The sequence below is a fragment of the Hyperolius riggenbachi genome, chromosome 8 (genome assembly GCF_040937935.1).
Source record: "Hyperolius riggenbachi isolate aHypRig1 chromosome 8, aHypRig1.pri, whole genome shotgun sequence".
NCBI lineage: Eukaryota > Metazoa > Chordata > Amphibia > Anura > Hyperoliidae > Hyperolius > Hyperolius riggenbachi.
In genome coordinates, this window is record NC_090653.1 from 21,166,893 (window position 1) to 21,311,071 (window position 144,179).

General features: G+C 46.7%; 2 protein-coding genes across 2 annotated transcripts; one reads left to right on the forward strand and one right to left on the reverse strand.

The window, feature by feature from the left end:
* The first annotated feature begins 14,620 nt into the window (after positions 1-14,620).
* Positions 14,621-33,057, forward strand: LOC137527203 (diamine acetyltransferase 1-like). The gene is made up of 8 exons (XM_068247707.1): positions 14,621-14,644; positions 19,792-19,962; positions 21,478-21,702; positions 23,709-23,760; positions 26,805-26,885; positions 27,448-27,552; positions 27,640-27,680; positions 32,760-33,057. Exons 1-8 carry the CDS (start codon positions 14,621-14,623, stop codon positions 32,976-32,978), a joined length of 918 nt encoding a protein of 305 aa, XP_068103808.1. The 3' UTR covers positions 32,979-33,057.
* Positions 33,058-35,489: 2,432 nt separating this feature from the next.
* APOOL (apolipoprotein O like) lies at positions 35,490-93,431 on the reverse strand. Its single transcript, XM_068249258.1, has 9 exons — positions 93,344-93,431; positions 73,446-73,550; positions 70,546-70,665; positions 58,884-58,938; positions 58,003-58,101; positions 53,038-53,129; positions 50,113-50,229; positions 43,518-43,761; positions 35,490-35,769 (listed from the first exon to the last, which is right to left on the reverse strand). Exons 1-9 carry the CDS (start codon positions 93,353-93,355, stop codon positions 35,672-35,674), a joined length of 942 nt encoding a protein of 313 aa, XP_068105359.1. The 5' UTR covers positions 93,356-93,431; the 3' UTR covers positions 35,490-35,671.
* Between the last annotated feature and the right edge of the window lie 50,748 nt (positions 93,432-144,179).

Below are 144,179 nucleotides of genomic sequence, written 5' to 3' on the forward strand. Positions count from 1 at the left end.
GATGCTCGGAAAATTCCGCGGAATTATGAATTCCGTGATTCCGGCCGGAATTAGGTTAATTCCGATTCCGGTAGTCGAAACGGAATTCCTATACCTCTCAAACGGAATTCCGCGGAAATTTTATAATTCCGATGGAATTTTCCGGAATAGCACAAATCTCTCTCTCTCTCTCTCTCTCTCTCTCTCTCTCTCTCTCCTCCATCCATCCATCCTCTTATATCATGCAGTAGGGAATTGCAGACTTTCAAAACAGCTTATATACCATAGCTGAGATTTGAACCCAGGCCTCAGTGTGTAGTAGGTATCTGTCTTAACCTCTAGACCATGATCCACACAGTGTGTAGTAGGTATCTGTCTTAACCTCTAGACCATGACCCACACTGCATGGTAGTAGGTATCTGTCTTACCCACTAGACCATCAACCACACTCAGGGCCAGGCTTTAGCATGTAGTGTGGTCAGAGGTGGGACAAGGTCTTTCAGCACCCAAGGCTGAGACAGCAAAGTGTGCCCCCCCATCCCTCCCACCCCAGCTGTCACACACTGATTGCTATTACACTAAGAGGTGCCCCAGGGCCCCCACCCCCCACCCCCCCCAACACCTTAATCTCTACTTATCTGGCTTGCAGTCGCTGCCATGTATCACCTTTTCTTATTTCTTTCTGCTTCAAACACAATTGGGAATGACAGCTGAATGAATTGTGCACCCCCTCCTACACTGCGCCCTGAGGCTGCAGCCTCTCCAGCCTCTGCCTCAGCCTGGCCCTGAGTGTGGTTGATGGTCTAGTGGGTAAGACAGATACCTACTACCATGCAGTGTGGTTCATGGTCTAGAGGGTAAGACAGATACCTACTACACACTGTGTCCTGGGTTCAAATCCCAGTTATGGTATATAAGCTGTTTTGAAAATCTGCAATTCCCTACTGCATGATATAAGAAGATGGATGGATAGGAGGATGGATAGGAGAGAGAGAGAGAGAGAGAGAGAGATTACTGAGCATGTGCAACATTACTGAGCATGTGCAAACAGTCTAACGTGGCTTAGCCGAGTATAACGTACAGCATGCAGCACTTTGTTTAAACGTGCTGCGTTATTATGTAACGCAACGTGGGCACTGTGAACAGCACATTGATTTTACAGTGCTGTGAGTTAGGCTGCGTTACTGGCTGCTGTAACGTGAGACTTTAACGTCCCACTGTGAAACCAGCCTCAAAGTAAATTAACTGAACTTTAGGAAGTTATAATATCCAAATGAATATTAATACTTGTGCACAAAAGCAAATATGATAATTGTATAGGTTATAAAAAGTAGGAAAACACATTTTTGTTGAAAATTTTGTTAGAGTTTTAAACCGCTTTAAGTCAGACAGTAACGTACGTTACACAAGCAACTCAGATGTTGCGTTTCTAACGAGAGTCACGCTATTTGCGTACATGAGTTACATAGCATGCGTGAATGGCAGTACATGTTACATGTCCTACCTGTACACATAAAATTCACCAGTATTTCGTGAATATACCCAATAGCGACACTAAACTTTCTGATCAGTGTTCAAATTAGCTATTCTCCCTGACCAAGTATTGTACTTTAGCTTAATTCATTTCCACATGGTCAGCACCAGGATTTTTCATAGACCTCTTCAGATGGGTGCAGGAATACCTAACAAGAAGAGAGGAACGAAGGTTTTACACATTGGAAGCTGTCTTTATATTTGAGGTAATGCTGCATGTCTGTGGGGGCTGACCAGCTGCCTGCTGGATCATACGACTCTCTGCCTTAGCCTAAAGGATACCAGAGCTGAAACAAATAGGAGAAAGGGGGGAAGCAGGCATGTAAGGGGAGCTGTCCTGATGATGGCCACCGCTCCCCCTGTTCTTCTCTGTCTCTGTCTTTCTAACGTAAATGCCCCCCCTCACCCCGGCAGCCTCTTCCGGGTAGCCGGAGTTGGGCATCAGTGCGCAGGTGCTGGCCCGGTGGCAAGCTTCCTATAGCATGGTTGGTCACTGCATAAAAAAACCAAAGGAATCTTATTAACAAATACTAGTATTCAAACCCACCCCCCAAATAAAAAAACACTTGGACCCATATCTTACTGAGTGCCGACTTTAGCAGTTAATAGCAAAGTCTCATGCGTGCCATAGTCGCCAAAATTGATACATATGTTAAGAAGAACAGCGGGAACAAGACAAAAAAATGCAAAGGATAAACGGTTTTTAAACTCAGAAATATTGCAGTTTTAAAAACATTTTTCCATTACATTTTTAAAATGTCTCACAAACTACAAGAAATCTAATCCAGATCAGGCACCACTGTTTTAGTATCAAAAAATGTATCGGTCACATGTGGTTAGAAAGCAGTTGTGTTACTGCTGTTTAACCACATGTGACCATTTGACCAATACATTTTTTAATACAACAACGGTGGTGCCTGATCTACTGTAGATTGGATTTCTGATACTACCGTTCCAGTGGCGTGGAACGCTTACTGTAGATCGTGGACACACCTCTGCTTAGCATTTTTGCTGTCCTTTACCTCACTGATGTTGTCAAAAACTGCACAGTCTTTTTGAAAAAAAAAAAGAAAAGAAAAATGTTCTCACTATTCCCCTGAACATAAGTAGCAATTTTGATACCGATAGCATGTATGGGGGCACAAAATTATGCAAACATTATGCAAAATAACGAGTGGATTACACAAAATGAATTGAATTTCCAAATCATAATTTTGTATGGCCGTAATTGTACAATTTGTGTAAAATTTTATGAATCGTAATTAGCAAATGACTATCATCACTAGCCGTGAAACGCAAGTTTGTAAACTTGCCAGGCAAGTGGTAAGGAGGTAAGTCAACACTAAACTTCCTTTTAAACTGTTTTTAATTCTTTTATGATTAATCTGGCACCTCCAGGAGTGGTTTCTTCTCAGTTATGTATTTGCTCCAGCCTATGCTAAATTAAAATGCTCGCTGTGGGGAACATAGGGTGATATTTGCATATCTAGCTATGTTGCCCTCTGAGTACACTTCATAGATAATGTAATCATTAGTGAAACCCATGGAACTGATCCCATGGTGGGATCACTGTGGCAAGATTTCTATAGAAGACTCCCTTTAAAATTGGGTGGCTCCACATTCTGCTAATAACACAGGTGTCACCACCAATAAAAATTTAGGAAGTTCTCAAGCGATTTTTACACTCTACCTCCCCCAGCCCCATGGGCTGTTATTCCGCAAGGAGTTCCCTACTAAGGACCCCTGTTCTGCTCTTATTTCCTGTTCTACTCTTTTTTTTATTTTTTTTGCTAAACATGTTCATGGTAATCAGCCAATGGTTTACTGAAGGCCAGCCTCTAGGACCTCTGGTCTTCAACAAGTTGACCACCAAGATGGAGGCTGGATAAAAGTTGTGCTGAGTCATACCATGAAACATCGATAGTAAACATTATTATATGGTCTTTCAGTCATGGATTGATGTTTGATACAGCTATATTTTTATTTAAAAAAATTACTGGAGCTGTGAGCGGCACCGATGACCATGTGTTGGGGAAAACACTGCTGGAGGACCTGTCATTTCATCTGCCGCACATTACATAATGTTTCCACTGACCGCTTGTAGATATCTGAAGCAATATCTAATTTTTTTTATGAAATAGTTACAATTTCTACATTTCAACAAGGACTTCATAATGTAATCGGATTACTTTATTATGGCTGAAGAAAAACATAAAATCCATGCGGTAAGTTTATCAATCGATGCATTGCCATTCACATTTCATTATTGAAGTGCCCCTTTCAGAAATATAAAGGTTACTACAACTGACTACTTTCTTAAAGTGGACCTGAACTGTTGCACAGGACAGAAGGGAAACATAAAGAAATGCACCCTGTGTGTATTTAGAGAGATTAGCCTGTCAAATTCCCCCTCACCTGTGGCTAATCACAAGTTGTAATTTGATCTCTTCCTATGTCTTCTGACTGCCATGGCAGATAAGCTCATTTGAAAGCACAGTATGTTAACAATATGTGTGCTTCCATAAAAGCAGGAAGTAGAAACACTGGAGATTCATTTTAGGATTTGTTTTTCCTTAAAGAGACTCTGTACAAAAAGGAACATCCCCTGGGGGGACTTACCTCCGGAGGGGGAAGCCTCAGGGTCCCAGAGGCTTTCCCCTCCCCTGTAGCTGCAGGCAATCCAGCGCTGGCTCCCCCGAAGTCACCCGCAATCCTCCCTCGACAAGCCTGACAAGGCTTAATATACTTACCTTCCCTGGTTCCAGCGGGGGTGCTGTTGCGGCTCTCAGCACGGAAATAGTTACCCCTGCGCAGTAGAGCGGACCCAAATGGAATCGGCAACTTCTGCCTATCTCCGAGACCAGAGCGGCAACTGTGCCGGCGCTGGAGCCGAAAGGTAAATATTTACATGCTCGCTGTTCCTGGACCCTCAGTGAGACCACCGTGGGACACAGGATGTAACGGGGAAAGCCTCGATAGGATCCAGAGGCTTCCCTCTCCGGAGGTGAGTACCCCCAGGGGCATATTTTTTTTTTTTTAATACAGATTCTCTTTAAAGGTTTTCATGATGTTGCATATCTTTTAGAGCAGAGAGGACATTCTGAGTTCAGGTTGGATTCAAAACTGATCATCCAACTATAAAACTTCTTATTTTAGGGTAATGTGATTTTTTTTTTGTTTTATGTTTTTATGTCAAATAATGTTTTTGTTATACTTCACCCTTTGTTCTAGATAGGTAGGGGGACAAAAATAGCCCCCTTTATCTATTTACCTAAAGAGAACAACCTTACTGATAAAGATGGGCTCCCAGATTCCACCCTAAGTGATCCCCCAGCACCTACCAGCACATGGCTGTGTAATAGTTACCCCAACCTCAGGAAAGCATTGAGGTGGGAATTAGTCCCGTCTCCTTTACATGGACAATATAGCTGTGCAGGAGAGAGGAAAGATTTCTGTCCTGCAGAGCCCCTCCCATATCATGGGCCATGCAGGATGGTATTGTTCCGGTGATGGAGACTAGTGTTGGGCGAACACCTGGATGTTCGGGTTCGGGCCGAACAGGCCGAACATGGGCCAGATGTTCGGCCCGAACCCCGAACTCAATGGAAGTCAATGGGACCCCCGAACATGCCCATTTTGGGGGCCCTATGGGGTCGCAGGCATAAGGGGGGAGCATGCCCCGATCGCGGGGGGGTCGGAAATTCCCCCCACCCCCTCCGCTAGCGCTCCCCCCTCTGCCCGCTTCCCTATAAAAAAAGTTTAATGCAAGTTAAATAGTACCGGTGGCTGGCAGTGAAGTGAGGAGGAGGAGTCCGAGTAGGAGAGTGACGCGTTGAGGCCGGGCAGCGGGCGGTTCAGCGGTAGTACCCTTGTGGTACTTCCACCCTTTCTCTGACCTCTCATCCTCTGCATCCGAGGGTACGCATCACGCGTACCCTCGTATGCGTCATCACGTAGAGGACGTGAGGTCAGAGAAAGGGCGGAAGCAGTGCTGGGCGTAATGGAAAAAGCTACGCTTACGGATCATTACGCATAATTTTACGCTATTACGCATTACGGAATTACGCTAACGGCGTAGACATTCAATTTCGGTACATGTCTGTTATTACGCATAGCCCTTACGCAATTACGCGTAAGAATACCGTAATTCGGGTTGTTACGTTATTGGCTTACGCGTAAAATCCTACTAGCAATGAATGCGTAAGGTCATGCTGCCAAGCGGAAAAGTTGATGCATGGATCAATGTTAGGTAGCCGCCGACTTTAAGGGTTAATAGCAAAGCCCCCTTAAGTGCTAAGAGCCTCAAATTTGGAGAATATATTAAGGATATCAGAAGGAATAAGAGGAAAAATTTTTTTTTCAAAAAGACCTTATAGTTTTTGAGAAAATCGATGTTAAAGTTTCAAAGGAAAAATATATACATTTAAAAACCCGCCGACTTTAACGGTTAATAGCAAAGCCTGCTTAAAATTTAGGAACACCAAATTCACAGGGTATATTAAGGGGATCAGTGGGAATAAGAGGAAATTTTTTTTTTCAAAAAGACCTTATAGTTTTTGAGAAAATCGATTTTTAAGTTTCAAGGGCAAAAATGTCTTTTAAATGCGGAAAATGTCAGGTTTTTTTGCACAGGTAACAATAGTGTTTTATTTTCATAGATTCCCCCAAGTGGGAAGAGTTTTACTTACTTCGTTCTGAGTGTGGGAAATATAAAAAAAAACGACGTGGGGTCCCCCCTCCCAGACCTCTTTAACCCCTTGTCCCCCATGCAGACTGGGATAGCCAGAATGCGGAGCACCGGCCGCGTGGGGCTCCGCACCCTGACTATACCAGCCCGCATGGTCCATGGATTGGGGGGTCTCAGAAGGGGAGGGGCAGCCAAGCTTTCCCCTCCCCCTCCGAGCCCTTGTCCAATCCAAGGACAAGGGGCTCTTCTCCACCTCCGATGGGCGGTGGAGGTGGAGGCCGCAATTTCCTTGGGGGGGAGGGGTTCATGGTGGCATCTGGGAGTCCCCTTTAAAAAGGGGTCCCCCAGATGCCCACCCCCCCTCCCAGGAGAAATGAGTATAGAGGTACTTGTACCCCTTACCCATTTCCTACCACGAAAAAAGTCCTTTAATATTCTTAATTAACCATTAATACTTACCTGTCCCTTTAAAAGCCAGTTCCCACGCAATATCCTCGGAAATATACTAATCAGTTACAATGTAACAAAGTTGTTACAATGTAACAACTTTGTTACTTTGTAACTCCACCGCACCCGACGTCACTCGCCGCTCACCCGCCGGTCGCCGCATACACTCTAAGTCCCCGCCGGCTCCCGCCGTCCACTCCGCCCACACCTGTCACCCATATACATGCTGGCACCCATGGGTGCCAGCATGTATATAGGTGACATGTGGGAGAGGCGGGGAGGGCAGCGAGAGCCGGCGGGACTTAGCGTCCTGAACCCGACAGAGCTCTGAGCTATATAGCTCAGAGCTCTCTAAAGCATCTTTGTATTTGGGCTCCAAGGAGCCCCATTGGTCCTTAGCAGACCAATGGGGTTCCTTCTGATTTGAAGGAACCCCATTGGTCTGATAAGGACCAATTGGGCTCCTTGGAGCCCAAATTCAAAGATGCTTAGAGAGCTCTGAGCTATATAGCTCAGAGCACTGTCGGGTCTGTGCAGCGCAGACGCGTATGCGGCGGCTGAGCGGCGAGTGAGGTCGGGTGCGGCGTAGTTACAATGTAACAAAGTTGTTACATTGTAATAACTTTGTTACATTGTAACTGATAGAACATTTCCGAGGTTATTTCGAGGGATCATTTATTTAAAGGGACAGGTAAGTATTAATGGTTAATTAAGAATTAATTTAGGACTTTTTTCGTGGTTATGTTTTTTGTTCAATTAAAATACTTTTTCTATGTGTTTGTGTGTTTATTTACTCTTAACTCTTAAAGGAAATGTGTAAGGGGTACAAGTACCTCTATACTCATTTCTCCTGGGGGGGGGGGAAGGGCATCTGGGGGATCCCTTTTTAAAGGGGACTCCCAGATGCCACCATGAACCCCCCCCCCCCCCCCGGAAATCGCGGCCTCCACCTCCACCGCCCATCGGAGGTGGAGAAGAGCCCCTTGTCCTTGGACTGGACAAGGGCTCGGAGGGGGAGGGGAAAGCTTGGCTGCCCCTCCCCTTCCGAGACCCCCCAATCCATGGACCATGCGGGCTGGTATAGTCAGGGTGCGGAGCCCCACGCGGCCGGTGCTCCGCATTCTGGCTATCCCAGTCTGCATGGGGGACAAGGGGTTAAAGAGGTCTGGGAGGGGGGACCTCACGTCGTTTTTTTTTTATATTTCCCACACTCAGAACGAAGTAAGTAAAACTCTTCCCACTTGGGGGAATCTATGAAAATAAAACACTATTGTTACCTGTGCAAAAAAAACTGACATTTTCCGCATTTAAAAGACATTTTTGCCCTTGAAACTTAAAAATCGATTTTCTCAAAAACTATAAGGTCTTTTTGAAAAAAAAATGTTTCCTCTTATTCCCACTGATCCCCTTAATATACCCTGTGAATTTGGTGTTCCTAAATTTTAAGCAGGCTTTGCTATTAACCGTTAAAGTCGGCGGGTTTTTAAATGTATATATTTTTCCTTTGAAACTTTAACATCGATTTTCTCAAAAACTATAAGGTCTTTTTGAAAAAAAAAATTTTTCCTCTTATTCCTTCTGATCTCCTTAATATATTCTCCAAATTTGAGGCTCTTAGCACTTAAGGGGGCTTTGCTATTAACCCTTAAAATCGGCGGCTTTTTTATATTATACGGGAGCGTAATATTACGCGATTACGGCAGACTGTGTAATTTCAATGAGAGTTTACTGTCTTACGCGTAATTTGTTACGCGTAATAACGTAACCTACGGTCTACGCGTAATTAATTACGCGTAAGACAGTAACCTTACACGTAACGCTTACGGTGCATTTGTAGTGAATTACGATGCGTAATTACGCTAATGCGTAATTTCGGCCCAGCACTGGGCGGAAGTACCACAAGGGTACTACCGCTGAACCGCCCGCTGCCCGGCCTCAACGCGTCACTCTCCTACTCGGACTCCTCCTCCTCACTTCACTGCCAGCCACTGGTACTATTTAACTTGCATTAAACTTTTTTTTATGGGAAAGCGGGCAGAGGGGGGAGTGCTAGCGGAGGGGGTGGGGGGAATTTCCGACACCCCCCCCCCCCCGCGATCGGGGCATGCTCCCCCCTTATGCCTGCGACCCCATAGGGGCCCTGTTCGGCCGGCCATTGAGCAGTTCGGGCGAACCCGAACAGTTTGGCCGAACACCGTTAGGTGTTCGGCCGAACTCGAACATCACCCGAACAGGGTGATGTTCTGCAGAACCCGAACAGTGGCAAACACTGTTCGCCCAACACTAATGGAGACCAATGATCTCAGGTTCAGCTTTTCCGACAATACTAGCTGACATGAAAATAGTTTAAAAAGAAGTCAGAAGAGACCCCCTCACAAGGCTTTTTAAGTTTAATATTAAAAACTTCACTTTAAATATTTCAAAAATGAAAAAATGGTGCAACAAGAACCATTATGACAGCGCTCACCTGCCCTCATTTCTGATGTTAAATATTGTCTCCCCACCAGGGCTGGATTTACCATATGGCACTGTAGGCATGTGCCTATAGGCGACTGATGATGGAATGGTGGTTTACTCCCCTGCCCTAGTGCCTCCTTCCCTAGACCGAAGCAGAGTGTAAATGAGAGGTTACTCACCCGGCTCTCTGCATTCTACTGACATGATCTCCCTTTAGTGTGGGGCACCACTAGCTACTTAAAGTTAACATCCAGACTAATAATCTACTCAGCAGAACTGAAAAGGCTTGGTGTATATTTAACAGTTTCACAGCATCATAACTTTGTTTTTCTTATCCTAGTCTCATTTTTGGCTGCACAAAAGCTAAGCTCCACCCCATCAAAGAAAACTGCCTGGGCATTTTTCCCCTGATGCTGTGCAAAGCATGATGGGATTTCCTAGGTTGTTATTCACATTGCCTAGCAACTGGGAGAGGTGATCAGCACACAGGACAGTTGGAACTGTGTCTCATGCTCCCTGTCACCTCCTTTCAACCAAAAACATGGCTGCTCTTATGAAATCAAACATTTGCCCGTTCTGTTAAAACAGTGTGGGTAAGAGATTATATTACCTATCTATTTTAATTAACATAACTAATGTAACTTAATGACAGTATGTTTGTTTAGGCTGAAGTTCCTCTTTAAAGAGACTCTGTAACAACAAAAACCTCCCCTGGGGGGTACTCACCTCGGGTGGGGGAAGCCTCCGGATCCTAATGAGACTTCCCACGCCGTCCTCTGTCCCACGGGGGTCTCGCTGCAGCCCTCCGAACAGCCGGCGACAGAGCCGACTGTAGCTTCAATATTTACCTTTGCTGGCTCCAACGGGGGCGCTGTGGCTGCTTTCGGCACGGAAATAGACGGAAATACCCGATCTCCGTCGGGTCCGCTCTACTGCGCACGCGACGGAAACTTGCACCTGCGCAGTAGAGCAGACCCGACGGCGATCGGGCATTTCCGCCTACTTCGGAGGCGACAGCCGTCAGAGCGCCTGCGCAGGAGCCAGGAAGGTAAATATTACGTCACCGCTGCACGGAGGGCTGCAGCGAGACCCCTGACGGATGGAGGACGGCGTGGGAAGCCTCATTAGGATCCGGAGGCTTCCCCCACCCGAGGTGAGTACCCCCCAGGGGACGTTTTGTCATTACAGTTCCTCTTTAATACTAAGGTTCCTCTAGCTACCCAATACTTGTGGGCACCTCTAGCTACTTAATATTGAGGGTACCTTTGGCTCTCTAATACCAAGGGGCTCTTGTAGCTACCTATGACAGGCTGGAGAAGTAAGGGAGAAGTGACAGCTGGGCCAGCCTGCACACATGAGATGCGGTTCAGCAGGTGTATGTAGAATCATGAAGACTGAAGTCTAGTGTGCCAGGACATCTGTGCCTATAGGCTCCTGGGAAGTAAATCCAGGCTTGCTCGACACATATCTGAACTTACAAATTAAAGCAGATGAAACTTTGAACCGGGACAAAAACATGAGGCAGGTGCTTTCGGCGCCTGGGTGCCAAGTAAATTATGGGAGAGATTTGCGAAGGAGGGAAAAGCATTTTGCGAAATCTTTTATACACAGTTGAAAAGAGGTGACTAGAGAGAATGTGAGGAGAGTGTTATTAGCGGAGTGGAGGTTGCATTTAAAATAGTGTCTGGGGATAAGTGCAGTTACTGTATGTAAGGTGGAGCCAGAGTATGCATGAAATAGGGGCGCGAGGAAAAATGTCTGTCCAGTGAAGCCGATACAAGTCTCTAAATTATAAATATTGTTGTGCATTGGGCGCCAGATGAATATATATATATATATATATATATATATATATATATATATATATATATATATATATATATATATATACAGTGGTAATGACTAAGGTAAAACATTGGTAAATTTTACAGACATTACACTACAACTAATCCAAAACTTGTTCTCACACAGAACGCCTATCTGATGCCTGACCTTAAAACGGCCCTTCCTGATGCTTAACCCTAAACCCACCCTCCTGACACCTAACCCTAAGACCCCCCTTCTTAGCGCCTAACCCTAAAACCCCCCTTCTTGACACCTATTCCAAAAATTTCAATATCTATAACTTTCTAATTAAATTTGAAAACAATCATTTTCAAAAAAAAGAGAAACTGTTAAATACAAAAGACTAAAAATTGCAATAACTATGATTTTCTACTTTTTAAAAGGACAAAACAAAAAAGTAAAAAACGCCTATGTTCTAATTTTCTCAAAATTATATATATATATATTATTATTATTATTATTATTTTCGTTAAAGCTATAATGTTCTAATTTGCAAAACGATATTTATTGGGTGCCCAAATTTCTGCTTTTGGCTCCCAATAGCTGATATTTGCATTAACGCCTATGTCAGTGCCCAAATCATCCAGTAGGAGCGGGGCACCCAAATTTCCTGCTTCTGGAGCCAGATTGTACAAGGGCTTGATAATTGCGGGATAGATTCTAGAATTGTATCCTGTGTATTATATGTAGCCAGCAATGGGACTAAAGATGACCATACACTTATGGATTTTTACTGCCGATATCCAGCTGATTAGATCATTCTGGTCAAATCTGCTGGAAATTAATGATGCAAATGATGCCCAGCTGATTGATTTTTGGATGAACTTGAACAAACCAAATGATGGTTTGATTCCTTGTGGTTTTGGGTCACCCTGAGCTGCTTGGTTACTGTTTATATGTGATACATGAAGCTAAAAAAGATGGCAATCTTGCCAAAATCACAGATATGCAGACAAGGCTAGAGAGGGTCCTTAGTCAAGACCATGTGGTACCCTGCCTAAAAGGTAGTGTTGGAACATGTTACACCGAAGGTCCTATTTTTGGGGAAAGAGGAATGCCAGGAGAATGATAGGCCTTGAATCATAGGAGGCGTCAAAAAGTGAGAAGAGCACTGATCATAATATGTAGACAGAATGTTTTATATTAAGAGGATGACATGGTGGGAGTGCATAAAAATTGTATAAAAAAACTAGGAAGACATTATTATTTCAGGTATCAAATTAATATAAGTGGGTTACTGGTTAAACTCGAATGTTTTTTTTTTCCTGGTGAATTCCAGTTATTTCCTCTTTAATGCACTGTAATTTTTTTGTTCTTTGTTAAAGGGACACTTAAGTCAAACAAAAAAAATGAGTTTTACTCACCTAGGGCTTCCAATAGCCCCCTGCAGCTGTCCGGTGCCCTCGCCGTCTCCCTCCGATTCTCCTGACCCCGCCGGCAGCCACTTCCTGTTTCGGTGACAGGAGCTGACAGGCTGGGGACGCGAGTGATTCTTCGCGTTCCCAGACACATTAGCACCCTCTATGCTGCTATATGGTATATGATATATGCTATAGCAGCATAGATGGCGCTATTGTGGCCAGGAACGCGAAGAATCACTCACGTCCTCAGCCTGTCAGCTCCTGTCACCGAAACAGGAAGTGGCTGCCGGTGGGGCCAGGAGGACCGGACGGAGATGGCGAGGGCACCGCACAGCTGCAGGGGGCTATTGGAAGCCCCAGGTGAGTAAAACTCATTTTTTTTTACTTACGTGTCCCTTTAAGTGTATAATTAGAGTGTATTTCTATTTGTCTAAATTGTATTTATATGACTCATTAATAATATTCTCTCTGCTTTTATTTTCCACAGGAGCTGAAGACTTACAGTAGAATATAGTACTGAACGTAAATCATTAGTTTTCCTTCTAATCATCCCTCCAGATGAATCAGTTTCCCTTAAAATGCCCCACATAGGTTTCCCTTATAATCCCTAAACAATGATTTACTCTCTGAATGATTTCTTCTTTATACAATAAATTTCTTGTACCACACATTACATGTCTCTGGTCTCATTTATGTGGCTTACAGGATTATATTAAAGAGGAGCTGTCAGCCATACTATCTCAGAAAAAAACACACATATAAGTAGATCAATTCTTGCTCTGTTTACATTGCACTGTCCACATTTTGATTTTAATTTTCTATATTAAAAAAAGAGAAAATCCTTCTTAGTATTCTCCATTTTAACTGTGTCTATCTTGAAGCCAATCCTGATGTAGAGATGGCTCGAACCTCAGATTTTGGGTTCGCGGACTGCAGACGTGAACTTCCGCAAAAGTCCGCGAACTCAAGTGAAATTAGACTTCAATGGGCAGGCAAACTTTAAAAACTACAAACACTGTGTCTGGCCTCAAAAGTGATGGAAAAGATGTTTCAAGGGGTGTAACACCTGGAGGGGGCATGGCGGAGTGGGATACACGCCAAAAGTTCCGGGGAAAATTACGTATTTGACGCAGAGTAGGGTTATAATCCCTAAAGAGCAGAAAGCACATTGCATTCCTAAATTGGAGGCATAAAGTGCTTTAAAACATCTTGCATGTGTATACATGGATCAGGTAGTGTAAGTAGTGCACTGCTTCACACTGACAGACCAAACTCACTGTTTAACGCACCACCGGAAACAGCCACAAAGGGTTGTCATTAGTTGACGCTCCTAGGACGCGTACGTTAAAAAGGGGAGCTGGGAAAAAAGGGCGCGGGGGTTTTAACGATAAACATGGATAACGTTTAAAAATATAATGTACTATATTTCGTTTAAAAATAATGTTTTATAAAGTTATAAATTATTAAATAATGTTCATGATATTGTCAATTGTGAAAACGTTAATCTTCCGTTTAAAAAGTGAAACGTATAATAACGTTTAAAAAAAAATTAGTAAGTAACCCTCCCTGTACCTACCCCTAACCCCTAGACCCCCCTGGTGTTGCCTAAACCTAAGACCCCCCTGGTGGTGCCTAAACCTAAGACCCCCCTGGTGGTGCCTAAACCTAAGACCCCCCTGGTGGTGCCTAAACCTAAGACCCCCTGGTGGTGCCTAAACCTAAGACCCCCCTGGTGGTGCCTAAACCTAAGACCCCCTGGTGGTGCCTAAACCTAAGACCCCCCTGGTGGTGCCTAAACCTAAGACCCCCTGGTGGTGCCTAAACCTAAGACCCCCCTGGTGGTGCCTAATTCTAAGACCCCCCTGGTGGTGCCTAAACCTAAGACCCCCCTGTTGGTGCCTAAACCTAAGACCCCCCTGTGATAAGCATTAATAACGTTTCAAAAAAATATTGTGCGGTTTTTCGTTTAAAAATAATGTAAAAAAAAAAATTGTACTGTTTTTCGTTTAAAAATAATGTTTGAAAAAATATTGTACTGTTTTTCGTTTAAAAATAATATTAAAAAATGTATAAATCATTAAATAAAGTGTAATCATGAGAAGCAGTTATAAAACATTAAGTCTCCGGGCGCCGCTTTTAAAACGTTATTTTTCTCCGGCGCCCTTTTTTCCTGTCGGGCGCCCATTAAACGATATTTATTATGGGAGTGAATGGCGGCGCCCGATTTGTCCACTAGCCTCCTGCGCCCTTTTTTACTGTTACCCCTAGGACATACACTGTCAGTCCTCTCGGCAGCAATGTTTGTGTAGTGATGGCCGTCCAGAAGTACTACAAGGTAAATCATGCGCTGTTCCCGGTCAGACAGTAACAGGCTTAAATAGTGGCCAGCATAAATTCATTCTGATGACGCGCTGCTACTTAGTAGCATTTCAACTTCCACACCAGGATTGTATAGATGGATGGAAGCTGTACCTTATGGCATCTCTCTCCACTAGTTCCACTAGGTACCCACTGCTACTTAGTAGCGCTGCCAGAGAAGATTGTAGTGTACAAAGATCATGGAGTGTCAGATGGACAGATCAGAACAGTTCAGAATTATGAGTTCATGCAGTTACAGACCTGCTTTGGTACTTTTGAAAATGATTCCCCTTGCATAATAGTCATTGTAGTGCAGAAAAGGATCAGCACCAATCTGTACTGCTCTGCGTCCGGAGCATTTGTCACAGGGCAGAAATGGCGTTGCAATCCTAAACTGGAGGCATAAAGTGCTTTAAAACATCTCGTGTGTTTATACATGGATCATGTAGTGTAAGTAGTGTACTGCTTCATACTGACCGACCAAACTCACTGTTTAACACACCACCGGAAACAGCTGTTTGTGTAGTGATGGTCGTGCCGGTGCGCACATTGGCAAGAGTGCAGGCGATGGCGGTTTTCCAGCCCATATGGTGGATCAAGAAGGTGAATTGACACATGTACATGCCTTTTTGTTTTGTTGTTGCAGCTGCAGTGCAGCCAGAAAAATTAGGCATGTACACGCACCAGAAAAAATATTATTCTTTTTGTTAGCGGCCTCTGCTAGCAGCAGCCTTAAAAATTCAGGGCTCCACCTGGAGTCCTGGACCCTGTTGGTGGTGGAGGAGAAGGCAGTCTAGCGACCTGCAGGCAGAGATGCTGTGTGTGGACAATGTCATTTACAAAAAATAATAAATTAAGTTAGTGCGTTATGCTCAAGTAAACCCCCTAAAATTGGCCCTAGACTAAGATACACTCCAGTATTGGAGTAGGAAACAGTGAGAGCAAATCCAAAAATGTGCTAGGCCCTTGATACCCAGTGATGAGAGTGTCTGGAGAACCAGAGAATGGTCAAAAGCAAAAGGAAAATTTGAGGAGTATTAGTAATTAGAAAAATGGTCTGTGAATTTTCTAATCAGGAGGTCATTTGCAACTTTAGTAAGGACCATTTTTGTGGAATGGTGAGAGCAAAAGCAAGAATGGCAGTTAGTAGAGAGAAAGTCAGATAGTTCTGAATAGATGTGTCATTTTCCGAAGTTTGGAAGCAAAGGGGAGAAGTGACACTGGAGAATAGTTAAGAGAGGCCTGTAGTTTTTTTTTTTTTTTTAATTTATTAGTGGTGTTATGATGTGTATGTATGGCAACGTAAAATACTATTTCCTCTCCAAGTCATGAGTATGGGCCGCGCACTATAACACTAGTGCTAAAACGGTGCCCAAGTCAGGTGCTAGGCGGCCGGTACCGTGCGTTGAAAGCAACTGCTTTGGTTATGATTGCCTGTCTAAATGAAGAATGGAAAATGTTAGTGAACATGAAGAGGTTAAAAACAGTTGTTAAAGCAGGAATGACTAGGTGGTAAAGCAGGAATGAATGTGAGGGAATGAGATAGGCGGGAATAGAGTCCAAATGCACGTAGTGAGGTATACTTCAGGGATTAATGAGAAGAGGTGCTATCTGTTGGAGAGGAAGAGGATAGAGTGAGTGACTGGCTATGTAGAGAGGGTGGATGAACAAACAGGCAGAGAGAAGGAAGATGGAGGAGGTGGTTGGACACATGTGGTTGCAGATGGTGGTGGTGTGTGTGTGTGTGTGTGTGTGGGGGGGGGGGGGGCAGAGCAGGGAGGTAAAGGTGATAAACAGTTGAACAGTTGTTTAGCGTAATAAATAAATGAGTAAGAAGCAGCATGACTGCTGGGCAAAGCAAAATGTGTCCATGAGCTTCTACAACTTTTTTGTAATGCTGGAAGTCTTCTACAGGAGTACTTTTCCTCCAGCGCCGTACTGCCACCCTGGAAAGTTTTCTCAGTTGTTTAATCGGTTCAGTCAGCCAGGGCTTTGGGTTGAAGTGGCGGAGCAAGGGTTGGTGATGGGGGCAACTGAAGTCATGACAGCAGAGGCTATTTGGGGGTAGTGGAGTGGAAGCCATCTTAGGGTCAGTGTAGGATGACAGGGTGATCCTGGGGTTTCAAAGAATTGGTCAAAGAGCAGAGATAGGTGAGTGGTGTGCAATGCAGGGAGAGGGAAGATTGTGATTATTCCAAGGTTGTGATCTGAGAGGAAAAATGAAGTTGTTGAAGGTTGAAAGTCCAAAGACATAACATCAGAAGTTGTTTAGGTAGGACCTTTAATGACTAACTGTACAATATTTCCTTGTGAGCTTTTGAAACTTTAGGTTTCTTCTTCAAGTATGATACACAGCTGGATAAGAACCGTATAAAGCTATTCCTTATATCCATAAACCTATATATAATATTCTGGGGGTGCACAGCAACTCAAAACTGATACATATCAGTTCAATAAAGTCTCACCTTCTTTGAAATGTAAAAAGTTGTCTTGATTGCTTACTTCATATCTTTCCAAACTCATGTTCTGATAAGTATATGCAATGCTTTACTACAGAAGCTCTACATATAGCCCGAAAACTTCTTACACAATATTGGATACTTTCTACAATACCTACTCGCTCTGAATGGATCAGCTGTGTCAATAAAGTTATTCCACTCCGAAAGGCTATTTATGAAAAAAGAGGCACTCTAACTAAATTTAACAATATTTGGAAGACATGGATAGACTCTTGCCGCACTCGTAGATGAACCAACTGCATACCTCAATTGTTTTATTAAATATCTACTCCCTGAGTTGGTCTGCCTTCTAAAGAATTACTCCCTTCCATAGGTGTTCTTCTCTCCTTTCTGACCAACCTCCACCCCTCACCAGCTTTGATAATATCCTAATAAGTCGTAGAACCTAACTCTGCTAACAGGCTATGTTGTTGCTGTTAATGTTATCGTTATAGAATGTTGGTATTATATACTTCTTTTATACAGTCTTCCTATTCATTGTTCTTATTTTATGTTTTCTATCTTTTCTTCTTTCTTAACGTTGGGTTAAAATGCACTGAAAACATATCAGGTTAATGAATATCCTGTATACTATGTTATATTATCCTATATACATGGTTGATACCTTACATATGAATACACTGTAAATCCTGTTCTTGTATGTTTTATCTTGATCAATAAACTTGATTTGCTTTCAAAAAAAAAAAAAAAAGTAGCCTTGATCTAATGGCAACATGAAACAATAAGGACAAACACTACCAATGAACAAATGGGTTAGTAGTGTTGGGGCCAGGTTAGGATGTGTGAAAATGAAACCAGTTTGTATGTCTATGACTGCAATCCTCAATCAGGTGTGACTGTCGGCTCCACACCTATGGAATTAGTGCATGGGCAGCCAGGTCAACACCTGCAAGGAGTTTGTATGTTCTACCCATGTCTGCGTGGGTTTCCTCCAGGCACTCCGGTTTCCTCCCACATCCCAAAAAACATACAGATAAGTTAATTGGCTTTCCCCTAAAATTGGCCCTAGACTGTCTGCAGCACAGTCCACCCCTCAACCATGCACTGATTTCAGACATATTGATGCACTGTAAATCCTGTGGGAATAAAGCGCTTTACAAATGTTATTCTTTTGGGCATGATTCACAATGCTTTTTCACCTGTTTTCACCTTTTCTATGTTACATTTTTAAGCTCCTAAAGAGCAAAAATGTAGTATAATTGAGGTAAGAAAAGTCATATTGAAATGAAGTCAATCAGGAACAACTTACGTTGAGTGACTATTTTGCTCATAAATGTGCTGGGGGTTATTTTTATTAATTAGGTGATAAGTCATGTATGAGAAGTTTTGTGGTTAGAGCCCATTGTGTTGTACAGGGCATCTTCCAAGCTACATAGCTCCCAGGGAGAGGGTGTAAAAATTGTGCCCCCCTCGAAGACTCTAGTACACTGTTGTCAGAGGTGCCCCCCTCCCACTATGAGTAGCCAGTTGAAACATCCTCTATAGGTAGCCAGTATTAGCCTATCCCATCTGGCTACCCATACTTTCTAAATGTAATATTATTTCTCTATTATATTAAGTGTGTGCTTATTGTGCATTTCTCTGCATTTTTTTTGCATACTATATTTATTGTTATTATTATTGTATGTGTAGCCTGTTTGTGCCTCTTATCTGTGCCATGGCATAGTTTTCAATAACAACGAAGGGAAATCTTGCGCTTCTGGGCGCCGTGAGTGTAGGGGCAAACAGATAGGTGGTGATGGTTTCACACAAAGGGCAGCTCTTTCATGCCCGGCTGAAAGGCACTCTTGGATAAAAACAGAAAAATGGAAAGGCGGAGGAGCGCTCCATAGTGTGAAACAGGTTTATTAGGTTAAAATTGCGCATAAACAATTGCACTTACTAGAAAGTAGATGCATAAACGCATATCAAATGAGGGCGAAGCCCTATTCCTGGAACCCTGGGAGGCCGCCTTCTACGTACTCCGTGGCCTGAGGAGATCGTGGTCCAGATGGCAAGGACAGGAGGTGGCTGACCCTGGGGAGTGATGCGTGCTGGTGGCGTCACAACGCGTTTCGGCGAATCCTCGCCTTCATCAGGATTCGCCGAAATGCGTTGTGACGCCACCAGCACGCATCACTCCCCAGGGTCAGCCACCTCCTGTCCTTGCCATCTGGACCACGATCTCCGCAGGCCACGGAGTACGTAGAAGGCGGCCTCCCAGGGTTCCAGGAATAGGGCTTCGCCCTCATTTGATATGCTTTTATGCATCTACTTTCTAGTAAGTGCAATTGTTTATGCGCAATTTTAACCTAATAAACCTGTTTCACACTATGGAGCGCTCCTCCGCTTTTCCATTTTTCATAGTTTTCAATATCCCGGCTCTATGTGCCTTTGCCGCCACTACACTTAGATGTCCAATGACAGCTGAGCTCTGTGCGCCGGACGCCTGACCCTGTGATCACTGCGAGCCAATCACACTGATCACAAAGGAAAATAAATCCTTCCAGTCCACAATTTGCCACCTCCACCAGCCATGACCCACACGCCCTCCTGAATCTGTTACTAGACTCAACTGTCATCCCATCCAGCTCTCCAGCTATGCTTACCTGACAACTGTCACTAGGCTGTGTATGAGCCAACCACTTCTGCAAAGTCCAGCTTATTATCCCTCCGTGGCCACCATCCCCCTTCTATTTATTTGATTTTGTGCACGTGCATAATACACACGCTAGGAACGTTCTTCCCTCCGCAAGACAAGAGCCGCACAAAGATTCAACATCTCCAAAGCAGGGAGGTGAGATAATAATTCAACTTATATCAATCTTACACCCGATGCAGGGGCCTAACTCAAACCCGGCAGGCCCTCTAGCAAACCCCCCCCCCCCCTTCCCTCCAGCCTTCCTGCAGGACCACCTTCCTAATTATAGAGCAGCGGCTGTGCCATACTTAACCTCAGTGGTGTAGCTTAAGAGCTATGGGTCCCGGTATAAGTTTTACATGGGGCCCACTGAAGCACTCTGTACATAACAATTGTTATGGCGCACTAAAACCTGCCAAGGACAACCACAGTGTCAGAGGTGCAGGAGGGGGATGGGGAACAGTGTGTTAAGGATTACTACTATTCAAAGTATCTATAGAAGTGATTATTACCAGCACAGGACCAATAGAGAACTAATAATGTGATAGAGGGTGGACCCTTCGGGGCCCCTCTGGCCCAAGGGCCCCGATGCAGACGCTATCTCTGCACCCCCTATTGTTACGTCACTTCTTTACCTTCATCCAGAGAAGCGACAGGTCCTCTCTCCTCACCATAGTTGCAGTACAGTTTATCTCCCTGTGGCTCATGTCTCTGCATGTTATGTGAGGGTGATGTGTGTATGGTGGCGATAGTGAGGAGAGGGGTGAGGACATGTCACCAGGGCTGGGTTTCTGGGAATGCCACAAAGGCCATGGCCATGGGTGGCTGCAGGCCCAGGGGGGGCACATGGACATGAAGGAGACGTAACTACATTTGAAAGAGGAGGGTGAATTGGTGATCAAGACATGGAAAAGGAAATTGATGTACAAGGGAGCTGTTCGTGAAAGAAAGGGGCTGCTGTACATGGATGATACACATGGAAGAGGGGGCTGCACATAGAATGGGAGGGGGGCTTCTGTACATGGATGTTACACATGGAAGAGGGGGCTGTGACATGGAATGGGAGGGGGCTGCTGTACATGGATGATACACATGGAAGAGGGGGCTGCACATAGAATGGGAGGGGGGCTTCTGTACATGGATGTTACACATGGAAGAGGGGGCTGTGACATGGAATGGGAGGGGGCTGCTGTACATGGATGATACACATGGAAGAGGAGGCTGCACATGGAATGGGAGGGGCTGCTGTACATGGATGATACACATGGAAGAGGGGGCTGCACATGGAATGGGAGGGGCTGCTGTACATGGATGATACACATGGAAGAGGGGGCTACACATGGAATGGGAGGGGCTGCTGTACATGGATGATACACATGGAAGAGGGGGTTGCACATGGAATGGGAGGGGTAATATACTGGGGCAACCTAATACTGGGGGTATCTCTAGCCCTGCATGTTGGGTGGCTATCTGGGGCAGAAAAGTACCTTATTAAGTTATTTTTGGGCTGGGCCCCCAATAAAAAAATTGCTTTCTACCTATGGCCCTGTATATATTGTATTGGTTCCATTTCAAAATATACTATTAGGTACTGCACAATCCATACATTATGTATTTTACTTATACTGTAACTTTAGACTGCTAACATTCATGACAACTTGGTTCCAACAGCCACCACCATCCACAGTCCACAGTCCAGGCTTCAGACCACCAAACGTGGAGCGAGAGGGGACCTTACAACAATGCGGTGCGAATCAAGCTGCTAGCGGCGGCTCTTCCCTCCAAACCGAGGAGTGTAACGGGGGTGCGGGGCTGAGTGACCGGAGTCCTGAGGAAGGGTTCACCATCCGAAGGGCAACACCCAACGACTGCCCTGATCTCCTGAGACTGATTAAGGTAAGACTCCGGACTCTTACCGATAGGAAGGCTAGAGAATTTCTTCATCTGGTATGACTAGTGATGGTCATGTCTAGGATAACTCATAGCAAAGCATGTGATTTGTTTGATCAGCTGATTGGTCAGCTAGTAGCGGATCTAACTGATCACATGCTTCTCCATGAGTTCTCTTAGCAGAATAAGAATTTCAGGTTGTGTTGCATACTTTGAAGCACACAGTCAATGAAAAGTAGGTTTAAAGAGACACTAAAGCTAACTAATTTTGCCCATTTTACCTTATAATTTGCTTCAGTGCTCTAATGACAAGTAATCCGCCGTGTCCCCGCCGCTAAACGAGGGTTGCAGAGCCCCCAAATCCCTCTGCAAATATCCACAACCAACTTGGTCGTGGATTTTGCTGCGCTGAGAGGCAGAGCTTCCAGCTGTAGCTCTGCCCCTCCTGATGTGAATCGCCGCACGGATCGCTGCCTTTCTCCGCCCCTCTCTGTGAAGGAAGAGTGAGAGGGGCGGGGAGAGGCAGCGATTCGCCACGATTAACGTCAGGAGGGGCAGAGCTGAAGCTGAAAGCTCTGCCCCTTCCAGGAAATGCTGGCTGGATTGTTCCCCGGGGATTGTGGGGCTCTGCAGCCCTCGTTTTGCGGCGGGGACGCGGCGATTTACTTGTCATGAGAGCATTGAAGTGAATTATAAGGTAAAATGGGCAAAATTAGTTTGCTTCAGTGTCTCTTTAACTTGCACATTTTGCGGTATTGCACGGCATGCAGTGTGTTACGACGCCATACGCCATTATACCGCAATGCATCCGCCGCACTGTGAACTGCACATAGGGAGTGCATTGCACTGCAGTAAGCCACTTTACAAAGCAGTCATTATACCGTACCGCAACGTATCACTGTGAACGTGGCCACAGACAGCGGAAAAAATAATTGTGTACAACTCAACCCAAGCGATACCCGCCCCAGCATCCTGCCCACATGGCTTCTCCCAGCACAGCGGCAGCAGAGACTGACAAGGGCATTGCTCAATGCCTATACACGCAGCTGCTGCTCAAGACTTGTAAAAAGTTGCAGCGCTGCGTGCAGGCATGAATACGGCGGTCAGCAGTGAGAGAAGGACTGTGCATGCGTGACTAGCCATCCCATCCTGGCTGTCACTGTATGTGCGGAGAACAGGCGGCCGCTGGATCATGATGCAAGTGGGCAAAGCGAGCGGTGCTGTCATGGAGAATCGCGCTCTCAGGTTTATAATTTTAAAGGGGACATTTAGAAACCCGCCTTTGCTTTGCCCAATAACGGCGCTTGTAGGCACATGCCTACAGTACCTTATACTAAATCCGGCCCTGACCCTTAGCTTTAGTGGCATGGTGCTGCAGCCCTTGTTACCCCATTGTGAACCCTTGAACTAATTCATAGATTGACTTTGACAATTTCTCTTAGGGACACTGTGGAATGGTCGTGGCTACAAAAATAAACATAAGCTGGAATAATATTTACTAAACTGTAAAGATGAATTGAGAACATTGCTTATTTGTTAACAAAAGTGGAGTTATTTGAAATCTGACCAGTGTTGTACTTTAAAGCGGAACCAAACCAAACTTTTTTTTTATTCAAATTATTTAGTTGCACCTCTCTGACACATACAAATATAAATAAACACTCCTTCAAGCCTATGAGCATTTCAGTGCATGCGTTTCCCCCTTCTCTTTCCATAACCAGGGTTATACAGGTGGCAGCCATTAGCAATTCCTCCTTTGCTGGACACCATCTACTTCACCAGTTTGCCGGATTCTGTCCCGGCAATATGAAAGGAAGGGAGGGGTTCCTCCAATAAATGTAAAATATTTTATATTTGTCATCACGCAGCTGAAAAAAGGCTGCTATTTATTATTATAATTCAGAAAATAGATTTTGTCTCTGAAATCTTGTATTTTTTAATTTGGGTCCACTTTAATAGAATACTGTAGATTTGCTGCAATATTAAAATGATCTAGATGTTTTTATTCACAGGAACTTGCTGATTATGAAGACATGCTGGACAGCGTGGAAATAACAGAGAGAGGTGAGACAGTCATTAAGTGTTCTCTGGATGTGCCCGTGAGGTGACAGGTTCTCATTACTGGTCATCTGGTTATATTTGTGAAACCTAGGGCCAGATTTATTACCAGGCAAGCAAGGCTCATACCTAGGCCCGAGCAGCCATTGGGGTGGGGGACGGAACTCCAGCACACCGCCCTCAGCTTTGGTCCACCTGCCTTGCACATTCTGCTTGTTGTTAATATAGCTAGAATAAGGTGATGAAACTCTCATATATCCCTATAGTCATTTAAATGGTGGCTGGATTGGAGCGTACCGGGGGTGATGGTGCAGAGTGGTAGGTACACGGAAATAGGCACCCACTTATCCAATCAGCGGGGAGGGGAGGGACGCGGGCGGGGAGCGGCGACTTAGAGGAGGCGGGGAAGCGGCAAGATTGATGGGCAGATATAAACAGAAGACTGGCGACACGCTGCGTGTCGCCAGCATGGCGTTTGATTTATGGGGGCAGAGCAGAGCACAGGGGGGCCCTGGAGGGACGCTGTATAGCAACAGAGGCTGGGTATTATATGCAGACCCAGCCTCTGTGTGCTATTAGGATTTTTAGAACCCACCTCGGTTTCTCTTTAAGGTTCCCTTTAAAGAGGAACTCCAGTGTAAATAATGTAATTAAAAAAAAGTGCTTCATCTTTACAATAATTATGTATAAATGATTTAGTCAGTGTTTGCCCATTGTAAGATCTTTCCTCTCCCTGATTTACATTCTGACATTTATTACATGGTGACATTTCTACTGCCGGCAGGTGATGTCACTGGAAGTAGCTGCTGCATGCTTTTTTTGGAAAGAGCTGTAAGCAGCTGTTATTTCCCACAATGCAACAAGACTCCCACAGTGTGATGTCAGAACCATAGTCCTGACATCACACCGTGGGAGGGGTTTCACCACAATATCAGCCATACAGAGCCCCCTAATGATCCGTTTGTGAAAAGGAAAATATTTCTCATGGGAAAGGGGGTATCAGCTTACAATGAAAGGGACCCTGAGCAGTAAATAAAAATGAAATTTGGACTTACCGGTGGAGGTCTTCCGTCATCCTCTCCTTCCCTCTCCTGGTTCCACTGGACGCTCCATAATCATCGACTTCAGGTGAAGTGGCGCATGCATTCCCAAACCACGCGCCCATCGCGTCATCACGCCGGCCCCGTAACTCACCTGCGCATGCGCGGTTTAGTCTTTAGACAACATCTTAGCCACCAGTGGGACCAGGAGAGAAAAGAAAAGGATGCCAAAGGACCTCACGGGCTACGGGGGGCTGGAGGAAGTCCAAATTTCTAGGTAATTTCCAATACAAGTCCAAACTTCATTTTTATTTACCTCACAGGGTCCAATTAACTGCATTTTTTGCATACAGCAAAGTTCTACACATGTTGTAAGTTTTCTATCAATTAAATTAGCTGCTGTGAAAAACGTGCGCATCTTTCTGCATACAAACACGTATAGTGTGCAGAACAAAATGCACACAGAAAACTGAAAGACAAGTGTGACCCCGCCTCACCGCAATCTATTACCGGTATTTGGTCTCCCCGTCGCTCATATTGAAAGCTGGAATTCAACTTAAGGCCAGGAACGCACTACAAATCGCAAGTGTTTTTATTTAGCATTTTGTAAGATTTTTCATGAGCGTTTTCCAGTGATTTTGGTAGTGATTTTAAAAAGTGTAAGCATTTTGCCAGCGATTGATTTTAATTCTGATTGGTCCTTTCAAATTATTTTAATTTTTTTATATTTTTTTTTTTTACAGTGTGCAGTAATTTAAAATCACACACAAATCGCTATGTGTGGCGATTCATGAACGATTTGCCAGCACTTTAAAACTTTACATTGAAGAGCAAACGCTCCCAAAATGCTGCACGTCCTGCGATGGTGATTTTGCTAATCGCAATCGCTTCTGTGGAATTTGTTACATTTATTTACATTGGGGGAAGGTTAAGGAAAATCGCTAGCGATTTAAAGCGCTCCCTAAATGCTCAAAAAAAATGCTCTAGTGGGTTCCAGGCCTCAGGCTCGTTTCAGACTTGCGATAAAAAACAGTCCGTTTGCGAAACAGAATGTGAATGGATCCAATCTTAACCTATGGAACCGTTCACAAGCGTCCGTTTGTACGGATCCGTTCCGCATGATCCGCTGAATGGACAACAACTTTCTTGCAGCACCAATTTTTCTGCCCGTTTATGGAAGATGCATTGGGGGCAATGAGAAAATGACTCACTGAGGGGTGGAGTTTTTTTGTTTTGTTTTTTTTTTTGGGGGGGGGGGGGAAGGGAGTACAGAACAGAAACAGTGGAATGGCAACTGAGTGAAAACTGATCCGATCGACTGATGATCAGATCCGTTTTCATGGATCCTATTGCCACAAAATTGCCAGTGTGAAACAGGCCTTAGTATAGCAGAACACCCACGTCCAAATTACTTTCCCAGTTCCGCCATAGCCACAATTTCTACAACGCCCTTCGGTGGCTACCAAGTTATCATCCGTGTTTTGCACCTAAATGACCTGATTTAGAAATTAGGGTGTAGCGTGGTTTGAAAGGCAAAATCTGAGACAATGAGAAGTTTGTATAAATAGTTGTATCTGTAGGACTACTCCTAAAAAGTACTTTACTGGCGTTTATGATTCTTATTTCCATTTTAAGAGTTGAAAATCCAAATTTGAACTTGAAACAACAGCCATGGCCACTGTTCCGCCTGCTCCACACAGCTCCCACACGGAGAAATGCTGACCTATTGAACTTTTCATCCCTGTTCTGCTATCAGAAGTCTTTGTACAGCCACACAGACATTTCATGATCTCCAATTCATTTTCAGGGGAGTTGCCCTGCAGTCTAACCTCTTTCGCTGCAGAGATAAGACACTGGTCTATTAACTCTCAAAAAAAAAGAAGTAAAAACAGAATACGGGCATGTTCTAAACAGGACTGGTACTTCATGTTTCTTATCATGCTAAGTCACTTCAGTTACCCTCTAACTCCAGCTCTGGTGTAAACGTTGCGTCCCCCCTTCATATTACAGACTTGTTGGAGGACGGGTTTGGGGAGCACCCCTTCTATCACTGCCTGATAGCGGAGCTGACAGAGGAGAACCACAAGGAAGGTAAGTGCACAGCAAGCTCTCCAGCCTGAGCCACACTAGTCTTGTCCTTTTAACATTTTACCGCCAAGGCCCACTGCCCCCCCCCCCCCCCCCAAGTCTGTGCACCACCCATCCTGTGTGCACTCCCTGCCCTCTTTGTTTCCTGGTCCTGTGCTCTCATCTTTTACTCCCCATATCCAGTTTACTTCCCCCGTCCTGTGCTTCCCCAATTCTGTGCTGTGCTTGGAGGGCTCGGTCCCCACTGCTTGCCCCTGTGGATGAAGCAGGGTGGCTGCAGACTGGGTATGTGCCTGCTGCGGTTTACATGTTTGGCTGCTTAACTGCCTTAATGTGCCAGACTACTGCCCGCCCCTCTCTTCTTGGTTCCCTAGGCCATGGCCTTTCTTCAAATCCAGCCATGCTTGTCCTCTATACAGGACGTTAGACATGTTCTCCAGAGCTGTTCAGTATTCTTCAACCTCAGTGAAGCAGAACCCTTTTGTCTGTGCTATGGATGGCCTACAATACCGCAAACTGCTCATCGTTCTTCTATCTCTGCCCATATTTCCTTGTCTTGCTGTAGCAGGTGGAGAGAAGGTTGGCTTCGCCATGTATTACTTCACCTATGACCCCTGGGTGGGGCGGTCGCTGTGCCTGGAGGAATTCTATGTTATGGAGGCGTATCGAGGTAAGACTGCAGCACTGGCACCATCACTGCTCTCCTCCTTCTGCTGATTCACCACAATCACACTATACTCTATATATCTCCTCTCAGGTCGGGGGATGGGATCGGCAATGCTGCAGAGGATCAGCCAGGTGAGCTGTGACGCTTCTGTCACATTATTATTTATTGTATTTATAAAGCGCCAACATATTACGCAGCGCTGCACAATACATGTATACAATGATACAAGGATGACAGACATAGGGTTATACAACATAGAACAAGGTTATACATGCAAATTGTACAAAATACATGATCATGTGATTTGGGCTAGTCCTTATCAGCGGTCCTTATCAGCCGCTCGATTCCCTGCCATTGTCCGCCATTGAATATTATCAGCTGGCCGGATCAGCTGGTCGATACACGGTACAGAAACGTACCGTGTATCCCCAGTATAACATTTACCTGCCAGATAGATAATTTCCAACATGTTGCACTAACCATCTATCTGCTGCGCAATTAGGCATTGTTCTACTCAGCAGGAGATGACCAGAAGACAATGCACCAGAGATAATGACCAGTCTCTACAGAGAATAATCTAACAGAAAATTGTATGGTGTGTACTAGGCCTAATGCAATGCTATGGGGGGGTTTTATAAAATCACATCCCTGTAGTGGGATAACACCCATAGCATTAGATTAGTGAGAGCTTTTCAAATCACAAAGCGCTCAAAAAAGCACTGCTAGTGGGTTTCTGGCCTAAAGGTGGATCACTAAATGATCCCAATGTTTTCGTTTGATCCTCACTCCCCTTGCCTCCTGTCATTCCTCCTCCCCTCTCCCCTCAGCAGCACACACAGGCCCATATGCAATTAATTTTTCCCTTACATTTTCTCCAAGGAGATATTTTTTTTAATTTTCTATTCAAAATAACTTTCCAGCACTTTTAAACTAAAAATGTACCAAAGAGGTACTCTACAAGGCTAAAAGTAAGCTCGAGGTGGCAGAAGACAAAAAAAAGTTACCTATGCAGCGGAAACCTCTGGAGGATCTCACATCCTTCTCGATCCCCAGTCTCTGGCCTGGACACTCTTTTAGTTAGGCCTACTGTGCCAAATACAGCCACACCTGCACAGCAGTACAGAGCCACTCCTGGTGAGCAGCTTTGTCTTAAGGTGCCCATACACTCGTCAGATTAGCAGCAGATAGATCATCAGATGGATTTCTTATCTATCTGATGTGTTTTTAGAACATTTTTTACTAGGATAGAATTCCAATAGATTTCAGTTTGAACTCTATTGAAATTCCATCAAAATGCCATCAGATTTCCATTAGGGCCAATGCAAAATGATAAGCAATCTCATCAGATCGACCTAGATTTTTCACCCTGCCAGTTCGATGGAAATCCATCGAAATCGGCCGATCGGCCAACCGATTTTGATCGATCGATCGGCCAGAAAATCGGCTGAGTGTATGGGCCCCTTTACTTCGCAGGTGTGGCAATACTCACATAGTAGCAGTATGGCCATGTGCTTACACAGGCAGGCAGCACGAGAACATTCGACACGCTCTGGTTGGAGATGTCCAGAGGGTTTGTGTGGCAACATTAGGGAGGATTTCTAAGTTTCTGTTCCATACCCACCCCTCCGATGTGCACCAGGACCCTATGAGTCTTTACGGCCGGGCTCCCTTCTATGTATGCGAGCAGAAGCACTGCGCTGATGCAAATACTCCCTGCACAGCAGCACAAAGTTGCTCGTGATTGGAGGAAAAAGCCCTGCAGGAGCGTCTTTGTGCTACTGTGCAGCCGCGGACAGGAGTGCAGCCGCGAGAAACTTACACAACAGGCTCTTGTTGAATGTTCCAAGGGTCCCATCGCTGGATCGGTGCAGTTGAGGATGAATAAATAAGCATTGAATAAGGGGTTTAACTTATAGCTAGCACTGTTTATTGTAAAGTTACAATGGATGCAAATGGAGAAATAGAGTGTTTTTCTCGTTTTTTTCCCTCCTTTTCCCTTTGAAAATAAGGTAGTTACTAAACAAAATTACCACACACTAAATGCCTAATTTGTCCTGAAAAAAAACAATATATAGAGCATTTAGGTGCGATTAGTAGTAATAAAGTTATTGGCAAATGAGTAGAAAGTCCAGGAATGCCTGCCTGTCAGAACTCCACAGCTATCCTATGCCCAGAAGACTGAGCTAGTATGCGTTGACTTCTTTGCAGCTGTCTGTAAAGTTGGTTGCAGTTCTTATTTTCGGCCACAAGATGGCAATAAGAACCCAAGATATTTTTATTTATGTATGTATATATAGCGCCAACAAATTACGCAGCAGCGCTGTACAGAGTACATTGTCTGTTCATTAACTGTCCCAGGGGCTGACAATCTAGTCCCTGCATCTAGTAACTGTATATCTCCCTATTAAAGAGAGTCTGAAGCGAGAATAAATCTCGCTTCAGACCTCATAGCTAGCAGGGGCATGCGTGCCCCTGCTAAAACGCCGCTATAGCGCGGCTTAACGGGGGTCCCTGTCCCCCAAACCCCCTCCGTGCAGCGGGGGAGCGCTTCCTGGTTGGAGCAAGGCTAACCGCCGCAGCCCTGCCCCATGCGCGTCGGTCAGACGCGTATCTCCGCCTCTCCCCCGCCCCTCTCAGTCTTCCTTCACTGAGGGGCGGGGGAGAGGCGGCGATGCGCGTCTGATAGACGCGACTGGAGGCAGGGCTGCAGCCGGTAGCCCTGCCTCCAGGAAGAGACAGCCAGCGACCATTTTACAACCAAGTATTGCGGGGGGTGGGTTGGGGGTGAAGGGACCCCCGTTAGGCCGCGGGATAGCGGCGTTTTAGCAGGGGCACACGTGCCCCTGCTATTTATGAGAGCTGAAGCGAGATTTAGTCTCGCTTCAGTGTCTCTTTAAGATAACAAATAGTAATGATCTTTTTTGAACTATGCAATAGATCATTTTAATTTTTGTTGACATTACATTTCTTACCAGTTTGCAGTGTTTATTTTTCTTGTAGAATTATAGCTAGAATAAATTGTACGACCACCCAAGGGTTTTACATATTAGTGAATAGAGATGGACAGGTAGAGGCCTAGAATTAGGTTAATTCTTTTCAGGGGGTGGGGTGGAGGGGATGTTGGAGTTAAGGGGGTACCTGCTTAGGGGACCAGAATCAGTAATGACTTATACATTCATTATTGATGGAGGGCAATCTGAAGTTGGTGTAACATACTTATAGCAAACCTGATGCGAAAATAATCTTATGAAATGATTAAAGTGGATCCGAGATGAACTTTTACTCATTGCATAATTGTGTTCCTTTCCTATAGTTTATAGGGCATTCCTCAAGCCAAATACTTTTTTGCTTTTGTCTTAATACTCTAATTTCCTATAAACTAAAGAAGCCACGCCCACAGATTTTTAGAGAGCCAAGGCACTATCAGACAGTAGCAAGGGCTCATGGGAGCTCAGTCTGGGCAGGAGGAGGAGGAGATATTACTAGCCAGAGATTTCAGAGGCAGAGGGGGGGGGGAGGAAGTAAGAGGGGGGATTAGGTTTTTTTGCTCAAGATGCAGATAAGCCTGCCTCTGTGTAATGTTTTCAAACAACATGGCTGCTGTCATTGTATCACAGGAAGAAATAATCATATTCTATTAAATCTGTTTGCAGCTAGATTTGCTGTGTAAACTATCTAAACTTTAGATAAGATATATAGACAAGTTACTTGTTATAGTTAGTTTTTCATCTCGGATCCGCTTTAAAGGACAACTGAAGTGAGAAGAATATAGAGGATGCCATATTTATTTCTTTTTAAATTATACCAGTTGCCTGGCAGCCCTGCTGATCTATTTGGCTGCAGTAGTGTCTGAATCACACACCAGAAACAAACATGCAGCTAATCTTGTCAGATCTGACAATGATGTCAAAAACACCTGACCTGCTGCATGCTTGTTCAGGGGCTGTGGCTAATAGTATTAGAGGCAGAGGATCAGCAGGGCTGCCAGGCCACTGGTATTGCTTAAAAGGAAATAAATATGGCAGCCTCCATATCCCTCTCACTTCAGTTGTCCTTTAATTGTATCAACCGCAAAGAATACCTAAAACAAAAGGGAGAAAAGGTTTCTTACTTACCCACGGCTTCCTCCATCCCCTGTAGTCCATCGGCTCCCTTGTCGTCCTTCCAGTTCCCCCTGAAGTAATACTGATACAGTCCCATGTTCAGTCCCAGTTACACGCATCACATGATTACACTCCCACAGCCAGAAGCGTATTGCACATGCTCAGTTGGTTAAAGTGAACCTGACTAAAAATATACTCAGCAGCACTGAAAAGGCTTGGTGTTTAACAGTTTCACAGCATCAGGACTTTGTTTTTCTCACTAAAGCATCATTTTAAGCTGCATTTTTAGCTAAGCTCCACCCATCAAAAAAAAATCCCAGACCTTTTTCCCTGATGCTGTGCAAAGCATGATGGGATTTCCTATGTTGTTCATGTTGCCTAGCAACTGGGAGAGGTGCTCAGGACACAGGACAGTTGGAACTGTGTCTCATGCTCCCTGTCACCTCCTTTCAACCAAAAAGATGGTTGCCCCCATGAAATCACAAACATTTCATGTTCTTTTAAAACAGGGTGAGTAAGAGATTATATTACCTATCTATTTTAATTAACATAACTAAGGTAACTTAATGACAGTATGTTTGTTTAGGCTGGAGTTCCTCTTTAAGACTGTAACTGCCCTTGTACTGATCTGAGACAAACATATGAGCTTTGAGTTGTTTTGGGCTTATGCACTTTGTTAGAAAAGCGCTTTACAAATGTGTTGTTGCCCTTGTGCAAAACGCTCCCGATTACAGGAGCGCGATCTAGTGGTGTGCGCAGCTGGGACGGCGCAGGTGCAGTAGGTTATGACCCAGCTGGATTATGCACCTCAGAACAGCACAACGGAGGGAACTTGGAGCGCAGCGAGTGAGCTGACGAGCTACAGGGGGCTGAAGGGAGTCCCAGGTAACTAAAAATCCTTTCCTCCCTTTTGTCTCAGGTTTACTAGAAATCACTGGCATAATGACCCTTGCAATGAAAAACTAAAATAAAAAATGGAGGACCAGCAAATAGGTAGGAATGGTACTATAGGTACACATTTATCTCATCATGTCACTTCAGGTGTGCTTTCATTTAATAGACTTGCACTGTAAGGTTACTGTTTTCTGACCCTGCATGTGTCACCAGGAGGCCCTCGCGTGTCACTGTAGATGTATGTACCTGACGACCCTCAGCTGGAACACAACGGCCATTGAATACTATAAAAGACGAGGAGCCTCCGATCTGTCAGCCCAGGAAGGTTGGCATATCTTCCAATTCTCAGAAGACCACTTGAAAAGCATGGCCACCGGGAACCAGGCAACTCCTCAGAGCCTGATGCCCACCATAGCAGCCGAGCAGTCATAGGGGTCAGAGCTAATCCACGTAACCAGCTAGTGTAACGCAACTTGTACGGGAAGGAAATAAAGCAAATGTGCTGAATGTCTCAGGGCGGTTCTAATGACACATATTGTAGAAGGATGGAGGAGAACCCACTCCCTGCAGGGTGGTGAGTAAAGTCAATGCGTTCCACTTCATGCCACTACTTCCTCCTTTAAAGTGAATGGGAACCGCATTTTAAAATAAATGAAGCAAATACTTACCTAAGGAGAAGGAAGGCTCTGGGTCGTATAGAGCCTTCCGTCTCCTCTCTCTGTGCTCTCTATCCTGTGCTGGCTCAACCCCCCCCCCCCCCCCCCCCCCCCGTTTCAATCCCCCGCCGAAAGTATTTGGAAGTCTTCGGGAGCCGTGTCCTCCCGAAGACGTGCGGCTCCATATTGTACAGGCGGGAGCGTGCAAGAGAGCGTGCTTGCGCAGGCGCAGTACAGGGCCGCCCTTCTTCAGGAGCACTCGGGCTCCCTAAAAACTTCTGAAGCCTCCTTCGGCCGGGTAAAGCAGTATTTGACTAATTTAGTCACATACTGCTACCGGGGGAGCCAGCACTGGAACGCGGGGACCAGGAGAGGAGCCTTCCCTCTCCTTGGGTAAGTATCTGTCTCATTTTTTTTAAATGCGGTTTCCATTCACTTTAAGCACGAAAAGAGGAAGTAGTGGTATTACATGGGCCGCGAGTGGAATGCGTCAGCTATTGGAGTCGGCATAGGCAAGTTAACACCTCCTCTGCCGCGGGCAGCGCTATATAATGTAAATTTAGATTACCATCACTAGCTTCCTGTTTCCTGACCATCAGCTCAATAACCTCCTGAGCTGTACATACTGAACAGTTCCTAGCGGTCGGCACCACGGTTCAAAGGTAAAGTGTTCATTTTTCAATTAAGTGCAAACATTAGCTGTATAGGCAACAGCCTGCCGTTTCAGGCAGAGCTAATGTGTTACAAAGAAATTCAAAAGCCCCACAATAAATACAAGACAAAGTGACTAAAGCACCAATCATGGTGGATATCAAGCAAACGGAGAACAGGAAAGATGCCGGACCAGACTGGGAACAGTGAACGGATAAGCCCGCTCCTCACTGGCTAGAAAACGAGCTTACTGCCCGAAACAGAGCCTATACAGCTATTATTTATATGCATATTATTGGGAAAAAAAAACAAAAACAAAAAACTTTGTACTTTTGAATCATGGTGCCGACTGCTTGCAACTAATCACACTTACATTCTGGGTAATTGTAATTTACGGATAATACTTATGCTGCCAAATCACGTTTTTGGTCTTCAGGAAAATGGAGAGCGGCAGGGACAGCCCACAGCAGTGTACACTTCCTCCACCGTTCAGAGCTGTGAATGGTCCCGCCCACCTTCAGCAGATGCATTGGCCCACATGAATAAACCAGCAGGGTGGTTGCAGAGAAAAAAATAAAAAGGAAGCTAACGTATTTTTCAGACTATAAAGACACACATCTTCTCCCCTAAAAATGGGGAGAAAAGCCGCTGGATTTTTTTTAAAGGGAAGGTTCAAGCAAAATAAAAAAGAGTTTTACTTACCTGGGGCTTCTCCCAGCCCCATGCAGCCATCCTGTGCCCTCGTAGGCACTCACTAATCCTCTGGTCCCCGCTGCCAGCTAGTTCTGCTTCTACCAGCCCCATGCAGCCATCCTGTGCCCTCGTAGTCACTCACTGTTGCTCCGGTCCCCCGCTGGCAGCTTGCCGACCTCGGAGGTCGGCAGGACGCATTGCGTACATTTTTACGCATTCCCACTAGTGCAGGAACATTAACACATGCATTTTTACGCATTACTGGTTCAATGCGTTAAAATGTACGCATTGAACCAGTAACGCGTAAAAATGTATGTGTTAATGTTACTGCACTAGCAGGAATGCGTAAAAATGTACGCAATGCGTCCCGCCGACCTCCGAGGTTGGCAAGCTGCCAGCGGGGGACTGGAGCAGCAGTGAGTGACTATGAGGGCACAGGATGGCTGCATGGGGCTTGTAGAAGACCCAGGTAAGTGAAACTCATTTTTTTATTTTACTTGGACATTCCCTTTAGGTCCAAATACAGGAAGTCCCTGACTTCCAATTGCCTGCCGATACAAACAGCCGCAACGTCAGGGTCTCTCGGCATTTCCTGGTGGGGGACAGGAGAAGGACACCAAGGAAGACATGAGGATGACATAATTGGAGAGAGAAAATCTACAAGAAGCACTTGGACCATGGACGCACCAGGTTTAGTATTTTTTTTCCCCTCTAAACCTAGGTACATGTTATAGCCTTGAGTGTCTTATAGTCTGAAAAACACAGTAAAGTATCAGGTGACTCATCCCAGGGCTGTGGAGGCGGTAAAAAAAATCATCCGACTCCAACTTCGACTCCTCAGTTTATGAAACTACAGACTCCAACTCCGGGTACCCAAAATGGCTCCGACTCTTCAACTCCGACTCCACAGCCCTGATTCATCCATTCTATAAACACACAATAATAGTCAGAAATATTTCACTTTTATTTTATCAAACATAAGACACAGCGAAGATCTCAGAGGAGTCTACGCCTGGTGAACTACAAAAAAAAAAAAAAAAATGTTCTGGGCAGAATCTGCTGATTGCAAAGTTGCATATCATATATATAATATATATACGCTATATAAATTATCTCTCCTGATACTCAAGATCTGGTGCTGTACATATCCACGTCCTCCGGGTTAGACTGTCCGTGGTCCGATAAGTTTGGGGGAGGTGTAAATTTAGACGCCTGTACAGCCTCTGAAAAAGAGAGCGAGAGAGAGACCCTTTATTATAAGACACATGCCAGAAACACGTCTGTTCTTTTATACATTATCAAATAACAGACTGGTGAAGTAATTTTCCTCTCACTGCAGCACTTTTTTCTTTACATATTATGACGCCTGTCTGAACTGATTTTTTATTTTAAATATCAAAAAGGGCTCTCTGTGAGCAGTAAATGTGTACAAATATTAATTTGCCTTATGATATATTTATAGTCCCAGTTCAGTCTTAGTTTTATGTGTATTTGGTAGAACATTATTTTAATTATTAACATTTCAGGATGTGAATTTCTCGTCCTAAAAAGCCCTTCTGTACATTCCGGGACATGAAATTTATATTCTGCATTAAAAGTCACCGCCGCACGCTCCCCGCACACATATGCCCATGTTTAAAAGTGATTCATTGCAGCTGTAGCAAACAGCAACAATCATTCTCTTAAAAGTTAAAAAACAAACCAAAAAAAGTTTGTTTGGGTTTTTTTTAACCACTTAAGTACCAGCGGTCTCTGCCCCCCCTAAGGACCAGAGACCGCTAGGACAAGAACGACGGAATCCTGATGAATCGCCGCGCATTCCCTCCACGACCGCCGTATGCCGGGATCCTCAGGACATCCACTCTGCTGTCTCTATGACGGCAGAGTCATGTGAGCCGGTCAGGAGTCGCTTTCATTGGCTACTGACTGTGCCTATCAATGTAAACCAATGGGAGCGGCTTACGTTGATAGACACGGCCAGGAGCCAATGAAATCGGCTCCTAACCGGCACATATGGCTCTGCCGTCAGAGACAGGCATAGCCAGTGAGCTGCGGCGAGAGACGTCGGGTTTGAGCGGCACGATCGGCGGGGAGCGATGGAAACGGCGGATGTGCGCTGCGGACGGTGATTGAAATCTACGCCCTGACAGCCAGGAGCCCACCAAAACAGGGCGTAGATTTCAATCACCGTGGTCCGAAAGAAGTTAACGTTGATTAAGGTTTCAGTGGGTACCTGTAACGGCTGCATCCGCTATCAGTTGGATACAATCACTACAGTGACAATTTGGGGACCAGACGCTGTATAGACGCATTGCTGTGCTGCTACTTAGCGATGCATCTGTACAGCACTGGGGTCCGGCAGGAGGAGAAAAATATATTGTACAATCTAAAGTGGTTAAGTCTGCCATATGCTGGCAGACTGCCACTAGGGATGATCAATGATGTGCAAATACTTCCGAGTTTATGCAAATGTATGTAAAGTTTTATGCAAATATGTGCAGCTTGAAAATGGACCAATCATGTCATACCCAGGTTTAAATTGATTGGTCCAATTTCAAGCTGCATATACTTGCATACAATTTACATAAATTTGCATTTCACTGATCCTCCCCGTCACCCAACATGCCCAAAATATAGGTGCCTCTCTGATTGATTACTGCCGCACAGTGCAAATAGATTTTCAATAGATTTCAGCATGAAACCCCCGCTCCCCCAAAGCCAGTGACCGGACCCCTACTGCCCCCCCCCCCCCCCAGGGCCCCTGCATAGTATTACTGGCATCCGTAGCACATGCACTACTCGCTTGCCCAGCTGGCACACGTCTTTCTATGTCCTTCCATCATATCCTGCTGCCTATACTCTGACCCAGACCGGTGTGAACTGTAATTTTGACCAATGTCGACCGAAAATTGATCAACATCACAATTGGTCGGCCATGTGGGGACATCGATTTTCTGCAGATTTGATCACAGTGATCAAATCTACTAGGAAAAAAAGCATAGTGTATGGACACTTTAAAGAGTACCCTAGGCAGTGCCGCGGCAGATGGGAAACCGAGGCATGTTCCCTGCTGCAGGACACACCTCTGAGTACCTCACGCGCTGCTCTCAGCCCCCCAACCGCCGCGCTATAACCCCCCCGAAATTAGTGACAAGCAATTGTTGCTATTCCAGAGGGTAAGGGAGGAGAGGTATTCCCTGCTCAAAACTCCCACTGGGGGTGTTCTTGCAAGGTTCCCCAGCTGCCATTGGCAGCTCTGTCTCTCCCTGGCCACGCCCCCTGCCTCCCTACATGCTGCTTTGTGTGAGAGCAACTCTTTCAGCTTTGTGACCCCAGGTGTCACGAAAACGAAACTGAGGGAATGCAGGCCAAGGGAGCGGCAGAGAGCGGAGGAGTTTGCGGCTACCTGATCCGCCCAGACCCCCGGATCAGGTATCATTGTTTTTATTTTAATTTGTCCCCACCTCGGGTTCCCTTTAAGGGCCTGTTTCCACTCGTAAGTTTTCCTTCATGAGTTGTCTGACGAGTGCTGCATTGCTGTCAATTGTTTTACTGCATGTGAAAAATGCATTTGGGTATGTACTAGCCCACTGATTAAAGAGACTGAACTCTCATAAAATTCAGCTTTTTATTGCAAAAATCTCTTTACCACGATAGCCCTAACTAAAACGCGGCATCCCCGCGGCTGAACACCAACTAAATCCCCCCAAACTCCCCGGGGCACACTGTGGGGAGCGCTTCTGTGAGAGGCAGAGCTTTTGGCTGTAGCTCTGCCTCTACACGTGTCTGTCAGCCCGGATCGCCGCCTTTCCCGCCCCTCTCAGTCTTCTTTCACTGAGAGGGGCGGGGGAGAGGCGGACATACGCGCAGATTGACGCAGGGCTGTGGAGTCGGTCCAAAAATCCACCGACTCCTCAGTTTAGGATTCCACCGACTCCTCTAATTTGCATATTACAATTTTGTTGATTAAAAGTATGTAACATGAAATTCGTCTCTTAACTGCCAACGCTTAGGAATTTTACAAGACAACTGAAGTGAGAAGGATATGTAGACTACTATATTTATTCCATTTAGACTAAAACTAGTCCTTGGTAAGAGTACTTGTAAAAGGTACAACCGGAACAAAGAACATCTATCAGGCCCTAGGCAATGTAAGTGTGGGTACATGTAAGAATGATGTGCAGGTACTCTGCAGGGGAATGAGGAGATTGTAAACAGACAACACCTCTGTGTTCAATGTGCACAGCATTCTCAGTGGATTCCCTGCAGCTCTGTGGGGAGTGCATGTGTAGAGTATAGTACTACTGTGTAACAAAGTAAACCTGAGACAGATGAAATTAAAGTTTTATGCATACCTGGGGCTTCCTCCAGTCGCCTTCAGGATAATCAGTCCCTCGTTGTCCTCCTCCACCACCTGGATCTTCTGCTATGAGTCCAGGTACTTGAGCCAGTCGGGCGTAGTGCGCATGCACACACTCCGCCGCCAGGAGCATACTACACCTGTGCAGCACTATTGCGCAGGTGCAGAATGTTCTTGGCTGTGGGAGCGGCATGCGGCCGGACAGCGCTGACTGGCTGAATTACCAGGACTCATAGCAGAAGATCCAGGTGGTGGAGGACAGCGAGGGACTGATTAGCCTGAAGGGGGCTGGAGGAAGCCCCAGGTATGTATAAAAAAAAACTTTACTTTTCATCCGTCTCAGGTACCCTTTAATTTGTAGTCACCAAACCAAATTTTAACAACATATAAAATTATTTGATTTCATCAGCAAAGGGAATGCATACATTTGCATAAATCAGCATCAATGCAGAATTATTTCCATCTCATTGACCATCTCTATTAGTGACACGGCTACACATCAGGATTTATACTTACCGCATAGATGTTATTTAGTATATATAAGAGATTCCTGTGTACACATCATATATACAGTCACAATCAGATATGTATATCTGACCTTAAAAATACAGGGACTGCTTTATTGAAGCAGCACAAGTAACTAATTTTGATTGGTTTATTTCATTTTTGTGGACTAAGCACAGCTATTACTGTATATATACTGTATATATACATTATTTTTAATGACTATTATCTGAGAAATAGAACATTTTATCATATTTTCTATTTTAATTACAGTTACAAATTCATTAGGAGTCGGAGTCGGCGCATTTTTTCCCGACTCCGACTCCAGGCACCCAAAATTGCCCGACTCCACGACTCCGACTCCACGACTCCGACTCCACAGCCCTGGATTGACGCACATGGAGGCAGAGCTGCAGCTGAAAGCTCTGCTTCCCGGGGAGCAAAATCCACGACCAAGAAAGTCATGGATTTTGAGAGGGGAGTTAGGGGGGGATTTAGAGTTCAGCAGTGGCTGGATGGTGTAATGGTTAAGGGCTCTGCCTCTGACGCAGGAGACCTGAGTTCGAATCTCAGCTCTGCCTGTTCAGTAAGCCAGCACCTATTCAGTAGGAGGCCTTTGGCAAGTCTCCCTAACACTGCTACTGCCTATAGAGCGCGTCCTAGTGGCTGCAGCTCTGGCGCTTTGAGTCCGCCAGGAGAAAAGCACGATATAAAGGTTATTTGTCTTGTATTCAGCCGCGGGGATGCAGCGTTTTAGTTAGGGCTATCATGTTAAAGAGATTTTTGCAATAAAAAGCTGAATTTTATGAGACTTTAACATTAGTTCTCAGTTTTTCTGTGCAGAAAATTCACAGAAAAAACTGTCGAGTGGACACAGGCTGTAATAGGCTGAGTCACATGCTGATTCTGCTATACTTTCTGTCCACCCATCTTACAATTTTGCAAACTTAAAAGAATGTTACAAAAAAAAAAAAATTTGGGGAACTGTTATAACTATTATTCTTTATGATAAAAGTGCCATTATAGTATAAGAGGTTTTATGCAGACTATATATGTGACAATATAAACTGTGACACAGAAGGAGATGTAATCCCTGCTTAATCCAGATTTCATTGTAAGAGGATAGAGGGGGTGGGGATAGGAGACAGGATGCTGTGGCTAGTTAGTTACGAAGGGTTAGCACAGGCGGGGGAGATGGGTCAGCTGCTTGGATGAGCTTCATAAGCTGTGTGAATATGTAAAGATAGGAAGAAAAACCAGCATCATATTAGGGCTTGTTTACACAGAGTTTTAGGCAGGTCCCTCTGCAGGCTCAAGTTTATTCTTATAGCTAAGCTATTGGGAAAATTAGTAAAATGTTAAATACCTACTGTATATATAAAATAGCATTCTCCCACGGTAAATGCACTGTATATTACTTTTTCCTATGTTGATGTCAGATTTTGCACTGTAAATTACTTTTTTTCTATGTTGCTGTAATGTTTTGAACTAGAACGTATTTGTTTCCCTATGATGCCATCAGGTTTTGCACTAGTCCATTCTCCTTATTTCTTTATTTACAAATGCTTACAGGACTGCAGTTGATCAGTTCAACTGCTAAAATGTGTGGAAAAGTATGCGGACCAGTCTAAAATCTGTCAGCTTTTGATTACCTTCAACATAGGAACAGAGTAATTTATAGTGCAATTTATTCTGGAAGAAACATACATTTTTCATGTATGTATTTAAAAATTTTCAGTGGTCCTTAACTGCATATTGTTTGGGATATAACAACTTGCAATGCACAAAATGTTCTGTATTGCACATTAACCATTTTTACATTATTCATTTTGTGTCCTGGCTATCTAGCTTTGCAAAATATCATACTCCGGTTCATCCACAAAGATGGAGGCAGTTTGGCTGATACAACAACCTGCCCTCATCACCCAGGTGAGGCTAGACTTTCCCTGTCAGAAGATGCCCTTAGGGTAAACCTAAAAAGATGATGGAAAGAGGCCCAGAGAGTGGAAGCAGCCCTTAAGGGCTCGTTTCCACCATAGCGAATCCGCATGCGGCGCCGTCATGCGGATTCGCTTGGTACATTGAAGTGGCCGGGGCTGTTTCCATATGTGCGGCGTGCGGGAGCGATTTGGCGGCGGGCCAAATCTGCACGACGGGACCCACAGAATTCGCCTGCGTCGGGAATCCATGCGAATCGCCGCTAATGTATTTAATAGGAAAAACGCATGCGTTTTTTACATGCGTTTTTACCCCCGATTCGCGTGCGATTTCGCACCTTTTTCAATGTTATTTTGCCCTGGCAGAGTCATGGTTAATTTCGCATGGCACCCTGCCATGCGAAATCGCACGCGAAATCGCGGGTAAAAACGCATGCGGAAACGCATCTGCATGCGTTTTTACAAGCGTCAGGATGCCGGCGAAATCGCGTCGCAACAGTGGAAACGGGCCCTGAGAAGTCTTGAAGCTGTGCATGGGAACAAATTATGACGTGAGGTGGTCATTGGAGGATCAGAGAGAAAAGTAAGGGGTGTATTAATATACAGCAGAGTGCCCATTATCCAGAAATCAGACAATTGGAAGTCTCAACTAACCGGCATGCCTGAAGGATAATGGAGACCTCCGTTTTGTGGTGTTCTTGGAGGTTTTTGCTGCCACAAAATACCGGGCCTCCACCGATCCTCCGGCGATATCCTGCATCACCTCTCGGGCTCCTAGTGGCTTCCGGCATCCGTTCATGCAAGTCGGCGTGTCACGTGACCCAATGCTGGTCATGTGACACTCCAGCTTCCATGTACGGAGAGCTGCTAGGAGCCTGCAAGGCGATATAGCATATACAAACACAGAACAAACACAGAACACTTATATCGCGCTTTTCTCCTGGCGGACTCAAAGCACCAGAGCTGCAGCCACTAGGACGCGCTCTACAGGCAGTAGCAGTGTTAGGGAGACTTGCCTAAGGTCTCCTACTGAATAGCTGCTGGCTTACTGAAAAGGCAGAGCCGAGATTCGAACCCAGGTCTCCTGTGTCAGAGGCAGAGCCCTTAACCATTACACTATCCAGCCACCGCTATATATATAGGTCATCACTGCAAGATCGGCAAGTATTCTACCTGCACCTGGAGAGAGATTTGTGCTTTTTTGGCCAGTTGCTCAAGCATCCGGCAAGCACATGTACCCGGCATCAGGTGTTGCACCCCCCACCACCATCACCAGATACTGGGAACTCTGCTGTTTTAAGTTGGAAATATAATAGAGACATGCACTGTGACTACAAGGACAACTGAAGAGAGAGGTATATGGAGGCTGCCATGTCTGTTTCCTTTTAGGCAATACCAGTTGCCTGGCTGTCCTGCTGATCCTCTGCCGCTAATATTATTACCCACAGCCCCTGAACAAGCATGCAGCATATCAGGTGTTTCTGACATTATTGTCAGATCTGACAAGATTAGCTGCATGCTTGTTTCTGGTGTGATTCAGACACTACTGCAGCCAAACAGATCCATATATTCCCTGCTTCAGGTTCCCTTTAAATGCAGGCACCCCAACTTAAACCTGTCTGAGCGCCTCCAAAGTGAGAGAGAGAGAGTGAGAGAGTGAGAGAGTGAGAGAGAGAGAGAAAGAGAGAGAGAGGTGTTACAGGGTGCAGCACATGTGCAGAGTTTAGTGTTCTCCCTAGGCTCTTTCGCTGGGTGCTCCCCCCAGCTAATTTTGGCTCGCCTCCGCAATCCTCCTCCTATGCTGGAAGCAGACTTGTGCCGCCCCTGCACCCCCCCCCTGCTACTTTATCATGCCACCCGGCTGAAAAACAATTTCTGGGAAGTCGACTGGAGTTGCTACTCAGTGCTTTAAAGATCTCACCACTGAAGACCCCAAGGGACAGCAGAATCTAGCAGGAGTAGAAGGGATCGTATGGTAATTGTGCAGCAACTGAAGTGGGGAACTCCAGACTGCAGAGATCTCACTACCAGAAAGTCTAGCAAGGTATTTAATTCTGCAGCCTCCACCAAACACTGAAGTATAAGTAGTGATTGGAGTTACCCACTCTGATCACATACGTAACTAAATGTAATAGTCCGGCAGGAGGGTGAGCGGCAGGCTGCTGTTTACCTGGTGAGGCCTCTTCTGTGCTGTCATCTACGATATGTGAAGGCGGTACGAGATCAGGGGAGGCGGGAGCTTCTGTCTCCTCTCTTGTGATTGGTTCCTCAGTTTTGCTGTCAGGCACAGTGTCTGGTTCCTCTGCTTTGCTCTCAGACGCAGTCTCTGGTTCCTCCTCTTTCCTCTCAGGCACGGTCTCTGGTTCCTCCTCTTTCTTTTCAGGCACGGTCTCTGGTTCTGGCTGCTTTTGTCCCTGATCAAAAAAAAAAAAAAAATACGGTATATATTCTTGCTGGTAATGACAAAGACTTTACAGACTGCCCTACACTGTACAGTGCACTTTCTATGGTACCAAGCTCCGACTCCAGGCTTAAAAGTCTAATATTAGACTGTGGGGAAAAGGAGTTGCAGACAGGAGCCCCTATCAGGCAGGGGTCACATTTGCTCCAGCGGTTTTCCGTGTGATTTCAGGTTTCCCGGCGCTCTGCGATTGCCTGTGCATTTTTTTTTCCTGCTCACGACTTTGTGTGTTCATTCACGATTTTTCGTATTGCAGTGAAATTGGAAACCTGAGATTTGTATGAAAAAAAGCAGAATGACGTCCAATTTTAAAAATTCAGAAATAGAATGCAAGCACAAAAATAAATCTGATTCCCAAGAGGGCCAATGACTTCAATGGCGATCGCAGTGGGGTGCGTTTTGCCACATAGTTTTGCTTCGGTTTTCTCTCTTTAACAACCCCCCCTTCCCCCCTTTTTATTATAATTTGCCAGACTTCTTGTGACCGGGGAGAAAGGGACAGGAAGTGGTTAATCTAACCCGCGAGGACAGAGACAGCAGCCATTATGGATGTCTGTTACTGCTGTCTGTGCCTATGCTAGACTACATGGTGATTTATCTTTTTAGTTTTTCTCAGAAAGTTCACTATAATGAATTTCATGTTTCTGATACAATTAGAACATTGTATTGATTACTTTTTGCACGGTGGGTCGATGTTGTGGATTTGCTCCAGCTCTTCAATATAAATATATATACACACACACTAGGCAATGCCACCAACCAAACCCCCACGTGGGAGCCCCATGCCTTCAGAAGGGGGCGCTCTCACTCCTCTGTAATGACGACAGGAGTGACCTTGTTGGGTAGTATGGATGGTCAATGTGAAGCAATTCATTCTGGCTTGCATGTAAATTTATTGTGAATTGCACGTAGCTTGAAAATACACTTTAACCATTTCAGCCCGCGAGTATTTTTCATCTTATGGACGAGAGGAATGTTCCCCTTTCAGCGCTCCTCCATTTTTAATTCCCCAATAACTTTATCACTACTTATCACAAATAAATAATCTATACCTTGTTTTTTCCGCCACCAATTAGGCTTTCTTTGGATGATACATTATATTAAAAATTATTTTATTCTAAATACATTTTGACAGGAATCATACAAAAAAAAAATAAAAAATCATTATTTTATTTACCCATTTGTCCCGGTTATCGCAACGTTAAAATTGTATCCCTAGTATGATGTATGGTGACAATATTTTATTTAGAAATAAAGGTGCATTTTTTCAGTTTTACATCCATCACTAATTTTGAGCCCATTATTTAATTATAAGATGCCCTCTTGACATAGATATTTTTTTTTTTCCTATAGTCAGTAGGTGTATTTTACTATTTGGCCACAAGATGTCCCCGCTGAGCAAAATTCTATGTAGTGTACAATTACCCTACATAGGATACAATGGGCTTGATTCACAAAGCGGTGCAAACTGTTTAGCACGGGTGTGCTAAACAGTTAGCATGTGAAGTGCAGTTTGCGGACTTTTGCGCGTGAAAAGTGCCGCGATTCGCGCGATCGCTGACTTTTGCGCGCTCAATTTGCCATTGCATGCGCAAAAGTCCACGTTAGCGCGAATCGCGGCACTTTGCGCGGGCAAAAGTCATCGGACGGCACTTCACGTGCTGACTGTTTAGCACACCCGTGCTAAACAGTTTGCACCGCTTTGTGAAACAAGCCCAATGTTCTGTTACATTGTAACAAGGGGAAGTGACGTAGGCTTCCATCGGAAGCTTCCGATCACAGCGGCGGCGGGGAGATTATGAATGAAAACAATGTTTCCATTCATGAATTTAACGATCGGCGGCAGAAACCGGCAGAAATGACGGCGGGAGATAGTGTGGCAGCTCCATTTACAGAATAAACAATGTTTTTGAACAAAAACAGTGTTTATTCTTGGCGGACATGCTCGGACTGGCACAGGGGACTTTTGTCCCCTGCAGCCAATCCCCCTGCTAGCAGCAACAGCGCGATCGCAGGATCGCCCGCAGACCCCCCAAACTGCAGGGACGTGACTAGCGCGTCCCTGCGGTTCTAGCACCTGCCGCTGTGGACGTGAAGCTCACGTCCGTGCGACTGAAATGGTTAAAGGACAACTGTAGTGAGAGGGATATGGAGGCTGCCATATTTATTTCCTTTTAAACAATACCAGTTGACTGGCAGCCCGGTTGATCTATCTGGCTGCAGTCGTGTCTGAATAACACCAGAAACAAGCATGCAGCTAGTCTTGTCAGATCTGACAATAATGTCAGAAACACCTGATCTGCTGCATGCTTGTTCAGGGTCTATGGCTAATAGTAGAGATGGGACGACGAATCCGGCGAATCCACGAATCCCTCGAATATTGGGAAATATTCGAGATTCGTGGATTCGAATCCCGACGCCATTTTCCACTTTACGAATCCGCCGAATCCCGACGCTGCATCGCCGCGCATCCGCCGCTCGCACTCGTCCTCCTCCGACCCGCGCCTCCTCCGACCGCCCCGCGCCTCCTCCGCCCGGCCACCCGCATACTTTGTATCAACTCACCCGTCCAGTGGAGCGCAGACAGAGCGGCAGACCTCTCGCTGACTTCCTGGTTCCCTCTAGTGACGGCTTTTACAATGACGTCATCAGTAAAAGCCGGTCCGGCCACTAGAGGGAACCAAGAAGTAAGGACGAGGTCTGCCGCTCTGTCTGCGCTCCACTGGACGGGTGAGTTGATACTGATGCAGGGGTGAGCGAGGAGGCACGGGGGACGGAGGAGGCCATGGGGGTGAGCGGAGGAGGCAGGGGGGGGGGAGCGACACCTACCTACCTACCACTTTACCTACCTACCTGCCACTATACCTACCTAAAGGCCCCCTATACGTACCTACCTACCTACCGGGCACTATACCTACCTACCTACAGGCCCCTATACCTACCTAAAGGCCCCCTATACTACCTACCTACCACTATACCTACCTACCTACAGGCCCCTATACCTACCTAAAGGCCCCCTATATGTACCTACCTACCTAAAGGCCCCTATACCTACCTAAAGGCCTCTATACCTACTTACCTAAAGGCCCCCTATACGTGCCTACCTACCTAAAGGCCCCTATACCTACCTACCTACATACCTACCTATACTTAAGGCCTTATACCCTGCTACCTATACTGAAGGTCCCTTTAACTACCTACCTACCTACAGGACACTATACCTACCTACCTACCGGCCACTATACCTACCTACCTACCTACAGGCCACTATACCTACCTAAAGGCCCCCTATACGTACCTACCTACCTACCTACCTAAAGGCCCCTATACTTACCTACCTACCTACCTACCTAAAGGCCCCTATACCTACCTACAGGCCTCTATACCTACCTACCTACTTAAAGGCCCCCTATACGTGCCTACCTACCTAAAGGCCCCTATACCTACCTACCTAAAGGCCCCTATACCTACCTACCTACATACCTACCTATACTTAAGGCCCTATACCCTGCTACATATACTGAAGGTCCCTTTAACTACCTACCTACCTACTGGCCACTATACTTACCTACCTACCTACAGGCCACTATACCTACCTAAAGGCCCCCTATACGTACCTACCTACCTACCTAAAGGCCCCTATGCCTACCTACCTAAAGGCCCCTATACCTACCTACCTACATACCTACCTATACTTAAGGCCCTATACCCTGCTACCTATACTGAAGGTCCCTTTACCTACCTAAAGGCCCCTATACCTACCTACATACCTACCTATACTTAAGGCCTCTATATACCCTGCTACCTATACTGAAGGCCCATATACCCTGCTACCTATACTGAAGGCCCATATACCCTGCTACCTATACTGAAGGCCCATATACCCTGCTACCTATACTGAAGGCCCATATACCCTGCTACCTATACTGAAGGCACATATACCTTGCTACCTATACTGAAGGCCTATATACCCTGCTACCTATACTGAAGGCACATATACCCTGCTACCTATACTGAAGGCCCATATACCCTGCTACCTATACTGAAGGCACATATACCTTGCTACCTATACTGAAGGCCTATATACCCTGCTACCTATACTGAAGGCACATATACCCTGCTATCTATACTGAAGGCCCCTATACCCTGCTACCTATACTGAAGGCCCATATACCCTGCTACCTATACTGAAGGCCCATATACCCTGCTACCTATACTGAAGGCCCATATACCCTGCTACCTATACTGAAGGCACATATACCCTGCTACCTATACTGAAGGCCCATATACCCTGCTACCTATACTGAAGGCCCATATACCCTGCTACCTATACTGAAGGCCCATATACCCTGCTACCTATACTGAAGGCACATATACCCTGCTACCTATACTGAAGGCCCATATACCCTGCTACCTATACTGAAGGCCCATATACCTTTCTACCTATACTGAAGGCCCATATACCTTGCTACCTATACTGAAAGCTACCAATATTGAAGGCACCCATACCTAGCTAGCTATACTGAAGGCACCTTTACCTCGCTACCTATACTGCGGGCAACTATACCACGGATCGCACAATTCGTATGTGCAGGATTCGTTAGATTCGGGATTCGAAAGGTTCGAGATATTCGAGAACCTTTTTAGATTCGGATCCGGATTCGGATTCGAAGAAATTGTGGATTCGTCCCATCCCTAGCTAATAGTATTAGCGGCAGAGGATCAGCAGGATAGCCAGGCAACTAGCATTGCTTAAAAGGTAAAAATGGCAGCCTCTATATCCTTCTTGTTACAGTTGTCCTTGGGATACCTGACGTGAGAGGGATATGGACACTGCCCTATTTATTTCCTCTTAAACAATACTAGTTGCCTGGTACTCCTGCTGATCTTTTCTACATCAGTAGTGTCTGAATCACACACCTGAAACACAAGCATGTGGCTAATCTAGTCAGATTTCAGTTAGAAACATCTGATCTGCTGCATGCTTGTTCAGGGTCTATGGCTAAAAGTGTTAGAGGCAGAGGATCAGCAGGACAGCCTGGCAACTGGTATTGTTTAAAAGCAAATAAATATGGCAGCCTTCATATTCCTCTCACTTCAGGTGTCCTTAACCACTTTACCCCCGGCGGTACGAATTTCTCCGCCCCTTTTTTCCCTCCTAAAAAACCAGGGACGGAGAAATCCGTACCTTCCGCGCTCCCGCCGCTGTCCGCGCTACCGCCGCTCGTGCGCGCGCACCCGCCGCTCGTTCACGCCGCCGCCCGCTTGCCCGGAGATCAATGAACGGAAAAATCCATTCCCGTTCGTTGATCTAAGCCCCCGCAATGATCTGCTGCTTCTTTCAGAAACAGCGCGATCATTGTGAGTCTCCCAGCCTCCTACTGCTTCCTGTAAGCGTCCTTCCGGTCGCTTACAGGTCGCATGTAAACATACTCACTGTGGCCATCTTGTGTCCAAATAGTAAACTACACCCTAATGCATTTTACACATACAAATAAATTGTTTTACATAATAAATTAACTCATTACCTCCCACACTCCCCATTTTTTTTTTTTTTTTGTAATTTTTTAAAAAAAAAAAAGATATATAATAAAAAAAAAAAACATAAATAGTTACCTTAGGGACTGAACTTTTTAAATATTTATGTCAAGAGGGTATAACACTGTTACTTTATAAACTACGGGCTTGTAATTAGGGATGGACGCAAAACTGAAAAAAATGCACCTTTATTTCCAAATAAAATATTGGGGCCAAACATTGTGATAGGGACATAATTTAAACGGTTTTATAATCGGGAATAATGGGCAAATAAATTTCATGGGTTTTAATTACAGTAGCATGCATTATTTAAAAACTATAATGGCCGAAAACTGAAAATAATAATTTTTTCCCACATTTTTTCCTATTTTCCCCATTAAAACACATTTAGAATAAAATAATTCTTGGCATAATGTCCCACCTAAAGAAAGCCTAATTGGTGGCGGAAAAAACAAGATAAAGTTCATTTCATTGCGATAAGTAATAATAAAGTTATAGATGAATGAATGGACGGAGCGCTGAAAGGTGAAAATTGCTCTGGTGGTCAGGGGGTAAAACCCCTCAGTGGTGAAGTGGTTAAACGATCTTAATTGGCCCTGTTACAACCAGGGCTGTGGAGTCGGTACAAAAATCTTCCGACTCCAACTCCGACTCCTCAGTTTCTGAAACCACGGCTCCGACTCCAACTCCGACTCCACAGCCCTGGTTACAACCAACATACAATTAGCGTAGAATCCACATGCAAGCCACATGAGATGTGACGTACCTTGCTATCACCTGCAGGGGGCGACAGACTTTCCTTCTTCTCTGGCTTTTGCGTCCACAAGGATCTGATAGAGTCGTACGTCCAGTGGCTGCCGTTATACAGCTTCCTTCCTGTCACCTGAGGCCGGGAAACAAGAGACCGTCGTTACTGAATGCAGAATCCTCCTCTTGTACGGCTCTGGAAGCAAATGGTTGCTAAACCCGACTGATATCTACTGGTGCAAGTTGGTAAATGATTACTGCTGGGAAGATATCATATATTGATCTTTACTAGCGATGGTCAATGGGATGCAAATAATTATTTGCATCTCACTGATCATCCCTAATCTTTACCTGAGCTGACCTGTTATACATCTAGAAAAGTATGGTCAGCTTAAAGGGACACTTAAGTCAAACAAAAAAAATGAGATTTACTCACCTAGGGCTTCCAATAGCCCCCTGCAGCTGTCCGGTGCCCTCGCCGTCTCCCTCCGATCCTCCTGGCCCCGCCGGCAGTCACTTCCTGTTTCGGTGACAGGAGCTGACAGGCTGGGGACGCGAGTGATTCTTCGCGTTCCCAGACACATTAGCACCCTCTATGCTGCTATATGGTATATGATATATGCTATAGCAGCATAGATGGCGCTATTGTGGCCAGGAACGCGAAGAAGAATCACTCGCGTTCCCAGCCTGTCAGCTCCTGTCACTGAAACAGGAAGTGGCTGCCGGCGGGGCCAGGAGGATCGGAGGGAGACGGCGAGGGCACCGGACAGCTGCAGGGGGCTATTGGAAGCCCCAGGTGAGTAAAACTCATTTTTTTTTTACTTAAATGTCCCTTTAAAGGGAAGATCCGCGGTGGAGGGAAAGAAAATAAAAATGCACATCCACTTACCTGGGGCTTCCTCCAGCCCGTGGCAGGCAGGACGTGCCCTCGCCGACGCCTCCGGGCTGTACTGCGCAGGCGCAGTAGTTCTGCGCCTGCGCAGTACCGCCCGGAGGACGTCCGATGACGTCAGCGCACCTGCGTGAGGCGCATTTTGGAGCGCAGAAGAGCCCGACCTGGCAGCCGGCCTGGCCAGGTTGGGTGTGCCACCAGAGGCGACCGGGAGCCGGCGAAAGCGGCGGCGAGGGCATGTCCTGCCTGCCACGGGCTGGAGGAAGCCCCAGGTAAGTGGATGTGCATTTTTATTTTTTTTCTCCCCACCGTGAACCTTCCCTTTAAAGAGACTCTAATAAGAAAAAGTTCCCCTGGGGGTACTCACCTCGGGAGAGGGAAGCCTCTGGATCCTATCGAGGTTTCCCCTGGCCTCCTCCATCCCACGGTGGTCTCGCTAGAGACCCACGAACCACGGCCATGTAAATATTTACCTTCCCGGCTCCAGTGCAGGCGCAGTAGTGGCTCTCGGCTCAGAAATAGGCGGAAATAACCGATCCCAGCCGGGTCCACTCTACTGTCCAGGATCGGCTATTTCTGAGCCAAGAGACGCAACAGCATCCCGGCTGGAGCCGGGAAGGTTAATATTGCACAGCCTGACAAATTGTCGGCTGTGCATTGTGTGGGCCAGAGCGAGATCACCCGTGGGACGGAGGAGGATAGGGGAAGCCGCAATAGGATCCAGAGGCGAGTATCCACCAGGGGCACTGTTTTTTTTTTAAGTACAGTCTCTTTAACCTTTTGAGGACCGACGTAGTTTGAATCTACGTCCAGCAGGTGGTGCTGCCGCTCAGACTGGATGTTGATTCAACGTTTCTGATAACGAAGTGCGATCGTGCGCACCGGAGAGGGGAGATTAAGCTGTCATATGACAGTTGACATCTCCCCTCAATGATCAGAAGCCATTGCGTATTGGCTTCGGATCACGTGATCACTATGATCGCCAGCGGATCATAGTGATCACTTACAGAGCTGCGGCGGTGGGAGGGGGGGGGGGGGGGGGGAAGGATCCACTCACCTTTCTGCCGTTCGCCCGATGATTGATGCTCCCCTCCGCTCTGGCCAGCATCAAGCCGCGACCCGAAACTTAGCGCTAGTACGAGCGGGGAAGCCAGCGAGAGCGGAAGTGTCCACAGCTGTTCATCGTTGAATAAAGGGAGGTGAGTAAAGGCCCCTGGCTCCGCCCTACACGTTTCGTCACTATGACTCATCAGGCGTACTGGCTCCGCCCTACACGTTTCGTCACTATGACTCATCAGGCGTACTGGCTCTGCCCTACGCGTTTCGTCACTATGACTCATCAGTGACAATGTGTAGGGCGGAGCCAGTACACCTGACGTTGAAGGCGGAAGTACGGGTGAGGTGAGGTGTTGCGAGTTGATCGAGCGGGACGCTATGAATGGATCTAGTGGAGAGGCACACCGGGCCCAGCAGTCTTACCGCTGTGACACGCTACTATTCCCTTATGGGATTCTGTAAGTGTATGGAGGGCGCGAGAAGCGCAGTGTGATTTTAAATTTTACTATACATGTTGCGCAATGAAAGTTTTTACTCTGTTTTATTGAGGAATAAACGAGACTAGCACTTTTATGGAATGTGGATGTGGATCATTGATGTACCCAGTGCACCACATATTGAGCGAGTATTCCACCTATGATCTGGTGGCTACAATCTGGTGAGCCGCTTTTATACTAGAGGTGGTGGGACCACGAGTGGACACTTATTATCACCTACACGCTAGATGTGTGATGTAATATATATCAGAAGTGGCAGTAAAAGCAGGATTACACTATATATGATCTGTTTTTAGGTTATGGAAGCGCGCAGTGGATTACAGTGAATGTATGGTTTTATCAAGAGGATTACAACACAGCGTACTGTCTTATTGTTTGTTGGAAGGACATCACGTTCTGGATTTAAGATTAGGTTTATGGTAATTTTGGGGATTTGAGGAGTTTATAGGGTGGCGCAGCAAGTTTATTTACTTTTAGATTTGTATGGTGAGGAGTTTACCTTTGCGACAATGACCGCCTGTGTCGGGTAACACAGAGACACTCCTAATGCCGTCAGACCAACGGGATATGCTATTTTCTTCAGCCTGGAACCTGCATGAAGCAAAAGCGGAAATAAGATACACAGAACCTGATTTTATCATGAAATGAGACTGTAATCTTTTCAGCATGGCAGAGCTGAAATTCCCAGGCCCACTACATGTACTTGTTTTATTTGGTTTGTAAAGTGCGGCAGACATCTCCTATGCTGTGCATACTCTGAAGCCAAATTACAACATGCATTGCTGCTGAAAGACCAGCTCAATAAATCTTTTCCCTCTAAATTCACCTTGAGAAGAGGGCGGGGCCAAACCTGGTTTTGCCTTTCCTCATCCTCTCTGGAACACAGTGACAGGAAGCATATCACAGCTGGGAGGACACTACCAGTGAACCAATCCAAAGGAGTTTTGGAAACAGGCACACAGGTCATGTGACCAGCATTTAAGAGTCTGGAAAAAGGAGCCTGGCCCTTATTTCCATAGGTTGTTTATCCTGTGTGGGTGGTAGAGGAGCAGGTGTATATTGAGGAAACTGTCTGTATAGATCAGTGATGGCTAACCTTGGCACTCCAGCAGTGACAAAACAATCCCATCATGCCTCTGCCTCCGTGAGTTATGCTTAGAGCTGTCAGTATTGCAATGCCTCATGGGACTTGTAGTTCCACCACAGCTGGAGTGCCAAGGTTAGCCATAACTGGTATAGATTAAACTCCTGCTTAAATGCAGCTGTAGATAGCAATGAATGCCGGATGTGGTCCCACAAACTAAAGGTGCATACACATCTAACACACCTGATGTCAGGAATTGGGATACGATCACCTTAGGTGACATCGCTGGGTTGGCCTGTACAGACAAGTGTCAGCTGTGTAGCTGACAATGCGTTCTGTTGCTATGCTGGGAGGGGGGGGGGGGGGCGGAAGGACGATGGAGCAGAGAATGCGTGATGTCACACAGCAGGCGGGGGAGCGGAGTAGGCCGCCGCTTGGCCTAATGGATTCACCATGCGGATCACTTGACGAGCGGCCGTAGCTAGTCAGGGGCCTCTATTCAAACACCTGACTATCGGCTGAGGTGGTCGTTATCAGCCCCCCTTGGCCGAATTTAGTCAGGCGTGTGTATGAGGCTTAAAGGACCACTATTGCGAAAATAAGTAGGCAGTTAAAACTGGGCCAGTCCATCTCCTCATGGGGGATTCTCAGGGTTTTCTTTGTTTTCAACAGCATTTTCTGAACAGCAGTTGCAAAGGCTGGTTGCTTCCAGGGCTGGTTGAAACAGAAAAAAAAAGGAGGGGGGGGGGGGGCGCTAAAACACAACTGTGGCTGGCGGTAAATAACGTGCAACTGTCCATGTAAACCGGCCCTAAACAAGATAGAAATGTTCCTGCTGTGTCTTTATTTGCTCACTAATTACTTAATGGTTTAGCAGCCAAATACAGTAAAACTATTTGGCTGCAGGGCTGAAAATGACCTGCAGCTGGGGACGCGTGCAGCCTGGCAGGCTAGGCAGGGTATGCAGGGTGGGTGGTAGGGGGCATTCATAGTTACCCGTCCGGACGGCTGGATCGGCTTTTTATTCCTCCACCAAGGGGCGATGTAATCCCGGCAGGTCTTCTCAGTTCCGATCGTATGATATGACGTGATCAGGATCCAGGAGACCATGTCAGCGTTACAATGCCACCCAGCTGTGGAAGAAGGGTGATGGAAGAATCTCTTCCATCCCCCCTCTTTCTCCTGCTCAACGAGATATGCCGACAGAGACTCACAATGCATCAGCAGCTTTCAAACAAAAAATGTCATTTGAAGCAGCTAATTGGTTAATTAAGAGTCAATTTGACCATTTGTCCTGCAGCCAGCAATGATGTCAGTTGCTTCAGTGAGGTGTAAATATGTATTGAAATTACATCAGAGCAGCCTTACAGTGTTTTATATTAATGTTTTACTGTGTTTAAAGTGAACCTTCAGACTAAAAATCTACCCAGCAGCACTCAAAAGGCTTGGTGTTTCTTTAACAGTTTCACAGCATCAGAACTTTGTTTTTCTTACCCAAGACTCATTTTCAACTGCACAGAAGAAAACTGCCCAGGCATTTTTCCCCTGGTGCTGTGCAAAGCATGATGGGATTCCTGATGTTGTTCTCGTTGCCTAGCAGCTGGGGGGGGGGGGGGGTGATCAGGACACAGGACAGTTGGAACTGTGTCTTTTGCTCCCTGTCACCTCCTTTCAACCAAAAAGATGACTTCCCCATGAAAAAGATGGTTGCCCCCATGAAATTACAAACCTATGCCTGTACTTTTAAAACAGGGTGGGTAAAATATTATATTACCTATTCTAATTAACATAACTAATGTAACCTAAAGGGAACCTAAACTGAGAAGTATATGGATTTTTCCTTTTAAAATAATACCAGTTGCCTGACTCTCCTGCTGATCCTGTTGACTCTTGGGTTTTTGGATTAGTTCCCACTAGACTGCTGATAAAAACTAGCATTGCATGGTTAGAGTAGGACTCATCAGATCGGGGACACTTTGGCGCAGTTGGTGAGCTTAAGCGCGTTAAAGCGTAACCAAGAGCCCCTGTCACTGTTTTTCCTGTTGTGTGCTGCAGCCCCTCTGTATGTCCTGCTGATCCTGTGTCTCTATTACTTTTAGCTACAGCCCCTGAACAAGCATGCAGATCAGGTGCTCTGACTGAAGTCAGACTGAATTAGCTGCATGCTTGTTTCAGGTGTGTGATTCAGCCACTACTGCAGCTAAAGAGCCTAGCCGGTCTGCCAGGCAACTGGTATTGTTTAAAAAGAATCATACGACATAGGAAGTCACCCCCATGCATTGCCTATTCCTGGCGTGCAATCTGAGGCAATATGGTAAACCTGTATATGGGTCTTACTCCCTGGGATCTATGTGGAGGGTCAGTCCCTCATTTCCCAGGTTGAGAGAGACCTGCTGATCACAGAATCTACTTCCACCATCTTGCCATGCACACCTTGAGTAGGAGCTACTTCCTCTTCATAATCATTTCTCTGATTTCTACATGTCAAATGGATATTTGGCATTTAGACTAACTAATTGACCCCAACTCAGGTAGTTAGGTGTATCAGTCATTATAACCAAACATTACTAACTCCAACACAATTGCAATATACCACATTTAATAATTTTTTGATTTATAAGATTCCATAGGAAATCAGAAACCCATAGTATATAATTTAAAATAATTTAAAATAACTTTGTATAAATTAACACTAAAATAATACACAATGATAGTACTCAATGATAGTTGGAAAAATTAAACATAGCTCAACATAAGAATATGGGAAATGGTTTAGAACACATTATACGCGTTTACACTCTCTTCGACAATGCTCATCGCGTATAATGTACAATCACCGCATATAGCAGTAAGGTGGCGTTTTAAAAAAAAAAAAAAATGACCACAGTAGTTACATATCAAAATACGCGTTCTAAACCGGTTCTACGCGTATTTTCCCAACAATTAGATACCTCCACTATCCTACCTAAGTTAGAACTTTAATAACTCAATATTTTATTACTCCTCCTTAACTTTCTCTCCTTTTTTCTTATGAAGGTTATAAAGATTCATATACATACTTTCATACTATATTTTGTACCAATAAAGATAAGTCTTCTTAAAAACAACTAGAAACACCTGCTCAAAAAACAATGTAAGTAATTTTCATCAAGGCTCAACTTCAATTTCACTGCAATTGATCTGCATTTGATTTCTGATATGCCTATCTACTTGTTTTTACACTCATTGTTAAAAATTTGAAAATTCCAATAAAATACTATTGTTACTGGTTTAAAAAGAAACATCCATATCCCTCTCAGTTTAGGTTCCCTTTAAAGTGGATCCGAGATGAACTTTTACTCATTGCACAATTGTATTCCTTTCATATAGTTTATAGGGCATTCTTCAAGCCAAATACTTTTTTGTTTTAATACTCTAATTCCCTATAAACTAAACAAGCCTCGCCCACAGCTTTTCAGAGTGCCTTGGCATTTTCAGACAGTAGCAAGGACTTATGTGAGCTCAGTCTGGGCAGGAGGAGAGGGAGGTGTTACTACCCAGAGATTTCAGAGGCAGAGGGGAGGAACAAGGAGGAGGAGAGGAGAGAGGATTGAGCTGAGAGCTGAGATGCATAATTTTTTTCTTTATTATCATGTAGCTAGCCTAGTGCTAGCTACATGATTCCCCCCTCCCTGCGGCGTCCCTCCCACCCCTCCGATCGCCGCCGGCGCAAAGACCTGTCCGGAAATTCCGTTCTGAACAGGATTTCCTTCAGGGCCTCCCCGTCGCCATGGCAACGAACGGAGTGACGTCATCGACGTTGTGACGTCACAGGGAGTCCCGATCCACCCCTCAGTGCTGCCTGGCACTTATTGGCCAGGCAGCGCACGGGTCTCGGGGGGGGGGGGGGGGGGGGCGTGTATCGCGGCCGGTAACGGTGGATCGGCGGCAAGCAGCGGCGATCGGGTAGGCAATTTGCTTGCTGCGTGTTTACAAAAATAATTATTCAAATCGGCCCAACGGGGCCTGAGCGGTGACCTCAGGCATCATCCAGAACGCTAGGGAGGTTAATGAGAGTATGTTTGTTTAGGCTGAAGTTCCTTTTTAATGCATTAGGGAAACAATACAATTTTGAGTGTAATCCAAATTTAAACATTGACAAGACAAGACAAATAACATTTATATTGCGCTTTTCTCCTTGCGGACTCAAAGCGCCAAAGCAGAGCAGCAGCCACTAGGGTGCGCTCTATTGGCAGTAGCAGTGTAAGGGAGACTTGCCAAAGGTCTCCTACTGAATTAGTGCTGGCTTACTGAACAGGCAGAGCCGAGATTCGAACCCTGGTCTCCTGTGAGGCAGCCTTTTTACACAGCATACCAGGTTTCAGGGTCCAGTGCTCTTACCTCTTCGAGCCAAAAACAGACCCGTGAGCCAGCTGAACGTGATGACTCCCAAGCGGGGCAGGAACTCCGGAGGAGGGTCCTTCAGGTACACGTAACTGTCTGGGGGAGAAGAGGCAGAGCGTGAGGCAAGCATGTTATTGTGGAGGGTAATGAACTCAATAGTGAACAGAGGAAGCTGCCATCCCTGCATATCTGACATCATTTCCTGTGACTGCTGCACAACCCATAACGCAATTCAAGGTTGCCAGATCTGACTTTTCTACAACATTCTGATAAAAAAAATATCAAAGCAATAACATCACTTCTTCACCGCTAAGGAAGCTGAACAATGTCTCGGGAAGATAGTGTCATATTGCAGCAGGATCTGGATAGGATGGCTATATGGGCACATAAATGACAGATGAGATTCAATCTTCAAAAATGTAAAGTCATGCGTTTTGGTTGCACCAATGGTCTAGCGCCATACAAAATAAATGGGATACAGTTGGGGACATCAAACTTGGAGAAGGACTTAGGAGCACTCCCCCACCAGTCTCTCCCAAGTGTATGAGAAAATGAATGAAGGAGGTACTCAAATGGCCAGTCATTGTATACAGAACGTGCCTCTGTGTCCTAATATGATTTATCAAACCCACCTCGGGTTCTCTTTAAGTCTGAGGGGAAGAAGAGAAGCAAAAAAGGACAACGCATGCCCTGCAGCTTCCTTTTTGTGTACCAAATAAGAGTCAGGTAAACTGGAGAATGATCAGTTATCAACAAGAAAAGTAATTGTGATTTCAACTTTTGGATTGCCTGGTTAGCATCCTTATTACTTGTTTACCAGATAAAAATAAAGAATTGATTTTTGATTTTATGCCCGACAGTTACTCTTTGACGCTCACCTTTCCCAAACTGGATGCTTTCCTCAACTCCATTCCAAATGGCAACAACGGTGTTCTAACAAAAAAAATAAACATTACATTTTCACTGCTTTACGGAACAGAAATAATCTGGGCAAACAAAGTTTAAACTAAATGAACATTCAATGTGTGGCTGTGATATTTTACAGTCGTTGGGACCAAACTGCATCATTTTCAGTCCATCTCCAGGCAAAAACAATAGTCCTCCAGTAGAGAGTATAGACATATAAAATGTACAATATACAAATGAGGGTCCAAGTAAACCAGCAACATCACAGTTTCAGTCAGTTCAAATACATGCTTCTGGCTTAGCTAATGTGTAGGCATGTGTACATTGACTTACAGCTGTCAGATACGGAGCTAAGGGCCTTTTTCCACTAGCCTGCGATTTGATTCTGATCGCAAATCGCAAGGTACATTAAACTAATGGAAACTACAGCAGCGGGGGGCGGAGCTAGCGATGGCCGCGTGAAGACGCTTTTTACATGGGCTCCCTCACTACCCCAGCCTAACGGCCCGCTACACAGAGCAAACAACTCCGCTCTGGCCTCAAAATATGTCCGGTAGATCGAAGAGATCATCTAGCTCAGCCACGCCACGAAAACAGAACTCATATACCCAGCCTAAGGTGACTCAATACCTCAGAAGAAACGAGGCAACCCAAACACCAGCTAAGATGGCCGACTCCTCGCCTCCGGCCAGCAAGGCCCAGAAGAGATCCGAAGCAGATGAATCAACAGCCAAATCTCTGAGTGAGATCCGCGACTATCTTTACAACTTACCTACTAAGGCGGATTTAGAAGATTTAGGCACCCGCATTACCAACGCCACCAGAGCAGAACTCCAGGAGGTACAGGAGGAGGTCACAGAACATGGTGGAAGACTAACGGCGCTCGAAGCCGAAACAACTGCCATGAAAGCAGAGCTACAGGCACTAAAGGAACAGAACGAAAAACAAAAAGCCACCAATACTGCACTTCGCTCGGGGCTGGAGGACTTACAGAATAGGAGCCGCCGATGCAATATTAGGGTCAGGGGCTTGCCGGAGTCTGTCCCAACGCAGAAACTTGCTCAAGTAATGGCCTCCATTTTTAATTCTCTGCTTAGGCAACCTGATGACGCCATTTTAAAATTCGACCGAATACATAGAGCGCTGAAACCGCAGCCCCCTACAGATAGCCCTCCTCGTGATGTCATTTGCCGCCTTCACCATTACACCATCAAGGATGCAATTATGCAAGCCGCAAGGAAAGTGGCGGCGATCGAACACGAAGGCCACAAGCTGCTCCTGTTCCAGGACTTAGCCCCGAGCACGCTGATACAGAGGAGAGCCTTGCAACCCCTGTTGAAAGCCCTGCAGGATGCTGAAATCGTATACAAATGGGGATTCCCCTTCCAACTCCATATCACCAAACAAGGCAAGTCATTCACACTCCGAACTCCATCAGACCTCCCTGATCTCTTTCGTGAACTGGACATCATACCTGTGGAACTACCTGAATGGCAGCCAGATCAAGCATTCATCGGCTTACCACAGCGTCAGAAAAAACAGAGGCCAGACAAACGACAGCAGGGACAACAGCCTGAGTGACGCAGCATGATCTTCTCCGGGAGATCTTTACCTTTTGAAGACACACGGATCCAGATAAGTACTACTACGGAACCTTACTTCTGATTTTATACCTCTCCTTGACTCCGCTTGGTCGTGCCTGTGCTGATCTGAGACCTCCAGCAAACTAGCCACCATCAGTCAGCATACGCACTCACTTGATGTTGGACTCCCCGTCATCGCGGTCAGATCACGGAGGCATGGCCCCGGACTTGAGGGGAGAGATGACATGGGGGGACTCTCGAGGGAGCTGCGTGATCCTTACACATGGCTTTTTGGGGGGGCATACTACCACTACAGTGCTGGAACATGGCATTCTCGTGCTCAGACTTGTTCGTAACACCGGAGACTTTGCTTCACACACGGAATATCACACCTGAACTTTCCCCTATGGGGGGTTAGATGCAAGAACGGTGTTATACAACTCGGGTGATGTATTACTAAGGTTGAACTGACAATCACACATATTGAATGTTGATATACACGGTTCTTTGGGAATTTTCATAATGCTATCAGCTGATTATAGTTCGCTTTACAATTAGAAGAATAGCAGTCATAAGAAATAACACGTGGGATGCCCCTTAAACTGGTCTGAGGAATCCATGTTGGGACGCCTGACCCATACCCCGGAATGAACTTATCTGCTCCCCGTCACTGGGTACCTGTATCAGACATCAAGGGCGTCTCACCATGGAAGACTCACAGTATTTACCACTGTGTGGTTGACCCCTCCCTTACACCCTATGGGTGGTTATCAACACACACACACGAGCTAAAGTAGCCCACCCCAAGACAACATGCTCCTTATATGTGTCTGTCGTGGTCACTTCCCATCGCAGGCGCATAGCTGGGAAGTTTTATTCTTAGACCTTTTATGCCCACTATGCCTAAGCTGACTGGGTCCCTTGTCCGGCCTACCGGACCTGGGCTCCACACCATTTTAAAGTCTAATACATACCATCTAAAGGGGATCTCCTCTCTAGAAACAAGATCAAAGGTTCATCTCATATATACGTAATGGTATTTCATAGTAGTGCTGTAAAGCTTTTATACTGGATTCTCAGGTTGTGTCTCGGATTTCACAAGTTTGCTCGTTCATGTTATAAGGTTATAATGTATTAAGCTATATGTTCAAAACTTTACTATCTCTTACATCCAATATGGATGTATGCGGGCCGGGGCTGTGGGGGTGAGGGGTTGGCCCACTTCCGCGGTGGACAATGGTATCCCATATCCCTCATAGGAGATTCCTGACAGTTCAGGAAGTGGTAAGGGTTAAATCCCTTCTAGAAAGGGTTATTTCTCTTAAGATAATTAGCAATAATGAAGCTCAACTGATACACGCCTTATCTTTACTACTATTTTTGTTTACAATGAAAGGGTTTCCTCCGGTCGCCTCTCCTCACCAAGCACTTTTATATGAACAATTGCGATGGATCACATGAAAATATTAACCATAAACGCCAAGGGCCTTAATATCCCAGAAAAGCGGGGTATCCTCATGAGAGATGTCTGGGCACACAGGGCAAAAATTGTCCTTATACAAGAGACACATTTCAAGGGAGATAATCATCCTAAATTACATAGCAGAAGATTTCCCTTCTCCTTTTATAGCAACTCCCCGGACTCCAAAACAAAGGGCGCTGCTATACTCATCAGTGATGACCTCCCCTTTACTAGCATTGACATCAAATCAGATCCGCAAGGCAGATACCTTTTAATGAAATGCCTAATTAAAGACAAAAAGTACACACTTGGGTCTATATACTCACCTAATGTTGACCAGGATAAATTCCTGCTCAAATTTCTCATTGAACTGGAAACCTTCGCAGAAGGTAGCATTATACTGGGTGGAGACTTGAATGTGGCTCTCAATCCTGCCCTAGACACCTCTCATGGGAGAAGCAGCATCTCATACGCTAAACTGAATAAGATGAAAAAAGCCCTACATGAGAGGCAGCTTGTGGACATTTGGAGGGCGACACATCCAACCACTAAGGATTATACCTTTTACTCAGCAATGCATGGAATGTACTCCAGAATAGATTACCTCTTTGTCTCACATAACCTACTCTCAGAATTTATTATGGCAGATATAGGTGTAATCACTTACTCAGATCACGCTCCTGTACATATGACAATCAATTGCAAAGCAAAACGTGACACACCATTTACATGGCGGCTCAACACCTCGTTGATCCTAGAGGAACAAGATGTTAGGAAAATTGAGAGCAAACTTAAGGACTTCTTTGTCCTTAATGATGTGGAAGATGTGTCGCCCTCTATTTTGTGGGAAACCCACAAATGTGTCATAAGAGGACTCTTGATCGCACACAGTACTAAGCTGAAAAAAGAAAGAGGGGCATTGATTAGAAAGTTGGTAGATGAAATACGCAGGTTGGAACAAATGCATAAAAGAGAACCTACTGACCTTGGCCTCACAAAACTCCTAGAAATTAGGCGACAATTAAATAAGATTCTGCAAGACCAAGCGAAGCAAGCAGCGCAGAGGTGCCAACATACATATTTCTTACATGGCAACAAATCAGGTAAATTATTAGCACGAGCCCTGAAACAACAACAACAAAAAACTTATGTACCACACATAATCGATCGCACAGGCAAAAAACATATTAGAAGTGAGTCTATTGCCAAAACTTTTAAAGAATTCTATCACAAACTGTACAACCTAACCCAAATTGCAAATGGCGAAGTTAAGACCCCCGATAATCTTGAAATCAAAAACTATATCACTCGTTCCACCATGCCTAAACTGACTGAAGGCATGAAAACAATTATGGAAACCCCATTCACTGACCCAGAAATCCGAAAGGTCATCATGGGACTCAAATCAGGAAAGGCCCCAGGGCCGGATGGATACCCTGCCGAGTACTACAAAAAATATAGAGACACGCTCATTCCCTACCTATGTAAAATGTTCAATGACCTAGCAGAGGGAAACTCTGCTCTACCGACTCAATCCCTGGAATCACATATCACGGTAATAGCCAAACCACAGAAAGACCCCGCAGCCTGCGGAAGCTACAGACCCATATCACTAATTAACACAGATCTAAAAATATTTGCAAAGATTTTGGCAAACAGACTTGCTGAACACATGGGCTGGTTAGTGCATTGGGATCAAGCTGGCTTTATACCGCAAAGAGAGGCCAGAGACAACACGATCAGGGCACTGGACCTGCTCCAGCTCACCCGATCGGGGAGGACCCCATGCATGCTATTATCAACCGATGCCGAAAAAGCATTTGATCGGGTGGGCTGGAGCTGGTTACGAATGGTTTTGCAACATATAAACCTAGGAGAGAGAATGCTATCCTGCATCAATGCCCTATACACTGCCCCTTCTACAAGGGTTAAAGTAAATGGTGTTCTGTCGGATCCCCTACACATTACTAATGGTACTCGGCAGGGGTGCCCCCTTTCCCCTCTGATCTTTGCCCTCGCCCTGGAGCCTTTCCTGTGCATGGTTAGGAGAAACCCAGATATCACAGGTCTACGAGCCGGAAACACCGATCACAAAATCGCAGCTTACGCTGATGACCTTTTATTTTTCCTGACACACCCAGCAATTGCCTTACCCAACCTGATTGCAGAATTTGAGCACTTCGGTAGGCTATCCTTCTTCAAAATTAACTTTGACAAATGTGAGGCCTATAACGCGGGACTTGCCACTGCAGAAGTGGAGCTTATAAAACAAAACTTTCCCTTTAAGTGGAACCCCAAGGCGATACACTATCTAGGCACATATATTTCAGATTCCCTTAAAAATGTTTTTAAGCTTAATTTTCCCACAATTTTAGGCACACTCACAAAAGACCTCAAAAAATGGGACCTCCCCTATATATCCTGGTTCGGAAGAATCGCTGTCATTAAGATGAACATTATGCCCAGGTTATTGTACCTATTTCAGGCTCTACCAATTAAAATACCACTAAACTTCCTCCAACAAATGCAAACACTCTTTAATAAATATGTCTGGAAGCACAAACCCCCGAGACTCAAAAGGGACATACTGTACAGCCCCAAAGCAAATGGAGGAGTGGCCCTTCCCAGTGTGCGCAGATATTATTTTGCAGCCATTCTTACTAGAGTGACGGATTGGCATAGACACCTAGAACAGAAACAATGGGTAGAACTAGAAACCTCTCTATCTCCATACTCATTGCCCAGCTTAGCCTGGACCATGGATAAACCAAAATCCTCTTGGGGTCTACCACCTCTATGCTACTCCACCCTACTTACTCTTCATAAGGCAAATTCAATTCTAAACCTGGCACCCACCCCCTCCCCCCTACTCCCAGTCTCAAACAATCCAAATATAGGGGAAGGCAGTGCAGACGTTAGGGGGAACATCTTGCGCAGATCAAGAAACTTGTGCTTCAGAGATATGTGTCAGAACGGCCAATTGGCCTCCCTTGGAGAGCTAAGGAGTAGACCAACCCTCACTAACTTACAATGGTGGGAATACTTTCAGTTCAGACACCTCCTCACTCATATTGGTGTCCAACCCTCTCAACTAAGACGCAAAACGGAGTTTGAGGACCTGTGTACAGGTCCAGGCCCAATTAAGAAAACTCTCTCTACACTATATACTATAATGTCACTGCTGGCCTCCCCACCTTTACCCTTCATTCAGGGGTGGGAAGGGGAAATTGGCTTAACCTTCACTCCCAGCCAGAAGATCAAAATGTGTATATATGCTCATAAAACCTCGAGGTCGGTGAGAACTCAGGAGGTGAACTATAAATTGCTTACGCGATGGTACTACACCCCCAACAGGCTCCACGATATTTACCCTGAACAAGAAGACCGATGCTGGAGATGTCATTCAGAAAAAGGCACTTTGCTGCATATTATGTGGTCTTGCTCGGTTTTGGCAGATTATTGGAAGAGAGTTGAAAAACTCCTTAAAGCTATAACAGACAGACCAGTCCCATTCTTACCTGAATTTTATCTCTTACATATTAATGATTGGAAGATAAAAAGCTATAAGCGATCGGTGGTCAGGCACATACTGAATGCAGCAAAGTGCCTCATAGTGAGACATTGGAAGCACACGACTCCTCCAGGGTCGGAAGAATTAATCAGGGAATTAGACCACACAGAACTAATGGAAGACCTTACTTCTGTTGCTACTAATACGGTAGACTTATTTAAGAAAACGTGGTCATTTTGGAATCACCTCAGAGCCTCTGAGGAGTTCCAACAGATCTTTTATGAAACATGACTGTAGCACAATGATGCATCTTACCGAATAGCTGCGGTCCTCAGGCGTTTCAACAAGAAGCAATTGATCCAGATACGAATGAAATCACCTAATAAATAGCTGGTGACGGGCTTGGTGACCGGAGGAAAGGGGGGAGGGTAGGGAGTTCATAGGGTATACATTTTTAAAATTCTGGGGAAAATATGGTTACTCACTAGTGTCTGCAGTCAAGCTTTGTTTTCCCTCACGTCTGATTTCCACAGGACTATCCGTAGACATATGCTGTCTCTACAACTGGAGCCCCAACAGGCGCATAGACAATTATATATAAGACACCTTGTCAAAATGTAGTGATTAGCTGGACTATGTGGATATATCGGCACATAGAAGTTACATTCCACTATTACGCTGACTGTACTCTGAATATGTTGTATTTCATGTGTTCCGTACTCCTATGTTGTACTATGTTTTTCCTGGTAAAATAAAGAATATACAAAAAAAAGAAACTACAGCAGCAATTTCCATTAGTGCGATCCGATTTTGGTCAAAGCGCAATCGTCGTCCTGCCGAGTTTTGTATGCGATTGAGCTGTACTATAATGAGTATAGTAGCTCAATCGCAATCGCATGGTGGAAATTAAAACGCGATTGCGATCGTGATTGGAATCGCAATCGCATTTCATAGTGGAAAAGAGCCCTTAGACTTCCTGTCACTTGATCAGGCTGGGAGAGGGTGGGGGGACCACAATGCAAATGAGGGAGGAGTGAAGCCTCTCAATTTGTATAATTTGTGGAAAAATAACAGAAAATTACCAACCAGCCACTTTAACAAACAAGTGCTAAATAAAGCTGAAAAGTATTTAAAGGGAACCTAAAGCGAGAGGGATATAGAGGTTGCCAATTATTTCCTTTTAAAACAATCCATATAGCCTGGCTAGCCTGCTTATACTCTGCCTTTAATACTTTTAGCCATAGCCCCTGAACCAGCATGCAGCAGATCAGGTGCTCTGACTGAAGTCTGACTGGATTAGCTGCATGCTTGTTTCAGGTGTGTAATTCAGACACAACTGCAGCCAAAGAGATTAGGAGGATGCCAGGCAACTGGTATTGCTTAAAAGGAAATAAATATGGACGTTCCGCTTTAGGTTCACTTTAAGTAGGCCACATGATATGTCAGCATGGAAGTTGCATGCCCAATTCAGCTTGGAGGATCTAGGCCTCCGTAACTGAAGTTGGTAACAATGTACATCTAAAGTGAGAGGGGTATGGAGGCTGCCATATCTCTTTCCTCTTAAACAATACCTGTTGCCTGACTGTCCTGCTGATCTTTAATGTATCTGTAGTGTGTGAATCCCACACCTGAAATAAGGAGGCGGCAAACCGATTCAAATATCTGACCTACATGCGTGTTTGGGGTCTACGGCTAGGTGTATTAGAGGCAGAGTATCAGCAGGACAGCCAGGCAATCTGCATTGCTTAAAAGGAAAAAAATATGGCAGCCTCCATATCCCCTCTCACTTCAGGTGTCCTTTTAAGGCCTCTTTTCCAAAAACTGTTGATAGGCAGTGAAATGCCTCTCAAACTCTCACAACTGCTCACTGCTGCCTGGTAACTGCTTGTCGTTGCCTGGTAACTGCTCACTGCTGCCTGGCAACTGCTTGCTGAGCACACAGCTCAACAGTTAGTGGAAAAGAGGCCTACCAGGCAGCAGCGAGCAGTCACCAGGCAGCAGCGAGCAGTCACCAGGCAGCAGCGAGCAGTCACCAGGCAGCAACGAGCAGTCACCAGGCAGCAGCGAGCAGACACCAGGCAGCAGCGAGCAGACACCAGGCAGCAGCGAGCAGACACCAGGCAGCAGCGAGCAGACACCAGGCAGCAGCGAGCAGACACCAGGCAGCAGCGAGCAGTCACCAGGCAGCAGCGAGCAGTCACCAGGCAGCAGCGAGCAGTCACCAGGCAGCAGCGAGCAGTCACCAGGCAGCAGCGAGCAGACACCAGGCAGCAGCGAGCAGACACCAGGCAGCAGCGAGCAGACACCAGGCAGCAGCGAGCAGACACCAGGCAGCAGCGAGCAGACACCAGGCAGCAGCGAGCAGACACCAGGCAGCAGCGAGCAGACACCAGGCAGCAGCGAGCAGACACCAGGCAGCAGCGAGCAGACACCAGGCAGCAGCGAGCAGTTACCAGGCAGCAGCGAGCAGTTACCAGGCAGCAGCGAGCAGTTACCAGGCAGCAGCGAGCAGTTACCAGGCAGCAGCGAGCAGTTACCAGGCAGCAGCGAGCAGACACCAGGCAGCAGCGAGCAGACACCAGGCAGCAGCGAGCAGACACCAGGCAGCAGCGAGCAGACACCAGGCAGCAGCGAGCAGACACCAGGCAGCAGCGAGCAGGCAGCAGCGAGCAGACACCAGGCAGCAGCGAGCAGACACCAGGCAGCAGCGAGCAGACACCAGGCAGCAGCGAGCAGACACCAGGCAGCAGCGAGCAGACACCAGGCAGCAGCGAGCAGACACCAGGCAGCAGCGAGCAGACACCAGGCAGCAGCGAGCAGACACCAGGCAGCAGCGAGCAGACACCAGGCAGCAGCGAGCAGACACCAGGCAGCAGCGAGCAGACACCAGGCAGCAGCGAGCAGATACCAGGCAGCAGCGAGCAGACACCAGGCAGCAGCGAGCAGACACCAGGCAGCAGCGAGCAGACACCAGGCAGCAGCGAGCAGACACCAGGCAGCAGCGAGCAGACACCAGGCAGCAGCGAGCAGTTACCAGGCAGCAGCGAGCAGTTAACCTGCCTGTAAACAGTTCGTGGAAAAGAGGCCTTAATTGGTCCATTTTCAAGCTGCATGCATTTTCATATAAAATTTACATAATCCTGCATCAACTCAACATTATTAGCATCTCATTGTCCATCACTAGAGATTAGACCTTCCGTTTGTGTTGCATAGCTCGGTACTGCAGTGAGGCCCCATTCACTCTTGCTGATCGCAAAACGCTAGCGATTTTGGTAGTGTATTGCTCTGGCGTTTTTTGGCGATTAACGCCAAAAAAAAAAAATCACCATTCACACCTGCTGATTTTTTTAGCGATCGCGTTTTGCGCTTCTACAGCACTAAAACGCGATCGCCGGGAAATCGCCTGAAAATGGTGCAGGTTACACGTTTGCGTTTACCGTTTTTGGGCGATTTACGGCGATTAGCGCAAATCGCCCAAATGAGAATGGGCCCATACACTTTTATTACCCTTTGAAAAGCGCCGGCAAAACGCTCAAGTGTAAATGGGCCCGAAAAGCAGCAAAAACCTAGAAGTGGCAGAAACCCAATGAATATCCCATCAGATTTCTGCTGCCGTCTGATGGAACATCGGCTGGTGAATGATGATGCCTCAGGGTAAAAGAGAATCTGTATCAGTCAGACGTTGGGCTCTATTCACAATAAGCAGTTTGGTAAAAAAAAAATTGGAGGTAAAATACATTATGCGGTATTTTACACTTTTTTTTTCCAAATTCACAAAACTTTTCTCGGTACTTTTCCGTTAGCCGGGCGCATCCACCAGGTGGCGATAATTACTATTCCCCCTCCAGGCCGCCATGGATAGTAGGGAAAGATGTAATTCTTGTGGAGTTCTATCGCCACCTAATGGATGCGCCCGGCTAACGGAAAAGTACCCTTTCCTCCCATGAGGCAGAAGTTTGGTAGGTACTTATCCATTAGCCGGGCGCATCTGGCAGGTGGCGCTAATTACTATTCCCCCTCCAGGCCGACATGGATAGTAGGGAAAGATGTAACTCTGGTAGAGATTTGGGTACTTATCCGTTAGCTGAGCGCATCCGGCAGTGGCGCTAATTACTATTCCCCCTCCAGGCCGACATGGATAGTAGGGAAAGATGTAATTCTTGTGGAGTTTTATCGCCACCTAATGGATGCGCCCGGCTAACGGAAAAGTACCCTTTCCTCCCATGAGGCAGAAGTTTGGTAGGTACTTATCCATTAGCCGGGCGCATCTGGCAGGTGGCGCTAATTACTATTCCCCATCCAGGCCGACATGGATAGTAGGGAAAGATGTAACTCTGGTGGAGTTTTGTCGCCACCTGCCGGATGCGCCCGGCTCGGATAAGTACCGTTTGGTAATTTACCGAACAAACTGCCTCAATTCACTAAGCCCTGGTTAGTAAGTGTCAGTTAGCAGCCTTCTAGCAGGGCAGCAGGCAGGGAGCTGTATGTGTGACTGAAGTTTTCCAGACTGTGCCACCTGTCATCCTTTTAGATGTGCTGGAGCCACCAGGGGGAGCTCTTCTATGTGCTAATATACAAATATGCACATCTAAAGGGATGCAGGGATGTCGGCAGAGTTGAAGCTTGTCTCTGCATTGATACAGTGAAAGTCCCACCGGCATCCCTATCGCATCCTATCAGTGTGAAAAGCAGGCCATGTGGCTCCCCCTATTGGCTGCCAGGTTCTCCCCAAAGGCTGCCTGTCAAGTTACCGCACAGAGACAACGTGGGGAGAGCCAGTTATCGGCTGCTATGAGCTGGAGAAAATTACTGAATGCTTTTGGCATTCGGAAGCGTGCAAATCTTTGTGAATTGACATTTCCCAACGTAATTACAGCATAAGTCGGTAATTTACTCACTAGTCGGGAACTGTAATTTTTTTTTTGTGCGGTAACAAGTTTAGTGAATTGTAACTTGGGAAGGTGATCGGAAAAATCAGCTGTTTTGAGCATTACTGAATGCAGTAATGCTTTGTGAATGACTGCTTACCTTACCATCACCTTTATTATTACACACAGCAGGAGAAGCTTGCCGCTTACCGTACTCCAGGTGACGGCGGGTGATAAGGTTGTGCGCGCGGCGGTGAATGCGTTTTGCACGCGGCCCGGCTGCTCTTCAATGAAACGGGATTCCCGGGGAGGAGGTAAATACACGGATAACTGGAAAAAGGCAGAGATAATGTGAAACGGACAGAACTCCAAGTAAACACTGAAAGATAACCCGAGGTGGGTTTTAAAAATCCTATCAGCACACAGAGGCTGGGTCTGCATATAATGCCCAGCCTCTGTTACTATATTGTGCCCCCCATTGCGCTCTGCTGTGCCCCCCAAACTAAATCGCCGTGCTAGCGACACACAGTGTGTATCCAGCTGGCTGTTTACATTGTCAGTGTCCCACTCGCTCTCCCACCTCCTCCATAGCTCCGGTCCCGCCCGCGTCCCTTCCCTCCAATCAGCGGGGAGGGAAGGGACGCAGGCGGGGAGCGGCGAGAGTGACACTGTACATGTAAACAGCTTGCTGCCGACACACTGTGTGTCGCTAGCACAGTGATTTAGTTTGGAGGGCACAGTATAGTGACAGAGGCTGGGCATTATAGACAGACCCAGCCTCTGTGTGCAATTAGGATTTTTAAAACCCACCTCGGGTTCTCTTGAAGGATTATTAGAGTAGAACACTGGGAAACGTGCACAGAGGGCTGGATTACTGCCTAGGCTTCAGCCCGCCACAGAGCAGCAGGACGCCAGGGTGCAGTATCCAAAAATCACATTGCGTGTAGGAACACATTAGCCAGAATCGCATATGTGTTTTCCATTATGTGCTATGGAAAACGGATATGCGATTCTGCCTAGTGTGTTCCTACCTTGACTGTTCACATTGTCACACTACTGTACGTACATCCTCCACTATGTCCTTGTTGTGCAGGTCTACACTAATTCAGTAGCTCGGAGCTTGGCACACCAAAACCACACATCATGGCTACAACCATCGTCCTCAAAAGGTCTCATGAGACTATATAAAAAACTGCAGCTTTACTTACCAGGGGCTTCCTCCAACCCCCTGAGGTCTGCGTGTCCCTCGCCGCAGCACCGCTGTCTCCATTTCTTCTGGTGTCCTCTTTGTTGCGGCCGCCAATCAAACGTTTGAAAGAAACCACCAAGGCCGCAATTCCCGAGAGGGGCAGTGCAACCACCTTCCTAGATGAAGTATTGAACCCGGAGACACCCCTAGTCCTGTATCATTAAAGCTACGTACACACATACGACAACGATCGTTCGTTGTGAGCGACGAAAGATCTTTTAATTGACGAAAGAACGACCTAGCTTTAAAAAGTGTGTAACGATCTGATCGTTTGTTAACGAACGATCCGGAACAACATCACATACTGTTCCTGGAAGTTACATCATAGCAAGTTCCGCCCACACGTAACGAACAGTTCAAAACGTACGTTACACTGTAAAACTAACGTTACACATATGACATAACTACATTTCTATTTCATACTGTCGGTGTGTAGTAGAGCATCTAGATAATATAGTGTTGACAAAACATACAAAAATACACTTTGTCCTGTTAAAATAAAAATTATGGTATAATCATCTAGTATACAACGCGTCACTGGACACAATCATAGAACGAACGTTACATCACGAGGGGAAAATGTAATGTGCGGGGACTATAAAACGAAGTGTGCATGTCTTGCCTGCTACAAACAACCGTTTCTTAACGATGTACTACTTTTGCTAACGATTGTCGTTTAAAAAAATCCGCCAGGACAGATCTTTCGTTTTAAACGATCTAGCTCGTCCATCGTTGACTTAATGATCGTTGGCTGTTTTTTTTTTAAACGATCGTCGTTTGAAATGATCGGGGAACTATCGTTTCAAACAACTATAGTCGCATGTGTGTACGCACCTTAAAGAGACACTGAAGCGAAAAAAAATTTATGATATTATGATTTGTATGTGTAGCACAGCTAAGAAATAAAACATTAAGATCAGATACATCAGTCTAATTGTTTCCAGTACAGGAAAAGTTGAGAAACTCCAGTTGTTATCTCTATGCAAACAAGCCATTAAGCTCTCCGACTAAGTTAGTCGTGGAGAGGGCTGTTATCTGACTTTTATTATCTCAACTGTTCCTGGACTATTTACTTTTCCTCTGCCAGAGGAGAGGTCATTAGTTCACAGACTGCTCTGAAAGACTCATTTTGAATGCTGAGTGTTGTGTAATCTGCACATATTATAGAATGATGCAATGTTAGAAAAAACACTATATACCTGAAAATAAAAGTATGAGAATATTTTCTTTGCTGCTAATCTTCTAGTAATTATTCATAGTACACAACCAATTCATTATATCATATATTTTTTTTCGCTTCAGTGTCTCTTTAAGACAGAGCCAGGAATGACATGTGTTTGGGCTTATAACAATCAGCAGAAAGTGAATTTTATCTGCCAAATTCCAGGTTGCATAGTTTGCATTTCATTTTCATGCAAGGCAGAATTATTAACAGTACTATGATAAGAATTAAACCAGGTGTTTTACTGGTTTTTCCTTGAAATAGTTCAGTGTTCTCCCCAGGCTCTTTTAGCTGGGTGCTCCGCCCGGCTAGTTTTGGTGAGCACCCGGCTGTCATCGGCTCACCTCCTCCTATGCTGTGAGCAGAGTTGCGCAAAGAAGCACTGGCCCTGCATTCTCTCATCTCGCTCCACCCGGCTACTTTTTCACCCCACCCAGCTACTACTTCATGCCACCCGGCTGGAAAAAATTTCTGGGGAGAACACTGTAGTTCCTTACTTCCTTTCTCGAGGGAAACAAGGAAATCTTTCCAAGAAGGACCCAGAAACAGGCTCTATCTAATCTATCCCCATTCTACGCAAACCAAAAGCAAAACCAATTTTGACTGCAGTAAGATGGAATAAGTGAGAGATGCGATTACCTTATTTGGACTCAGGCCACTTCCTTTCGGCTGGCGGTCAGATACGGCATAAAGGCCATAGGAGGTGAGGGCCAAGCCAGCCGGCAATGACGCCAGCTTAAAGATCTGCAAAGAAACAATATGGAGACTGTGAAATGCGGGAAGCATAGAGGGAAACAGGGCAACATCCAAATCTCTTATGCCTGGTACACACAATGGGCATGATTCACAAAAGAGTGCTGTTAGCACGGCCGTTTTCACGCGAATTTTCGCATTGTGCGCGATCGCGAATTTTCGCCCGAAACGATAACGGTTTCCATGCGCAAACGCGAATTTCCGCACGAAAATGATATCAATTTTGTGCGAAAATTCGAGATCGCGCGCAATGCGAAAATTCGCACGAAAACGGCCATGCTAACAGTTAGCACTCTTTAGTGAATCAAGCCCCATGAGATTTCCAGGCAGATTTCCTGCCAGATCTATTATTTCCAACATATCCAATCTGATTTCCAATCGATTTTCAATAGAATTGAAAGGAAAAATCGATCGGAAATCAGATATGTTGGAAATAATCGATCTGGCAGGAAATCTGCCTGGAAATCTCACTGTGTGTACCTAGCATTATGGAACAGCCAACATATACTTATCAGCCAAAGTATTTCAACCACCAGTCTAATGCTGAGCAAGTTCCCTTTGAGCCCCTCAAACAGCTCTGACCCTCTGAGGCCTGGACTCCAAAACCACTGCGAAGGTGTCCTGTGGTATCTGGAAAACTACACTGATCAGAGTGAGGCCTGGGATGAAGAGATTGTTATTCATCCAATTAGGCTGCCTTTTTCTATAGCTCTACTAGCTGATTGCCCGGCGTTGCCCGGGAATATATTTGGCTGGTGTCGGCTCCACCCACTTTTTGTAACCCTAACAATTAATCAATGACCAAGTTTGTGAGCTTTGTGGTCTTTGGCATCGATAATTTGTATTGAAATGAAAAAATCTGATGGGTTGTTTGTGGCTCCACCCCCTTTTCTGAATTTGAACCCCAGTCACCCAATGACCAACTGTACCAGGTTTGAGGCCTGTGCCATTAACAGTGTAAGAATGGTAGCAATTAAATATTCCACTTGAAAAGCAATAGGTGAAGCTTTATACACTATTGTAGGCTCCACCCACTTTTCTGAATATTAATCCCATTCACTGAGTGAGCAACTGTGCAAAGTTTAAGAACCCTCCAATTAACAGTGTATGAATGGCTGCAGTTTACATTTTCCCAGTGAAATTTGTATTTGTCTCCACCCACTGATGACCCGGCATTGCCCGGGTATGTATTTGACAGGTGTTGGTTCCGCTCACTTCTTCTAACCCTAATGCACAAACACTCAATGACCAAGTTTGTGAGCTTTGGGGTCTTTAGCATCAATAATTTGTATATTCCCATAGAAATTAAACAAATCAGATTGGCTGTTTGTGGCTCTGCCCCTCTCCAGCATTTGAACCCCAGTCACCCAATGACCAACTGTAGCAGGTTTGAGGCATCTGCTATTACCTGTGTAAAAATGGCAGCAATTTAACCTCCCTGGCGTTCTATTAAGATCGCCAGGGCGGCTGCAGGAGGGTTTTTTTTAAATAAAAAAAAAAACTGTTTCATGCAGCCAACTAAAAGTTGGCTGCATGAAAGCCCACTAGAGGGTGCTCCGAAAGCGTCATTCTGATCGCCTCCGGCGACCAGAATAAACAAGGAAGGCCGCAATGAGCAGCCTTCCTTGTTTTGCTTACATCGTCGCCATAGCAACGAGCGGAGTGACGTCATGGACGTCAGCCGACGTCCTGACGTCAGCCGCCTCCGATCCAGCCCTTAGCGCTGGCCGGAACTTTTGTTCCGGCTGCGCAGGGCTCGGGCGGCTGGGGGGACCCTCTTTCGCTGCTGCTCGCGGCGGATCGCCGCAGAGCGGCGGCGATCAGGCAGCACACGCGGCTGGCAAAGTGCCGGCTGCGTGTGCTGCTTTTTATTTTGCAAAAATCGGCCCAGCAGGGCCTGAGCGGCGACCTCCGGCGGTGATGGACGGATATATTCGTCCATACCGCTGAGGAGGTTAAATATTCCCCTTGAAAATCGACAGGTGAATTTTGATTGGCTATTATATGCTCCACCCACTTCCCTGAATATTAATCTCAGTTACCCAGTGACCATCTGGGAAAAGTTTGGGAACCCTGCCATTAACAGTGTAAGAAGGGCTGCAGTTTACACTTTCCCAGTGAAATTTGGTTTTGGCTCTGCCTTCTTTTTGTCACCTGGACATACATTCACTCAATGACCAAGTTTATGAGCTTTGGGGTCCTTGGCATCAATAATTTGTATTTTCCAAGAAATGAAACGGTTTGTGGCTCTGTCCCCTTTTCTGAATTTGAACCCCAATGACTAACTGTACCAGGTTTGAGGGTTGTGCCATTAACAGTGCAAGAATGGCAGCAATTTTAATATTCCCCTTGAAAATCAACAGTTGATTTTGATTGGCTTTTTTAGGCTCCACCCACTATTATGAATATTAATCCCAGTCACCCAGTAACCAATTGTGCAAAGTTTGAGAACCCTGCCATTAACAGTGAAGAAGGGCTGCAGTTTACAATTTCCCAGAAAATCTGTTTTTGACTCCACCCACTTTTTGCAACCTTGACACACAGTCACTACTCAATGACCAAGTTTGTGAGCTTTTGGGTTCCTGGCATCAAAATTGTGTGAATGAAAGCAGTTTATCCAAAAAAATAGCAAATCTGATTGGATTTTTGTGGCTCCACCCCTTTAGTGAATTTGAACCCCAGTCACTTGATGATCGACTGTAGCAGGTTTGAGGCCTCTGCCATTAACAGTGTAAGGCCTCTTGCACACTGCAAGCGATTCAGATTCCGCTTTTTAATCAGTTCTTACTTCAGATTCAGATTTGCAGTTTGCTCCCTGCACACTGCAAATCGGAATCTGAATCGGATGTAAAAACAGATTAATTTTGAGTGAAACACAAGCAGAAAAAAGAAAAAAGAGTCGGCACTACAGCTAACTACACATGCTAGGAGGGAAGCGGCAGGGAGGAACAGTCTTCTAAACCTTAGGTGCAGACAGCGTGCTCAGGCTTGCGTGTGGACAGAAGATGCATATGTTGAAACAGAGTGGATAAGTCGGCACTTGCTGTATACTGTCATTTATTCCAAAGGTGGCAATACATCATTTCACAAAAACATTGTGGAGGAGGTAAACATACCTTATAAGAAGGCTGTATGAGGTGGGTGGGTGCTGGGCACAGAAGAGCCCGACAGCCGTTTCGCGCTATATATGCGCTTCCACGGAGGCTATAAGCTGTGTGCTGGTTGGCCGGGCTGAAATAGATTCACTTGCGGCGTGTGGCGGATTTCCGCCGCTTGGAGCCGCCCATCCTGCTCCCATAGAACCAATCATTTACTGGAGCGCATCATCGCGCTCCAGCGCTGGTTGATGGGAAAGTGTGACATCAGATAGGGACGGAGGCTTGCGCAGACCACACTATATTAGGTGGCTGCTATTGCTATTGCAATAGATATCCTCCGATTCTTACTTTTACGCCATCTTGTGGCGGAAGACCTAACTGCAACACAGTGTGCAACATATAATGTTGTAGTGACAATTCTATTGTGCAAATACTTATAGTTCTTATAATTAAGATAATATTTAGTTATTGTTGGTGCAATTATATGTGGTGCATGTGTGGCTAAAAATGCACATAGAAGATGGGCATGTAAAAAGGGAAAGTGAGTGGGAGGTATTATTAATGCTACGCTGGACAATTTACGTTAATGGATGCGCGAGGGGGGAAAAGGGGGGTAGGGAAAGGAAGGAAAGGGGGAAGGAGGAAGGAGCAGGGAATAGGGGAACAGGGGAAGGGAAAGAGAGAAGGGGGGGGGAAGAGGAGGGGGAAAGGGTGAAGGGTCATCAGGAACCATGGAAAAAGATTGCCAGAGCTCCACTTAAAATACATCAACACTTTGTATATATTTCATGGATCCAGGAAACAGGAGAAGTCAGTATAATCGTTGAGGCCCAAAGGGCCCATAGCATCAGTCCTTAAGATAAGAAGCACTTCCTCTCTCTTGAGTTTCTTCTCACGGTCTCCTCCTCTCCTTAATGGGGGAACCTGGATGATCCCTGCAAAGGACATCACGGCAGGATTACCGCCGTGAGCTTCTTTGATATGCTCAATTAATCTTGGTGAGCCATGACCAGACTTAATGGAGTTGAAGTGCTCCCTAAACCGTCTGTTAATGGATCTTGTCGTTTCCCCTACGTAGAATCTACCACACGGGCACCATATCGCATAAACGACGTACTCTGTTTGGCATGTAAAAAATTCACTAACTTTGCGTCGTACTGGCCCCAGCTGGTAGCTGCTACCGACGCTCATTTGGTTACAAGATATGTAACGACCGCACCTATGGTTTCCGTGTGGCTTGGACTTTTCCAACCAAGTGGTTCTACGTGGGGTTCTGAACTCGCTCCTACTTATTCGTGAGGCTATTGTGGGGGCCCGTCTGAAAGAGAACAGGGGTCTTTCTGTCACCAGAGGTTTTAATAAAGGATCTCTTAGAAGTATGTCCCAATTCTTGGTCATTACATTTTTGATCTGATCCGCCATAGCTGTGAAATCAAATGACATTGGTACTTTCTTGGTCATTGTAGAGGTCCTTTTCTTTTTATTTCTTAATAGGGATTTCCTCTCCTGAGAATTTGCTCTCTTAAAGGCTTGCTGAATTGAGTCGATTTCGTATCCTCTGGCCAGCAATCTACCGCCCAGGTCCACCGACGAAAATCGTCGAACGCGTTATTACGGCGGAGTCGGAGGAACTGGGCATAAGGGAGAGTGCGGGTGACGTGATCGGGATGGAAGCTGGTCTTGTGGAGTAAGGCATTGGATGCTGTTTCTTTACGGAATACCATTGGAATTAGACTATTCTCCCTTATAACCAGCTCCAGGTCTAGGAAAGCCATCCTATCTTGCGCTATGGTGGCTGTGAACGCCATATTTGCTTCATTAGCATTAACATAATGCATGAAATCATTAAAGGTGGCACAAATCCCAGACCAAAAAACCAACACGTCATCCACGTATCTGGACCACGCCCTAAGCTGGTCTCTAAAAGGATTGCGGGGGGAATGGATGTACTCCTCTTCCCACCACGCGAGGAACAGATTGGCGTAAGTACAGGAGACAGCTGTCCCCATGGCAGTCCCCGAAGTCTGCCAGTACCATTTCTCGTCGAACATAAAGGAGTTGTGCGTTAGAACAAACTCTAAGCTTTCACAAATGAAGTCCTTAAATTTCTCATCTTTGTCTGTGCGATCCAGGAATCTCCTGATCGCTGCTACACCTAAATTGTGGGGGACCTACTATACAAGCTTTCCACGTCGACAGCTGCCATGAGGTCGCCCTCATGCCAGGTGTAGTCCTCAACTCCCCTTAGGACATCCATGGTGTCCACTAAGTGGGAGGGGACCTGATCCAATAACGGTCTCAGGACGTGGTCCAGATACCTGGACAACCTTTCCGTGACCGACCCCATCCCTGAAACGATGGGGCGGCCCGGGGGATTGGTCTGGGACTTGTGCACCTTAGGTATGTGATACCAAATTGGTTTGATCGGGTGACTTGGTAACAGATCGTTAGCCAGTTTGGGGGTAATGACACCCTGTTTGGTCCCTCTTCTTAATAAGGATCTAAGTAGGTTTTGGTAGCGGATCGTGGGATCCGCAGATAGGCGCTGATAAATCGCAGGATCCTGCAACTGCCTCAGCGCCTCCTCGCGGTATTGATCCGCAGACATCACCACAATTGTCCCTCCCTTATCCGCTCGACGTATCTGTAGGTCTGTGCGATTTTGTAGCCATTTCAATGCTCTCGCTTCTTTGGCAGATAGATTGTTATCAGCCTTGGGATAGATCTGTGCCTTAAGTTCCCTTTCGATGGTCTTTTGAAAAATGTCTAGGCTGGAACCTGGTTGGACATGGAATGGGGCTGTAGATCTGCAAGGTTTGAAGTTTATTTCCGCTTTCTGTTCATCCCCCTTTCCTTGTGATTCCAGCTCCCGCAGAATGTCTAAATTCTGTTGGTCTTGACTTGACCATTGGATATCCGGGCTAAAGCCCAGTGGGCTGATCCTGGCATCTCCCCAACACATGGTGCCTGGCTGCTTGGATACGTATTCTTTTTTCGAAAAATGTAACTTGATACTAAGGCGTCGAATATTCTTGTATAAGTCGACCCTGAATTTTGCAAAATCGAAATCAGTGGAAAGGCTATAGTTGAGGCCTTTTTGCAACAAATCTTTTACTCCGTCAGGGAGCACAGCGTTGGATAGATTCAAAATCTCCAAGGGGCTGCACTTTGGGGTTATAGACAGATCTAATTCCTCCTTCGCTTCGGGTTCTTGGGGTATTTCCTGTCTTCCCACTGTAGGTGACGTCCCTTTCTTTTTTGCCTTGGATTTGCCTCTGCCCCTCCTTGTCCTCCGCCTAAAGGGCGAGCTCGTTGATTAGGATCTGGTCCGCCAGACGGATTGCCAGAGTGGATGCTAACGTTAGTCTTCTCCTCTTCACTGGAGTCTGTATCGGTCGTCCAGTGCCCTTTCCCTTTTCTTGGGGTTCTTGGCTTACCGGCTCTTTGCCAGGAGAAGTACTTTTTCTGACGATAGTCGTCCTTGTCCCTTTGGAACTTGCGCAATTTGCGCTCTTTAATTGTATCTTGTACAGTTGTTAGTTTACGATCTATTTTTTTCAGTGTTTTGGAGTACTGGGTGCGTTCCACCAGTTCCTGATAGCGGAGTTTGGTATTCTCAATCTCCTTGAATGTTTTAATGTGTTCCTGTTTGATGCGCTCCAATACAATATCTTGCAGTTTCACTGCTAATTCTAGGTACGCTGTTTTCCATTTTTTGACAAACTCCTCATCGTCCTGGTATTCGGACGGCTCGACATACCGGGATGGGGTCGGTCACGGAAAGGTTGTCCAGGTATCTGGACCACGTCCTGAGACCGTTATTGGATCAGGTCCCCTCCCACTTAGTGGACACCATGGATGTCCTAAGGGGAGTTGAGGACTACACCTGGCATGAGGGCGACCTCATGGCAGCTGTCGACGTGGAAAGCTTGTATAGTAGGATTCCCCACAATTTAGGTGTAGCAGCGATCAGGAGATTCCTGGATCGCACAGACAAAGATGAGAAATTTAAGGACTTCATTTGTGAAAGCTTAGAGTTTGTTCTAACGCACAACTCCTTTATGTTCAACGAGAAATGGTACTGGCAGACTTCGGGGACTGCCATGGGGACAGCTGTCTCCTGTACTTACGCCAATCTGTTCCTCGCGTGGTGGGAAGAGGAGTACATCCATTCCCCCCGCAATCCTTTTAGAGACCAGCTTAGGGCGTGGTCCAGATACGTGGATGACGTGTTGGTTTTTTGGTCTGGGACTTGTGCCACCTTTAATGATTTCATGCATTATGTTAATGCTAATGAAGCAAATATGGCGTTCACAGCCACCATAGCGCAAGATAGGATGGCTTTCCTAGACCTGGAGCTGGTTATAAGGGAGAATAGTCTAATTTCAATGGGATTCCGTAAAGAAACAGCATCCAATGCCTTACTCCACAAGACCAGCTTCCATCCCGATCACGTCACCTGCACTCTCCCTTATGCCCAGTTCCTCCGACTCCGCCGTAATAACGCGTTCGACGACGATTTTCGTCGGCAGTCGGTGGACCTGGGCGGTAGATTGCTGGCCAGAGGATACGAAATCGACTCAATTCAGCAAGCCTTTAAGAGAGCAAATTCTCAGGAGAGGAAATCCCTATTAAGAAATAAAAAGAAAAGGACCTCTACAATGACCAAGAAAGTACCAATGTCATTTGATTTCACAGCTATGGCGGATCAGATCAAAAATGTAATGACCAAGAATTGGGACATACTTCTAAGAGATCCTTTATTAAAACCTCTGGTGACAGAAAGACCCCTGTTCTCTTTCAGACGGGCCCCCACAATAGCCTCACGAATAAGTAGGAGCGAGTTCAGAACCCCACGTAGAACCACTTGGTTGGAAAAGTCCAAGCCACACGGAAACCATAGGTGCGGTCGTTACATATCTTGTAACCAAATGAGCGTCGGTAGCAGCTACCAGCTGGGGCCAGTACGACGCAAAGTTAGTGAATTTTTTACATGCCAAACAGAGTACGTCGTTTATGCGATATGGTGCCCGTGTGGTAGATTCTACGTAGGGGAAACGACAAGATCCATTAACAGACGGTTTAGGGAGCACTTCAACTCCATTAAGTCTGGTCATGGCTCACCAAGATTAATTGAGCATATCAAAGAAGCTCACGGCGGTAATCCTGCCGTGATGTCCTTTGCAGGGATCATCCAGGTTCCCCCATTAAGGAGAGGAGGAGACCGTGAGAAGAAACTCAGGAGAGAGGAAGTGCTTCTTATCTTAAGGACTGATGCTATGGGCCCTTTGGGCCTCAACGATTATACTGACTTCTCCTGTTTCCTGGATCCATGAAATATATACAAAGTGTTGATGTATTTTAAGTGGAGCTCTGGCAATCTTTTTCCATGGTTCCTGATGACCCTTCACCCTTTCCCCCTCCTCTCCCCCCCCCCCCTTCTCTCCTTCCCCTCCCCTGTTCCCCTATTCCCTGGTCCTTCCTCCTTCCCCCTTTCCTTCCTTTCCCTACCCCCCTTTTCCCCCACTCGCGCATCCATTAACGTAAATTGTCCAGCGTAGCATTAATAATACCTCCCACTCACTTTCCCTTTTTACATGCCCATCTTCTATGTGCATTTTTAGCCACACATGCACCACATATAATTGCACCAACAATAACTAAATATTATCTTAATTATAAGAACTATAAGTGTTTGCACAATAGAATTGTCACTACAACATTATATGTTGCACACTGTGTTGCAGTTAGGTCTTCCGCCACAAGATGGCGTAAAAGTAAGAATCGGAGGATATCTATTGCAATAGCAATAGCAGCCACCTAATATAGTGTGGTCTGCGCAAGCCTCCGTCCCTATCTGATGTCACACTTTCCCATCAACCAGCGCTGGAGCGCGATGATGCGCTCCAGTAAATGATTGGTACTATGGGAGCAGGATGGGCGGCTCCAAGCAGCGGAAATCCGCCACACGCCGCAAGTGAATCTATTTCAGCCCGGCCAACCAGCACACAGCTTATAGCCTCCGTGGAAGCGCATATATAGCGCGAAACGGCTGTCGGGCTCTTCTGTGCCCAGCACCCACCCACCTCATACAGCCTTCTTATACGGTATGTTTACCTCCTCCACAATGTTTTTGTGAAATGATGTATTGCCACCTTTGGAATAAATGACAGTATACAGCAAGTGCCGACTTATCCACTCTGTTTCAACATAAAAACAGATTAAAAAGCGGAATCAGAATCGCGTGCAGTGTGCAAGAGGCCTAAGAATGACAGCAGTTTCAATATTCCCCTTGAAAATCAATAGGTGAATTTTGATTGGCTCTTGTAGGCTCCACCTACTTTTCCGTATATTAATCCTAGTCACCCAGTGACCAACTGTGTCAAGTTTGAGAACCCTGCCATTAACAGAGTAAGAATAGCTGCAATTTATATTTTCCCATGTAAAAAGTTGTTTTCGGCTCTGCCCACTAACCTTGACATACAGTCACTCACTGACCAAGTTTATGAGCTTTGTGGTCTTTTGCATCAATAAGTTGCATGTTACCATTGAAATTAAACAAATCTGATTGGCTGTTTTTGGCCCACTCCCTTTTCAGAATTTAAACCCCAGTCTCCCAGTGACTGACTGTACCAGATTTAAGGCCTCTGCCATTAAGAGTGTATGAATAGCAGCAATGTAAATATTCCCCTTTAAAATCAAAAGGTGAATTTTGATTGGCTGTTGTAGGCTACACCCACTTTCCTGAATATTAGTCCCAGTCACCCAGTGGCCAACTGTGTCAAGTTTGAGAACCCTGCCAATAACAGAATGGCTGAAATCAATTTAAAAAATCTGATTGGCTGTTTGTGGCTGCACCCACTTTAGTGAATTTGGACCCCAGTCACCCAATAACTGACTGTATCAGGTTTGAGACCTCTGCCATTAAAGGATTCCACAGCTGAATAAACAGATAACTCCAGTGTGTGAGGGGTCAAAAGTACATACTGTGACCTCCTCCTGCCCCCTCCATCTGCCGCTGTTCGTGCACTATTCATACCAGTGTCCCGGCGACTTGCTTGATCCTTGACCTGGACATATTTCTTCCCTCTTCACTTCTGGCCGGCGCATAGCTTTCGGCTCAGAAGCATGCTGTCCTCTCCGTCTAATCTGGGCTGCGTGTGCGCTCCATTACACCAAGCGTCACATGATTAGCATGTGACGCTTGGTGTATTGGAACACACACGCAGCCCAGATTAGACGGAGTGAAATGTAATGTAAATATTCCCACTTGAAAATCAATAGGTACATTTTGATTGGCTGTTTTTAGGCTCCACCCACATTTCTGAATATTAATCCCAGTCACCCAGTGGCCAATTGTGTCAAGTTTGGGAACCCTGCCATGTAAAAAATTAAGTTGTTGGCGCCGCACAATTTTTCTAACCTTGACATACAGTCACTCTATCAAGTTTATCAGCTTTGGGGTCCTTGGTATCAATACTTTGTATATTCCCATTGAATAAGAAACAAATATGATTGGCTGTTTGTGGCTCCGCCCCCTTTCTGATTTTGAACCCTAATCACCCAGTGACCGACTGTACCAGGTTTGAGGCATCTGCTATTAACAGTATAAGAATGGTAGCAGCTTAAATATTTCCTTTGAAAATCGAAAGGTGAATTTCTATTGGCTGTTGTAGGCTCCACCTACCTTCCAAATTCTTAATTTCATTCACCCAGTGACCAACTGTGCAAAGTTTGAGAACCCTGCCATTAACGGTGTAAGAATGCCTACAGTTTATATTTTCCTAGTCAAATTTGTTTTTGGCTCCGCCCACTTTTTGTAACCTGGACACACAGTCACTCAATGACCAAGTTTGTGAGCTTTCAGGTTCCTGGCATCAAAAATGTGTGAATGGAAGCAGTTTATTCACCAAGGAAATCTGATTGGCTGTTTGTGGCCCCGCCCCTTTAGTGAATTTGGACCCCAGTTACCCAAAGTCACACTGTAGGAAGTTTGAAGCCTCTGCCATTAACAGTGTAAGAATAGCAGCAGGTTAAATATTCCCCTTGAAAATCAATAGGTGAATTTTGATTGGCTTTTTTAGGCTCCACCCACTTTCTTGAATCTTAATCGCAGTCACACAGTGACCAACTGTGGCAAGTTTGAGAACCCTGCGATTAACAGTCTAAGAATGGCTGCAGTTTACATTTTCCCATTGAAAATGAACGGCTGAAATTTGATTGGCTGTTTTATACTCCGCCCACTTTTCCTAGATTTGTAACCTCAGTCACCAAGTGACCAACTGTGCCAAGTGTGGGGACTCTGGCTTGACTACTGGCAGAATGGCAGCCTTTTCCATTTTTTCCATTGACTTGAATGGGGGAAATCTGATTCGCTGTTTGTAGCTCCGCCCACGTGTGCAGGGGGGACCCGAGACCCCCAGAACACATCATCCCAGGTAGTAAGGGATCTGTGTACCAAGTTTCGTTCAAATCGGTCAAGCCGTTTTCGCGTGATCACGGCACACACACACACACACACACACACACACACACCTACACACACACACACACACACACACACACACACACACACACACACACCTACACACACACACACCTACACACACACACACCTACACACACACACACCTACACACACACACACCTACACACACACACACACCTACACACACACACACACACACACACACACACACACACACACACACACACACACACACACACACACACACACACACACACACACACACACACACACGATTTTATATATATAGATGGTCCATTGCCGAGGCTACCATGTAGGCCTGAACGATTTTAGGAAAAGATTGAATCGCACGATTTCTGTCAGAAATTGCGATTTCGATTTGATTCACGATTTTCTTTAAATCCAGATTTAGCGCTAAATTCACAATGTACAGTAACATTTACAAACATGCATCAACAGAAAATGACATCATACTATCACATTGCTAGTATGATGTCATTTTCTGTTATGTTTGTAAATGTTACTGCAGTGCCTTGTGAATTTATCAAAACACTTTTCTTGCCACATCAGTGCTATGCAGATCATTCCTGCAAATTACAGCGATGTCCATGGAGGAGGGGGATGTCAGGGTATTGACATTGCATAGACAGAAGCAGCCTGTGGGGTGTTTAGTGAAATACACTAGTACACAAATCAGATATTAGACACACACGTCATAGCCAGCCCCCTGCATACATACATACATACAGACAGACATACATAACACACGTCATAGCCAGCCCCCTGCATACATACATACATACATACAGACAGACAGACATACATAACACACGTCATAGCCAGCCCCCTGCATACATACATACATACATACATAACACACGTCATAGCCAGCCCCCTGCATACATACATACATACATACATACAGACAGACATACATAACACACGTCATAGCCAGCCCCCTGCATACATACATACATACATACATAACACACGTCATAGCCAGCCCCCTGCATACATACATACATACATACATACAGACAGACATACATAACACACGTCATAGCCAGCCCCCTGCATACATACATACATACATACATACATACATAACACACGTCATAGCCAGCCCCCTGCATACATACATACATACATACATACATACAGACAGACATACATAACACACGTCATAGCCAGCCCCCTGCATACATACATACATACATACATATATAACACGCGTCATAGCCAGCCCCCTGCATACATACATACATACATACATACATACATATATAACACGCGTCATAGCCAGCCCCCTGCATACATACATACATACATACATATATAACACGCGTCATAGCCAGCCCCCTGCATACATACATACATACATACATACATACATATATAACACGCGTCATAGCCAGCCCCCTGCATACATACATACATACATATATAACACGCGTCATAGCCAGCCCCCTGCATACATACATACATACATACATACATACATAACACACGTCATAGCCAGCCCCCTGCATACATACATACATACATACATACATACATATATAACACGCGTCATAGCCAGCCCCCTGCATACATACATACATACATACATACATACATATATAACACGCGTCATAGCCAGCCCCCTGCATACATACATACATACATACATACATACATATATAACACGCGTCATAGCCAGCCCCCTGCATACATACATACATACATACATACATACATAACACACGTCATAGCCAGCCCCCTGCATACATACATACATACATACATACATACATATATAACACGCGTCATAGCCAGCCCCCTGCATACATACATACATACATACATACATACATACATATATAACACGCGTCATAGCCAGCCCCCTGCATACATACATACATACATACATACATACATACATATATAACACACGTCATAGCCAGCCCCCTGCATACATACATACATACATACATACATACATATATAACACGCGTCATAGCCAGCCCCCTGCATACATACATACATACATACATACATACATATATAACACGCGTCATAGCCAGCCCCCTGCATACATACATACATACATACATACATACATAACACGCGTCATAGCCAGCCCCCTGCATACATACATACATACATACATACATATATAACACGCGTCATAGCCAGCCCCCTGCATACATACATACATACATACATACATACATAACACACGTCATAGCCAGCCCCCTGCATACATACATACATACATACATACATACATATATAACACGCGTCATAGCCAGCCCCCTGCATACATACATACATACATACAGTCATATATAACACGCGTCATAGCCAGCCCCCTGCATGCATACATACATACATACATACATACATACATACATAACACACGTCATAGCCAGCCCCCTGCATACATACATACATACATACATACATACATACATATATAACACGCGTCATAGCCAGCCCCCTGCATACATACATACATACATACATACATATATAAAACGCGTCATAGCCAGCCCCCTGCATACATACATACATACATACATACATACATACATATATAACACGCGTCATAGCCAGCCCCCTGCATACATACATACATACATACATACATACATACATAACACACGTCATAGCCAGCCCCCTGCATACATACATACATACATATATAACACGCGTCATAGCCAGCCCCCTGCATACATACATACATACATACATACATACATACATACATACATAACACACGTCATAGCCAGCCCCCTGCATACATACATACATACATACAGACAGACATACATAACACACGTCATAGCCAGCCCCCTGCATACATACATACATACATACATACATACATAACACACGTCATAGCCAGCCCCCTGCATACATACATACATACATACATAACACACGTCATAGCCAGCCCCCTGCATACATACATACATACATACATATATAACACGCGTCATAGCCAGCCCCCTGCATACATACATACATACATACATACATAACACACGTCATAGCCAGCCCCCTGCATACATACATACATACATACATACATACATATATAACACGCGTCATAGCCAGCCCCCTGCATACATACATACATACATACATACATACATACATACATAACACACGTCATAGCCAGCCCCCTGCATACATACATACATACATACAGACAGACATACATAACACACGTCATAGCCAGCCCCCTGCATACATACATACATACATACAGACAGACATACATAACACACGTCATAGCCAGCCCCCTGCATACATACATACATACATAACACACGTCATAGCCAGCCCCCTGCATACATACATACATACATACATACAGACATACATAACACACGTCATAGCCAGCCCCCTGCATACATACATACATACATACAGACAGACATACATAACACACGTCATAACCAGCCCCCTGCATACATACATACATACATACATAACACACGTCATAGCCAGCCCCCTGCATACATACATACATACATACATATATAACACGCGTCATAGCCAGCCCCCTGCATACATACATACATACATACATACATACATACATAACACACGTCATAGCCAGCCCCCTGCATACATACATACATACATATATAACACGCGTCATAGCCAGCCCCCTGCATACATACATACATACATACATACATACATACATAACACACGTCATAGCCAGCCCCCTGCATACATACATACATACATACAGACAGACATACATAACACACGTCATAGCCAGCCCCCTGCATACATACATACATACATACATACATACATACATAACACACGTCATAGCCAGCCCCCTGCATACATACATACATACATACATAACACACGTCATAGCCAGCCCCCTGCATACATACATACATACATACATACATACATACATACATATATAACACGCGTCATAGCCAGCCCCCTGCATACATACATACATACATACATACATACATAACACACGTCATAGCCAGCCCCCTGCATACATACATACATACATACATACATACATATATAACACGCGTCATAGCCAGCCCCCTGCATACATACATACATACATACATACATACATACATACATACATAACACACGTCATAGCCAGCCCCCTGCATACATACATACATACATACAGACAGACATACATAACACACGTCATAGCCAGCCCCCTGCATACATACATACATACATACAGACAGACATACATAACACACGTCATAGCCAGCCCCCTGCATACATACATACATACATACATAACACACGTCATAGCCAGCCCCCTGCATACATACATACATACATACAGACATACATAACACACGTCATAGCCAGCCCCCTGCATACATACATACATACATACATAACACACGTCATAGCCAGCCCCCTGCATACATACATACATACATACATAACACACGTCATAGCCAGCCCCCTGCATACATACATACATACATACATACATACATAACACACGTCATAGCCAGCCCCCTGCATACATACATACATACATACATAACACACGTCATAGCCAGCCCCCTGCATACATACATACATACATACATAACACACGTCATAGCCAGCCCCCTGCATACATACATACATACATACATAACACACGTCATAGCCAGCCCCCTGCATACATACATACATACATACATAACACACGTCATAGCCAGCCCCCTGCATACATACATACATACATACATACATACATACATAACACACGTCATAGCCAGCCCCCTGCATACATACATACATACATACATAACACACGTCATAGCCAGCCCCCTGCATACATACATACATACATACAGACAGACATACATAACACACGTCATAGCCAGCCCCCTGCATACATACATACATACATACAGACAGACATACATAACACACGTCATAGCCAGCCCCCTGCATACATACATACATACATACATACATACATACATACATAACACACGTCATAGCCAGCCCCCTGCATACATACATACATACATACATAACACACGTCATAGCCAGCCCCCTGCATACATATATACATACATACATACAGACAGACATACATAACACACGTCATAGCCAGCCCCCTGCATACATACATACATACATACAGACAGACATACATAACACACGTCATAGCCAGCCCCCTGCACTCTCACGATATCACAGGGCCCCGGCTGACTCCCCTAGTCTGACAATGCAGTCACGGCGGGTGGCCTCGGCTGGAGACGCACTGGCCTCCCGTTCTGGAAGTGGCTTTCCCTCTGCTCTGTCACCGTGAGGCCTTCCACAGACCTTGCCCGGCTTTCGCGGCCCTGCCGGCGTCACCGCAACATCCTGAGAGCAGACATGCTCTTCTTGAAGCGTTGCGGAACACGTCACTGACGTGAGCCGCGGGACGCAGGAGACAGACGAGAGCCTCCACTCGCTACTGTGCACAGCAGAAGGAGGACTGCGCTGCCCGGGGAATATCTTAAAAATTCGCCGCCTTGGCGATTTCAAGATCGTCATTTACGATATCGCGATTTCGATCTCGAAACGATAAATCGCTCAGGCCTTCTGCCATGCCCAATATGCAGCAAGCTGTGATACTCTACGGCCGCAATTAACTAAGCATTACTGCATTCGGTTAATGCTGATTTTACCGATCATCTTGCCAAATGCCAATTCATTAAACCTATAACCGCAGTCAAAAGTAAAATTACAGACTTGTGCGGTAAAACACCTCAAGAAATGTCAAGAAAGTGCAATTCACAAAGATTAAAGCATTCGGTAAAACAAATAAAAGTGGTATTTATCTCCAGCTCTGACCAGCTGATATCTCACACTCTCTATACGGTACAAGCTGACAGATGTAGCAGACTGTGTAACAGCTGTAGACCTCTGTGTCTTCCTGTAATATACCTCTCTCTGCTCTTAGTGGATGTTGCTATTGACAGATGTCTTTTTAACTAGATTTGAATAAAGGTCTTTTAAACTGGAAGTGTGCTACCGCATTGTTCTCCCCAGGCTCTTTTAGCCGGGTGCTCCACCCAACTAGTTTTGGTGACCACCCAGCTGTCATCGGCTCTCCTCCTCCTATGCTGTAAGCAGAGTTGCTCACAGAAGCACCGGCCCTGCATTCTCATCTTGCCCCACCCGGCTACTTTTTCATGCCACCCGGACACTATTTCATGCCACCCGGCTGAAAAAAATGTCTGGGGAGAACACTGTACCGCTTTGCCTTAATTAACAAAGATGTTCCTATTGTTGGGTAAGCTGCCCTCCTGGCGACTTGGGTTTGTATCCTGTGCATCTGTCTTCTAGTTGTTGGTAGCAGACAGCCAATAGGTAGAGCCACACAACCCTGCTTCTCATCCCATTTGATCCGATACTCTGGCAGGTGGGACTCCAGGGAGCACAGGGTGCAGCAGAGGATGGGAGGGGGTCAAAGGTTTTGCTCCAGGCAAGACAGAATGGAAGGAGGGTGGTAAGGGTTAATGCAATGTCCCAGAAGCAGGACAGGTTAGGGCAGCAAACCCAATCACATAAGGTCCAAAATCTCAAACCTAGTCTAAGTGGCAGGCCAATTTATTTATTAAGATTTAACATGTATTGGAACAGTCTCAAACTAAGTGGTGTAGCTATAGCGATTGTGGGGGCCTGCTCCTCCCCTTTCTGCAGAGCGGTAAAGTGTAATACTTGCCTGCTCCAGGTCTCCTATAATCTTCCTGACAGCCCAATGCTCTATGCTGCATACCTCTGGGGCAAGTCACGTGATCAAGAGAAGGTGGTATAGAAGCACAGAGCATGTGACTGCCAGGAAGGATGGAAGACACAAGACGCATCGCTGGAGCAAGGAAGTATTACACAGCTCTGCTGGGCTACCCTGTTATGTGATGGTGTCTGAGTGGGGAGCCCAGTAAAGGGCCCCATGCTAATTTCACTGGGGGTGTCCCAGGGTTGTTGCTGCACCCCGGCTCAAACTGGCAATGTTTCTATCACAATCACGGTCACCGGTGTGCTCCTCTGGATGGGAAGGCAGTGCGCTGTCATTCTTTTACTTCTTACAATGATGCATATTTGAAACTCTTGAGGGCAACATGAAATGGCAAGAAGGGCGGCAAACGGCCCACGGGCCTTGTGTTTGACACCTGTGGGTTAGGGTAATGGGATTAGTAGTGCACCTGCCCCTCAGGCAGTCGGGAAGGGGTAATGAAGGGCAGTGGTTTACTCCCTCCCCCCTAGGGCAAGACAGAGTGGAGGGGTGATGGGGGAGTTCCAGTGGCATGATGCCCCAGAGGTAGGCCAAGTTAGGGCATGGGTAATGGGGGAGGAAAAGTAGTGCTGCTGCCCCCACCCCCAGGCAGTGGGGGAGGGGTGCTGAAAGGCAGTGGCGTGGTCCCCTTCCCCTTGAGGCATAATAGGATGGAGGGGTGATGCCCCAGAGGTAGGACATGTTAGGGCAGGGGTAATGGGGAAGGATTAGTAGTGCTGCTGCCCCCCAGGCGGTGGGGGAGGGGTGATGAAGGGCAGTGTTGTGATCCCCCTCCCCCTGGGGGAGAACAGAATGGAGGGTTGATGCCCCAGGGGCAGCAGTGGGGGAGGGGTGATGAAGGGCAGTGGTGTGATCCCCATCCCCCTGTGGTAGAATAGGGTGGGGAATGGGAAGGGTCAGTGGTGTGATGCCCCAGAGGTAGGACAGGCTAGGGTAGGGGTTGTGGGGAGAAGATTAGTAGTGCAGCTACACTCCAGGCAGTGGGGGAGGGGTGATGAAGGGCAGTGGTGTGATCCCCATCCCCCTGTGGTAGAACAGAATGGATGTTTGATGTCCCAGGGGCAGCAGTGGGGGAGGGGTGATGAAGGGCAGTGGTGTGATCCCCCTCCCCCTGGGGCAGAACAGAATGGATGTTTGATGCCCCAGGGGCAGCAGTGGGGGAGGGGTGATGAAGGGCAGTGGTGTGATCCCCATCCCCCTGGGGTAGAATAGGGTGGGGAATGGGAAGGGTCAGTGGTGTGATGCCCCAGAGGTAGGACAGGCTAGGGTAGGGGTTGTGGGGAGAAGATTAGTAGTGCAGCTACACTCCAGGCACAGGCAGTGGGGGAGGGTTGATGAAGGGCAGTGGTGTGGAGCACATAGGGGGGAAGAGGAGAGTGTATTCATTAGACTCTACTTCACTCAAAACTCCACTCACCTTGGCCACCATACCGGCTCCTCCCCCTTCTCGCTCTGTAAAGATGTCAAGACAGGACACTCCCTGCAGCTCCACCCTCCTCCGCCAATCCTGCCAATCCAGCGAGGTGGGCGGGGCTCTACAGACAGCTATCAGCGCTGGCGAGCTCAGCATAAGCGGCGACTCCCAGCAGCCAATCAAGTTGCTAGTTTCGAAACCAGCGCTGCGTCCCATTGGTGGAAGCCTAAGTCGCGGCGGAAGTGACGTATGCAATGCCTCAATGCTGCTGGGAGGTGTAGTTTATGACTGTGGGCTTTGTAACTAACCAGAGTTTATTCTTCCTAGCTGCTCCAGTCCAGGCAGCCACGTACCTTTTTGACATAAGCCCAAATCATGTTTGGTTCGGTTGCTCAGGACAAGTGGAGCCCACTATAACCTGCGGGAGATATATAGTGTAGAGGGTAGTTATAAATAGTGTTACCCATAGCAACCACACTCCATGCTTAGAGGATACCCCATGTGACATGATGAGATAGACATGTGTATGTACAGTGCCTAGCACACAACTAACTATGCTGTGTTCCTTTTTTCCCTTTCTCTGCCTGAAAGAGTTAAATATCAGGTATGTAAGTGGCTGACTCAGACAGGATGTAGCTACATTGTGACCCTCACTGATAACAAATTCCAACTATAAAACACTTTCCTAGCAGAAAATGGCTTCTGAGAGCAGGAAAGAGGTAAAAAAAAAGGGGGGGATTTCCTATCAGTGAGGGTCACACTGTAGTCACTTCCTGTCTAAGTCAGCCACTTACATGCCTGATATTTAACTCTTTCAGGCAGAGAAAGGAAAAAAAGGAACACAGCATAGTTATTTGTGTGCTTGGCACTGTACATACACATGTCTATCTCATCGTGTCACACGTCACTTCGGGTATCCTTTAGGTTGCAGACAGTAATGCTGATGATGGGAGTGTAGGGAATGGACCCATGTTGACATTGGCAAGCATTTGCCCTGGATGGTAGGGCGGTGTCTGCTGTATGTTTCCCATAGGCAGGTCACCATGAGATGCCCAAAGACACGGCAAGCGAACGCAGCACTGGTTAACATCCAGCGTCGTGTGGCTGTCGCCATTGAACCCGCGCCCGCACATTCTCCCGCCATCACTTGGTGACGCAAATGCTAATTTAGTGTTAATCCTAGCCTAAAGCTTTGTACACACGTGAGAGAAAAATGTTTTGCAATGAGCGATGGATGACCAATCTACAGATGATCTTTGTAAAAAATGTATTTAAAGGAAACCCGTAATGTCTTCCATGTCCTCACTTGCACCCCTCATTTCAGCGCCGTCACCCCCATTTAAATTACCGCTTCGGGAGCACTTGTGTCCCTGAGTGCTTCCGAAGATGAGTGGTGAGGGAGTACGCATGCAAGTGCATTGGCGCATGGGCAGAACAAGAATGCCCGTCTTTGGAAGCACTCAGAGACACAAGTGCTTCCGAAGTCTCCCAAGGGCTCAAGAACGTGTATTCAATCAATTGGTCTAGTACACATAACGGGCCCCTCGATCTGATGGGGAAATTGCATGGTGTGTGTCAGCCTTTACAGAAAAGTATTGACGGCAGTTCTCTTCCGCTTTAGTACTGGTGGTTTTTATTTTTAGGACAGATCCTTGATGGGACGGAGTTTATACTTATGTTTAAACTTATTTATAATTTATACTTATTTCCTTCAGATTCGATCATTGTGATCGAATTGGATGGAGATCGAGTCCTTTAAATGTTCCATTTGATAGGTTTTGACAAAAAAAAATATGTAGATCAGATGGAAAATCTAGGTTGATTTGCAGTGAGGCAGGAGTGGTGGACAATAGATAGGGCGTAGCGTTGCATTGCATCAAGCAGTGCCAGGCTGTGGTTCCATAGATTCTCACTGGATTCCCTGCTGGAATCTATTAAAAATCAAATCAATTCTCTTCTGAAAGGAATTGATTGTTTTAAAACATTAGGTTGAAATCTATAGGTGTATGACCAGATTAAGTACTTTATACTTTATTTATCTTCATTAAATGTATTTATTAAACTTATTTATCCTTTAAGTACATTGTACTTTACTTAAACCTAAAAACAAAATGATTGTAACTTACCTGGGGCTTCTTTCAGCCCCCTGGACTCATACTGGGCCCACAACGTCCTTCTGATCACCTCCAGGCAGCGGCGGTGACCCTCGCAAAGCAGGCCTGTCACCGCCAGTCACTGGCTACAGCGCATGCACGGCCTCGAGCTGCGCACACCGATATCGCTCCACGGGCAGCACGTGTTTGGGCCGCGCATGCGCGATAGCTGCTACCGGCAAGCTTTACGGGGGGCACTGCTGCTGGAAAGAGGGGATCAGAAGGATATCGTGGGCACAGTACGAGTCCGGGGGGCTGGAAGGAGCCCCAGGTAAGTTAAAATCATTTTAATTTTTTTGCCTTAAGGCTGCTTTCACATTAAGACGTTACAGGCGCATGTTAGTGCAACCTGTAACGCAGCCCCACCGCACAGTAATGAAAAATCAATGGGCTGTTCACAGTGCCCACGTTGCGTTACATTGTAACGCAGCACATCCGTTGAGAGTGCTGCATGCTGTGCGTTATGCGTGCGCATATGCTCAGTAGTGTTGGGGAGGAGTGAAGAGCGGCCAGGCACATGGCTAATTAATATTCACTGCACGGTGTGACGTGCAGTGTTTACTTCCTGGAGCGGCCGCTCTGTGCGGCGATTGGCCGGGCGGGACCACGTGATGCCGCATGCGTCCAAGAGTACGCATCACGGCATCACGGACGCCAGAGTGAGCTGCACAACGCGGCTCACTCTGACGTCCACATCACAGAGCACCAGGCATTGCGTTAGGGACACGTTATGTGCCCTATAACGTCCCCTAAACGCAACGTCCTGGTGTGTAAGTAGCCTAAAGGAGCGTGGGAGCGATCCATGCAGATTGGGCTGGAGGAAGCCCCAGGTATTTATAAATCGATTATGTTATTCGTCTCTGAGTCTCTTTAAGTACACAGGCCTAGACTGTACCTGTCCCCAATCAGCCAGGCAGGATCATTAAAGGATACCTGAGGTGACATGATGAGGTAGACATGTGTATGTACAGTGCTTATCACACAAATAACTATGCTGTGTTCCTTTTTGTCTTTCTCTGCCTGAAAGAGTTAAGTATCAGGTATGTAAGTGGCTGACTCAGTCCTGACTCAGGCCCGGTGAACACCAAAAACCGCTAGCAGATCCGCAAAATGCTAGCAGATTTTGAAACGCTTTTTCTTATTTTACTGTAGCGTTTCACCTAGCATTTTGCGGTTTTGGGAAGCGTTTTTGGTTTAGTAGATTTCATGTATTGTTACAGTAAAGCTGTTACTGAACAGCTTCTGTAACAACAACGCATGCAAAACCGCTCTGAAGTGCCGTTTTTCAGAGCGGTTTGCGTTTTTCCTATACTTTACATTGGAGGCAGAAACGCCTCCGCAATCCAAAAAATGCCTCACCCCGGGAGTATGCGTTTCTGCAAAACGCCTCCCGCTCTGGTGTGAACCACCCCATTGAGATACATTGACCAAGCATATCCGCAGCCGCAAGCGGCTGCAGAAACGCTCAAAAAGCCGCTCGGTGTGCACCAGCCCTCAGACAGGAATTGACTACAGTGTGACCCTCACTGATAAGAAATTCCAACTATGAAACACTCTCCTAGCAGAAAATGGCTTCTAAGGCCTGGTGCACACCAAAACCCGCTAGCAGATCCGCAAAATGCTAGCAGATTTTGAAACGCTTTTTGTTATTTTTCTGTAGCGTTTCAACTAGCGTTTTGCGGTTTTGTGAAGCATTTTTGGTGTAGTAGATTTCATGTATTGTTACAGTAAAGCTGTTACTGAACAGCTACTGTAACAAAAACGCCGTCAAAACCGCTCTGAACTGGCGTTTTTTAGAGCGGTTTGCGTTTTTCCTATACTTAACATTGAGGCAGAAACGCATCCACAATCCAAAAATGCCTCACCCCGGGAGTGTGCGTTTCTGCAAAACGCCTCCCGCTCTGGTGTGAACCACCCCATTGAGATACATTGACCAAGCGGATCCGCAGCCGCAAGCGGCTGCAGAAACGCTTGAAAAGCCGCTCGGTGTGCACCAGCCCTAAGAGCAGGAAAGAGATAAAAAGGTTTAATAGTTCATAGATTTCAGCTCTGGCATACTTCAATTAATGTGTCATTGAGCAAAAACTATAAAACAGTTAAAACTTAAAAAGTAGATTTAAACATAAAATAAAACTGTGGAATATCTTAAAAAGTCATTTTTAGGAGAAGGAAGATAGATACAATCGTTTATTTCATTAGTTTATTTTCACCTCGGGTGTCCTTTAAGCTTCCCTAAAGTACTTTATACTTTATTTATACTTAATAATACTTATTTATAGAGTACTTATTTATACTTATGTTTATACATATTGGTGGGTTGTAAGGGAAGCGTAAATCCCTGGTTTGCCAAGACCGTCTTGTGCAACCTGTAAGGGCTGAGCCACACTATAAGCGCTTTTCTGAGCGTTTTGTGATTGATTAGCGCTTTCTGAGTGCTTTTAAAAAATAGCTCCCATTCACACATTTCATGAAAATCGCACTGATTTTTCGCGTATGCGATCACGGCGATTTGTACTGCGATTTTAATAAAAGTGAATGGGTGCGATTTTTAAAAAGCACTCAGAAAGCGCTAATCAATGACAGAGTGCTCAGAAAAGCGCTTATAGCGTGACTGAGCCCTAACTCCTCACTGTGTGATTTCCATCCATCCATCCCCCGCACTATGAAATAATGAACATAGCTTCTAATGTGTTTGATGCATGCGTCTCTATGGTTTGTTACAGCTTAAACTCTTCCCTGTGACAAACAAACCACATAACCTTGTAAAAAACAAACATTTGCAATATCATTTATTGGAAAAAAAATAAAAGGGTCAGATGGCGCCCGCGGGCTTCGAACCCCGAAGGATTGCAGAATTTCCATTTCTGAGAGTAAGTCAAGAAGTAACCGCTGAGCTATTTGCCGACCCGGAAGCCTCTGCCTCCTGGTGTGTATATAAGGTGTGACGTGTGCGGAGTAGTGTTGTCCGGATCATGAACGATTCGGATCTTTGATCCAAATCTATTTTATGAGTCGATCATCCGAATCATCAAAATGAGTGATTCGGATCGCAAAAGGGGCGGGGCCAGGAGCGACACGCCCCTTCTCAGCGGGCAGCGGGGTCTTGGAAGCAGAGCTGAGATGGATCGCTCTGTTGGAAGGGAGGCAGCCTTGCAGGGAGACAGGTAGATGAGAGAGAGGGGACATGGGTGCCACTGCCAGATATGTGTAGAGCACACATACTGGCTGTAATGTGCTGCTCATTATAGGCTGGCTGTTCCGTAGTTGTGCACAGTGATCACATGGGAAGCTTTTGGCTCAGCACAGCTCAGTAACTTTGCAGACAGTGTGATTGAAAGGCAATATAATCCTCCTGCACTCGGCACTAAACAGCTGCACTTATCATCTGGGAATGCTTTCTTTCACTGTGCGACCTTTTCTTTCAAAGTGTACAGATGAACATATAGGTGAAATATATGTAAAGCATATGACTTCAGCATGTGGGTATTGTGTGCAAACATTTCTGCTCTCTGCTCGTCCCTCCTCCCATCTCTGTCCACTCCCTGCCCTCTGTCCATCTTCTCCCCTTCTCTGTGTGTCCACTCCCTCCCCTTCTCCTGTCCACAGACCTGTCCTGCTGTTCATTTCACCCCGAATGCTTCCGGTAGTAAAATGATCCGAGATTCGAATCAAAGATCCGGATCTCTTCAATGATCCGATTCGAATCATCCGGATCATTGAAAAGATCCGAACTTCCCATCTCTAGTGCGGAGAGAAATCTCCTCCTCCTGCATGGCAGATAGACACATACAAAGGCACAGTGTCACGTTACACCAGCACTTGCTCTAGACCAGGGGTCAGGAACCTTTTTGGCTGAGAGAGACATAAACTCCACATATTTTAAAATGTAATTCTGTGAGAGCCATACAATATGTTTCAAACTGGGACAGTAGGGCTCACGTCCCTGTTGCCATGGTGATGTGTATACAGTTGATCCTCTGGGCAGCGGTGGCACAAGTGTCAGACACATCTTCAGCTTCTCTTGGGTTTCAGAAACATCAGCAATTTTCCCGAGAGCCAGACAGAAGAAATACCGACCAACAGCTTGTACAATTAGCTAGCTGACTTGGGGGTTGATTCACTTTGTAGGACGAGATCCCTGCACTTTGGCCCAATAGGCTGCCTGCCAAGTAGCCTGTTGGGCCAATCAAAGTGCGGGGATCTCGTTCTCAAAGTCACTGGACCTGACAGGGTCCAGAGTGGGACAACTGGAGCAGCTGGTCGTTTTGGGGTAGTGCGGGTACTTGCGCTGCCACACTAAGCTGCTCTGCTTGAGCGGTGTAGCTTAGTGAATCAACTCCTACTGATTTGTCTGTGTGCCAGATGTAGCCATCAAAAGAGACACATCTGGCTCCGGAGCCATAGGTTCCCTACCCCATGCATGCAATTCAAATCTCACTCAACTTAAAGGGCAACTGAAGTGAGATGGATATGGAGGCTGCCATATTTATTTCCTTTTAAACAATACTAGTTACCTGGCAGCCCTACTGATCTTTTTGGCTTTAGCAGTGTCTGTAAATACGCCTGAAACTATGATGTCACCTGATCTGCTGCATGCTTGTTCAGGGTTCAGGGTTTATTACTAAAAGTATTAGAGGCAGAGGATCAGCAGAACAGCCAGGTCACTGGTATTGCTTAAAAGGAAATAAATATGGCAGCCTCCATATTCCTCTCTCTTCAGTTGCCCTTTAAAGGACCACTGTCAGTGTTGCCAACTCATCCCTTTAATTACTGACACATCTAAGTTATACAGGTTCTGGGGCTATTTGCACATAATCAGTGACTTAACTGCATCTACCTAGCCACAAAAACTGTATAATTCATATGTGTCAGTAACTAAAGGGATGAGTTGGCAACACTGACCACTGTAACAACAGGGCTATGGAGGCTGCCATATTTATTTCCTTTTATGCAATACCAGTTGCCTGGCTATCCTGCTGATCCTCTGTCTCCAATACTTTTTAATAAATCTCTTGCTACAGTTTTCCTTTAAAGGAAAACCGAAGTGAGAGGGATATGGAGGCTGCCATATGTATTTCCTTTTAAACAATACCAGTTGCCTGGCAGCACTGCTGATCTATTTGGCTGCAGTAGTGTCAAAATCACACACCAGAAACAAGCATGCAGCTAATCTAGTCAGATCTGACAATAATGTCAGAATCACCTGATCTGCTGCATGCTTGTTCAGGGGCTATGGCTAAAAGCATTAGAGGCAGAGGATCAGCAGGACTGCAAGGCTATTGGTATTGTTTAAAAGGAAATAAATATGTCCGCTTCCTTAAAACTTGAAAGTCCATGAAAACTCCATGAAACATGAAGTCATATTAACCACCTCAGGTAACAGGGTTTTTACCCCTTAAAGGACAACCGAGCTGACATGATGAGATAGACATATGCATGTACAGTGCCAAGCACACAAATAACTAACTTGTGTTACTTTTTTTTCTTTCTTTGCCTGAAAGAGTTAAACATCAGGTATACAAGTGACAGTTTCTGTCCGGGTCGCAACCAGGCCGGACTGGGTCAGACTATAGCATAACGCTCAATGATAAGTAATTACAGCCATAAAACACTTTCCTGTCAGTAACTGATTTTAGATACATACAACTGTTTACCGGCTGCCAGTTACACAAAGGATACAATTTAAAATCTTTACTCTCGCCTACAAAGCTCTCCACAACATAGCTCCTTCCTATCTTAATCAACTTATTTCCAGATACCATCCTACACGCAATCTCCGCTCTGCTAACGACATCATTCTGTCTTCTTCCCTGATCACGTCTTCCCACTCCCGCTTACAAGACTTCGCCCGATCCTCTCCCCTCCTCTGGAACACTCTCCCTCAACTCATCCGCCACTCACCCACACTTACTATTTTTAGGCGCAATCTGAAAACTCACCTCTTCAGGCAAGCATACTCTCCTACCTAGAACACCGGCCACTAACCACCATCTATACCACTCCATACACAGCTTCCCTTTACTTACTGCCCTATACCTTAAATGTTTAGACTGTAAGGCCTTTTGGCCAGGGCTCTCTTCCCTTTCATCTCACAATGCTGTGTAATGGGTGTACATACCTCCCACCTCTGTGTAATGCTGTGTAATGGGTGGACATACCTCCCACCTCTGTGTAATGCTGTGTAATGGGTGGACATACCTCCCACCTCTGTGTAATGCTGTGTAATGGGTGTACATACCTCCCACCTCTGTGTAATGCTGTGTAATGGGTGTACATACCTCCCACCTCTGTGTAATGGGTGTACATACCTCCCACCTCTGTGTAATGCTGTGTAATGGGTGGACATACCTCCCACCTCTGTGTAATGCTGTGTAATGGGTGGACATACCTCCCACCTCTGTGTAATGCTGTGTAATGGGTGTACATACCTCCCACCTCTGTGTAATGCTGTGTAATGGGTGTACATACCTCCCACCTCTGTGTAATGGGTGTACATACCTCCCACCTCTGTGTAATGGGTGGACATACCTCCCACCTCTGTGTAATGGGTGTACATACCTCCCACCTCTGTGTAATGCTGTGTAATGGGTGGACATACCTCCCACCTCTGTGTAATGCTGTGTAATGGGTGTACATACCTCCCACCTCTGTGTAATGCTGTGTAATGGGTGTACATACCTCCCACCTCTGTGTAATGGGTGTACATACCTCCCACCTCTGTGTAATGCTGTGTAATGGGTGGACATACCTCCCACCTCTGTGTAATGCTGTGTAATGGGTGGACATACCTCCCACCTCTGTGTAATGCTGTGTAATGGGTGGACATACCTCCCACCTCTGTGTAATGCTGTGTAATGGGTGGACATACCTCCCACCTCTGTGTAATGGGTGTACATACCTCCCACCTCTGTGTAATGCTGTGTAATGGGTGGACATACCTCTCACCTCTGTGTAATGCTGTGTAATGGGTGGACATACCTCCCACCTCTGTGTAATGCTGTGTAATGGGTGGACATACCTCCCACCTCTGTGTAATGCTGTGTAATGGGTGTACATACCTCCCACCTCTGTGTAATGCTGTGTAATGGGTGTACATACCTCCCACCTCTGTGTAATGGGTGTACATACCTCCCACCTCTGTGTAATGCTGTGTAATGGGTGTACATACCTCCCACCTCTGTGTAATGCTGTGTAATGGGTGGACATACCTCCCACCTCTGTGTAATGCTGTGTAATGGGTGGACATACCTCCCACCTCTGTGTAATGCTGTGTAATGGGTGTACATACCTCCCACCTCTGTGTAATGCTGTGTAATGGGTGGACATACCTCCCACCTCTGTGTAATGCTGTGTAATGGGTGTACATACCTCCCACCTCTGTGTAATGCTGTGTAATGGGTGTACATACCTCCCACCTCTGTGTAATGGGTGTACATACCTCCCACCTCTGTGTAATGGGTGGACATACCTCCCACCTCTGTGTAATGGGTGTACATACCTCCCACCTCTGTGTAATGGGTGTACATACCTCCCACCTCTGTGTAATGCTGTGTAATGGGTGGACATACCTCCCACCTCTGTGTAATGCTGTGTAATGGGTGTACATACCTCCCACCTCTGTGTAATGCTGTGTAATGGGTGTACATACCTCCCACCTCTGTGTAATGGGTGTACATACCTCCCACCTCTGTGTAATGCTGTGTAATGGGTGGACATACCTCCCACCTCTGTGTAATGCTGTGTAATGGGTGGACATACCTCCCACCTCTGTGTAATGCTGTGTAATGGGTGTACATACCTCCCACCTCTGTGTAATGCTGTGTAATGGGTGTACATACCTCCCACCTCTGTGTAATGGGTGTACATACCTCCCACCTCTGTGTAATGCTGTGTAATGGGTGGACATACCTCCCACCTCTGTGTAATGCTGTGTAATGGGTGTACATACCTCCCACCTCTGTGTAATGCTGTGTAATGGGTGGACATACCTCCCACCTCTGTGTAATGCTGTGTAATGGGTGGACATACCTCCCACCTCTGTGTAATGGGTGTACATACCTCCCACCTCTGTGTAATGGGTGTACATACCTCCCACCTCTGTGTAAAATATGTTGTTAATTTGTTCACTGTTTTAGCTGTTATACCCTCTTGTCTTGTATCAACTGTTGTATTGTATGCTTTGTATTGTTATACCCTGTATGCTATTGTACAGCGCCACCGAAGATTCTGAAGCTATATAAGTCAATAATAATAATAATAATAATACTGCAATTTAAATTTAGGTCAATGTAAGCATTTTTTAAAAAGCTCTCAAGCTTAGTTCACATCTAAAATGGAAATCGCTGACGCTAGTTTTCTTTTTTTTGTGCGTTTTTTTTACTCCTCCCGGCGCTTCAATTTTGCGTAAAGCGCTTTTGCAGAGCGATTTGTTTTTTCACTTCCTGACGCAAGTCAGGAAGTGAACTCTTTGACCCGGAAATGAATAAACATTATTTATTTATTCAGCAAAGCGCGAACGCAATCGCAGCACAAATCGATTTTGTGAGCGTTTTGCGCTTTTCCTATAAAGCCCGGTTCACATTAGCGTTCCCTGTCCGGATTCGCCTGATCGGATCCGGACCGTATACTGTACAAACGGAACGTACGTTCCGCATAGCAATGCAAAGGCTATGCGGACGTTCACACGCGTCCGTTCCGTACAGTACGGAGCCGGACCGGATCCGGACACTTTTCCAACATGCGCTATTTTTTGGTCCAGCTCATCCGGCCCATGCACCCGGACCGGAGCCTGACTGCACCATCCGGATATAGAAAACCAATGGGAAACGGAAGCACAGAACACACTGGAGACAACACCGGACGTTCTACCCCACTTCCTATGAGGATTTATAGCGGCCATTTCGGATGGGGACACATGGGCCAAGCATATCTGGTGTGGAGCAGCAGTGACACACGTGCTGGAGCTGTTTGGCAGAATGTCGGAGGTGGAGGTGAGGCCTACAGCGGAGGACCTGATTCTACAGGTGCACCTTCTGGAGATCCAAACATGGATCCGGATGGCAGCCTGGAGCAGTCCTGATGCAAACGGACCGGATCGGAACCGTACAGTTCCGATCCGGATCCGGTCCGTTTGCATGCCAAAACGCAAGTGTGAACGGGGCCTAACTTCCATTGTAGCAAAATCGCCCTAAAAAATGGTACAGGCAGCGCTTTGCTGAGCGGATTGGAAACGAACCACTCAGATGAGAACTCTCTCATAGGGAATCATTGCACAAGCGCTTTCAGAGCGATTTTGCAAATCGCCGGCGCTTAAAAAAATAGCAAAAACTCCCTAGGTGTGAACAAGCCCTCAGAAAGCGCTGATGGCCAAAAAAGTGCTCTGAAAAGCGCTTATCGTGTGTCTGAGCCCTCATACTACATGGAGCTGGTAAAATTGGTCAGTGATTGATGGATCATAATTGAAGGTGTGTACCTGGCTTTAGATTGGCTTCAAGCGTAAAAAAAAGACACAATGAAATTCTCGATTCTGAAATTGCTTCATAAACAGGCTGTCTCTAATATTTTGCTGTAAAATGTGCACACGGCCTGGAAAAGGCTGGACAGCGCCCGCAGGACTCGAGCCACCAATTGCGGATTTGTTAGTACAGTTGTGTTGATGCAGATGAACCCGCTGAGCTAATTGCCAACCTGGAAGGTTGTCTGCCTCTGTATGACTTGTGATCTCCTCATTACTTTACTAGTACAAAGGGTGTGCTGAGGCTCCTAGCAACACCATAAACATGTCCTATATGGTCATAGAAGCCCTTTCTCCATACTTCCTGTGTTTGCTGGTCTGTGTAAGCATGTGCTATCACTCCCTATAGTATCATTATGTAATCCATACAGGCAGGGACAGAAGAACTACAGATCCCAGCCAGCATGTCCAGAGCCGGATCATCCACAAGTCAAACCTAGGCAGTTGCCTAAGGCCTGAAGAGAGACTAGAGGCCTGGATAACATTAGCCGCCATGAAATTTTACACAAAAAAAAAGCCAGGTGGGCATCAAGGTTAGGCCCAAAGTTGGTACTTGCCTAGGGCTCCATTTCACCACGATCCTTTTCTGAGCATGTTACACATTTCAGGACAACCATCGTGAAAAAGTGTAAAATGTAAAATACATAGAAATGTACATTTATCCCAGAGTAAAATGCCGTATATACTCACATATAAGCAGACCCGCGTATAAGCTGAGGCATCCATCACAAAGCAGGAAAAAATAAATGACTCATTTATAAGCCTCCTTCCCAGCAAGGGCGTAACTAGAAATCCCCAGGCCTCCCTGCAAAAAAAAAAAAATTCCCGCTCCCCCACCCCCCGGGGCCCGCTCAGGGCCTTTTTGGGGGGCCGGAGGGGTCGCAACATAAGAGGAGAGTGTGGCCGCACATCGGCAGGGAGGGGGGATACATACCTCCATCGCGCAGGAGGTCTCCGATCTCTAAGAGCTTCATGCTACTTCCTGTTTACACAGGAAGTGACATGAAGCACTTATTGAACTGAACCCCCGGCGCGATGGAGGTATGTATCCAGCCTGCCGCCGCCCGCTGCCACTAATGATTGCAGGAGGGGAGCGCTGAAAGGAGAGCCCAAGGTGGGGGGTATAGCCCCCTCCACAGTAGCCAGATGTGCCCCCAGTATAAGTCAGCCCCCTCTCCATAGCCAAATGTGCCCCATGGACGATACAGCTGTGTCTCAAGAAGCCAGACACAGTGATTGCCACACAGAAAGAATCCCCAATATTTAGACAGCTGACACATTGCTTGCACTCTCCGCTCCACAAGCCAGGGGACACAGGTAGTCTTGAGCAACGCACTCTGCACACCATGTTGTAGGGGATGGTGGTACATACACTGCAGGGAGCCAGCTGGCAAGAGCAGGATCACTAGTGCACAATCCTTACACTCCTCTGCCAGTAGAACCTGCTCCACCATCCGCTCTGCTGCACTGACTTTTCAGCACATTTTTTGTACTAAAAATTAGGCTTATATGCGAGTATATAAGGTATTACTTTGTCCTATGCCGCTGTCACACTAGGTAGTGAAATATATGACAGATCTGTCAGATTTTGGACTAGTCCATCTCCTCATGGGGGGTTTCCAGGGTTTTCTTTATTTACAAAAGCATTTGCTGCACTGCAGTTGCTCAGTCAAACTGACAAAATAGTTTGCTGTTGAGCAGGGAAGCTGGCTGACATAGTTGAATAGATTCTTTCCAGGGAGTGCTTTTTGTAAAGAATAAAAGTTAAGAAGAGACCCGCCCCTATGAGGATAAGGACTAGTCCAGAATCTTTTTACTACCTACTGACAGCAAAATAGGAAAAAAGTGATTTCTAGCACATTTTACTCTGCAAAAAAAAAAACAACAACATTTTATATGAGTATTTCTTTTTCACAATTTTTTGGGATAGTGGTCCTTTAATCCATTAGCAGCTTCAATAGCGTTATCTCGTTTGAGATACAGTGGCTTGCAAAAGTATTCGGCCCCCTTGAAGTTTTCCACATTTTGTCACATTACTGCCACAAACATGCATCAATGTTATTGGAATTCCACGTGAAAGACCAATACAAAGTGGTGTACATGTGAAAAGTGGATCGAAAATCATACATCATTCCAAAGATTTTTTACAAATAAATAACTGCAAAGTGGGGTGTGCGTAATTATTCGCCCCCCTGAGTCAATACTTTGTAGAACCACCTTTTGCTGCAATTACAGCTGTCAGTCTTTTAGGGTATGTCTCTATCAGCTTTGCACATCTAGGGCTTGATTCACAAAAGAGTGCTAACTGTTAGCACGGCTGTTTTTGCGTGAATTTTCGCATTGCGTGCGATTGCGAATTTTCGCGCAAACTGATAACGTTTTCTCGCGCAAACGCAAAATGTCATGCGAAAACGATATAAATTTTGCGCGAAAATGAGCGTTTGCGCACTAAAACATCGTTTCACGCGAACATTCGCAATCGCGCAATGCGAAAATTCGCACAAAAACGGCCATGCTAACAGTTAGCACTCTTTTGTGAATCAAGCCCTTAGAGACTGAAATCCTTGCCCATTCTTCTTTGCAAAACAGCTCCAGCTCAGTCAGATTAGATGGACAGCGTTTGTGAACAGCAGTTTTCAGATCTTGCCACAGATTCTCGATTAGATTTAGATCTGGACTTTTATTGGACCATTCTAACACATGGATATGTTTTGTTGTAAACCATTCCATTGTTGCCCTGGCTTTATGTTTAGGGTCATTGTCCTGCTGGAAGGTGAACCTCCGCCCCAGTCTCAAGTCTTTTGCAGACTCCAAGAGGTTTTCTTCCAAGATTGCCCTGTATTTGACTCCATCCATCTTTCCATCAACTCTGACCAGCTTCCCTGTCCCTGCTGAAGAGATGCACCCCCTGAGCATGATGCTGCCACCACCATATTTGACAGTGGGGATGGTGTGTTCAGAGTCAGGGCTGTTTCTTGGGCAGGGCGACCGCCCTGGGCGCAGACTGGCAAGTAGAAGAAGGGGGGCGCAGACAGAAGGACATAACCGCTAGGGAGCTGGTGATGCGCGGTGCAGTCAAATGGAAGAAGAAGATTATCAGCGTGATCACCTTCCTGGACTCCTCCTGAGCTGCCTGCATCCGTCGTCGCGTCATCATCACGTCACCACCGCGTGATGACACCTGATTTCCTGTAGCGGTATTGCAGTCTGTCAGTGCATGGCGCCCATGGAGGAGTCGGCTTTCCAGGCTCTCTTCACCTGTATGTTTTCCTGGTCCCTGCTTCCTCCTGGATGAGCGGCTGGTCACTAGTAAGTAGGCAGATCTACTTGTGACCTGTGGCTGTGTGACTGTCCCTAAAGAGTAAGGGTTCGCAAGTCCATGGAGGTGGGGGGGAGGAGGGTACAATTTTTACACCCTCGCCCTGGGTGCAATTTAGCCTAGAAACTGCCCTGTTCAGAGTGATGTGCAGTGTTAGTTTTCCGCCACACATAACGTTTTGCATTTTGGCCAAAAAGTTCCATTTTGGTCTCATCTAACCAGAGCACCTTCTTCCACATGGTTACTGTGTCCCCCACACGGCTTGTGGCAAACAGCAAATGGGACTTCTTATGCTTTTCTGTTAACAATGCCTTTCTTTTTGCCACTCTTCCATAAAGGCCAACTTTGTGCAGTGCACAACTAATAGTTGTCCTATGGACAGATTCCCTCACCTGAGCTGTAGATCTCTGCAGCTCGTCCAGAGTCACCATGGGCCACTTGACTGCATTTATGATCAGCGCTCTCCTTGTTCGGCCTGTGAGTTTAGGTGGATGGCCTTGTCTTGGTAGGTTTACAGTTGTGCCATACTCCTTCCATTTCTGAATGATTGCTTGAACAATGCTCCGTGGGATGTTCAAGGCTTTGGAAAGCTTTTTGTAGCCTAAGCCTGCTTTAAATTTCTCAATAACTTGATCCCTGACCTGTCTTGTGTGTTCTTTGGACTTCATGGTGTTGTTGCTCCCAATATTCTCTTGGACAACCTCTGATGCCGTCACACAGCAGCTGTATTTGTACTGACATTAGATTGCACACAGGTGCGCTCTGTTTAGTCATTAGCACTCATCAGGCAATGTCTATGGGCAACTGACTGCACTCACACCAAAGGGGGCCGAATAATTATGCACACCCCACTTTGCAGTTATTTATTTGTAAAAAATGTTTGGAATGATGTATGATTTTCGATCCACTTCTCACATGTACACCACTTTGTATTGGTCTTTCACGTGAAATTCCAATAAAATTGATTCATGTTTGTGGCAGTAATGTGACAAAATGTGGAAAACTTCAAGGGGGCCGAATACTTTTGCAAGCCACTGTAATTGCGCTGCTTTTGACTTCAGTCGGCATAACTCGTCGTGCTGTAAATTCTTGGAATGCTTTGATCTCTCTCTACTAGCTGAAAATACAGGCATTGAAATCAGAAGTCCTCTGTTATTGTCCCACACTGCCTCCCTGGCTCGCGCCTGCTCAGTAGTGCGGACCTCATCTGGCCTGGCTTTTTCCAACAAAAGCCAAGCGGGGCGGTGCTAGAGGTCTCAGCGCTGGAACAGGGCTGCAGAGAAGGATGAAAGAACCCTCTTTAGGATCCAGAGGCCTCCTGCTCCCCAGGTAAGTATCCCCAAGTATTCTTTTTTGGTATTTTTTGGGCAATTTTTCCGAAGCTCTGTGGTCACCCCCACCTGCATTGTCACGGCCCTCCTCAGCTTGGAAGCCACCAATTAGGCAGCGGCTGCCACGCTGGGGGCAAACTGAAGGGGTGGGGGGCAAAGCTTAGCAACTTTATGATCAGACTCAGGCATAAATAGCCAAACCCGATCTGGTCCACTCTACTAGTAGACCGGACCTGATCAGGAGCCCGATCAAAAAGCCGCCACTGCACCTGTGCTGGATCGTGGTAGGTACAGTATTTACCTTGCTGCTGTTCGGGGGCATCCAGCGCTGGAATGTCAGGATGGAGGAGGACAAGGGAAGCCTCATTAGGATCCAGAGCATTCCCCCTCCTGAGCTAAGTACCCCCAGGGGCTGTTTTTTTTTTTTTTTGTTACAGATTTTCTTTAAAGTAAAACTGTGCCCACCCGTTTCTGGAGGGAGACTCGTGTCAGATCATAAATTTAGCCGGCCCCTTCTTGCCTCATTTCTCCTGTTCTCATTGGCCAACTGTCAACAGACAGAGATGCCGAGAGATAGTCACTTGTAGCAGCAGTTTAGTGACAGGCCAAGCCCGAGCCTCACCCTAAAAACAGTCGGGCGCAGGGTCACTTCAAATCGAACCCAAACCAAACATTTTTTTAATTCAAAATATTTAGTTGCACCACTCTGACACATACAAAGATAAATAAACACTCCTTTAAGCCTATGAGCATTTCAGTGCATGCTTTTCACCCTTCTCTTTTCATAACTAGGGTTATACAGGTGGCAGCCATTACTTCTGAGCATAGTAGGAGGTTTTAGATCATGGGTGTGTTTGTCATCAGCTACCCTCCCTCACAGGGGCGTCATCTATGTGAAATCTCACACAAGCTGAGATCACCTCCCCTGTGACATCATCAGTAGCAGCCTGTGTTTTGTTTTTTATCTCCTCCACCAGTTTGCCGGATTCTGTCCCGGCAATATGAAAGGAAGGGAGGGGTTCCTCCAATAAATGTAAAATATTTTATATTTGTCATCATGCAGCTTAAAAAAAGGCTGCTATTTATTATTATAATTTAGAAAATAAATTTTATTTCTGAAATCTTGTATTTTTAACTTGGGTCCACTTTGACAGAATTCCTTGCGGTCTTTACACACTGAATGTCATGGCTGCACACCACCTTATGAAAGTTCTAAGATATTACTGTGTAAATTTCTAAAAGTTCAGTTTTCTGTTATACTGCTCGAAAATTGCGACCTTTCAAAATTAATATTATATATTTTTTAAAAAGAGGGTCAGCTGATTGTCACAGGCTTCGATCTCACTTTGATGCAGAAGCAGTTTGGTTTGTTTAGCTTTTAGCATTAGCAGCAAAGACACTGAGCCACAGGTTGACCTGACAGCATTTCCTTGTGTGTGACAATGTAAGGATCAGACCGCAGAGACAGCCACTCAGCACTGTGACATCACTGATCACCCAGTGACAGCAGAGGTGGGATTGTTGTCATTTAGGCAGCACTTGTGACACAAAAGGTCAGACGGAGGGATTTGATCCATTGAAGTGTCATCTGAGTAACAAAAGAGAACACGGGATAAACCCGCTCAGCTATTTGTGAAGGAGGAAGTGCCAGGCCTGTCACTATGCATGAAATGTGATCACTGCCTTTCCTCAGTGTTCTTATACTGCTTGGGATAAAATGGCCTCCTGTCTACAGGCTGGGGTAACCTGGGCCCAGAGAGAAATGGAAGATGCCGTGGCTTACTAAAGCTGGCCACTAACGGTCCAATTTCTAGCGAAAAATCGTTCGAGCGATCAGAAATTCTGATCGGATTGGTTGTAAATAATCTCCATTGGTGGACACAATCGATTATGAACGAGTGAAAAAAATGTCGCCCGAATGAATTTTCGTCGAACGAAAATCTGGATTTTCTTGGTGGTCGTGATAGATAGGAAGCAATGATTGGTAGTTGATGGTGTAGTGAACGATTTTTCGTCCGATCAGAATTTCTGATCGCTCGAACGATTTTTCGCTAGAAATTGGACCGTTAGTGGCCAGCTTTAGGGCCAGCGCACTCCAAAAAGCACCAGTGTAAAAGCAAAAGCTTAGCGCTTTTTGAGTGATTTTTTAAGGCGATTTTGGGCATGTGCCTAGCGAGTTTCTAAGCATGACTAGCGATTTTTGGAGCGTTTTGGTGTAGCCTTTTTTCTTTTTTTGTTACAGTACAGCTGTAACTGAACAGCTTCTGTAACAAAAACGCTTGGAAAATTGCTCTGATCTAGCGCTTTTCAGAGCGATCTTCTCCCCATCATTTTTCTGTGGGGGTACCTCAAGACTCTGTCCTTGGCCCCCTCCTCTTTTCCATCTATATGCACAGGATTGGCAACTTAATCAACTCATTTGGGTTTCGATACCACTTATATGCGGATGATACGCAACGTACAAAATCACTAGGCATGCTTAGTAACCAGCACAACTGTCATCTTCGTGTTTACTATTTCCCTGCATCAGTGTTTTACTTCAGCTAACATCTGGAAATATGCCTGTAGAAGGGGACTAGATCCCAGAAAGCTTGCATAGTTTAACTCTATCAGTTAGCCATTAAAAAGGTATTATTTTTTTGCAAAACGTTGTTTTTTCTACCTATATAATTTGTTTGGCTAACACGGTACAGAAACTTTTTTGCTACTATAGGCATGTTTAGAAAATCGTTAGGCGCATGCCTAGAATTGCCTTTAAAAAATCACTTCAAAAAGCGATAAGAGTTTGCTTTTACGCTGGCGCCTCTCCGCCTCAGACCTTGTTTGCTATATCCTCTTTCATGACCTCTCGCTTCCTCAAACCTGATATGAGTAAAACAGAACTAATCATTTTTCCACTGTCTGTGTCCACCTCTCTACCTGATATAATAATAAATGTTTCTAACACCCCTATAACTTCAGTTACCAAAGGATGGTGCTTAGAGGTACCGTATATACTCGCAAGCAAGCCGACCCGCATATAAGCCGACCCCCCAACTTTTTCCTGAAAAAACAGGAAAAAATGATTGACCCCCATATAAGCCGGGGGTAGGAAATGCTGGCCGCGTGATCCCCCCCCCCCCCCCCCCCAGTGTGTCCCAGTATAGTTAGTATAGTGCCCAGTATGGGTAGGTAGTGCCCAGTATAGCTAGTGAAGTGCCAAGTATAGCTAGTAAAGTGCCCAGTATAGCTAGTATAGTGCCCAGTATAGTGCCCAGTACAGCTAGTAAAGTGCCCAGTACAGCTAGTAAAGTGCCCGGTATAGCTAGTATAGTGCCCAAGTATAGCTAGTATAGTGCCCAGTATAGCTAGTATAGTGCCCAAGTATAGCTGGTATATTGCCTAGTATAGTGCCCAGTATAGCTAGTATAGTGCCCAGTATAGGTAGTATAGTGCCCAAGTATAGCTAGTATAGTGCTCAGTATAGGTAGTATAGTGCCAGGTATAGCTAGTATAGTGCCCAAGTATAGCTGGTATAGTGCTCAGTATAGCTAGTATAGTGCTCAGCATAGGTAGTATAGTGCCAGGTATAGCTAGTATAGTGCCAGGTATAGCTAGTATAGTGCCCAGTATAGCTAGTATAGTGCTCAGTATAGCTAGTATAGTGCTCAGTATAGGTAGTATAGTGCCAGGTATAGCTAGTATAGTGCCCAGTATAGCTAGTATAGTGCTCAGTATAGTGCTCAGTATAGCTAGTATAGTGCTCAGTATAGGTAGTATAGTGCTCAGTATAGGTAGTATAGTGCCAGGTATAGCTAGTATAGTGCCAGGTATAGCTAGTATAGTGCCCAGTATAGCTAGAATAGTGCTCAGTATAGCTAGTATAGTGCTCAGTATAGGTAGTATAGTGCCAGGTATAGCTAGTATAGTGCTCAGTATAGGTAGTATAGTGCTCAGTATAGCTAGTATAGTGCTCAGTATAGTGCTCAGTATAGGTAGTATAGTGCCAGGTATAGCTAGTATAGTGCTCAGTATAGCTAGTATAGTGCTCAGTATAGGTAGTATAGTGCTCAGTATAGGTAGTATAGTGCTCAGTATAGCTAGTATAGTGCACAGTATAGGTAGTATAGTGCCAGGTATAGCTAGTTTCAGTGGCGTAGCTAAGGAGCTGTGGGCCCTGATGCAAGTTTTACAATGGGGCCCCCCAAGCTCTCTATACATAACAATTTATACGGCACACCAAAATCTGCCAATGGCAACTACAGTGTCAAAGGTGCAAGAAGGGGATGGGGAACAGCTTGTTAATGATTACCACTATTCAAAGTATCTACAGAAGTCATTATTATGAGCATAGGATCAATAGAGAGCTAATTCTGTAGTTAAGGGAGGGCCCTTCGGGGCCCCTCTGGCCCAAGGGCCCCGATGCAGTCGCTACCTCTGCACCCCCTATTGCTACGCCCCTGGCTAGTTTAGTGCCCAAGTATAGCTAGTATAGTGCTCAGTATAGCTAGTATAGTGCTCAGTATAGTGCTCAGTATAGGTAGTATAGTGCCAGGTATAGCTAGTATAGTGCTCAGTATAGCTAGTATAGTGCTCAGTATAGCTAGTATAGTGCTCAGTATAGCTAGTATAGTGCTCAGTATAGCTAGTATAGTGCACAGTATAGATAGTATAGTGCTCAGTATAGCTAGTATAGTGCCCAGTATAGCTAGTATAGTGCTCAGTATAGGTAGTATAGTGCCAGGTATAGCTAGTTTAGTGCCCAGTATAGCTAGTATAGTGCTCAGTATAGCTAGTATAGTGCACAGTATAGGTAGTATAGTGCCAGGTATGGCTAGTTTAGTGCCCAGTATAGCTAGTATAGTGCTCAGTATAGCTAGTATAGTGCACAGTATAGGTAGTATAGTGCCAGGTATAGCTAGTTTAGTGCCCAGTATAGCTAGTATAGTGCTCAGTATAGCTAGTATAGTGCACAGTATAGGTAGTATAGTGCCAGGTATAGCTAGTTTAGTGCCCAAGTATAGCTAGTATAGTGCCCCCCACCTCACCCAACTCCCCCCCGTGGCCGCCGCTGCTATTAGCTTACTGTGCGGCTTCCTCTATTCCCCTCTCCGTCTCCCGGGCATGTAAATAGTTCACAGCAGCTCGCTCCACGGCGGCTGCTGTGTGATGACAGGAAGCTGAAGGCAGAGCGGTTTCCTGTAACGGCGATGTGTATCGCCGTTGCTATGGGTAATACAGTGCAAAACAATGGCAAATTGAATTGAATCAAATCCCGATCGGACATGTCGGATTTAATCGGATCGAAAATAGAATCATAATCGAGTCGTATAAAGAATCGTATCGTGTAGATTGGGCTGTAGATTGTAAGCTCACAAGGGGAGGGCTCTCTCTCCCTTATGTGTCTTGGATTTTGTTGTTCATCATGTTACATTTGTCATTGTAACCACCAGTTCTGTATTCTGTACCAGTGTCCATATTTGATGCATATAATAGTCTGTATTATGTACCTCATGTTTGTTTTCTTACTTTGTACAGAGCCATGGAATATGTTGGCGCTTTATAACGCAATAATAATAATGTCACAGCTGCACAGCACTGTATAAAAGTTCTAAGATATCACTGTGTAAACTTCTAAGAGTTCAGTTGTCTCGAACTGTTCAAAAATCACAGCCTATCAAAGTGAATATTGTAAATTAAAAAAAGAGGGTCAGCTGATTGTCATGTGCTTCGATCTCACTTTGATACAGAAGCAGTTTGGTTAGCTTAGCTTTAACTCAATGTCGGCAAAGACACTGAGCCACAGGTTGACCTGACAGCATTTCCTTGTGTGAGACAATGTAAGGATCAGACCGCAGAGACAGCCACTCAGCACTGTGACGTCTCTGATCACCCAGTGACAGCAGAGGTGGGATTGTTGTCATTTACGCAGCACTTGTGACATAAAAGTTCAGACGGAGGGATCCATTTAAGTGTCATCTGAATAACAAAACAGAACACGGGATAAACCCGCTGAGCTATTTGTGAAGGAGGAAGCGCCGGGCCTTTCTCTATGCATGAAATGTGATCACTGCCTTCTCTCAGTGTTCTTATACTGCTTGGGACAGAACGGCCTCTTGTCTACAGTCTGTGGTAACCTGGGCTCAGAGAGATATGGAGGATGCCAGTGCTAACTTAGTAGGACTCTAGTGATGACCCAACTGGCTGCATGCTTGTTCCAGGTGTGACTCCACTGGCTGCAGGCTTGTTCCAGGTGTGACTCCACTGGCTGCAGGCTTGTTCCAGGTGTGACTGCTGGCTGCATGCTTGTTCCAGGTGTGACTTCGCTGGCTGCATGCTTGTTCCAGGTGTGACTCCACTGGCTGCATGCTTGTTCCAGGTGTGACTCCTCTGGCTGCATGCTTGTTCCAGATGTAACTCCACTGGCTGCATGCTTGTTCCAGGTGTGACTTCGCTGGCTGCATGCTTGTTCCAGGTGTGACTCCGCTGGCTGCATGCTTGTTCCAGGTGTGACTCCGCTGGCTGCATGCTTGTTCCAGGTGTGACTCCACTGGTTGCATGCCTGTTCCAGGTGTGACTTCGCTGGCTGCATGCTTGTTCCAGGTGTGACTCCGCTGGCTGCATGCTTGTTCCAGGTGTGACTCCGCTGGCTGCATGCTTGTTCCAGATGTGATTCCACTGGTTGCATGCTTGTTCCAGGTGTGACTCCACTGGCTGCATGCTTGTTCCAGGTGTGACTCCACTGGCTGCATGCCTGTTCCAGGTGTGACTCCACTGGCTGCATGCCTGTTCCAGGTGTGACTCCACTGGCTGCATGCTTGTTCCTGGTGTGACTCCACTGGCTGCATGCTTGTTCCAGGTGTGACTCCACTGGCTGCATGCTTGTTCCAGGTGTGACTCCACTGGCTGCATGCTTGTTCCAGGTGTGACTCCACTGGCTCCATGCCTGTTCCAGGTGTGACTCCACTGGCTGCATGCCTGTTCCAGGTGTGACTCCACTGGCTGCATGCCTGTTCCAGGTGTGACTCCACTGGCTGCATGCTTGTTCCAGGTGTGACTCCACTGGCTGCATGCTTGTTCCAGGTGTGACTCCACTGGCTGCATGCTTGTTCCAGGTGTGACTCCACTGGCTGCATGCCTGTTCCAGGTGTAACACCACTGGTTGCATGCTTGTTCCAGGTGTGACTCCACTGGTTGCATGCCTGTTCCAGGTGTAACACCACTGGTTGCATGCCTGTTCCAGGTGTGACTCCACTGGCTGCATGCTTGTTCCAGGTGTGACTCCGCTGGCTGCATGCCTGTTCCAGGTGTGACTCCGCTGGCTGCATGCCTGTTCTGGGTATGGTTCTGATACTACTAAAAATAAAAGATCAGCATTCCAGCTCAGAAACTTGTCACTGTACTTGTGTTTCTCAGTGAGAATGGCTGTTTTGTTCCCCCACATCTTTGCTCTTGAAATACTGTATTTGCCTTTGTCTTCAGCATTTGATACCGTTGACCACACCTTACTGCTATAGATACTTTCAGTTATACGTATAAAGCGCCTTCACTCCCTTCTGGTTATCTTCCTATCAGTTTGTAAATCTTGCAACTGCACGTGTGCAGAATGCTTCCGGTTCGCCATTAAGGAGGAGTACGTATTAGTACGGCATCGGTGAGCTGGGCGCAGGGCGAGCCGAATGACGGCTCTCCCTGCTGCCGCTAAACTCCCTGGTGGCATTAAATACTATTCCCCCTACGAGTCATCGCAACTCAGAGGGAGGTGTAGTTCTGTGTCCGGCAACCTCCAGAGCCCTGAATTACTCTTACGCACCGGGGCAGCATAACATTGCTGCCATGGGGTGCCTAGTTTCAGCATTGCCAGCGTTACCATTCTGTGTTATTACCTTGACAAAGCGGACCCCTCGGTGCCCCGGATTGAATCGTGGGTGTATGGAATGGAGTTGTGCCACGTTTATTGAAAAAATCAGACTTGGTCTACAAGTGAGTGTGCGGACCTTCTGGATTTTCTACTGACTGTATTTATGGTCCTGCACCTCCACAGTGGTGTGCGATTCTTCCTCTGGCTTCTAGTTTCAGCGTTGAGGAGCGCCATTCGCCAAAACCACCTGCTTTGCTTTACCGGGGCTTACAGAACAGTGTGGATTAGGAGGACACCAGATAGACTGTAGGCCCCTTCTTGTCTCATTTCTTCTGCTCTCATTGGCCAACTGTCAGTAGACTATCACATGACCAGAGGTGCCGAGAGATAGTCACTTGTAACAGCAGTTTAGTGACAGGCCAAGCCTGACCCTCACCCTATAAACAGTTGGGCGCAGGGTCACTTCAACAGAATTCCTTGTGGCCTATATACACTGTCATGGCTGCACACCACTTTACAAAAGTTCTAAGATATTACTGTGTAAATTTCTAAAACTTCAGTTTCCTTTTATGCTGCTCGAAAATTGCGATCTTTCAAAATTAATATTATATATTTTAAAAAAAGAGGGTCAGCTGATTGTCACAGGCTTCGATCTCACTTTGATGCAGAAGCAGTTTGGTTTGTTTAGCTTTTAGCATTAGCAGTAAAGACACTGAGCCACAGGTTGACCTGACAGCATTTCCTTGTGTGTGACAATGTAAGGATCAGACCGCAGAGACAGCCAATCAGCACTGTGACATCACTGATCTCCCAGTGACAGCAGAGGTGGCATTGTTGGCATTTAGGCAGCACTTATGACAAAAGGTCAGACGGAGGGATTTGATCCAGTGAAGTGGACCTGTCTGTCATCTGAGTAACAAAACAGAACACGGGATAAACCCGCTGAGCTATTTGAGAAGGAGGAAGTGCTGGGCCAGTTTCCATGCATGAAATGTGATCACTGCCTTCCCTCAGTGTTCTTATACTGCTTGGGATAGAATGGCCTCCTATCTACAGGCTGGGGTAACCTGGGCTCAGAGAGATATGGAGGATGCCGTGGCTTATTTAGTGCCAGCGCACACCAAAAAGTGCCAGCGTAAAGGCAAACGCTTAGTGCTTTTTGAAGTGATTTTTTAAGGCGATTCTAGGCATGTGCCTAGCGATTTTCTAAGCATGCTTAGCGATTTCTGGAACGTTTTGGTGTAGCAGATTTTACAGTAGAGCAGTTACTGAACAGCTTCTGTAACAAAAATACTTGGAAAACCGCTCTGATCTAGCGCTTTTCAGAGCAATTTTCCACTTTCCTATACTTAACATTGCGGCTGAATCGTCTCAGAAATCAGCAAAAATTCTGCACGACCCGAGTTTGCGTTTGGGTAAAAAGCTAATCGCTCTGGTGTGCTCCATCCCATTCAAATACATTAGCCAAGCGCTTTTTGAAGTGCAAGCATTTTAAAAAGTGCTTAGAAGCGCTCTTGATGTGCACCAGCCCTCAGTTGGACTCTAGTAATGATCCTCTAAACCTCTTTGATCCATTGACCCAGAATCCATCTGCAGATCAGGTGACACCACTGGCTGCATACTCATACCAGGTGCGACTCCGCTGGCTGCATGCTTGTTCCAGGTGTGACTCCACTGGCTGCATGCTTGTTCCAGGTGTGACTCCGCTGGCTGCATGCTTGTTCCAGGTGTGTCTCCACTGGCTGCATGCTTGTTCCAGGTGTGACTCCGCTGGCTGCATGCTTGTTCCAGGTGTGTCTCCGCTGGTTGCATGCTTGTCCCAGGTGTGACTCCACTGGTTGCATGCTTGTTGTAGGTGTGACTCCACTGGCTGCATGCTTGTTGTAGGTGTGACTCCGCTGGCTGCATGCTTGTTCCAGGTGTGACTCCTCTGGCTGCATGCCTGTTCCAGGTGTGACTTCATTGGTTGCATGCCTGTTCCAGGTGTGACTCCACTGGTTGCGTGCCTGTTCCAGGTGTGACTCCACTGGTTGCGTGCCTGTTCCAGGTGTGACTCCACTGGCTGCATGCCTGTTCCAGGTGTGACTCCACTGGTTGCGTGCCTGTTCCAGGTGTGACTTGCGTGCCTGTTCCAGGTGTGACTCCGCTGGCTGCGTGCTTGTTTCAGTTGTGACTCCTCTGGCTGCATGCCTGTTCCAGGTGTGACTCCACTGGCTGCATGCCTGTTCCAGATGTGACTCCACTGGCTGCATGCCTGTTCCAGATGTGACTTCACTGGCTGCATGCCTGTTCCAGATGTGACTCCGCTGGCTGCATGCTTGTTCCAGGTGTGACTCCACTGGCTGCGTGCCTGTTCCAGATGTGACTCCACTGGCTGCATGCCTGTTCCAGATGTGACTCCGTTGGCTGCATGCTTGTTCCAGATGTGACTCCACTGGCTGCATGCCTGTTCCAGATGTGACTCCGCTGGTTGCATGCTTGTTGCAGGTGTGACTCCGCTAGCTGCATGCTTGTTCCAGGTGTGACTCCTCTGGCTGCATGCCTGTTCCAGGTGTGACTTCATTGGTTGCATGCCTGTTCCAGGTGTGACTCCACTGGTTGCGTGCCTGTTCCAGGTGTGACTCCACTGGTTGCATGCCTGTTCCAGGTGTGACTCCACTGGCTGCGTGCCTGTTCCAGGTGTGACTCCACTGGTTGCGTGCCTGTTCCAGGTGTGACTCCACTGGTTGCGTGCCTGTTCCAGGTGTGACTCCACTGGCTGCATGCCTGTTCCAGTTGTGACTCCGCTGGCTGCATGCCTGTTCCAGGTGTGACTCCGCTGGCTGCATGCTTGTTCCAGGTGTGACTCCGCTGGCTGCATGCCTGTTCCAGGTGTGACTCCGCTGGCTGCATGCCTGTTCCAGGTGTGACTCCACTGGCTGTATGCCTGTTCCAGGTGTGACTCCACTGGCTGCATGCCTGTTCCAGGTGTGACTCCGCTGGCTGCATGCCTGTTCCAGGTGTGACTCCGCTGGCTGCATGCCTGTTCCAGGTGTGACTCCACTGGCTGCATGCCTGTTCTAGGTGTGATTCCACTGGCTGCATGCTTGTTCCAGGTGTGACTCCACTGATTGCATGCTTGTTCCAGGTGTGACTCCGCTGGCTGCATGCCTGTTCCAGGTGTGACTCCACTGGCTGCATGCCTGTTCCAGGTGTGACTCCACTGGCTGCATGCCTGTTCCAGGTGGGATTCCACTGGCTGCATGCCTGTTCCAGGTGTGACTCCGCTGGCTGCCTGCTTGTTCCAGGTGTGACTCCACTGGTTGCCTGCCTGTTCCAGGTGTGACTCCACTGGTTGCGTGCCTGTTCCAGGTGAGACTCCACTGGCTGCATGCCTGTTCCAGTTGTGACTCCGCTGGCTGCATGCCTGTTCCAGGTGTGACTCCGCTGGCTGCATGCTTGTTCCAGGTGTGACTCCGCTGGCTGCATGCTTGTTGCAGGTGTGACTCTGCTGGCTGCATGCTTGTTCCAGGTGTGACTCCTCTGGCTGCATGCCTGTTCCAGGTGTGACTTCATTGGTTGCATGCTTGTTCCAGGTGTGACTCCACTGGCTGCATGCTTGTTCCAGGTGTGACTCCACTGGTTGCATGCTTGTTGCAGGTGTGACTCTGCTGGCTGCATGCTTGTTCCAGGTGTGACTCCACTGGTTGCGTGCCTGTTCCAGGTGTGACTCCACTGGTTGCATGCTTGTTCCAGGTGTGACTCCACTGGCTGCGTGCCTGTTCCAGGTGTGACTCCACTGGTTGCGTGCCTGTTCCAGGTGTGACTCCACTGGTTGCGTGCCTGTTCCAGGTGAGACTCCGCTGGCTGCATGCCTGTTCCAGGTGTGACTCCGCTGGCTGCATGCTTGTTCCAGGTGTGGCTCCGCTGGCTGCATGCCTGTTCCAGGTGTGACTCCATGTTCCAGGTGTGACTCCACTGGCTGCATGCCTGTTCCAGGTGCGACTCCACTGGCTGTATGCTTTATTCAGGTTTGACTCTGCTGGCTGCATGCCTGTTCCAGGTGTGACTCCACTGGCTGCATGCCTGTTCCAGGTGTGACTCCACTGGCTGCATGCTTGTTCCAGGTGTGACTCCACTGGCTGCATGCCTGTTCCAGGTGTGACTCCGCTGGCTGCATGCCTGTTCCAGGTGTGACTCCGCTGGCTGCATGCCTGTTCCAGGTGTGACTCCGCTGGCTGCATGCCTGTTCCAGGTGTGACTCCACTGGCTGCATACCTGTTCCAGGTGTGACTCCACTGGCTGCATGCCTGTTCCAGGTGTGACTCCACTGGCTGCATGCCTGTTCCAGGTGTGACTCCACTGGCTGCATGCCTGTTCCAGGTGTGACTCCACTGGCTGCATGCCTGTTCCAGGTGTGACTCCGCTGGCTGCATGCCTGTTCCAGGTGTGACTCGGCTGGCTGCATGCTTGTTCCAGGTGTGGCTCCACTGGCTGCATGCCTGTTCCAGGTGTGACTCCGCTGGCTGCATGCTTGTTCCAGGTGTGGCTCCACTGGCTGCATGCCTGTTCCAGGTGTGACTCCGCTGGCTGCATGCTTGTTCAAGGTGTGGCTCCGCTGGCTGCATGCCTGTTCCAGGTGTGACTCCACTGGCTGTATGCTTTATTCAGGTGTGACTCTGCTGGCTGCATGCCTGTTCCAGGTGTGACTCCACTGGCTGCATGCCTGTTCCAGGTGTGACTCCACTGGCTGCATGCCTGTTCCAGGTGCGACTCCACTGGCTGTATGCTTTATTCAGGTTTGACTCTGCTGGCTGCATGCCTGTTCCAGGTGTGACTCCACTGGCTGCATGCCTGTTCCAGGTGTGACTCCACTGGCTGCATGCTTGTTCCAGGTGTGACTCCGCTGGCTGCATGCCTGTTCCAGGTGTGACTCTGCTGGCTGCATGCCTGTTCCAGGTGTGACTCCACTGGCTGCATACCTGTTCCAGGCGTGATTCCACTGGCTGCATGCCTGTTCCAGGTGTGACTCCACTGGCTGCATGCCTGTTCCAGGTGTGACTCCACTGGCTGCATGCCTGTTCCAGGTGTGACTCCGCTTGCTGCATGCTTGTTCCAGGTGTGGCTCCACTGGCTGCATGCCTATTCCAGGTGTGACTCCGCTGGCTGCATGCTTGTTCCAGGTGTGGCTCCGCTGGCTGCATGCCTGTTCCAGGTGTGACTCCACTGGCTGCATGCCTGTTCCAGGTGTGACTCCACTGGCTGCATGCCTGTTCCAGGTGCGACTCCACTGGCTGTATGCTTTATTCAGGTTTGACTCTGCTGGCTGCATGCCTGTTCCAGGTGTGACTCCACTGGCTGCATGCCTGTTCCAGGTGTGACTCCACTGGCTGCATGCTTGTTCCAGGTGTGACTCCACTGGCTGCATGCCTGTTCCAGGTGTGACTCCGCTGGCTGCATGCCTGTTCCAGGTGTGACTCCGCTGGCTGCATGCCTGTTCCAGGTGTGACTCCACTGGCTGCATGCCTGTTCCAGGTGTGACTCCTCTGGCTGCATGCCTGTTCCAGGTGTGACTCCGCTGGCTGCATGCCTGTTCCAGGTGTGACTCCTCTGGCTGCATGCCTGTTCCAGGTGTGACTCCGCTGGCTGCATGCTTGTTCCAGGTGTGGCTCCACTGGCTGCATGCCTGTTCCAGGTGTGACTCCGCTGGCTGCATGCCTGTTCCAGGTGTGACTCCGCTGGCTGCATGCGTGTTCCAGGTGTGACTCCACTGGCTGCATGCCTGTTCCAGGTGTGACTCCGCTGGCTGCATGCTTGTTTCAGGTGTGGCTCCGCTGGCTGCATGCTTGTTCCAGGTGTGACTCCGCTGGCTGCATGCCTGTTCCAGGTGTGACTCCACTGGCTGCATGCTTGTTTCAGGTGTGGCTCCGTTGGCTGCATGCCTGTTCCAGGTGTGACTCCTCTGGCTGCATGCCTGTTCCAGGTGTGACTCTGCTGGCTGCATGCCTGTTCCAGGTGTGACTCCACTGGCTGCATGCTTGTTCCAGGTGTGGCTCCACTGGCTGCATGCCTGTTCCAGGTGTGACTCCTCTGGCTGCATGCCTGTTCCAGGTGTGACTCTGCTGGCTGCATGCCTGTTCCAGGTGTGACTCCTCTGGCTGCATGCCTGTTCCAGGTGTGACTCCGCTGGCTGCATGCTTGTTCCAGGTGTGGCTCCACTGGCTGCATGCCTGTTCCAGGTGTGACTCCGCTGGCTGCATGCCTGTTCCAGGTGTGACTCCACTGGCTGCATGCCTGTTCCAGGTGTGACTCTGCTGGCTGCATGCCTGTTCCAGGTGCGACTCTGCTGGCTGCATGCCTGTTCCAGGTGTGACTCCACTGGTTGCATGCTTGTTCCAGGTGTGACTCCACTGGCTGCATGCCTGTTCCAGGTGTGACTCCACTGGTTGCATGCTTGTTCCAGGTGTGACTCCACTGGCTGCATGCCTGTTCCAGGTGTGACTCCACTGGCTGTATGCTTTATTCAGGTGTGACTCTGCTGGCTGCATGCCTGTTCCAGGTGTGACTCCTCTGGCTGCATGCTGGTTCCAGGTGTGACTTCACTGGCTGCATGCTTGTTCCAGGTGTGACTCCACTGGTTGCATGCCTGTTCCAGGTGTGACTCCACTGGCTGCATGCTTGTTCCAGGTGTGACTCCACTGGTTGCATGCTTGTTCCAGGTGTGACTCAATTGGCTGCATGCTTGTTCCAGGTGTGACTTTGATGGCTGTATGCTTGTTCCAGGTGTGACTCTGCTGGCTGTATGCTTGTTCCAGGTGTGACTCTGCTGGCTGCATGCTTGTTCCAGGTGTGTCTCCGCTGGTTGCATGCTTGTTCCAGGTGTGACTCCACTGGCTGCATGCTTGTTCTGGGTATGGTTCTGATACTACTAAAAATAAAAGATCAGCATTCCAGCTCAGAAACTTGTCACTGTACTTGTGTTTCTCAGTGAGAATGGCTGTTTTGTTCCCCCACATCTTTGCTTTTGAAATACAGGTAGTCCTCGGTTAACAAAACGAGATAGGGACTGTCCGCTCGTTCTTAACCTGAATCTGTCCTTAAGTCGGGACAGCCACCTTTGCCCCCGATTTTAAATGCAGAGTAAGCGCAGCGGAAGGTAAATAGAGGACATCTCACCTGATCCTCGGTGTTAGAAGGTCCCATCGTGCTGCCCGGAAGCTGCGTAGCCCGTCCTCTCGCTCCGTCTACTGTTCCCCGGCGGCTTCACATGCGCCGCATAATGACGCATTAGCAGGCACCGCCACTAGGGGGCTTCTGATTGCGTCATTATGCGATGCATAAGAAGCCGCCGGGGAACAGTGGACGGAGCGAGAGGACGGGCTACGCAGCTTCCGGGCAGCACGATGGGACCTTCTACCACCGAGGATCAGGTGAGATGTCCTCTATTTATCTTCCGCTGCGCTTACTCTGCATTTAAAACGGCGCAGAAGAGGTAGTCCCCTGCGGCGTGACGTCATTGCGACGGGGTGGAGCTATGGTCGCGGCGTTTGTATCGGCGGGTCGTTCGTAAGTCGGGCGTTCGTAATCCGGGGACTACCTGTACTGTATTTGCCTTTGTCTTCAACATTTGATACCGTTGACCACACCTTACTCCTATAGATACTTTCAGTTATATGTATAAAGCGCCCGCACTCCCTTCTGGTTATCTTCCTATCCGTTTGTAAATCTTGTAACTGCACGGGTGCAGAATGCTCCCGGCTACAGCAGCGCGATGAAGGAGGTGCGCAGTAGTCCCATCAGGGTTTTTACCGCTGTACGTATTAGTACGGCGTCGGTGAGCTGGGCGCAGGGCGAGCCGAATGACGGCTCTCCCTGCTGCCGCTAAACTCCCTGGTGGCATTAAATACTATTCCCCCTCCGAGTCATCGCAACTCAGAGGGAGGTGTAATTCGGTGTCCGGCAACCTCCAGAGCCCTGAATTACTCTTACGCACCCGGGGCAGCATAACATTGCTGCTATGGGGCGCCTAGTTTCAGCATTGCCAGCGTTACCATTCTGTGTTATTACCTTGACAAAGCAGACCCCTCGGGGCCCCGAATTAAATCGTTGGTGTATGAAATGGAGTTGTGTCACATTTATTGAATAAAAGCAGACTTGGGCCTCGAGTCATCATTGTCTTTGAGATAACTTTTTCCCGTTTGTTAAATTACCGAATTCGAAGTTTATCAATTTCTAGTTGTATTCATCAAGGTTTTTCCGCATTCGGTGTGAATTCGATAACAATGCAGTAACCATTCGGTAACGTGTCGATATTTCCATTTTACAGCGGTAATTTAACACAAGGCCATAAGATTCCCATGGAATTGTGGGTAAAAGGCAGTCCTTTGAACACTACGTAGCAACATTCTGAATAGGGCTTAACACCTGGACCAGGATTCTGGAAGTGACTTGGGACAATCCCACAATTTCGCCAGCTGCGGCTTGATAGGAGCCTTTTCTAAAAAAAAATGTAGTGCAGCTAGCAAATTATTTAACCCTGGCACTGCCTGTGTTCTCTTACAAGATGATTCAAGAGAAATGCCGATGTCCCGGTGTAGCAAATAAATCTATTCTCTTGCAAATTGATATGTTTCTAGACTTTATTCTTGCCCTTCTGTGCCGTTGAATCACTCTCAGCTGATACATAACCACTTCAAATGGCTCCATCTTCTCTGTCAGCAATGATGTGACAGGAATAGCGACAGAGCAGTGAAGGAGATAACTAATCCTAAATGTACCGCTAAACCACGCCCACTTTCACCTTCATGAATTGCACTTTCTTCCGAATTATTACCGAATGCTCGCTAACAGCTGTAGATAAATTTGATGAATCCTGAAATCAACTTAACAAATTTGTTATTTTACAGAACTGTCGTTAACCAATTCAATAAGTCTTGATGAATTGAGGCCATGGTCTACAAGTGAGTGTGCGGACCTTCTGGATTTTCTACTGACTGTATTTATGGTCCTGCACCTCCACAGTGGTGTGCAATTCTTCCTCTGGCTTCTAGTTTCAGCGTTGAGCGCAATGCGCCAAAACCACCTGCTTTGCTTTACCGGGGCTTACAGAACGGTGTGGATTAGGAGGACACCAGATAGACTGTAGGCCCTTTCTTGTCTCATTTCTTCTGTTCTCATTGGCCAACTGTCAGTAGACTATCACATGACCAGAGGTGCCGACAGATAGTCACTTGGAGCAGCAGTTTAGTGACAGGCCAAGCCTGAGCCTCACCCTATAAACAGTTGGGCGCTGGGTCACTTTAACAGAATTCGTGGTGGCCTATATACACTAAATATCATGGCTGCACACCACTTTATAAAAGTTCTAAGATATTACTGTGTAAATTTCTAAAACTTCAGTTTCCTTTTATACTGCTCGAAAATTGCGAGCTTTCAAAATTAATATTATATATTTAAAAAAAGAGGGTCAGCTGATTGTCACAGGCTTCGATCTCACTTTGATGCAGAAGCAGTTTGGTTTGTTTAGCTTTTAGCATTAGCAGCAAAGATACTGAGTCACAGGTTGACCTGACAGCATTTCCTTGTGTGTGACAATGTAAGGATCAGACCGCAGAGACAGCCACTCAGCACTGTGACATCACTGATCACCCAGTGACAGCAGAGGTGGGATTGTTGTCATTTAGGCAGCACTTATGACAAAAGGTCAGACGGAGGGATTTGATCCATTGAAGTGGACCTATCTGTCATCTGAGTAACAAAACAGAACACGGGATAAACCCGCTGAGCTATTTGTGAAGGAGGAAGTGCTGGGCCTGACTCTATGCATGAAATGTCATCACTGCCTTTCCTCAGTGTTCTTATACTGCTTGGGACAGAATGGCCTCCTATATACAGGTTGGGGTAACCTGGACTCAGAGAGATATGGAGGATGCCGTGGCTTACTTAGGGCCAGCGCACACCAAAAAGCACCAGCGTAAAAGCAAACACTTAGCGCTTTTTGAAGTGATTTTTGTAAGGCGATTCTAGGCATGTGCCTAGCAATTTTCTAAGCATGCCTAGCGATTTTGGAGCGTTTTGGTGTAGCTTTTTTTATTTTTTGTTACAGTACAGCTGTAACTAAACAGCTTCTGTAACAAAAATGCTTCTCCCCATCATTTTTCTGTGGGGGTACCTCAAGGCTCTGTCCTTGGCCCCCTTCTCCTTCCCATCTACATGCACAGGCTTGGCAACTTAATTAAAGAGAAACTCCGACCAAAAATTGAACTTTATCCCAATCAGTAGCTGATACCTCCTTTTACATGAGAAATCTATTCCTTTTCCCAAACAGACCATCAGGGGGTGCTGTATGACTGATATTGTGGTGAAACCCCTCCCACAAGTAACCCCTCCCACAAGAAAAGCTCAAACTTTTGTGGGAAATAGCTGTTTACAGCTGTTTCCAACTGCCAAAAACCATGCAGCAGCTACATCACCTGCCAACGGTAAAATGTTCACTGGAGTTCCTCTTTAACTCATTTGGGTTTCGATACCACTTATATGCGGATGATACACACCGTACAAAATCACTAGGCATGCATAGTAACCAGCACAACTGTCATCTTCGTGTTTACTATTTACCTGCATCAGTGTTTTACTTCAGCTTACATCTGGAAATATGCCTGCAGAAGGGGACTAGGTCCCAGAAAGCTTGCACTCTATTAGTTAGCCATTAAAAGGTATTATTTTTTGCAAAACGTTGTTTTTTTCTACATATATAATTTGTTCGGCTAACACGGTACAGAAACTTTTTTGCTACTATAGGCATGCTTAGAAAATCTTTAGGCACTTGCCTAGAATCGGCTGAAAAAATCACTTCAAAAAGTGCTGAGTTTGCTTTTACGCTGGCGACTCTCCGCCTCAGACCTTGTTTCCTATACAGTTAGTCCCCGGGTTACGAACGCCCGACTTACAAATGACCCACCGATACGAACGCCGCGACCATAGCTCCACCCCGTCGCATGACGTCACGCCCGCCGGGGACTACCTGTTCTGGCCCGTTGAAAAGGAAGAATATGGGCAGCAGATGGTAAATAGAGGCCTACTCACCTGATCCGCGGCGGTAGAAGGTCCCCTCGTGGTGCACGAAGGTCCGCAGCCCGTCCTCTCGCTTCCTCCATTGTTTCCCGGTGGCTCCTGGCTTCATATGCGGCGCATAATGACGTAATCAGGAAGAGCCCCATAGTGGCGGCGCTTCCTAATTGCGTCATTATGCGCCGCATGTGAAGCCAGGAGCCGCCGGGAAACAGTGGAGGAAGCGAGAGGACGGGCTGCGGACCTTCGTGCACCACGAGGGGACCTTCTACCGCCGCGGATCAGGTGAGTAGGCCTCTGTTTACCATCCGCTGCCCATATTCTTCTTTTTCAACTGGCCACAACAGGTAGTCCCGACTTACGGACAAATTCAGGTTAAGAACGAGTGGGCAGTCCCTATCTCGTTCGTTAACCGAGGACTACCTGTATCCTCTTTCATGACCTCTCGCTTCCTCAAACCTGATATGAGTAAAACAGAACTAATCATTTTTCCACTGTCTCTGTCTAACTCTCTGCCTGATATAATAATAATTGTACATAACACCCCCATAACTTCAGTTACCAAAGCATGGAGCTTAGAGGTAATATTTGACTCCTTTGTCTCTCTTTTATTCCTCACATTTACTCCCTAACCAGCTCCTGTCATCTCCAACTCAAAAACATATCTTGCAACCAACCTTTTCTCACTCAGGACAAACCATAAATGTTAATACATGCTCTAATAATATCTCATCTGGACTATTGTAACATACTACTTTGTGGACTAACATCTAACAGACTGGCAACTCTCCAATCTGTACTGAACTCAGCTGCTCATCTCATTCATCTTTCTTCTCGCTCTTCCTCTGCTGCCCCTCTCTGTCAAGAAATTCATTGTCTGCCAATTAACCAGAGGAGCTAATTCAAACTCTGAACCCTAACCTACAAAGCTCTCCATAATCTCTCTCCCCTGTACTTCTCCTCACTAGTCTCCAGATACCAACTGCAATCTCGGATCTTCACATTAACCTCTTTTGTCCTCCTCTAGAATTACCTCCTTGCATTCACATATACACAAGATTTTGCACGTGCTTCACCCCTCCTCTGGAATGCTCTTACACAACACATCCGTCACTCTCTAACCTTTGTTATCTTTACACACTCTCTCAAAACTCCCTTTTTCCGACAAGCATACACTCTACTTTAGGCCATCCTCCCTTTGTCCTAAGGCCAAGCGGCCTAAAAACACACTGCCTCTAGGTATGTTTCTTGTATACTACCCCAACTCTTGTTTCCCGCCTATTCGTTTAGTTTGTAAGCTCACAAGGACAGGGCTCTCTCACCCTTTTGGGTTTAGGAAATCATTATACATTTTATTCATCGTTACTTTTTGTCTCTGTAATTAGCAATTGTGTATTTTTATTGGTTCTGTATTTTATGACCGATTCTGAATTTTATTTATTGGTGTATGTCACGGAACAGCCGTGAGAAATGCAGGCGAATCGGGAAGATTTGCGCAGTCAATTTTCTGATCGCTTCTTGGTTAGATTTGCCCAGTCATTGCACCGAACAGAATGACATTCCTTCTTTTAAAAGACAGTTCTTTTCTCCTTTTACCAAATGGCAGGAAGCTTCAGCAGAAGTGTCCCAGGCACCCAGCTGTGCTGAGGGCCCATCCATCAGATAAGTAGCCTGACAGAACCAATTTAGAGGAGAGAGAGTGAGACTCCCGGCCCAGATCACAGCAGGGAAGCCGACACGTACCCTGCTGTCCTAGCTGCAAAGAGCCTTCACCTAGAACTGACCTGCTGTTACTCCTAGATGTATATAATAATCCATAAGCTGCTATATTTGTCATATTTCCTGTGTTGCCAGGCTGGCAGGCCCTCCAAACTCACAGAGCATGCTGGGCTTTGCCTGGCGCTGGTACTGAAAACATTTCAGAACATTCTGAGGAAAGGGCTGCCAGTTAGGCAGTTCCAAAGTGCCCTGATGATATATCACAGGGGTCCTACCCCTAATAATAATAATAATAATGTCACAGCTGCACAGCACTGTATAAAAGTTTTAAGATATCACTGTGTAAACTTTTAAAGATTCAGTTGTCTCAAACTGTACAAAAATCACAACCTATCAAAATGAATATTGTAAATTAAAAAAAAGAGGGTCAGCTGATTGTCATGTGCTTCGATCTCACTTTGATACAGAAGCAGTTTGGTTAGCTTAGCTTTAACTCAATGTCGGCAAAGACACTGAGCCACAGGTTAACCCAACAGCATTTCCTTGTGTGAGACAATGTAAGGATCAGACCGCAGAGACAGCCAATCAGCACTGTGACATCACTGATCAGCCAGTGACAGCAGAGGTGGGATTGTTGGCATTTACGCAGCACTTGTGACAAAAGGTCAGACAGAGGGATTTGATCCAGTGAAGTGGACTTATCTGTCATCTGAGTAACAAAACAGAACGCAGAATAAACCTGCTGAGCTATTTGTGAAGGAGGAAGTGCTGGGCCTGTCTCTATACATGAAATGTCATCACTGCCTTCCCTCAGTGTTCTTATACTGCTTGGGACAGAATGGCCTCCTGTCTATAGTCTGTGGTAACCTGGACTCAGAGAAATATGGAGGATGCCAGTCCTAACTTAGTTGGACTCTAGTGATGACACCACTGGCTGCATGCTTGTTCCAGATGTGACTCCTCTGGCTGCATGCTTGTTCCAGTTGTGACTCCTCTAGCTGCATGCTTGTTCCAGGTGTGACTCTACTGGCTGCATGCTTGTTCCAGGTGTGGCTCCGCTGGCTGCATGCTTGTTCTAGGTGTGACTCCACTGGCTGCATGCTTGTTCCAGGTGTGTCCCCACTGGCTGCATGCTTGTTCCAGGTGTGGCTCCGCTGGCTGCATGCTTGTTCCAGGTGTGACTCCACTGGCTGCATGCTTGTTCCAGGTGTGGCTCCGCTTGCTGCATGCTTGTTCCAGTTGTGACTCCACTGGCTGCATGCTTGTTCCAGGTGTAACTCCACTGGCTGCATGCTTGTTCCAGATGTGACTCCTCTGGCTGCATGCTTGTTCCAGGTGTGACTCCTCTAGCTGCATGCTTGTTCCAGGTGTGACTCTACTGGCTGCATGCTTGTTCCAGGTGTGACTCTACTGGCTGCATGCTTGTTCCAGGTGTGGCTCCGCTGGCTGCATGCTTGTTCCAGGTGTGACTCCTCTAGCTGCATGCTTGTTCCAGGTGTGACTCTACTGGCTGCATGCTTGTTCCAGGTGTGACTCTACTGGCTGCATGCTTGTTCCAGGTGTGGCTCCGCTGGCTGCATGCTTGTTCCAGGTGTGACTCCTCTAGCTGCATGCTTGTTCCAGGTGTGACTCTACTGGCTGCATGCTTGTTCCAGGTGTGACTCTACTGGCTGCATGCTTGTTCCAGGTGTGGCTCCGCTGGCTGCATGCTTGTTCCAGGTGTGGCTCCGCTGGCTGCATGCTTGTTCTAGGTTTGACTCCACTGGCTGCATGCTTGTTCCAGGTGTGGCTCCGCTGGCTGCATGCTTGTTCCAGGTGTGGCTCCGCTGGCTGCATGCTTGTTCCAGGTGTGGCTCCGCTGGCTGCATGCTTGTTCCAGATGTGGCTCCGCTGGCTGCATGCTTGTTCCAGGTGTGGCTCCGCTGGCTGCATGCTTGTTCCAGGTGTGACTCCGCTGGCTGCATGCTTGTTCCAGGTGTGACTCCACTGGCTGCATGCTTGTTTCAGATGTGGCTCCGCTTGCTGCATGCTTGTTCCAGGTATGACTCCGCTGGCTGCATGCTTGTTCCAGGTGTGGCTCCGCTGGCTGCATGCTTGTTCCAGGTGTGACTCCACTGGCTGCATGCTTGTTCCAGATGTGGCTCCGCTTGCTGCATGCTTGTTCCAGTTGTGACTCCACTGGCTTCATGCTTGTTCCAGGTGTGGCTCCGCTGGCTGCATGCTTGTTCCAGGTGTGGCTCCGCTGGCTGCATGCTTGTTCCAGGCATGGCTCCGCTGGCTGCATGCTTGTTCCAGATGTGACGCTGCTGGCTGCATGCTTGTTCCAGGTGTGACTCCCTCCCCAGCTTTTACACGCTGATTGCTATTAGACTAAGAGGCGCCCCAGGGCCCCCAACACCTTAATCTCTAGTTATCTGCCTTGCAGGCACTGCCATGTATCCCCTTTCCTAATTTATCTCTGCTTTAAACACAATAGGAGAATGATAGCCGAGTGAGTGAGCTGCGCCCTGAGGCTGGAGCCTCTCTTGCCTCTGCTTTGGCCCAGCGCTGGCTGCATCCTGTTACTAATTGCTAATGGCTTCTATAAAGACTGCCTTTTGCTCCAGCCAGTTGCCAGGACTTTGTTACTCTCTGGACATTCTGTTTCCTGACCTGAAACATGTCTTTGCTAACCCGTTGTTGAACCCGTTTATCCTGTATTTGACTTTGCTATTTGCCTGCTCCTTGGTACTGTGCCTTATCTGCTAAACCTGTAACTGACCCTGCTTTCTATGTTGAGCTTTCTATTGCCTGCTACTTTGATACAATTCTGGGTGTATATATTTGTATGTTGTAAATGTTTGTGTGCATATATATATATATATATATATATATATATATATATATATATCCTCTGTATATACAGCAGTGTACTTACCTAGAGAGATTAGTCAGGGTTTTGTATTTTTGTGTGTTCACTGTACTCACTGGTTGTTTGACGATTTCCTGTATATAGCGTGTTATGCATGTGGTTTGCATCATATTTGCATTGTCCATTTGTATGCATGATCTGGATGTAATAAACTCTTATTTGCACCTAATTCCATGGGGGTCGATCTCATAAAAGGCTGTGCGAAAAAATATCTGGTCTGGAAAATACAGCATTCGGTATTTTAGACTTTTTCTCACAGGTGAGGTAAAAGTTCAGTGAATTACTGAAGCCCAGTGACAAAAACCTGTTAGTAACAGCAGGAGAGAGTTCTAAGCTGTTCCGTGCAGTGAGGGCATTACAACAGAAAAGGCATCTCAGACATCCCTTTAGATGTACATGTTTTGTTATACTGCCTCTGCTTGCTCTGAATCTGCTCTGACTCTGCCGATTAGTCTTTCTTAACATTCTATTTAATTGCCACAGCTTAGAAGAACTTCCAGAAACTTTACACATGCCCTGCTTAGGTGATTTCCCCACTAGCTCCTACACATTGTCAAAACAGGAACCCAAAAGGTTAAACAGCCACACAGCCTAAGGTATTCAGGGGAAGTCTGTTTTGTTCTGATCGTTCTGCTGCTGCCTGAGGGGTATAAAAGCTTGTCCCACGGTGAAGGCTGCGGGTCCTATCAGATTCCTTCAGTCAGAGTTGCAGGAGTACAGGGGCTGTTTCTATTGGCTCCCTGCTCCTGTCAGTCACAGCTGCCTTTGCTTCTGCTTCTGAGTCACGGCTCCCAGCACAGTCTCCCCATTCTGTTCACCACTTCAAAGCAGACAGTATGTTTTGTGGCTTTACCGCATGTTGTAGGTTTTATGAATTGTGTGACCGTGGATTCGGGAGCAGCCACAAAAGGCTCAAGTTTGAGAAATGTGCCAAGATCCTCACCTCTGTACCAAGGGGTCACAATCAAGGAATCCCACAAAGGATCAGCACCACACCAGTAGGTATTATAAACTCTTATACTTTATAAGATCATAAACTGACGGCAACGACAGCACGCTGTTTCGGCCTACAAGGCCTTTCTCAGGTTTCCAAGCAAGTCAAATACATCAAACATCAGTTCCAATCAGTGGTGCTCGGATACCCCTTTTTATTATTCGAGTTTGGTCGAATTCGAATAGTAAATTATTCGAATTCGGTCGAATATTCGAGTCGAATATTTTTTACTATTCGATTCGACCTCAGACTTCGAGCTCACTATTCGAGTCGGTATTCGAGCTCATTATTCGAGCTGACTATTCGAATTGGCCTTAAATAGCTTCCAACACTTGTTTTGAGGGTGAATGATGCAAGAAACATCTTTTTTTTCCAAGTAACAACAGCAAGTGATTATGTGGGGATGTTCCTTTAAAAAACAACAGCGGTCGTGAAGCCCACATCATGTCCAATACACAACTGGGACAACACAGTTTTCAACCCGGGCACCTCAGAAAAATTAAACCTTTTTTTTTTTTTAAAGGTAAATACAGGCAGCAGGGGCAGCTATTGTTTGACGTAATAGCTGGTGGCAGAGTGGCAGCAGAAGGTAAATCTGTGTACCCTTGGCAGTGGGAAACACAGACAGACAGCAGCAGCAGCAGGAGTAATAGAGGAGTAATGTGAGTAGCTATTGTTTGACGTAATAGCTGGTGGCAGAGTGGCAGCAGAAGGTAAAATCTGTGTACCCTGGCAGTGGGAAACACAGACAGACAGACAGCAGCAGCAGCAGGAGGAATGGAGGAGTAGTGTGAGTGTGGCAGCAGGTAGGTAGGCAGCGTGACATAATAGCCCTGGTACCTAGCGGTGATACCAGGGCTGTAAATAAACACAACAGGAGGTCCCAGACAGCGGTCGTGCAGCCCACATCGTGTCTAATACACAACTGGGACAACATAGTTTTCAACCCGGGCACCTCAGAAAAATTAAACTTTTTTTTTTTTTAATGGTTTACTTTTTTTTTTTTTGACAGCAAATTTAACATATAGCTATTGTTGGACGTAATAGCTGGTGGCAGAGTGGCAGCAGAAGGTAAAATCTGTGTACCCTGGCAGTGGGAAACACAGACAGACAGCAGCAGCAGCAGGAGGAATGGAGGAGTAGTGTGAGTGTGGCAGCAGGTAGGTAGGCAGCGTGACATAATAGCCCTGGTACCTAGCGGTGATACCAGGGCTGTAAATAAACACAACAGGAGGTCCCAGACAGCGGTCGTGCAGCCCACATCGTGTCCAATACACAACTGGGACAACACAGTTTTCAACCCGGGCACCTCAGAAAAATTAAACCTTTTTTTTTAAATTTTTTTTTGTTTTGTTTTTATAGCAAATTACACAGATATAGCTATGTTTGACGTAATAGCTGGTGGCAGAGTGGCAGCAGAAGGTAAATCTGTGTACCCTTGGCAGTGGGAAACACAGACAGACAGCAGAAGGGCAGTACACAGCAGCCCACTGTAGATGTAAAATGTGTGGCTGCAGGCGACGTAATAGTCAAAGTGAACCAGGCTGGCTTAGTGAGCAGGAGCCAGGAGGTGGTAAAGGGTGGTAAGGCACATTAACGATGGTTCTTTCGGCAGCCAGTTCATGTCCCCCTCTTGCCGACAACAGGGGCCAGGAACTCGCCTTCCACCCACGCCTGGTTCATCTTGAGAAACGTCAGTCTGTCCACAGACTTGTGAGACAGACGTGAGCGTTTCTCGGTGACCACGCCACCAGCTGCACTGAAGCAGCGCTCGGACAGCACGCTGGAAGGGGGACAGGACAGCACTTCCAGGGCGTACTGCGCCAGCTCGCTCCAGATCTCCAGGTGCTTGACCCAATACTCCATGGGATCAACAGGGGCATCGCTGTCAAGCCCGCTGTAGGACCCCATGTAGTCAGCCACCATGCGGGTCAGGCGCTGGCTGTGACCGGAGGAGGATGCTGCTACATGCACCTCCTCTCTAGTCACTGCTGCTGGAGCCTCTACAGTCCTGTAGAGCTCGTTGCTGAGAGACAGCAGGTCTGTGGGGCGCTTGCTGCTGGATGCAGGCACCGGCTGCTGCTGCCTCTGTGCTGGCTGGACAGTGGGGGTGGAAGGCTGGGGGAAGGCTTCCTCCAAGCGCTCAACAAGGGCCTGCTGCAAGCTCCTTATTTGTTGCGCTGGCTCTCCTCCTGCAGGCGGCAGGAACTGGCTCAACTTCCCCTTGAGGCGCGGGTCCAACATCATGCTGATCCAGATGTCCTCCCTCTGCTTCATCTGGATCACCCTGGGGTCCTTGCGCAGGCACGTCAGCATGTGCGCTGCCATTGGGAAGAGGCGGGCCACGTGTGCTGGCACATCGACGGCAGTGCTGTCCTCATCCTCCTCCTCTGCCGCCTCATCCTCTCTCCACCCCCGCACCAACTCAGCTGCACTGTGCTGATCCCCCTCATCAGCAGCAAGGTCAGGGACCTCCACCAAGTCCTCCTCCTCCTCCCCCTCAGAGGTGGACTGTGCAGCTGCATGCCGCTCCTGCTGGTCCAAGGCTGCCGCTCCCTGTTCCAGCAAAGCATCGAGGGCCCTGTTCAGCAGACAAACCAGGGGCACCCACTCGCAGACCATAGCATGGTCCCTGCTCACCATGTTAGTGGCCTGCAGAAAGGGAGCCAGCACTAAGCACACCTGCTGCACGTGCCTCCAGTCGTCATCGGGGAAGATGGACGGGATGTTGCTGGTCTTGTCCCTTTTCTGAGCGGCGGACACAGTGGCCAGGGCAAGGTACTGGTTGACAGCGTGCTTCTGTTCAACCAGACGCTCCAACATCGCCAGGGTGGAGTTCCAGCGAGTTGGAACGTCAATGCTCAGCCGATGGCGTGGCAACTCCAGCTCCTTTTGCACGTCTTCCAGGCTCGCACAGGCTGCAGCCGAGCGCCGGAAGTGACGCACAACGTTCCTTGCCATTTCCAGCAGTTCGCCCATCCCCTGGTAGGTGCGCAAGAACTTCTGCACCACCAGGTTCAGCACGTGGGCAAGACAGGGGATGTGGGTCAGGTTTCCCCTGTCAATTGCGGCAACCAGATTGGCCCCATTGTCGGCCACCACCTCTCCGACTCTGAGGCCTCTGGGGGTCAGCCAAATCCTCTCCTGCTCCTGGAGTTTGGCCAACACATGGGTTGCCGTCAGTTTGGTCTTCCCAAGGCTGACCAAGTGCAGCAGCGCTTGGCAGTGGCGTGGCTTCACGCTGCTGCTGAGGCCGGGGGTTTGGCCAGGTGTGCCGGAGGATGGCAGAGGATCGGAGGAACCTGCTGCAGTTCCCCTGACCCTGCGGGGTGGCACCACCCACTGTGTTGCTGCTGCTGCTGCTGTGCCCGCTGCTGCTCTCCCATCCTCACCCCCTTCCACCAAGCTGACCTAGTGGACAGTGAAGGACAGGTAGCGGCCTGTCCCGAAGCAGCTGCTCCAGGAGTCCATGGTGACGTGGACCCTTTCACCAACCGCGTGCTCCAGCCCTCGCTCCACATTGGCCATCACAAAGCGGTGCAGTGCAGGAATGGCCTTGCGGGCAAAGTAGTGTCTGCTGGGGAGCTGCCAGTCTGGGGCTGCACAAGCAAGCAGCGCACGCATGTCGCTCCCCTCCTGCACGAGCGTGTACGGCAGGAGTTGGGAGCACATGGCCCGTGCCAGCAAGCCGTTCAGCTGACGCACGTGACGGCTGCTGGGAGGCAGAGCCCTAACCACCTCCTGGAAGGACTCGCTCAAAAGGCTCTGGCGTGGCCTTTTGCTAGCACGGGAATCAGCGGACACAGCAGAGGAGGCCACTGAGGACTGGCTGCCAGAACAGGCCTCAGTGTCGGCGGCAGGAGTTGCAGAGGGGGGAGGAGCAGTGCGTTTCCGCACTCCTGCTGGTGCTGCTGGAGGAGCAGGAGGGCGGGTGGCTGCTGTTGCTGTTGCTGCTGCTGAAGGCTGTGCAGTGATGGGTGTGGTGCCACTGCCAGCACCAGATGCCTTCAGCCTCTGGAACTCCTCATGCTGGTGGAAATGTTTAGCAGCAAGGTGGTTGATGAGCGAGCTGGTGCTGAACTTTAAGGGGTCTGCACCTCTGCTCAACTTCCGCTGACAGTGGTTGCAAGTGGCGTACTTGCTGAAAACTGTGGGCATTGTGAAAAATCGCCAGATTGGTGACAAGAACAACCCCCTACGGCCTGGAGCCGCTGCTGCCTGTCTCCCTGTGGTGGTTGGGGGGGGGGGGGCTTGGGTGCGGCTGGTGGTGGTACTGGCAGATGCTGCTGCTGCTGAGCCTGAGACACCAGCAGGCTGTGGGACCTGCCTACTGCTGCCAATGCTTGCAATGATGCGCCTCCTTGCAAGGCCCACAAGCGCATCCTCCTCCTCCTCCTCAGAGCTGCTGCTGATGACATCCCCAGGTGCTGGTGGTGGCGGCACCCAGTCTTTGTCTGTCACCACGTCATCATCATCATCATCATCCTCCCCCTCCTGAAACATGTCCTGCTGGGATGATGACCCCCCAAACTCCTCTCCTGATGCATGGATGGGCTGCTTGACTGTCGCCACAGTCTTGCTGTCCAATCCCTCCTCCCCCAAAGTGCCCATCAGCATCTCCTCCTCAAAATCGCCAACAACAGCAGACAATTTACTCATGATGCCTGGGGTCAAAAGACTGCTGAATGACAGATCGCCAAGTGACGGTGAACTGGCCTCCTCCCCAGGCCCTGCTGGGCGGCTGCTGCGAACAGGGGTGGTGGTGGTGGTGAGGGTGGAGGCCTCGGATGCAGAGCTGATGGCGGGCTGCTCATCCTCCGTCATCAGTTGCACCACAGTGGCTGCATCCTTTTCCTCAATGGGACGTTTCCGACCCGGCTGGAGGAAAATAGGAGCAGGTGCTACACGCTGCTGCTGCTGTGTCTCTGCAGTGTGAGTTGCAGATGCTCCTGCTGGGCGCCCAAGGCGTCCACGGCCAGTGGCTATAGGCGGAATGTTAGCCACTGACGCAGCTGCTGCTGCTGCGGAACTGTGCATGGTGGCGCGGCTTGCCACAATGCTGCTCCCTCTCCTCTTGATTCCCTTGCTGCCCTTCCCCTTGCCCAAACCGCGCTGGCTGCCACTTCCAGACATCTTAGATGTTTTGGGCGTAAACAAAAAAGTTTTTTAAAAGGGCGGGTGAAAAAGTGGGGTACTTTAATGGAGTGGGTTGGTGGGTGAGGTGACACTAATCACTAAGTGATTAGATCGCTAAGTGATTACTAGTACAGTACTAATACAAAGTACAATAATCGGTAATCAGTAAGTGTGAACAGTGAACAGTGAGTGTGTCCCCTAGTACACTAACTAGAAAATACAATAATCAGTAGTAATCAGATTAAGTAGAAGGAAATAGAGTGTGTGTACTATACAGACAGTGCACGCACACACACACGCAGGAGCTAGCCTATGAACAGTGACTGAGTGTCCCTAGTACAGTAAGTAGTAACAGTAAGTAGTACAACTAGAAATTACAATAATCAGTAGTAATCAGAAGGAAATAGAGTGTGTGTACTGTACAGACAGTGCACGCACACACACACGCAGGAGCTAGCCTATGAACAGTGACTGAGTGTCCCTAGTAGTAAGTAGTAACAGTAGTAAGTACAACTAGAAATTACAATAATCAGTAGTAATCAGAAGGAAATAGAGTGTGTGTACTGTACAGACAGTGCACGCACACACACACGCAGGAGCTAGCCTATGAACAGTGACTGAGTGTCCCTAGTACAGTAAGTAGTAACAGTAAGTACAACTAGAAATTACAATAATCAGTAGTAATCAGAAGGAAATAGAGTGTGTGTACTGTACAGACAGTGCACGCACACACACACGCAGGAGCTAGCCTATGAACAGTGACTGAGTGTCCCTAGTACAGTAAGTAGTAACAGTAAGTACAACTAGAAATTACAATAATCAGTAGTAATCAGAAGGAAATAGAGTGTGTGTACTGTACAGACAGTGCACACACACACACACACGCAGGAGCTAGCCTATGAACAGTGACTGAGTGTCCCTAGTACAGTAAGTAGTAATAGTAAGTACAACTAGAAATTACAATAATCAGTAGTAATCAGAAGGAAATAGAGTGTGTGTACTGTACAGACAGTGCACGCACACACACACGCAGGAGCTAGCCTATGAACAGTGACTGAGTGTCCCTAGTACAGTAAGTAGTAACAGTAAGTACAACTAGAAATTACAATAATCAGTAGTAATCAGAAGGAAATAGAGTGTGTGTACTGTACAGACAGTGCACGCACACACACACGCAGGAGCTAGCCTATGAACAGTGACTGAGTGTCCCTAGTAGTAAGTAGTAACAGTAGTAAGTACAACTAGAAATTACAATAATCAGTAGTAATCAGAAGGAAATAGAGTGTGTGTACTGTACAGACAGTGCACGCACACACACACGCAGGAGCTAGCCTATGAACAGTGACTGAGTGTCCCTAGTACAGTAAGTAGTAACAGTAAGTACAACTAGAAATTACAATAATCAGTAGTAATCAGAAGGAAATAGAGTGTGTGTACTGTACAGACAGTGCACGCACACACACACGCAGGAGCTAGCCTATGAACAGTGACTGAGTGTCCCTAGTACAGTAAGTAGTAACAGTAAGTACAACTAGAAATTACAATAATCAGTAATAATCAGAAGGAAATAGAGTGTGTGTACTGTACAGACAGTGCACGCACACACACACGCAGAAGCTAGCCTATGAACAGTTACTGAGTGTCCCTAGTAGTAAGTAGTAAGTACAACTAGAAATTACAATAATCAGTAGTAATCAGAAGGAAAGAGTGTGTGTACTGTACAGACAGTGCACGCACACACACACGCAGGAGCTAGCCTATGAACCGTGACTGAGTGTCCCTAGTACAGTAAGTAGTAACAGTAAGTACAACTAGAAATTACAATAATCAGTAGTAATCAGAAGGAAATAGAGTGTGTGTACTGTACAGACAGTGCACGCACACACACACGCAGGAGCTAGCCTATGAACAGTGACTGAGTGTCCCTAGTACAGTAAGTAGTAACAGTAAGTACAACTAGAAATTACAATAATCAGTAGTAATCAGAAGGAAATAGAGTGTGTGTACTGTACAGACAGTGCACGCACACACACACGCAGGAGCTAGCCTATGAACAGTGACTGAGTGTCCCTAGTACAGTAAGTAGTAACAGTAAGTACAACTAGAAATTACAATAATCAGTAGTAATCAGAAGGAAATAGAGTGTGTGTACTGTACAGACAGTGCACGCACACACACACGCAGGAGCTAGCCTATGAACAGTGACTGAGTGTCCCTAGTACAGTAAGTAGTAACAGTAAGTACAACTAGAAATTACAATAATCAGTAGTAATCAGAAGGAAATAGAGTGTGTGTACTGTACAGACAGTGCACGCACACACACACGCAGGAGCTAGCCTATGAACAGTGACTGAGTGTCCCTAGTACAGTAAGTAGTAACAGTAAGTACAACTAGAAATTACAATAATCAGTAGTAATCAGAAGGAAATAGAGTGTGTGTACTGTACAGACAGTGCACGCACACACACACGCAGGAGCTAGCCTATGAACAGTGACTGAGTGTCCCTAGTACAGTAAGTAGTAACAGTAAGTACAACTAGAAATTACAATAATCAGTAGTAATCAGAAGGAAATAGAGTGTGTGTACTGTACAGACAGTGCACGCACACACACACGCAGGAGCTAGCCTATGAACAGTGACTGAGTGTCCCTAGTACAGTAAGTAGTAACAGTAAGTACAACTAGAAATTACAATAATCAATCAGTAGTAATCAGAAGGAAATAGAGTGTGTACTGTGCATGCACACACGCAGGAGCTATGAACAAACAGTGACAGTGAGTGTCCTAGTACAGTTACAGTATAACTACAAAATACAATCACTCAGTAGTAAAGGACAGCAGAAACACTGGTATAGATAAGATGAGAAATAAAGTAACAGAGGACAGGAGGACAGCTGCCCACACAGGCAAGGCCCTGAGGCCTAAAGCTGTGTAAGCTTGCCTGCAGCAGCTGCCTGTCTCTATGTAACACACAAGCTACTAACTAAAATACAATGTCTATCTAAATAACAACAATATAGGTGTGTATAGGAGGTGTATGTGAGCAAAAACGCTAGGTAATTGACCACTATAGAGCTCTTGCTAATCCAAAGCACAAAGGAGCAGATCTTTCTCTGTACAAAGTCAGGCAAGGACGGAAAAACGGAACATGGCGGCCGCTATTTATAGGGTAGGGGCTGGCCAGGGTCCCCCTCTGTGATTGGCTGCCGTCAGAGGGCCTGGGAGCCCTCTGATTGGCTCTAAGGACATCAATCTGGGCTATGACGCTATTCGAGCTCGGTATTCGAGCTCGAATAGCGCTGTTTGCTCGAATAGCTCGAATAGTGAGTGGGCTATTCGAGTTCACTCGAATAGCCCATTCGAATAGCTGCAGCTATTCGAGCTCGGTATTCGAGCTCGAATAGCTGAAAAAAGAGCTCGAATATTCGAGCTACTCGAATATTCGAGCTCTGCTGAGCACCACTGGTTCCAATTGCTGCAGGTAAACGGCTGCATTACGCTCCCCTCCGCCGCACTACTCAAAGACCTTGTGGGCCAGAACAACGGGCTGTCGTTGCCTTTCATTTTGTGATCTAATAAAGTATAATAGGTTATAATACCTACTGGTGTGGTGCCGATTCTTTGTGGGATTCCTAGACTTTATGAATTGACATTGAGGCTGCTTCCACACAGGGACGATACAGGCGCACGTTAGTGCAGCCTGTAACGCTCCCCCAACGCACAGCAATGTAACACAAGTGGGCTGTTCACACTGCCCACGTTGCGTTACATTGTAACGCAGCAAAGTGCTGCATGCTGTGCGTTCTGCGCGGCTAAGCCGCGTTTAGACTGCTTGCACATGCTCAGTCATGTTGGGGAGGAGGGGAGAGCGGCCAGGCACATGGCTAATTAATATTCACTGCACTCAGTGACGTGCAGTGTTTTCTTCCTGGAGCGGCCGCTCTGTGGGGCGATTGGCCGGGCGGGACCACGTGATGCCGCATGCGTCCAAGAGTACGCATCACGGACGCCAGAGTGAGCTGCACAACGCGGCTCACTCTGACATCCACACCAGAGAGCACCAGGCGTTGCGTTAGGGTCACGTTATGTGCCCTATAACGTCCCCTAAACGCAACGTCCTGGTATGTCACTAGCCTTACTGACATGTGTTGAGGTGTTCCCCACACAAGTCGGTAATATACATCACATAGCTCGGTAATATCAACTTTTCATGTGGTAACGGCTTTTATGAATTTACATTTTCCAAAGTGCTCGGTATAGTCAGCTGTTTTCAGCATCACCGAATGCGGTAATGCTTTATGAATCGACCACCTGGTCTCAGTATCTGTGTTGCTGTAAACTGTGGCCATCTCCTGTTCCACCGTTCAGGCTTGTGACAGAAAGGCTGTGGATCCCCTCCCGGTATTCTCCATCACCTTATTCCACTGCTGTCCCCCATTATGTGTGCTTTTGGGACTCACCTACATGCCTGAGTACTTCCGAGGATGGGTACATCAATACTGCGCATGCGCGAGTCCAGACTTACGGAATCATGCACGTTCCGAAGGGTTGTTCAACCGAGCTGGTGCAGGTAGAGTAGAAAACAGTTCTAAAAAAGAAACCGTGAACGGCAGGGCCGGTTCTCTCATAAGGCAAGGTGAAACATTTGCATCAGGCGCAGAGATTACAGGGGCAGCATGTTTGTGTTTACGCTAACAGCATGCAGTCAGAGTAGGAGGAGAAGCGAGAGGAGAGCGAGGTGAAGAGGTCATCATTGGGGAAAAGCAGCTTGTTGTGCTGTGTGCGGAGTCTGACAGCGAGTGAGAAGTGACTTGCACAGCAGAGGGGAGGAGGTGGCACTGCTGTCCTGACTGAGGAGGAATGGAGTGGCTGA

Bases quoted from the DNA above. Each gene is read 5' to 3' on its own strand.
- APOOL (XM_068249258.1), bottom strand. The intron at 58,939-70,545 runs GTAAGCGGCAAG...TTTTTTTGTTAG, and splicing joins CCGCCGTCACCTGGAGTACG to AACACCGTTGTTGCCATTTG. The intron at 35,770-43,517 runs GTAAACAGCAGC...TCTCTTTTTCAG, and splicing joins CACAGAAGAGGCCTCACCAG to AGGCTGTACAGGCGTCTAAA.
- LOC137527203 (XM_068247707.1), top strand. From the start codon at position 14,621: ATGGCCGTCCAGAAGTACTACAAG. The intron at 19,963-21,477 runs GTGAGATAATAA...TGGTTCCAACAG, and splicing joins AACATCTCCAAAGCAGGGAG to CCACCACCATCCACAGTCCA. The intron at 27,553-27,639 runs GTAAGACTGCAG...ATCTCCTCTCAG, and splicing joins TGTTATGGAGGCGTATCGAG to GTCGGGGGATGGGATCGGCA.